Source organism: Dipteris shenzhenensis, chromosome 17 (assembly GCF_047967505.1).
Source record: "Dipteris shenzhenensis isolate YYH24624 ecotype China chromosome 17, Dip_SZ_1.0, whole genome shotgun sequence".
Taxonomy (NCBI): Eukaryota; Viridiplantae; Streptophyta; class Polypodiopsida; order Gleicheniales; family Dipteridaceae; genus Dipteris; species Dipteris shenzhenensis.
In genome coordinates this window covers 2,342,336-2,451,127 of record NC_141612.1, presented here as the reverse complement: position 1 = coordinate 2,451,127, position 108,792 = coordinate 2,342,336, and the positions used below count along the sequence as shown (strand labels likewise).

Genomic DNA, 108,792 nt, shown 5'->3' with positions numbered 1-108,792 from the left:
TTGCGGCAATCTCTTTCATAGTGTCCAAACTTATGATAGTAGTTGCACTGGATGTTTGACACGTTGGTGGATGCATTCCCTCGTCCTTGGAATCTTCCTCGATTGGAATGATTTTCTCTTTGTTGATTCTGATGTTGCTGAGGATGATGCTGATGCTGATTCTGACTTTGATGCTGATTTTATTGCTGATGATGACCACTTCACTAGAATGATCTACCTCTGCCCCTACCTCTACCTCTGCTTCTATCTGAAGCTGTGAATACTTGATCATTGGAATGACCTTTGCATGCGTGAATGGCCTGAGTCCTGAGTTCTTCACCAAGTAAGACTGACTAGAGTTCTTACAGTGTCAATATTTGTCGTTGGATGGCAATACTCTGGACTAGATTTTGGTATCCCTCTCCTAGTCCATTTAGGATGACTTGAACCATTTCTATGAGATTCATGATCTCTCCTGCTGCTGCTGCGAGTTGATTATTGTAATCTTGGATCCTGAGTATATAAGCATGACCGGTTTCAATGTTGTTGCAGAAACTCTAGTTGATCCAGTTTCTCAGTGTGAGAATCCTGGAAGTGTTCTTGAACTTGTAGAGAGATGTAAACATATCCTATGCTTCTTTGGATGTCTTGACTGTGTTGAGTTGTCCTAGCATGACATCTTGCACATTCTACTCGATTAGATGATATGCATACTTGTCTTTCTTGTCCCATTCTTCCTGTGCTCGGGCAATGGCAGGATCTGCTACAGGTGTGAAAACTCTTAATGTAGCTGGAGATCCTACTGTAGATCCCATTGCTACTGGTGCTGTGACAACAGGTGGAGTAGAGCTACTGCTAGCTAGATCGTCCAATGGTCTAGGTGTAGAACCATCAACATACTCCCATTTGTCCTCAAGTACAAGAATGGTCTCCATTCAGTATTTCCATGTGCAATAATTGGAGCTGTCTAGCTTAGCAGATGCCTCCAGATTGAGGTTGCTAGTCGTAGACATGGTGCAAGAAATGTACTCAAAGTGTCTGTGAAATCAGTGTCTGAATCAACTTCAAAACATTGACTATGGCAAGTGAAATCTAAACTCTCAGTGAAGGTAGAACTGCAATATATAATCCAATTTGTTACAAGGCTTGTGGCAAATGATGTTGGGAATAGTCAAGAGGCTTTACAAGGCTTGAAATGATGTGCACAACGCCAAAAAATAGCTGAATAGGCTTTACAATGATGGCATGTGTGTGTGAAATCAAATCATGTGCTATCTGCCCCCACTGAACAATCGGTCTATGTCTCTGAACACTTTGAAGTCTGCTAACTGAGAAACGTCAGGTTTTAGGTAATGTGATGATGTGAAACCGCATGTGAGCGAATGGAACTGACCCTGAGTAGGAACTATTTAGGAATTTTTCGGCATGGCTTTGATTGGCTACTTTGGAGTTCTCTCCGCTATGGATGATCTAATCTACTCTGAACTAGAACTAGAACTAGACCAACCGTTGAGCGATGAAAAAGCAGCAGCAAATAATTCCTTTTCTTTGTTTGTTTTTTAGGCGCTGGTTCAGATAAATGGATGTATAGGCTGATGTGCGTGAAGGAAGTGGATTTGTTGGCGAGGCTCAAAAGTGAGTGATACTTGTGCCAAAATGTGCTCATGATGTGACGAACATGTAGAGCACAAAAAATTGAGCGATTTTCCTTTTTGGAGGACCCTCAAATTCTTCCTCAATCAAGAGATATGACTTGATCTAGGTGGAGAGGCAAAAAGGGTGAAAATGTGCTCAGTGATGATGTGGCACTCAGGGGGTCACATGCAAGGGTGTGCTTGCCAAGAGGTGTGTCTGTTAAGTAGTGTGATGATGTGTCACCTGTGTGCACATGAATTGTGCACAGTTTGCTTGCAGAGGTTAGTGTGCCTTGCAGGGGACAATGCCACGTCATTGCTGAGGTGGCAGTGATGATGTGGTAGTCTAGTCAGCTGCTAACCTGGCTTGTTGATGTGTCATGGATGATGTGGCACTGATGAGCTATATGATGACATGGTAGTTGGACTGTTAGGCTGACATGGCACTACGGGCCAATGGTGACATGGTAGTTGGCCACCTTGATGACGTGGTAGTTGAGAGTGACATGGCTTGGGGCTCGAGGTGCTGACATAGTAGGATATGGTGCCATGTGGCAATATCTTGATCAATGTAGATGAGGGACATGTGGCATCCTTGAGGCCAACCCTGCGTTACCTGAATCTTTTGAGATTCCACAAAATCTTAAAAAGATGCTGTTAGGGTGTGGAATTCCATCGAGGTAGAGGCTCCGTCTTGCATCGGGCTTGGCCGTTTTGCTATGGCGCCTTGGAGTCCCGTGAGCATTGGAGTCACGGGTGGCAGAGAGCTTGGCTGGATCGCTGGAGCTTGTGCGTTGGAGAATGGCTTAGGAGATGCGGCTGCGCTGTGGTAGAGAGCCTTGGAGCTCCGCTTGCATGTCTGGGAGGTCGATAGCAAGGCCGTGGAGCTGAGTAGCATCCAGATCTTTGGCTGCGTTGAGCGTGTCACTACTGCATACAAGTCGTGGAAGTTGAAGCCGCTTTAGGAGGCTATTGCAGCGTTGGGACGATGGTTGCCCGTGAGAGTAGTTCGTTTGTAGGAGATCGTGGGCGACTGAGACGAGGGGCTCATTGGTGGCGACTATAATGCATGCGGGCTGCCTTTGTGTTTGTCAGAGGTACATAGTCGGCTAGCTCTAAGGAAGAAGCCACCGTTTACTGTAAAGTTTACCTTAGGAGTAGAGTCGTTGATGAATTTGCAGTGGCGCTGTGTGGCTGTATGTTGTGGGCGTCTGCCTTTGGAGGTGTTGCGAGCCGAGGTGCTGGTTGTTGATGAAGGCGGCAGTTGTTTGCAGATGATAGGATCGTTGAAGGAGGTGCAGCAGAAGGCTCGCTGTTATGGAGCAGTAGAGGCACACGTTGAAGGAGCTTCAAGCCCAGTTGGCTGCTGGTGTAGTCAGTGCTATGGAGAGGTCGCAGTACTTTTGGATAGCCAGACCTTAGTGTTGCATGCGTTGTGTTGAGGTCGATTTTCTGCTCTTTGCCCCTCTTTTTAGCGCAATAGAGCTTAGACTTGGCTCCTTGAGCAATCTTGCAGCAGCTTTTAGTTGTCTCCTAGGTCCATTTTGCATCGAAAACTCTCCGGCTTGAGTTCAGGTTGCTGCTCGTTGCTCATGGGATGAATATTTGAGAGCTGCTCTCTCTTTTCACTCAAACTCTCTCGAGAAAGAAAACTTTCACGAACTCAGAAACTCTCGGAGATCTATTAAAGCATCTCTCTAAAAAATGAACGGAAATGGACAGAAATTTTCTATCAATAGAATGGAATTCTTTCTCGGAAGAGAACACTCGATCTCTCAATCTCTCAATCACGCTCTCACAATCTCACAAAGATGGTGCCTTAACGGAAAGCAGAACCATGCTCTGATACCATGACAAAATATGAAGAGGGGTGAGGAGAAGAGTGGAGATGAGGAGAGAGGGAACATCTAGAGAGCATACCACAAATGATTAACTGTACACTAGAACTAGTTGAAAATGTAGAATATATACAAACCCATTTAGGGTTAGGGTATCTAACCCTTTCCTTTTTAGCACTCTATATGTGTTAGTGCTATGCACATGTAATCACATGATGTTGAGCTGATCTCTCAACATTTATTTGATTCCAAAAGGGGGAGATAGGTCAAACATCTGGCAGTGGAGACTGATCACCCTGCTTGACACCACATACAAAAGGTCTTGAGCAGGGTTGCGACCTCATTGCACTGATATCATCCATGATACACAGATTGGCTTTGTACAGAAGCGCCACATCCTCGACAACTTTTCCACTATTGGGAGGCAGTGGATTGGGCTAGGGAGGAATCACAGCCTTTGGCCATCCTTCTCTTGGATTTTGAGAAGGCTTGTGAAAGGGTGGAGTGGTCTTTCTTGGAGGGCACTGTGCAGAGGTTGGGTTTCTCATACAGATGGATTAGAGGAGACTCATAGAAGGTTCCTTTCTTTGCAAAAAATAGGCAAGGCACCCCAAGCACCCATAAGTTTGATTTTATTTATCAAATCATAGGGTCTAGGTGAAACTAGAAGGTCCAGAATTAGGTGAAAATAGAAAGTCGCCACAATAGAGTCCTGGCTCTTAGGTGAAAATAGCACCCCTCGGCTGGTCATAGATCAACTCAAGCACTACAAGCATATAATAAGTGGGTCAACACCTCATAAGTCAAATTAGCTGACTAGGCTTTAGGATTATGCACCAGTTCAAGTTCTAGGGTCCCTAAGTCATCCCAATCACACTCAATGTCATGTAGGATGTTCTAGCCATGAAAGTTCATTGCAGTGTCAACAAGCCTTCCCCATGCACTCACAAGTTTATAAGTGAAGTCTAGGAAGGTCAACATGCCAGTCAAAACCCTAAATAGGCCAAAAATATCAACTCAATGTTTTAAGGCTAATGCAGTGACATCTAAGTCATTGCATTATGGGCAATGTAGCGACTTCATACTGGCTACTATGATATAACAATGTAGTGACTTCGTACCCGCTACTATGATATAATAATGACTTGCTATGATAAGTCTAACACACTGATTCCTAACACCAGTATTGGATAACACAGCAATACTACAATGCAAAGCCAAAGCTATAGGTCAATGCAAAGACAAAGCTATATGGTCAACACAACGACAATTAACCTGCTGCAATGTAATGCTGAACTGCTATGATATAACACAAACCTACTACCTTAAGGGTGACAACGACCTGCTGCATTAGTGGATTTTCTATAAAAGGAGCCATTCCACTCTGTAGTTGTTGCTCTAGCAGTTGCACAAAAAATTTACCAAAAGTTTTGCAAATTTTCCACTGCATCCACCTACTTTCTAAAATACCTTCCTACTTCCCCGATCTATGCTAGATGACTCCACATGCTCCGAGGGGCCGACAACCTTTTCTCTACCAACAAACTAGTTTTTGGCTTTGAAAAGGAAATTCTAAGTCACAAAGCCTCCTCCTTCTTTTCGCCCTCCACTACTCCCTCTAGCTCCCACACCATCTTTGTTTCCCTCCCCTCTTAGATGGAGCCATCAGATTTGCCACCCAATCTTGAGCCTGAGCAGTCTGCTCAACAATCAACCTCCCACCCCCAAAAGAAGTGTCCACCTCATAGATGCATATACTATTGCGAATTGCACGGAGCATGTGGTGTGAATCACCTATTTCTTGCCCCTTGGCACAAATTGACTACAGAGTCTTCAAGGAGTGGCGGTGCACTCAGAACACCACTGTGGCACCAAAGACTTTAAGCTTTATTATCATAATGCTAGTAGCTACCAAGCCCTCCATGATCTAGAGATGGCACCATTAATCCATGCCATGGCATCTAGTTAGTTTGTTAATCGCCGCCCATGTTACCTCAGCCAAAAAAAAGTCATTGTATTTGTGGACAAGTTCAACGACGCCACTAAAACGATAGGCTGGGAACATGCAGATGGCACTCTCAAGCAATACCACTTCATAACCAACATGGTAAGTGTGGCATTTGACCTCCTAATCATCTCCAAGCCATAGAAATACTACTTAAAATGGATAAGCATCTCCTAGGGTTGGTCGAGTACAACACCAAGATCCATAGGGGAAGGGTGCCTATCGAATTGATACACTGAGGATTGCCAAAGCCTCTAGGGCAATCAACCTTCTCACCCAGGTTGCATATATAGAGCATCACAATGTGATCCAACCAAACCTGCTGGCATGCTTGAACATGCCTGAGGTGACCAACTACATAGAATACTTCTATGTGGAGCTATTGAACATGTATGGGCATTTGTAATACAAGATCAACAAACCTATGCTATTCATGCCAATCATGATTTGTCCATGGAACCAGTGCCCAACAATGATTATGGGATGCCTCTAAGGATTGTTCCCTACTACTATTACCTTTGGCACCCACATAGTCGACTCCTACAAAGCCTGCACCATCCTCGAAGAAGAAGGTAGAAGGACAAACAAGCCATCAACTCCAAGAGTCATAGGCAGAGGCAGAAGCCAAGTTGAAAACCAACCAAGATGCCCTATGGGGACAAGAGGTAGAAGCCCAACTAAAGCAACAAGAAGAGGCCCACTAGGAAAAAGTAGAGGAAGATTAACAGCTAAGAGTAAAAGAGCACACACTCAAGAAATTGGCAGCTAAGGAGACCCCCTTGGTAGACCTCTCCCACGATCATGGGCCTAGCTTGGCCTCCCTGTCCAATTGAGGTCCATGCAATTAATCTCACAAGTGAGTAACTCTATGCTACTGTAAACAAGATTCGGTCACAAAAAGAATGATAGACACCTCAGTAGTAGAACAACAATGGCCATCTCAAGGGGACCGATGGAAAATACCAATGGAGACCCTAGCTCAGTGTACCTCCATCGACTACTCTTCCATAGAAAACTATGCACAGCTAATGAAGACCAATTGAGAGGATCCCAAAAAGGAACAAAGTTTCATCGAAGCACTGGCAGCAACAATGACTCAAACAACCCAGAAAAAAGTAGAGGAAGATTAACAGATAAGAGTAAAAGAGCACACACTCAAGAAATTGGTAGATGAGGAGACCCCCTTGGTAGACCTCACGATCATGGGCCTAGCTTGCCTCCCCATCCAATTGAGGGCCATGCAATTAATCTCACAAGTGAGTAGCTCCATGCTACTGTAAACAAGATCCGGTCATAAAAAGAACGATAGACACCTCAGTAGTAGAACAACAATGGCCATCTCAAGGGGACTGGTGGAAAATATCAATGGAGACCCTAGCTCAGTGTACCTCCATCGACTACTCTTCCACAGAAAACTATGCACAGCTAATGAAGACTAATCGAGAGGATCCCAAAAAGGAACAAAGTTTCATGGAAGCATTGGCAGCAACAATGACTCAAACAACCCAGATCATCCTAGCTTGAAAGCAAAAGTATGCCGACCAGCAATCATTCTGGGCACATACAGTGTGCATGCAGAGGGAAAATAGGCAAAGAGAGCTCAAAAAGGCCCAAGCAATGCTAGAGAAGGAAAAGGTAGAAAGAGTCGATAAAAATGGCCAAAGAGCTTCAGGAAACGTTGCAAGAGACAAAGTTGGCCCAAGATCATGGGTGGAATCCTTGGCCATAGATTATGGGGCACTCCAACACCAGGCCACCATTGATCGACAATAGCATGACATCATCCAAGCCAAAATCTAGAGATAGAGGCTTAGATGGCACAAAAGGATCAAGCAGCTCCATGCCCTCTTGCACCAAAAGCACAACCAGACCATTCAGCTAACAATAGCATCTATAGGCCCAAAACCTACCTCAAGTGACTTTCACAAATGAAACCAATATTGAGATTCAATAACCTTCCCTCCATAACTAAATCTTAAAAGAAACATCATTCAAGAGCTAATATTCAATTCCACTTTTGCTACATCAACAAAAACATAATTGATGTCACAATTCTTCCATGGAAATTTTGACCTCTCTGCACTATCTTCTTCAAATGATTTCTTAGGCAGGCTATCACCCTCATGAGTTGTGTAACCCATAGATAAAACTAACATATACCGTATCTCTTCACATTCTCAACCCTCCTCTCAGTGACCGACCTTGCCCATCATTTGCTTTCTCCCCTCCCACTGACATTCTCTTAACTTTGATTATTATTGGCATTCCACATCTAAATATCCCATTAAAACTAATGCAAAGTCCAATAAACTGTAATGACATGTGAATGTGAATTGAGCAACTCAACCCTCTATTGAAATAGATAAGTACTACTTTCCCTTTGTTACTCCTACCTACAACATATTAACTAGTATGAATGCTCAAGTAAAGAAAGCAATGCTCAAACAAAACATAAGAAATTAAAAAACCTCTATGCCTATATTAGCCCTAGCATCCACAGTGTCTATTGGTGCTATGGGTTAGGAGTGCATTGGTGGATGTTTGTGAGTCTCATTTGAGGTGTATATATGTGTGTTTTGGATTTGGTGTATACATGGTGTCAATTTATGTGTGTAGTTTGCATATTGTGCGATGGATGGTCTTTAGATTTCTACTTTGAGGATGTGGTGTGTGTTACCTTTACTTTTCTATTGTGTGCATCAGTCATATTGTGTGTGAGTGTGGCAATTGCTTGTGTTGTTGAGGAACAATCTTAACATCATGTTACATATTGTGCATAAGCACTAATCTATGATAAAGAACAAAAAGGTTTGGAAACCCTAATCCTAAAGGGTTTGAATGTATTTATTTTTATAGCTTATCTAGTGTATAGCTAGTCATTTGTAAATTAGTTTTCTTTATTTTCCCTTCTTTCTTCTCTAGAAAACTCTAGATTTGGAGCTATGGAGTTGTATTTATGCCTTTTTGAACATTGATCTATTTTGTGTGTGCGAGTGTGAGTGCAAGTGCCAGAGTGAGTCTAAGTGCTTTGGTGAGAGACAGAGTGTGCCTACTTCTAAGGATTTGTGGAGTGTTTTTTGTTATATTTGAGGGTTGAGGATTTTTTGGAGTAGATTTTTAGCTACTCACATGACATAAGTCCCTCTACATTGATTGCTACAATGTCATTTTTGAAGGATGTCAACTCACATGCCCTCAAGACCTCATGACTTTGTAAACTAATCTTGCTCAACATTTGAAATATTCCTTTATCAATTTCAAGCTATCTGTTTACAAGCTCCTGTGTAAACTACTAGCATTTGAAGCATTTATTTATGGATTTCAAGCTATTTAATTTACAAACTCATTACAGCTTGATGGTACAAAGTTTTCTTAGGCTTCCATGACTATGCACATGAGCAATATGAAGCAGGGGTTTTTTATTAGACATGGACTCCTACTGGGAGATACTTAATTTGCTAGAGAGTTGTGGCAATATTTCTTGTAGTTGGTGGTAGTTGGTTGCTTGACTTGGAAGCCCAAAGTAGTATAGGGTGTAAAGGCATTCAATCTTGGGGTAAATGTCTTTCTATTTGTTGACACAGATCAGACTACTTACATTACTTTATTACTACAATCAAACATTAGTATAATATACCACACACCATCTTGAAGAATCTTTGTGAACATTATCTCCATGAGAATTGGCCTCAAGAGAGACCTTGTGCTTCTTTTAATATACTGCTTCATAATCATGATTCTCAAGCTGTCATCACCATTTTTTTTGTATGAGTATTGTTACCTAGAAAAGAAATCAGGACAAGAGGCTAGACACTAAGCATGGTGACGCTTAAGGGCCATAGAGGAAAGGAGAACGTGAGGGCAAAACGTTATCATGGGAGGGGAAAAGGGATTAGAAGGGGAGGGAATGAAGAGGGGGACTATGGCACAAGGGAAAAGGGAGAGGGGGAAGAGAAGCATGTACATGATGGGAGGAGGAATGTAAAGATGGAGACATCAAGGGAAGAGGGCCATGCTTTATTTGAAAGGAAGGGAAGGGGGAAATCAAAGTACTAGTTAGGTGGCTTTACAAGAATGAGCATGTCCCATCAAGGAATAGCCCCCTCCTTTTATAGCCAAGAGAGAGGGTCTCTCCCAACAAATGCATCCTCCCACATGCATGGTGTGTGTGGAAGAGTCTCCCATGTGGGCTAGGCAGAGTCTCCCATGTGGGCTAGGTAGTTACGCACTCTCAATTGTGTGCGATAATGCTTGGCCACATTTTTCCACATATATCAACTCCCATATCCCAAGTCTATGATACTCCCTTGGTCTCTTCCCAATTTTATAATACGTTTAAACATCTAGGAGGACAAGTGGAGGGTTGGCACAAGAAATCTTACCACCTCATCCTACTTTCCCCATTATTTAACTTGCTCTCTTGGACCTTCTATACCTCCCCCACATGGGCCTATCCTACATGGAGGGAATAACCCAATATAATATCCATCTCCACCTATTTTATATTACTTCTCCCATGGACTTTGGGCCATATGTCACTAAATGCAGGCATGGGACCGCCTAGGTGGAGGGGTGGCACATGGAGGAACCATGCCACCTTACATTTTATAATATTACTACCATGGATTATGTACAACACACCTTATGGGTCCTCTTATGTAGAAGGGTGGATGGTCATGCCGTGCCACCTCAACCCTGGGCCCTATGCACACCATATTGTATTATACTATGAACACACACACATATTAATGCCTTTTTCCTTAGACAAATTTATCCATAACAGTTCCCCCCCCAGGCAGGGAATGCATAGCATTTCCATGCCTGGGTCCATCATGCACAAAGAAGGGCTTGAGGTAATGCTTGTTGATCACCTTCTTGCCATATGGCTCATGCAGCTCTCGAACTTGTACAAACCCATTGCTACGTTCCTTGATGACTTTGTATGGACCGGTCCACAATGGAAGGAACTTCTTATCCATTTGGTGGTCTAATCTGTTATCAAAGCATAGCACAACATCCCCCTTAGCAAAGTGTCTTTCCCATCCCTTGTGAATCTTAGCATCCAAGTGGGCCTTTTGTCGATTCTTTTGAATCTTTGTTTGATGTTGGGCAAGACGTCAAGTTTCATCTAGCTTCTCAAGTTGCACCAATCGGGCCTCTACATGTTCATCTTCTATCATCCTCTGTTCTTATGCCAATCTCAAAGCCAGAATCTCTATCTCCAGTGGTAAAACGGCCTCTGTACCGTACACCAACTCAAAAGGAGTGTGACCTATAGACATTTTATGAGTGATGTTGTAAGCCCATATGGCTTCTGTGACCTTCTGATCCCACTGGCTCCTGTTCCCTATAGCCATTTTTCCCATGGTTTTACAAAGGAGGCCGTTGGTCTTCTCTGTTTGTCCCATGGACGCTGGATGATAGATGCTAGAAGTGCAGTGATCAATACCCATGCGATCCATGAGCAATTCCACTGCTTCATTTAAGAATGGACTCCCATGGTCAGATACTATTTGCATGGGTGTCCCAAACCTTGTGCAAATATGTTCAAATATGAAATTTCAAACTGCCTTACCATTTGCAGTGGGGATGGCGATAGCTTCAGCCCACTTAGTGACATACTGAGTGGCTACCAAAAGATACTTCTTTTTACGGGCAGTCATGGGCAAGGGCCCGACAAAATCTATTCCCTACTTCTGAAACGGATGGATGGACATCACTGGGTGATGTTGCCCAGGACGCAAATCCTTCCTACCAAAGAATTGGCATGGTTCACAAGTTTTGCAATGCATAGTGACATCCTTGAACAAGGTCGGCCAATAGTACCCAGCATGTAAAATCTTCTTAGCTGTATAGTCACTGGCATAGTGGCCTCCACAAAATCCATCATGATAATGCTTCAATACCTTAGGTACTTCATCTGCATCAATGGCCTGTCTTAATACCCCATCCATGCCTTGACGGTACAACACCCCATCAAAGAGGGTGTAGCACCTACTATCTCTGCGGATCTTCTTTCTCTCATAGCTAGTACTTTCTAGAGGAAAGGAGAAAGCAGTCAGAAACCTGTAGATTCCACCATACCATGGATCCCCAACTTCTATGGCCGCTACAAGGGTTACATCGAGGCACTCCTCTAAATGAATCAAAGCATTCTTCAAGTTGGAACAACCCCCTTTTACAATTTTGAAAGAAAAATCATATTCTTGTAAAACTGCCAACCATTTGGCCAACCGGCCCATGGGATTTGGTGATTGAAGAACCTGCTTTGCAAGACTATTGCTACAGATTATAATGGACTTTCCAGCAACATAATGCTTAAATTTCTCAATGCAGAACACCAAAGACAGCATGCTTGTCAGCCTCAGAGTAGCGTCATTTAGTTTCGAGCAATTGTTGAGAAGCAAATCGAACGGGATACATGAACCGATCCTCCCCTTGCTGGAGAAGAATACCCGCCAGAGTGTGCTCACCAAACCCAGGATTGATATAGAAAGTCTTTGACCAATCTGGATTGCACAAAATGGGTTCTGAAGCCAGAGCATTCTTGATTTGTGCAAACCCATGATCACAATCCTCATTCCAAGAGAAATCAACCCCATCTTTCAATAGCATAGTCATGGGTCGTGTCAAAGCAGCATATTGATCAATGAAACGGCGATAGTATCCTACTAGATTGACAAATGAGCATACCTGACGTGTGGTTGTTGGTGGGGAGAGCTTGAGGATAGCTTCTACCTTCTCAGGGTCAAGCTTAACGCCCTCAGATGAGACAATATGTCCCAGTAACCTCCCTTGAGTGGCTCCAATGGTGCATTTCTCAGGGTTGAGATTGCCATTCGCATCATTGACCCTTTGGAAGGCCAACCTAACCTTCATGACGTGCTCCTTACGTGTCGAGAATATATAGAAATCATCTAAAAACACCTCCAAGAAAACCCCCAAATAAGGAGCAAACACCATCTGCATAAATCTTTGAAAAGTAGCAGGAGCATTGGTGAGGCCAAATGGCATTACTTTGAATGCAAATGTCCCCCAAGGTGTGGCAAATGTGATTTTAAGCACATCCTCCTCAGCAATCCTGATTTGATAAAACCCAAAGTAACCATCATAGAAAGTATACATCTCATGACCACTTACCTTCTCAAGAATGAGGTCTTGAAAGGGAAGAGGATGATGGTCCCTCTTGGTGGCTGCATTGAGTTTCTTATAGTCGATGCAGACCTGCCACTTGTTTTTTTCTTTGGGGTGACTACCACTGGTGAAACCCATTCAGTATTGTGAACCGAAACAATAAACCCAGCTTCTATAAGCTTCTGCAACTCTGAGCACAAAGCATTGGTCTGTAGGGGCCCTAATCTCCGATACTTTTGAGCCACAGGCTTCGCATTAGGCTTCAACTCTATCTTGTGCTCTATGGTAGTCACATGGCGAAGGTGGCCGTAGCTAGTTGCGAAGAGGTCAAGGAAATCTTTGAATATTTCTAGGAACTCGTCTTTCTCACTTGGAGTGAGGTTTGGGGAAAGCATAGATTCAAGCTGTTGAGGACTAGCTGCTACCTTTTCTGCAGGTGGTGGGGTCGAAGACACCCCCATCATGTAAACTTCCTCCTCTGAGAGCTCCTCCCCCTCGTCTGATTCTTCCATTGATTCAGACACCGAGGATGACAGAGTATCACTGTCTTGCTCCTCTTCTTCTTCTGGTTCTGTGGTCCCTGGTTGCACTGGGATCTTCTCCATGATATTACATGCGGCTCCCCCATCAACACACACACTTTTGACATGACAATTATCTATGATGACATCTACTGTATGTGGGTGCCGATCAATTTCTTCAGAGATAGAAGAGACCTCTCGTACCTTTCCCTTTTTCTTGCTCCTCCTTGTTGAGAGCCCTTGCTGTAGCTCACATCTCACCTTAGGGCTTAATGCTATTAGTTGAGGCAGTGTGATACTCAAAGACCGATGAGCAAGGTCCTGAACAACCAAATAGTCCTCTTGCCCCGAGTCGATGGGAAAATCCGAGGGTGACCACTTACTCCTGCGGGATCTTTTAGTCTTCTCTATTGGTGGGTCTGCCATCTCAGCATCTAAGGGCTCTTAGAAGGACACCTTCTTCTTGGGGCGGCCCTGTCCACGGTTTGGAGAGGGGTCCGAGGTGGTACGACTTCTTTTCCTGAGGTCAAGGATCTCTACGTCAGAATCCTCAATGCTTGATTCACTTAGAAGATTCACCCTTGGAATATTGGGACATTCCGTGCGATAATGACCCTTTGGGTGGCACTCATAGCACACAACTTTGGCCCGTTCTCTTGGAGGGCGATTGGATTGATTTCTGATGCCCACCATCTCAAGCCGAAGATCATTCAGGGCCTTGGCTAGGTCATTGACTCCGGGTTCTTTAGCAGGAGGGGCCTCTTTATCTAGAGGGGCCGAGGGAGTAGAAAGGAGGGGGGCTCATGGGCGGCTAGGGAAATCTTCTAGGCGGAGGGTGAGGATATACACCTTGTTGAGGGTAAGCATCTAAGGGAGGACCATACATTTGAGGTGGAGGCGGTGGATACATCCCTGATGGGGGGTGGGAGTATGCCCCTAGGTTGGACCCCCCAGGTTGTTGCCAGAGCGGAGGGGGTTGCGGAGGGACAATCATCTTCTTTGAACTGGGGTCAGAGTGAACTTTATCAAACTTTTAAGCAATCTCATGTGCTGGCACCATAGTTTCTGGATTCTCTCATTTAAGCTTGAGGCGGCATTCATCACTTGCTCCTACTACAAGGTAGCCCAACACATGCTAAGTCATTCCAGTTCGAAATCCAGCATTGTCCTCCTGCATGGCAATTAAATGGTCCAGGAGCACGGCTGCTCGATCCACATATTGACGCACCGTCTCACCTTCTGACTGCTTCAAGCTTGCCACCTATAGGTACACATTCTTCGGCTCCTCTTCTTTGCCGAAATACTCAATCATCACTGTTGTCAACCTTGGCCAGCTTTGGCGAACATCTTCGGCCTGCTTCTCATACCACACTTGAGCCAAACCCTCTAGAAATGTGGGAAGAACCAACAGCCATCTATCTTCAATAAGAAAGTTGAGAGAAACACGATGGTGCTTGAAGGCCACAAGATACTCATTTGGATTTTCTTCAACCCATCCATAGAACACGGGAATGTTAGCCATGCTTGAAAAATGGAAAAGAGAGAGTCGAAATGAGGCTTATCTATTGGCAAACAATGGAAAGAGGTAGCTTGAACTGAAAATCAGGTGAAGATACATCCACAAAGCACACATAGGGAGGGTAGGTTGTGACTGGTGTGTTGTGAAATACTACACGGGAAGAATCTTCAGCATAGAATAGCTCATAGACAATCTTAAAAGGACCAACCCTCATGATATTGCATCCATATTTACAAGCGAGGGTTAGAGATGCGGCATTGCATGAGGTTGTTCATCAAGGCAAACAAGAATTCCATGACAAATGTCAATAGTTGGAGAGCTTGCACATCACCTTCAACTTCTTCCAGTTCTTGTAATCGCCATGCTATTTCTTCAAGGGGTGTGCAGTCTGGCATCCTTCTTTTGAGCAATGTCCTTGAGGACCTTTCTGATGATCTTCTAAAGTCAGTAAACTCGTATCAAATATGCCCAACACTTAGTTTCATGATGACCACAACCTTTTGCATTTCTTACAAATGATCACCCTCCTTCGTGGCTTGTGGCTTTGTTGGGGTGGTGCTTCCACTCGCGTCATGCGTGATTGAAGTACAAGCTTCACATGCCAAGAAATCAGCAACTATATTTTGAGCTCGAGGGATATGCTGAATTTTTACCTCTTCAAATTGTTGGCACAGTTCCAATGCTTGTTGATGTTGTGGAACCAAGCCTTCGCTCCGCACCTTCCACCTTCCACTAACTTGTTCACACACGAGTTAAGAATCTCCTTACACCTCAAGTTGCTTGATGCGATGTTCTTGCACCTTTTGTAGCCCAAAAATGAGTGCTGAGTACTCAGCTTGGTTACAAGTACGCTGGTGCAGACTTGCTATAACAATACACCTCACCCCCCGGTGATGTGAGCTTCACACCCACAACAGTAGCCTTGGTTGAAGGTTTGTATGCACCGTCAAATTGGAGGAGCCAAGATGTCATCACACCAAGACTAAAATCTAGACATCCCAAGTTTCTCGGTAGTCCAAGATAGGTAGAAGGAGAGGGTGGGGAGAATTCAATACTTGAGCCAAACGTTCAGCACCAAATAAACTTGCAATCCTTTGTTGATAGTTTATCTTTAGACAAAAAAGAATTACAACTTGAAGCTCAAAATGAGGCACAAAGGGTTGATTAGGTACAAAGGGATTCCTTGGTCGAAACATTACCAACCATAGCCAAGCCCTAGAAACCTTTGTAGTGAGATTGAGAATAAACCATTTAAGACGAGCTTATCTAAGAAGGACACCCTTTTGATTACCTCTGAAGTAGTAAGTAGCTCGATCACTGCACAATGAGTAGAATTGAAATCAAAGTCCTCCCAGCGTATCACTAGTTCTTCACCTTGAATCATCCACGGTGTATCATCCCACCCGTCATCTCCTTGAGCAATGCACTGTACAATCAGTTGTTGAAGATCAACATGAAGATCAAGGAAGAGATCTTGCCCATTGGTAGTCCTAAGGCGTGGACGACTAGGCACCAAATCCTTAAACTCATCGAGAAGTGACATAAATATCCACCCTCCTCATGTGGCGTGCATCCGTGAAGTGAATTTGAAAAAGTTAGAAATCTGCGATCTAGTAGGAGATATGAGTAGAGCACATGAAGTGAAGTACTTTTGCTTTTTACAGCATGTGAAAACTCCCCACGGTTAGAGAGTTACAGTTCCTGAGATTTCAATATATAAGCAAAAAACATTACATTTTCATCACTTCTTATCTGCTGGCCCAATAATAAGTCTCCCTTTTCTGAAGGGGGGAAGTCGTGGGTTTAAATCCCACTCTTTAATAAAAAGAGAGGAGAGGAGAAGAGAAAGAGAAAGAGAAGGAGAAGAAGAGAAGAGAAGAGAGAGGGGGCACAGGATCTGTTACAATTTTGCAATAAAAATTATCCATGACCAGAAGACACAGGAGCCCAGAACAGCATCGCGATCTGTCCGCGATGCGCGTGGGTGTACACGGTAGATGTGCGAATGCACGCGCAGAAACTCAGAGGGAGCACAGATGTTACAGTTTTGTAGATGTGACTGATACGAGCAGAAGATTCGCCAACCAGAATACACGTAGGAACCGCGAGCAAAAAGCACGCAGACTGGAAGCGCAGAAGCAGGGAGGTTTTGCAACCATAGAGATAGGGAAGGCACATAGTTTGGAGGTATAAAAGTAGAGAACTATGCACGGAAGAGGCCGCAGAGCCGCACCCAGTCGTAGGAGTAACATGTTTTACACCACTAGCTGTGGAGATTTCGATCCCAGCACCCACACCATTTCTATTACCTAGAAAAGAAATCAGGACAAGAGGCTAGACACTAAGCATGGCGACGCTCAAGGGCCATAGAGGAAAGGAGAATGTGAGAGTGAAATGTTATCATGGGAGGGGAAAAGGGATTAGAAGGGGAGGGAATGAAGAGGGAGACTATGGCACAAGGGAAAAGGGAGAGGGGGAAGAGAAGCATGTACATGATGGGAGGAGGAATGTAAAGATGGAGACATCAAGGGAAGAGGGCCATGCTTTATTTGAAAGGAAGGGAAGGGGGAAATCAAAGTACTAGCTAGGTGGCTTTACAAAGAATGAGCATGTCCCATCAAGGAATAGCCCCCTCCTTTTATAGCCAAGAGAGAGGGTCTCTCCCAATAAATGCATCCTCCCACATGCATGGTGTGTGTGGAAGAGTCTCCCATGTGGGCTAGGCGGTTACACACTCTCAATTGTGTGCGATAAAGCTTGGCCACATTTTTCCACATATATCAACTCCCATATCCCAAGTCTATGATACTCCCTTGGTCTCTTCCCAATTTTATAATACATTCAAACATCTAGGAGGACAAGTGGAGGGTTGGCACAAGGAATCTTGCTACCTCATCCTACTTTCCCCATTATTTAACTTGCTCTCTTGGACCTTCTATACCTCCCCCACATGGGCCTATCCTACATGGAGGGAATAACCCAATATAATATCCATCTCCACCTATTTTATATTACTTCTCCCATGGACTTTGGGCCATATGTCACTAAATGCAGGCATGGGACCGCCTAGGTGGAGGGGTGGCACATGGAGGAACCATGCCACCTTACATTTTATAATATTACTACCATGGATTATGTACAACACACCTTATGGGTCCTCTTACGTGGAAGGGTGGGACATGGTCATGCCCTGCCACCTCAACCCTGGGCCCTATGCACACCATATTGTATTATACTATTGCCACACATATAAACACACACACATATTAATGCCTTTTTCCTTAGACAAATTTATCCATAACAGTATCTACAATTAAAGTATGCCTCTAGGATTTCAAAGCATCTTTTCTCCCTGGTACTATTAGGCATGTCCTTTGACAAGATTTCCATTGAAGGTTACTAAGGTAGCACTAGACTTTCCTCATCAACCATTTTCTATTTTGTATCTAGTAAAGTGTCTAGAAGATTGCTCAAGGGTATTTATGATTCAATTCTTGATAAACAATCATCTTCATGAGGCTTATGGATCTTGAAGGTAAATTCTTGTAAAAGAAGGATTCATCTCATAGCTCTTCCTTGCAAAAAATTTGTTTTGTTAGATATAAGAGACATTAATTATCTACATAGAATACAAAAAGGATTTTAAGCAAGCAATATCTCAAATTTTGGACACTATACACCATGCCCAAGTCCTCCATTTCTATGGTTATCTAATTCCTTTTCAACTAAGTGAACATCCTAATCATATAAAATATAGGAAGCCAAGGTTTCTATCTACTCAGCCAAAGATTGGAATCAATGGCTCTTCCAAGAGCATCTACATGCAAATCAAAAGCCACATCCAACTTTACTGATCTCAAATATAGATCCTTTATGGTCGATCCTTTAGGAGTCATAAAGTTTCTTTGCCTTTCTTTCCTCCACACATATATTTCTATCTTACGAGATGAGCTAGTGCAAGGGTTTTGCCAATTATGCAACATTCTTTACAATATTCCAAAGAATATACAAAAGACACATCTAAAAAGGTTCAATGAAATGTATACCACCCTACATGTTTAAAGCACCATTCTTACATGCATCACGTGCTAGTCTTTTGCTCCAGACCAAGAAATCATCATATAACACCATTGAAAAGTATGAAGCTACTTCTAGAATGTCTCAGTCCTTAACCTTTGGAAAGTAGGAGGGGATCATTCAAGCCAAATTCATTCTCACAAGCTCCACACTCTATGACGGAGGTTGCCTTTCCCTTCTTAAGCCATTCATATTTGGTTATAGCCATTATAATATCCATCCATGAGAGATTACATTTTGGGAACTACAACCTTATTGAATATATAGTTGGTAATGGTATGGGAAAAGGGTTGGTAGTGATATTATTAGCTAAATCCACCTATGCAATATATAGTTAGTAAATGGTAGGGGAAAAGGCTCATTTGTGATCTTATAAACTAAATCCACCTAGATCCTTAGCTTTCCATTCTTCTTGGGCATTATGCGAATAGGGAACAGTAAACCAATTGGGCCTATAGGGTAAATGAAACCTCCCTTGATAGTTGGTCTATTCTTTCTTAAATAACTTGTGTAGTTTGGTTCATCCTATTATTTGTTGCCATAAATTTTTTGGTATGTACTATCAAGACAATCCTATTGCCAGCATGTAGTAAATATATAGATATTTTTGCAAGACTATATCATCCCCTTTTCAACCTCTAATTCCTTGCATATTACTCTTTTAAGTAGGGAGATGGCAAATCCCATCCACCTCCAAGTGGATCCCCATAACCCTAACAATCACATGCTCCCCAAATCTCAAACTCTAGGGGTGGATGCCATAAATATGGTTTGGACTATAGTGGATGGGAAGAGAAAGGGGAAGTACACAACTAAGATTGCCAAGAAGATGCCCAACTGAGGTAGTAGGCATAAGAATGGCTTGCATTAGAGTGGGACCCCTAGAGATACCAACCCCTCTACACAAGGAGAAGTTTTTTTATTTTCTTGCAAATGTTTCATCTCAAGATCCTCCACTCCCAAAGGAGTCTATAGGACTATATTAGGTGGTAGTGGCACTTCCCTCTCACTTCACAAAAGAGAATGTAGTTTTTGTAGAGGAAGTGATTTCCCAAAAAAATTATGTGCTCTACCTCTCTAATCTCCTCTCCTTTCTCTTTTCATGAACTCTAATCTAACCACTCCTCTCCTCTTCTCTAATGATGCAAGAGTGAGGGAAAAAGATTGAAAAAGAGAGATAGAAGGGAGAAAGATATGGATGGAGAAAGAGGGATCTTACTTACATGCAATTTCCTTGTCTGTTGTCCTTTGGAGCTCCTCTCCTCTTCTATTGTCATGGAAAAAAAAATAAAGGGATTTAATAATTAGGAAAAGCAAGGAAAAATGGAGAAAGAGAAGATTGCTTAAATTTTTCATTTCAACCTGTGGCCTTCTTAGTCCTCCTTTCTTCTAGAGAGGCCTGCAAGTTTTGAGATTTGGCAATAACCAACAAAACCAACATCCCACCACAACTGCCTCCATAGGCCAATGTAATGATTATACAAAAGTTAGCAGGCCCAATGCAATGAAGGTTACCGTATCCCATAAGAAATCAGCACCATGACCCATGAACTTTGTGACTATTCCAAATGCATGCTCGGCGAAGATGTACCAGAGTGTTTAGAAAAACTGGACATTTTGGCAGTGACTCACTATAAGGGCCTAGTGAGAGAAATTTTTCAAAAAGGAGGAAAAAGGATAGCTCTAAAGGAAGGAAATATAGCAATGAAGGAAATATAGAAGATTCAGGCTATAGAAATGACCAACCAGCGAACTCCGTTTGATGAAAAGTCTACAGTGTTTTATCGACAATGGGTAGTCCAATCCATGCCTTTGTCCATTTGTTCCCATACAGTAACCACAATCCTTACTATTTGGGCCCCATCCACTCCTATTCTGGTTCCAAATTCTTTGCTGGTTCCAGTTTCTTGGTTGACCCAATTTCTTTGTTGTTGTTGTTGTTGTTGTTGTTGTTTTGGCTATTCTTGTTGTATAGCCTCCTCTACGTTCATGCCAATGGTGAACATACTTGCTCTCGTTGTGAGAGTTTGTGGTAGTGCTTGGCCCTGATTTTGGCCCTGATTTGTGCGCACATTTAGCTTGTACCAACATACCTTAGTTGGATGATTCTTTGTGCAAATGCTACCCTAAAATTGTGGATGATTCTTTATCATTCCCAAACTCTGTAGGTTCTACTCGATGAGCTTCTCGACCTCCACTGATGTAGTAGCCTTCTTGGTTTAGATTTGGAGGTCGACGAGTCGAAGCTAGGGATTATTAACACTTATGCCACTATAAAGGTGCGTGATAGGGCCATATTCTAGAAGAGGTAGCAATGCCTTGCCAAATATGGACTCTTGGACTCTAGGTGCATCCTTCTTGGCTTTCTTCACCATCTTCTTCTTCTTTCATTTCTTTTTCTTGTCTTCATTATCCAAATCATTATCGAACTCTTCTTCGTTGGAGTCAAACTTGGCATTGGGTTCACTTTCTGTGTTGTCTGAACTAGTGACAAAATCATCTTCAGACCATCTTTACCTTTTTCTTCTTTGTTTTTTTGGAGCTAATGTATCTTTCTACTTGCTTGACTAATTCTATCAAAAGAATTAAATTGATTTGCTCCTATGGGAAGGTCTATACCTCCCACTGCACTCAACCCTTTACAAAAAAAATCTACCAACATTTTGGTGGTCAGTCTTTTCACTAATCCTACATTGAAATTCAAAAAAGTGTTGAGTATAAAAGGATAGCTTTTTTTGCTTTAATGCCCTTAACTTCTTCCAAACTTTGTTGGGAGTTTTCTCCTTTTAAAACCTCTCCAAAAATGCCACCTTTAGCTCATCATTCGTATGAAAACGACCCACTCCATATAGAGTGAACCGACGCATTGCTTTTACCGCAAGTGTTCCTTGTTGTAGTTTCTTTGGATCTCCAAACAGGGTATTAAAGTTGCTTTCTTGCCATCTTGTTTCCAATTGAGCAACATGGCTATCTAGGTCTTCTTTATCTTTGTTGCGGAATTCTGTGGGCTTGCATTTCAAACTTGCCACCTACGGATGTGCCATTGGAGATACCAGTGGCGACAACAATGGTGGTGTAGATGGTCACAATGGTGATTCTAGATCTACAGTTCCGTACCTCGGATTGTTTTGCAAGGTATGAAAACCTATGTCATCTTCCTCTTGCTCAAACTCTCTCTCCAAATTTTCTTTGTCATTCTTCATTCGAATTTTCTACTCGTTCTTTAGATATTATTCTTTTGATCCTTGTTCTTGGATTCTTCACCTAGGTATTCTTCTTTTTCTTTGACCTTTGCAGCTGGATTCTTTGCTTACTCTTTGAAATCCTCCATGACTGCATTTTTTGGATCTTCAAGAATAGGCAGATCTGTTGGTATATCCTCATATTCCTCCTCGATCCTTTGAGAAAGGTTAAATGGTAATTGGAAATTGATTCTTCTTGAATCCAATTCGGCCATTCTAATTAAAGTAGCAATCTTCAAGTTTCTCTTAATTGGTCTTTTGGACCTTCTGCCTTTTATTCTTCTTGGGATGCCATTTGGACCTGCCTTCCACCCTTGGTTCACTCCTGATGCTTATCATTCCTTCTTCATTATTTTTTTGCTATAGGCCCTCTCTACGAAGTCAAACTTTCATGCATGTCCTTTGAGATATGGAGACTTCTCCATCATGATTCTCAAACATTCATCCTCCTACATTTGCATTTCCATACCCACCTTCCTTTTGAAGTATTATGTTTTAGACCAAAACTTTGAAACCATACCTATTTCACAAATGTCAGAATTCGCCGTCTCCTTCCAAATTTATGAATTGGGGAGATTTAAACCTCCGAACCAGAATCGAGACCACTTTCTCTTTATTACAATGACCTCACGACTGTCATCCTCCTCGCGAGACATTCTTCATTCTGCAATACCTCTAGAGTTACAGGATTTAGGACTCCATGGTGTGAGATTGGTTGAGTGGGTTGCATGGCAAGGTTCATTGATTCGTAGTGCTTGCTCGTTCCAATCAAAAGGTACATTAACATGATCAAACTCTCTCTCTCTCTCTCTCTCTCTCTCTCTCTCACCTTTGATTTCAAAATAATAGCCAGACATACAGAATGATAATAGAAGAGAGTATAAAGATCGAAAATCTACATGCTTTCACATTCTGAAAAAATAGATACTGATCACACACTTCCACCCGCACCATGCCCGGATCTCTCTTGAGAAAGTCGTTTTGGGCAATTACAATGCTTCACTTACATCCTTTTGGTCTCAAAACCTACCTTATGCTATGTATCCTAAATGCTAATCCATGGCAATAGTATAGCTTGTTAACAAGTTTGTAAAACATAACTCTAATTCAAACACTTATTGAATGTCTAGCCCTCGCCACAGGGCACTTGAGGCATCACTAGACTTATACTTGACGATGTCCCTACCCCAATCCTTATACTATCATCTTGTTTCCTCAAGCACCTCACCTGCTCTCTAACAAGTTCGATTCTATGTCTCTTTTTAAAAACTCCTTGCTCATACAATCTCCCAAAATTTAGAAATGAAGTAATCGACATATTCTGACTTCTTACAAAGAACCTTGTCCAAAGTTCAAGCACTAATCTCCTATACCCAAAGTTCCTCCAACTCTTGTGGAATGCTTGGTACAACCACTATATAGAGGCCAAGTCCAATTGTAAGCCTCTTTCTTTCTCCCACATCTCCTACTCTGATGGCTACGTCTTGGCATATTTGTCTCAATTTTGAAATCAGCAAGGCCACTTACTTAGCTAAATCCTTCCCTTTGGCCCACCACTCACACATCCATAGCTCTAAATCCTTCCCTTTGGCCCACTCACACATCCATAGCTCTAGAATCTCCACTCTCTAATATATCAAGTTGGAGATTTTAGCATGCTCTCAAGTTAAGGACCAAGCTTGAGTGTCCATGGTGAAAAAGTCAATGTGGGGTTAGTCTAGAGAGTCATCTTGGCAAAAATGCTTGTTTAGCCCCCCATGTGCCAACCAATCTCACTGATATAGAATCTATCGAGTCTCTCCAAAAGCCACCCTCCCTCCCCTTTGACACCCCATGAGAAGTAAAGGCTACTAGCCAACAACTAAAATGAGTTCTCATGCTAGCTATCCTTACCTCTCGTAATAAATAGGAAGGTCTCCCAAGAAACATGCTCTAGTTGAGCAACACCCTCAACTTCAGGCATCTCCCTAATTAATCAACCAAGTCTCCAGGCTGTCGAAGTTGTCACCTAGAATCCAAGAGTCCATATTCGGCAAGGCACTGCTACCTCTTCTAGAATATAGTCTAGAGAGTCATCTTGACAAGAATGCTTGTTTAGCCCCCCATGTGCCAACCGCGATCTCACTGATATAGAATCTATCAAGTCTCTCATGCCAGCTATCCTTGCCTCTCGTAGTGAATAGGAAGGTCTCCCAAGAAACATGCTCTAGTTGACCAACGCCCTCAACTTCATGCATCTCCCTTGTTAATCAACCAAGCCTCCAGGCTGTCGAAGTTGCACCACAAGGTTTGCCTTGGAATGATGCTGCCATGTGCCACCACTAGAGATAGACGGAATGCTCCTATAGTATTTTTACTCCACTATAGCCATGCTCCTCAATTGAGGGCTCCTAGTAAGTGAGAGACCTCACAAGTAAGATCTTCTTGCATCTAGCCATCTACTAAGAAGATAGATTGAGTTCTTGTAGAATAAGAACACCAATGTGATGAGAAAACTTCCCTAGCATAGAGGCCCCTCTTTGATGGAGCCCATTCATGTTCCAAGACACTGGTGTAAAATTAGGCTAGATTTACTTGAAGTGTTACGGGTGCATTTTTCAACGAAAAATTCATCACATTACTTGTGAACACTCCCCACTCCGTTACAAAGGACGTTTTACCATTGCCTCCTCCACCATTTGGATTTGATTATATCCGTTGATTCCATCCAAAAAACTAGATACTTCATTTTCAGTAACTGCTTCCAACATGGTGTCACAAAATGGAAGGGGAAATGGGTTGTTGACTGTGGCTGCATTCAACTTTCTGTAATTCACCTACACTCTCAATTTACCATTCTTCTTCGGAAGTAACTATTGGAGAAAGCCATATGACCTTGTCCTACATGAAACCCATATATTTTCATTCTCAGAAGAGAGTTTACTCGAAACTTTCCTTGACCATGCTCAATCTACATGACCAAGAAATGCTAAGAGGAAAAAGACATACACGTCGTGCCCTTTTTATCCCTCTTTGGAATTGATAAGCAAGTTTAAATTTTGAATCACATTGGATTGGGCATCATGGAGGAGTCAATTGTGCTTCATAAAATGTTTGGATTTCATTTAGTATCTAATGCTCATGATCCAAAAGAGATGCATGCAAAAGACATCTTCATTGTGTCTAAAATTCTATAATACTAATCATTTGACAAGACATAAAAATTTGGCATGATGTTTTTTATGTCCTAAGACCACTTATGTTAATCAAAGGAGATAATGCACTAGTATAATGACAATCAAGAAAAAGGTAAGAGCTTTTCGTAATAATGTACTATATGATGAATGAAAACTCATTCTATTTTTGTAATCTAAAACAAATATTTCATTAGAAACATCCCATGTAAGGCTACAATGATGATTTTTTTTTGGCTTAAGATATTACCAAAATGCCTTATCCAATTATATTAATTTCCTTTCCATACATTGTGAAGAATTACATTTATTTATTTTAACTAAAAAGTGGCCTTGACATCTTGAGAATCTCTCATGGCTAGATCTGGACTAGAAAGCCCATCCTCTTTTTTTCCTGTATTAATGTTTAGCTGAAGTTTTTGCTGCTAAGCAAAGCAATATCTAAATTTATCAAGCTGAGAGCTCTTGAACCTATAATATGGTTGACATTCCCTTCAAATTTCTATCCTCATAATTGGGAATTGCATTAGGACATTGATGTGTACAAGAATATTGTCTACAATCTTGATTTTTAATATACTTGAAAAGGAAGCCTAGACTCTAGTTGGAGCAAACGTGCAAAAGAATCACCAACACCAAAAGATAACAATGTGCTTAAAATAACACCATGAAGTGGATGTTACTATAAAGCTCTACAAACTCAAGCCATTCCCATTTATAGTCAAAATTGTAGATCAAAGGTTGGTATTATTAAAAACTTATATTTAGACTTGTATTGCATAAAGCTAAGTGGTAGTCTTATTATCAATAAATGAAACAAAAAACCCCATATCCTGTGGCATTAAAGAGGCCTTGATTCAACATATCCAAAATGATACATGACTGTGAAAAAAAGCCACACCCATAGAAAGCAACAAGTAAAGACGGTTTTCACACGATGCAAAATGAAGATCTATCCCCAATCAAGCCGAGCGAGGTCAAAGATGCAACATTGATGGACTTAGACACTAATAGGGTCCCATTTAAGAACGTTTTAAGAGAAGGGCACGCATTTTAAAGAGCTATAGCATAGCTTCATAGAAGTTGGGTATGCTTGAAGGAGTCACACAACAAGGGAAGGGCCGAGGAGAAAATAAGTTTCCCTATCTTCATATTTTAAACCTCCAAAATCTATCGACTTAAAAGTCTCAATTATTGTATGAGGGATCTTGACTACATCAAAAATTTAAAAGAGGACCCAAGTGGGATATTCCTACCACCTTGACCTCACAAAGGTGTTTTCAAAAGCCATAAAGGTTTTGTTAATGTTGCCTTAACATAAGATAAAGCCACACATGGCATTTAATTAAGCGACTCGAAGATCCCAAGACCTATTTCCTTCATAACAAATAGTTACCTTTGAGAGACTCGTGGCATTGAATCTTGCCATTTCCTTGTAAAAGCCTCCACGCATCACTATTCGACTCAAAGAAAGGCTCAATTGAAAGGTCCCCTTTATCATAATTCATAAAAGTGGATAAGAAAAAGGACAAAGTGCCAAAGTGATTGGCTTTACACCATTACTACTTCTATCTAAAAGGAATATTTACAAAAAAGTAATGGCCACAATTGATGAACACACATCAAAGCATGGGCAACACGAGGGTGGAATATAATTTCTTTTCGAGTAGAACCATATCATAGTCAACATAAAGGTTTATTATTTACATTGTAATTATAACCATATGAAGTTGAGGCATCAAGACATTCTAAGAGAATCTAATGTCTAGTCTTCATGGAGCCATTGTTGATATCTCTAAATGATTTAGGTTGTTTACTATCAAGACACTATGCACTTCTTGAACAAGGGTGTAAAGGGGATTTTGTTTACTGTTCATTGAATTGTTTTATAATGTCAATTCGAAATATTTGTGTGTTTTATTCTCTAGTGCTTGCATTGTCTTGAGTTTTAACATTGATGAACAGCAGTCATGAAGGATGCATATTCCTTATGCATTAGCAATATTGTTTTGCTATTGTATAATGCAAACCTTTGCCATTAAAATTATACCATGGACAATCAAAGGTTGATGATACTAAATGGGATGGCCGTGCATAAAGATAAATGTACTTCATAGCTGCTTTTATTGTCATAAAGATGGAACAAGAAAATCCAAAAACCTGTGCTATTGGAAATAGCTAGGTTCAAAATGGCCAGAGTAGTGCAGGATTGAGGAAGACAAGAAATGACATGACAAAGAAGCCACATATTTTTGTGGCCAACCATTGGACTTTTAAAAACAGAAGATTAGGCCATGCAATTGAGAGGTAAGGGAAGGGGGAACTACAGCAGAAGCAACAGTGCATATGAGCAAAGGAACAAGCACATGTTAGCAATCTTATTAGTACCATCTTGTTCATACTGTTAGCCTGCCCTTGCAAATAAACCATCCTTGCAAAGTGGAGAAAAAGTTGGATCACGCCTGCAAGCAATCCTGACTGCATGAATCCCCACTTGAGGATCTCCAATGTAGTATAGGAACAAAGAGAGCATGTACAAGTTGTACTGAAATTTCACATGCATCAAAACCTAACACCATGTATCCATGTGAAGTTTTCAAGTCCTTGAGCAAGGAATGTGTTCCAACCACAAGACATTTCTTTTCATGTGTTAGAACCACCCCCTATTCCCTAAGCAATTTATCTATTACAAATACAAGGTTGGGATCGGCAGGGAAGTTTCGTAGAAGCCTATAAATGCACAAGCATCAATTTTCAAATCATACATATCAGACTATTTTGAACAAGTAAAACCCCTGCTTGCCTTCGTACATGCAATGTCATGTAACAAGCAATTTCATCTGGACAGCCCATGATCAAATGGCAGTTTTCACAGGTTCAGATGAAAACAGCATCACCTCTTCTATTTTCCTAACCACTGTGCCCATTGTTGCATCTTTTTCTAACAATGTCACAATTGCTTCCAAAACTGTCTTATGCTCTTTCAGTATCTTGAACGACTGTAGCACTGCCCACCGTGCTTGGTTGGAAATCTGGAATATACCGCAAACCAAACTATAAGCAACCTAATCAATAAGCTAAACAATCAAAGTGTGATATTCCTGAAAAACTTAGACCTGTGAAGCGGGCCAGGGAGGCCTGAGAAAGGACACAATGGATTTGAATAAATTCTCATCATTTTCACCACCTTCAGCCTCACCAAAAACTAGCGCTTCTGCAGCAATCCCAGCAAAAAGAACCATACTATACCTGAAGGCCAAACATGAAATTTTAATGCACTGGAGAGTAAACCCGACTGCCTCGAACATCCACATTTAACTATATATTACGATGGTGAAGTAATTACCGGTCAATGGATGCATTTGTCAAAAGACCCTGTCTTAGCTCCTCCTCTAGCGTCTCATCCCAAAATTGTGTGCCAGCCTGTATAGAGAAAAGTGGGTCAAATAGCAAACAAAAATAAAATTAAAAAAAGCCATTTTTTTCATTAGTTCTTTTTCACATTCTTTTTTATTAGTTTATCACTTCTAACAGTGAAGAGCAAATGAATGTCTGCTATGTTTCTTATTAGTTCTTTTTGTCGGGAGGTCACCTCCCCATCTGTAAGCCCCCAAATGAGGGGAGCATGGGGAGGGAGACCTAGGGCTAGATATGCCCAGAGAAGAAAGAGAGATGGGCTGCCAAATGGGCAGCACCTCACAGCCACTGTATGGGTCTGTGGAGCAGCATGTTCGGAGACATGCAAGGGGCAGCATGAGCTGGGTTGGCCACTGGATCGGGCTGGTAGGCTGGTTGGAGCCAGCCAACCAGGCCAGCGAGAGTGCAGACAAAGGGGCTGGGTCCCTGCATGGAATGCAGTGCCAGAGGCCTGGTTTAATAGAGCCCCACAGGTCGGTGGGGAGGCAAAGAACAGGTCGGCCAGTGGACCCTCATTGGATAGGGATGTGGGCCTCGCACAAGCCCTAGAAAAGGGTGTGGTGAAGGGGATCAGCCAGATCACTGGGGCGCACACAATAAGGGGGCTGGGCCCCCAGTTATATGTAAGCTCAAGTCAGATAACTTGTAGATCAAGATTTAGTATAGGTGATCTACAGGTTATGGAGCCTAGGGTTGTGGAGAGGTGGTGGGAGAGAGAGTGAGAGATCGACCACGCGGATGGAGAAGTGGAGCTGTGTGCTATAGCAGCACAGATCTCGATTTCAGAAGCAAAAGCTTCTTCAGCAACTGCTCTTCCTTTCTCCTCCAGTCGAGTTCCTTCTTTCACCATCCCTAACTTTGGAGAGTTCGGGAAACTGGATGGGACCAACTATCCTATCTGGAAGATGAAAATCCGAAGTCATTTAGTGGCTCGAAAACTGTGGAAGCTGACAACGGGAGAGGCGAAGCCGGAGGATATGCTGGACAAAAAGGGAGGATACTTGTACCAGTAGATGGAGATGGACTTGGAAGTATAGGAGGATAGAGATGCCCAAGCCTTGGCCTTGATCATAGGGAGTACGGCAGACTCGGTAATTCCTCATTTCCAGATGACCAACGCGTCAATAGAGGCGTGGGCCATTCTGAAGGACCTATATGAGACACATAATACAGATCTTGACTCTTCAGCATCAACTCTACAATATGGATATGGATGAGGGAGATTCGGTTCATGACCACTTGCGAAGGTCAAGGTGGTAAGGGATCAACTAGCATCGATTGGTCAGAAGGTAAACTCAAGCCAGTTGGCCTTGATGGTACTTGGGATGCTGCCACAGAGTTTCAAGAGCTTCGTTACAACTGTGACAGCAGGACAGAGGAACCTCTGATTTTTGAGGAGTTGGGTCGGTTACTTCTAAGGAGGAGGCTCGAGAGAAGCTCTAAAACAAAGACAACGACAAGGCGTTGCTGGCAAAGGACAAAGCCGGCAAAGGACAGGGCAAGCCTCGCGGTGGCAAAGGACACAGCCGGCAAGGACAAGGCAAGCCTAGCGGTAGCAAGCCCAAGAAGGATTATTCTAGAGATTACGAGGACACTTCCAGTAAGTAGAGAAAGCAGAAGAAGTGCTTCTCTTGTGACAAGCTAGGCCATTTTGTGAAGGAGTCGTCCACTCAGATTCAGATGGTGACACCAAAGCTAAAGCTAATCAGAGAACTATTCTTGGTGACGTCTCCACGTGTTACTGAGGTCAGATATGCAGACCTGGAAGTCACAGTGAAGACGTTTGAATTGAGATGTGGGCGGATGAGGAATCGACGACCTTTGTGAAGGTGAAGGACAACAAGGAGTGCTTGGACTCTTCCAGGTGCGTCGCTGTTGATTCTAACATGAGGTGTATTCCATGGAGAGCCCTAGGGTTTCAAGTTCATATGGATGCTGTAATTCAGAAGGGAGCATTATAGGATTACACAATGTCAGTAATTTGAGCCTTTATAGCATGCTGTGGAGAGAATATGCTCTTCATGTGTCTTTGGAAATGCGAGATTGGAAGGAATGGTCCTTCGAAGGCAAAATCTGAAGTGTGGGGGCTTCTTCAAATCTCGGAAGCAGATTGCTAGAAGGTGATTATGGACAAGGTCAACTGAAGCCATAAGAGTACTTGCTTGAGAACTCAGTGAGAGTTCATGGTCCAAGTTATCTGGAGATAGTCTTGGGACTTCATTTCTCGAGATAATTCTTTTGTTGCGGACCTTGCCAGAGGAAGGACGCATTCAAACAGACCTTAAGAGCATGTGTGTCTAGAAGACTCCAAGTTATTCACTCATTATGAGGGGGACAGCTGGAAGATGGTGGCATGTGGATTGCTGCAGTTCAAAGGCGGAAACGTGACTGAAGGTGGTGGTACCATCTGGTGCTACCTTGGACGGACCTGTGTAGCAGGATGGTTTGCTTGTACAGGACCGGACCTGGAGGGACAGGAGCCGCTGGTTGAAAAGCTAGGAGCCGGAATTGGCACCGGATTGTTCAAGAGGGTTTAATCATGGGAGATACTGATGCAACTTCATCGACGAGTTGCCATTAGCCCAAAATGTGTCGGTGAGAGGGGATGTCCCCAAATGAGGAGAGCATGGGGGAGGGAGACCTAGGGCTAGATATACCCAGAGAAGAGAGAGAGAGAGGGGGGGGGCCTGCCACAGGAGTAGCACCTCACAGCCACTGTACAGGTCTGTGGAGCAGCATGTACGGAGCTATTGGAGCTGGAACAATGGCGCAGACATGGCAGGGGCAGCATGAGCTGGATCGGCCACTGGAGGGCTGGTTGGATCCAGCCAACCAGGCCAGCAAGAGTGCAGACAAAGGGGCTGGGCCCCTGCATGGAATGAAACGCCAGAGGCCTGGTTTTATTGAGCCCCACAGGTCGGTGGAGAGGCACAGAACAGGGCGGCCAGCAGACCCTCATTGGGTCGGGATTTGGGCCTGGCACAAGCCCTAGAAAAGGGTGTGGTGAAGGGGGCCAGCCAGGTCACCTGGCACACACAACAAGAGGGCTGGGCCGCCAGTTATATGCAAGCTCAAGTCAGCAAACAGGGGGTCAGTTCATCCCGCTGCTGGGTCGGTTGGTTTGAGGGCAGACTTGCCTTATAAAAGGAGGGGCCATATGCCCCATTTCTGCATCCAGCAGATCAGCAAGCAGAGGAGCAGAAGCAGCAGCAGTAACCTCATCCTTAGCTCTACATCCAGGAGGAAAAAGGAGGCCCAGAGGTGCTGCAGATTGAGCTCACTTAGGGCTGAACCCTAAGGCTGTCTACGAGGGCAGCAAGGTGTTGAGATCTTTGGACAGAGTGTACGTACGCTCGAGGTGGAGCACGCAGGCTCAGGGATCTAGAGGTATCCGACAGATCGTCAGCAGAACCTTTTGGTAAGATCAGAAGACTACATCCTGGTGGGACTTTGGATCTATCTCTTGTATTGAGTCCATAGCTTTGACCAGAAATATATTCTTTTGGTGGATTCTGTATCTGGCATGGTTCACTGTCTATTTGCTAGTCTGCATAACACATCTATGTGAAGCACATTAAGTAAAGGAGTTTGCGATTCCACCCACACCACACACTGTGTGGCTCATGGGCTATTCTATTAGTCTTCCGCTGTGCATACCTTTGTTGGTCGATTTCTAACACTTTTTGAAAAGGAACTAATGAAAAACAGTGCAGACACCTTCATTGTATGTGCACATGCAGGACTACAGAACATATAGAAAGTGTTTGGAGTATAGATTGTCACCTCCCCATCTATGGCCCCGAAATGAGGAGTGCAAGGGGGAGGTGGACCAGGCTATGTTAGATGCCATGTGGGCAGAGTTTCAGCCTGCCACATGGGCTGGTCTAACAGGGATTGCAAGGCTGCAACATGGACAGCACATGGGCTGCCATGTGGGCAGCAAGCTCACACAGAAAACAAAGCATAGAGGTATCTGGCTGCTTGGAGAGATCTGCAACAGACTTGGAGAAGCAGCAGTGCTTGGAACCCTGCTAGAAGCAGCCACGATTCCATGTGGCATAGTCTGGAGGTTATTCAGTAACAGTACGGACAGGCTCATGGCCTGGAACAGACCCGGAAGCATGGAACAGACTGTGTGGACATTATTCAGCAGATGGAGCATGATCTGGAAGCACAGGGTGATCAGATAGATGCCAGCACACGTGGTACCTGTCTATAGGTTGCTGCAGGTAGCTGTATGGAACCTGTAGGGGCTGGATATGATGCAGGAAACCAGGAACAGGTCCAGCACATAGGCAAAGGCTCGGGCAGATCTGCGTGGAGAAGGAGCAGAAGTACAAGAATATGGTGGCTGAGTCCATGGGTGTTGCTTCAGAGGTCCCTAAGAAGCTGATGAGCCAGTCCATGATTGCTTATAATCCAGCCCTCAGTAGCTACAGCAATTGATGAGCACTCCGTTGGTGGAAGTCCAAAAGGATGCTCAGGCTCAGATCTGGGGAGTCAAGGATCAATTGGTGGCCCTGCAACTGGAAAATCAGGAGCTCACAGGAAGAAAATTAGGCAATTGCGTGCAAGTATTAAGTCTGGTCCCAGGTAGCCCAAGCCCAGTTCTATATTTGACCATAAAGACAGTTGACATAGCTCTGGATATTTGACGGTATCTTCAGAATAATACCTTCTGGATTTATTCGGCCACTATTCCTCATTTCTATGAAATTGGAAGGCGTGTCTCCCATTATCTATAAGTCTTGTTCGGTGGCCATAGTAATTGTTCTCTCCACCTAGAGTTAGACGCCACCTCAACTGCTCACCCGAGGCAGCATCTTGAAATATCACTAATGTGGAAGACAATCTTGAATAAGGGTTGATTACCACGATATCACAACTCGTGGCAACTTATGAAAGTTTCAGCCCAGACAAGCTACCTATTTCTGTGACCCTCCCACCTATAGGTGGAGTTATATTACCTTATTCATGTTAGAACTTTAGTGTTGTAGAGATTAGTAATCAAAGACTAGAACTTCAGCAACCCTCAGCGATTAAAAACAATCATATGCCACAAACTCATAGTCTCAATGACAGGTAGATAAACTGGAAAACAAACTATAAAGATACCTCAGAGCGCTTATTCTTGTTAGCTGGTTTGAGCAGTTTGACCAAGGTTGACTTGGGTCCTTAACAATGTTAGCTACTTTACAAACCAGAGAAAGGTTTCTCCAAGTGCACAAGTTTTGCATTAATGTGAAAGCCGCAAGAATTTCAAATATATTGTTTCCAAGAAACAGTACCTTCCATTTTATGCTCTGGAACCGATACAAAAAGCACTACTTCTGTGAGGCGCTGATAAAAGGAAAAGCTGCAGCCTGCTTTGCTGGGTCCCGGCTCACTACCTATGGTAACCCAAGAGCAAGTGCCAACAACCAGTGCGGTAGTAGCAAACGGTTTCAGGCCAAGCGTTGCAGAAGCACTGACGCAGCTCAATGGTCCTCCTAGAACCTCTATACATTGCTGCAGAAGGCATATGTGATGTCATATGTTGACGAGTGTGACAACAAGTCGGATCTGCTGCCCCTACATCACAAGCTACATTATGCTACCCAAATGTTACAGGCTGTTATATTGTTATTTTGGCAACAGTCTGCCATACACTATCAAGCCCCACTTAGTTCGAATTAGAGCAACTCATCATACAATAGGTTGGCCTTAGTGGTGTGCTGAGCACTTCCAACATAAGCCGACCAACCCTCCATGAGCATCTCTAGACCCACATTTCCTTTCGATTACATATCAATATCATCATAATCATCATCATCATAATCATCAGGACATCAGGGTGGATGATGCAATGGAGGCATGAAATCAGCGATAGAGTGTTGCCGGCTGCTCACGGGTGTGGCCCTGTGACGTCTCCTAGTCATAGCTCTGCGCCTAACAAGGGCTACAGTAACCCCTGTCCCGACTCTGAATAGAGAGGGGATAGCCCCAAGTGTAATATGTGCATCAACCCTCTGTCTGAGCTGTCGAGTCATTGGCTCTCGGTCACGATCATGTCGAGGCCTCATATCATGGGGGTCCGTGTGATCTAGCTGGAAGAACTCCTTGATGGAGCTCTGAGAGGGATCTGCCAAGAAAGAAGTTTGCTCCAATCTCCGTGATCGAAGTAGCCTCTCACGGTGCCTGACTGCCTAATGAATGAAAGCCGTCAAGCATCTCTGGTCTGGATAGGAGAGGAGTCAGGACAAAACCCCAGAGCTATCTCTGAAGAGGCAATAGAAACGCCCTCGGATCTCATAGTAAACAAGACACCTGAAGATGAATGTATGTCACATGATGTGCATATGCGCCTCTTCTTGGGTAGGCGTTCTGCTTTGCCGCTCCGGATACGAAGTCTATGTGAAGAGACCCGAACTTGCCCAATAGAGATCCTTAGTGAGTGTGGTAAGTGGATCTGTGTGTATCCTGGTGGGTCAATGAAACCCTATCACGGGGACGTGGTGGTGATGGTGAAGTGTCTAAACCAACTGTCACTGAATTTACCCTACGGTACCAAGCTAGGGGCCTTAGTTAATGCCCAAAAGGTGCTTATGATTTCATGTGCAATAAGTGAACCTCCTAGTTCTATTAGAGTGGTTTCAAGTTCTAAGGTCATTGGTTTGGTTCAGTGGGGTCATTCTTTAAAAATTGACCCCCTAGAGATCCTACAAACTAGGGTCATTGGTTCCCAAGCATTAGGATCATGGTGTGCCATCTGACTCCTCCCCTAGGGGCATTAAAATCCCACGCCTCATTTTGTACATGTGTCTGTGTGTGGCCTCTTTGCTTGCCTTGTGGCACGTAGGTGTCACCCCTGGAAGCCCCTAGAGCCCTTCCTTTCCCTTCCTTGCTGTTTTGAATCTTCTCCCCTACCAGAGCAGCCTCATTTTGAAGATGGTGGATTTTCGCAGCCTCCCTCTTGCTGGCTGAAGTCAATTTTCAAGCTTTCTTCGCGACAGTTCTCCTCCCCTTGGTGCTCTCTGCTACTGGCATGCTTCTTGGACCTGGACGCCTCCATTCTGGGCCACTTTTGGAGCTTTTCTCGACTTTCTTCACGACAAAAGTCTTTCTTTCTTGATTCTGAAGCCATATTCTTGGGCATCTCTCTTCCTGCTCCTGCCTGGTGCAAGGCGCACTGAAAACGGAGTTGTTGGTGGGCTGGAAGCACCATTCTGGTGGTCGTAATCATGGTGGATCTGTTTCAGCTTGCTGAACACTCTCTTTCTTGATATTTTCTTGTGCTGGAAGTCACTCATAGGCAGCTCCCGCCTACCAGAGTTTGTTGTCTGCTATTCAACCTACTTCTGGCGCTGTTCCGGACTGAAACAAGCTCTTTCTGTTGGCTGGATTCTCATTTTCTCTTTCTGCTCTATGCTGCCATTCTTGCTGAGTTTCTTCAAGGTTGGATACCCTGCCGTTGGCCCGGGAGAGGATTGGGGCACTGGTTGTGATACTCTCTTCCTGAAGGTGCAGTGGCTAGCCTTGGGCTCAGTAATGGCTTGGATATATGTGAATGCATTGCTTGGCATGCTGTCAGGTTGTTCTACTTGTGTTATGCATGACTACTGAAAGGAACCAAGAGAATAGCACTAGGAGCTAGGTCACTAGCATAGCCACGGGTTGGCATTGTACTGGGTTGCATCTACGGGTGAGCTCTTAAAGGGAGTCCCTTTGTATTTGAGCTAACCAGTTATTAAATAAATAACGCAAGGTGTGCCAAGTGTTGGGGCCAACAGGTGTCACTGTTCATGCTTTTGAGTAGGGGCATTCTAGCCTCCCTTGTCTTAAATGGTTCAATGATGCTATTCAGTGTAGTCATATGCTCTGAGTTTTGTTTGTGGACAATGGCAATGTTTCAAGTTGGCTGTATTTCAGATTTGTGAGATAGTAGAGTCAGATACACTACCCTTTGTCAATCAAAGGCCGTTTACAGTGGTTCCGTTGCCGGGACCCTCATCAAATCATCCAAAGGAGTCCCTGGGCAGCTTGGGTAGAGAAAGCATTTGCTGATTTTGGTACAGCCATCCATTGTTTTTGGATATGGAGCATATAAGGCTTGATTATGATGCAGACTCAGAGTCTGAGCCAGAGCCACAGATAAGGGGAGCACACCCCGGAATAAGAGTGCAAGATGCAGCCCATGAAGGGCAGAATGTTCAGGTTGATGCATTGGGGCAGCCAGCTCCACAAGTGCAAAATCATGTGGGTACACTTGCATTGGGTGTTGACCCAAGTGTACAGCCAAATGCTATGGCAGTAATGCAAACACAGATGGCTTTTGTGTTGCAAGTTTTGAGTCAGCTCACTCAAAGTTTTGCTGAGATTGTGCATAATCCAGCTTTGATGCCGAGGGCAGACAGGCACAACCCATTCAGGGTCCACAGATGCATGTGGGACAGCCACTACCAGAGCCACCAACACCAGTGGTACAGCCACTTGCAGTGCCACAGAGGCAGGGACCAAATGGGAATGAGCATGGTAGCAATGCTCAGAATGTGCAGCAAGGGCAGCAAGCCCAACCACAGTATGTGGTTCAGTCTACACACTTTGGAGGAGGATGCATATTTCAGGCCATGACCTCACAGCCAGCCCCAAATTCTTTGTATGATAATGTGGGGATACAGCTTGGACTGCAGGGAGGCAGTCCCATGGTGTCATACACTCAGCCAGTACCACCTGTGCCTCCAAACCCAGCTGAGGGGGGTGTTCTTCAAGCTCCAGAAGGACCCCAAGGACAGCAGCCTCTTTATTTGCAGCCCCCTAGCTATGATCAGTTGAAGCCCAAGCTCAAGATGAAGGATTACAAGGAAGGGGGGGCAGCAGTGAAGTTTGAGACCTTCAATGGTCATGCAGATAGGATGAAGGCTCTTACTTTCTTGCAGCAATTTGACTTGGCTTTCTCTAGAGGATACTTCAGAGAGTCCTCGAAAATCAAGAAGGCAGCCACATTCCTTAAGGGTAATGCCATGCAGTGGTGGTCTAACCTTCTCCTTCATGCCAAACACCTGCTACATGGGTTGAATTTAAGAAGGCATTCTCAGCCGCATGGCTCACCACTACTTTTGAAGTGGATGTCATGACTCAGTGGCATAACTTGAATGCTCGGGAATGCAAGAATCTAGAAGATTACAGCAAGAAGTTTTGGGATGCGCTTCTACCTGTGAGCTCTTACAGAACAGTCCCCATTTCAAAGCAAGCTGAAAAGTATTGTTGTGGTCTTTCCAAAGAGTTGAGGGACTATTGCACCAAGACACACATTTCCAGCATGTCACAGTTGATAGAGAATGCCAACACAGCTTACTCACTCATGCAGGGCAGAGTCTCAGGTTTCAAAAGCAACTTCAAGGAGGAGCCAAAGAAACCACAGCAAGATGGAAAAGTCCCTCTTAAATCAAAGTTTGTGGCAGGACAAAGGAGAAAACAACAGCCCTCTTCTCTCACTCTTGAAGAGAGGAATAAGTTGTTTGCTGAAGCGCCCAAATGATCCCCTAGTCATAATCCAAATCCTATAGGTGCCAAAGGAGGCAAGCTCTCAAAACCGTATCAAATGCTTTACGGAAATCCACAAAGCAACAGTGAACCCTCTGCTTCAGTGCCCTCGCCTCCTCAATGATACACCTGAGCGTGAGAATGTTCTCTCAGCTTCTTGCGTAGGCATTCAATTTCAGTGTCTTGTATCTTGCATATTTCCTTGAGTGTTGATATGCAAGCCTTGACACTCGGGTCTTCTATCTTCTCCGCCTTTGTCCAAATGAGGCTATACTTCCGGTCCTTCTCACCTCTTGTTTTCTGATCTGGTGAGCTCTCTTTTGTCCCCATATTGGCAGCCTTTCTTGATCCTATAATCTTCTTGGAGTGTTTTTTTTTTGCAAGTACAGATTCGGTGCAGACTGCAAAAGTTGAGGAGGGAGGCCTTGAGGTCTTGAGGGGCTGGCCACCAAGGTCAGCCTCGATGACTAGCAACCTGAGGCTGCCTCACAAGCAGCACACAGCTACTAGGGGCCACGGGGCCCCCTATGGCGCTGGTGGCACAAGTAGCAGTCCGTGGGGCTGCTTGGGGGCCTCGTGGCTCACACAGGTGCCCCCGGTACAACAGCGACAGGCATCACACAAAGAAGGGGGGCTGAGAAGCCCCTGCAATGGCTGGAGGGCTCCCGCAACGCCCGCGACAGCTTGGAGGGGCAGACGGAGCCCCTGCGACAGCGAGCAGGGTGGAGGCACGCAGCAAGGGTGGCGAGGGGGTGAGCAGGGAGCAGCGAGCAAGGCGGGTGGAGGCGGAGAGCAAGGGTGGCAGGGGGTGAGCAGCTAGCGTGGAGGGGAGCATGGCGGGGAGCAGCAGAGGCAGCAGCAGCAGCATGGCAGGGAGCAGCATAGGGAGCAAGGCGGGGAGAGCGCAGGAAGCATGGCGGGGAGCAAGGAGCAGAGAGAGAGAGAGAGAGAGAGAGAGAACCTCACACGTGACACATCACAATGAGAGGGAGAGAAAGAAACAAGAGAACTGCACGTGATCTCTAGCATGCCCTCTACACCTAAGGGAAAACCTCTGCACAACAGGCTGCTCAAGAGCTCCACAAGACTGCTCAACAGCCACCAAACTAAGATGGAAAACAAGGGCCAAGGAGGGGCCTATAAACAGTCCCCCAGCCCCTCCCTACTCGGATGCCGCATGCTGGCCGACCAGCCTGCACAATGGCCAACCCACCCTCCAGCCTATGGGGCTGGCACACAGCCCTATATGAAGGCACCCCTCTCTTCCTAGGGGGCCGACCGGGCTGCCTCAATGAGGCCAGCCACACCCTATATAAGGGGCCCACCCCCCCCTATGTGAGGGCTGACTCCACAAGCCTCTGATAGAGCCGACTGACCTGTTCTCCTCCACACCCTAAAAGGGCTGCACACACAGCCATAGAGGCTGACCTCCTGCCCCGCCCAAGCCAACAACTGCACCTAGGTGGCCGACCAACAGGTCGGCCCACCTCTACTTACACATAGGCTCCCGGGGGTGCTGGACTGCTGCATATGTGCTGCCCTACAGCTGGCCACACAAGCACACCACATAGGCGCCTCCATGAGAGCTCAGAGGAACCTCTCTACCCTACTCTACCCTCCCCGGGGACGGGCACACCCACAACACAGGCCCTCACTCTTCCTAACCTAGCTTCACACTGGGCGGGCACACCTACAAGCAAGGCCCTCTCTATCTAAGGTGACATCAAGAGATGTTGACCTCCAACAGTAAAATGAAATAGAGAGGTCTCATGAGGTCCGCAACACATTGGAAGTCCGTGGGCCGGACGCGATCAAGAACAAAGTAATTACAGCTGCTCTATGTCAAGCTTCTTGCTATCTTCCGATCCTCCATTCATTGGAGGAAAAAGTCTACATGATGTGCTGCCACACAATTAGTGGCCACTATTGTCAAAACCACTATAGCAATGCATGCAAGGAAAGGCTTAGCAGCATTACCCTCGATCCATCCAACAAATAGCAAATGGCTCCTACACAGGATCAGAAAAGGTGGGATTCACGTGATGCACTAGCACTTTCAACTATCTCTCTTTCTGTCAAAAGATTTATCATTCCGCACATTTGGTCATGCAAGACCTCGAAGGCAGCTTGGGATATTTTGGAGGGTATGTTTACAGCCCGCAATGATGCTAGGGTCTCAGTTGACTCATACTCATATGGATGAGGGTGACTCTACGTCTGAGCACCTTACTAAACTCCAAGATTTGAGAGAGCAATTTTTGAATATTGATGAGATCATTCCAGATTCAGAGATGGTCACTACCACTCTGAATTCTCTTCTTGAGTCTTATCTTGGCTTTCACACCTCATTGAATTTGTCGTTGAGGGGGGGTGGCAACCCTCTCACTTTTCATGAGTTGATAGGACTTTTGTTGCAGAAAGAACAAACCAGAAAGAACATGGCTTCACGAGCTGGTGAACATGTGATGCTTTCGAAATTCAAGCCCAAAGGGAAGGGACAGCATAAGCAGCATGCAAATCAGCCTTCACATCAGCATGAAGCTGATTCTGGACAGTCTTCTCACAAGGCTAAGAATGATGCAGAGAAGCCCAAGAGAAAGGGTGTTTGTCATTATTGCAAGAAGCCGGGTCACTACATCGGGGAATGCAAGAAAATAATTGCCAAGGAAAAGAAAAAGGATTCTGGTATTGCTGCCACAGATTCAGCTCCTCATGCACATGATGGTGGTGATGCTTCAGCCAACTTAGTGGAAGAAGAGTATGAAGCTGATTCTGGACAGCCTTCTCACAAGGCTAAGAATGATGCGGAGAAGCCCAAGAGAAAGGGTGTTTGTCATTATTGCAAGAAGCCGGGTCACTACATCGGGGAATGCAAGAAAAGAATTGCCAAGGAAAAGAAAAAGGATTCTGGTATGGCTGTCACAGATTCAGCTCCTCATGCACATGATGGTGGTGATGCTTCAACCAACTTAGTGGAAGAAGAGTATGCCTTTCTGTCTTGCAATCTTGATTTTCAGGTGGTTGCTCCAGATATTACAGCCACCTCTGAGGATGACTCTTATGCTTTTCTGACTTGCAGTTATGATCCTTCTAAGGATTCGTGTGCTTTCAATGTCAATGAGACATTGAATAATTGGTACTTTGATAGTGGTGCCACCAAACATATCACTTTCAAGAAGTGTTTGTTTGATTCTCTGCGTCCATCACCCGCTGGAAAAAGGGTGTCTTGTGCCAATGATTCTTCTTATTCCGTTCGTGGCATTGGTGAGATTGTACTTACAGCCACAGATGGCACAAATTTCAGAATTCATGATGTGCTTTATGTACCTGAAATCAAGAAGAATTTGCTTTCAGTTTCCTCTCTAAATAAAAGAGGATTTCAGGTTGTCTTTGAAGATGACAAGTGTGTAGTCCGAGATAGGGAAGATGACTATGCCTTGAGACTATCCGGAAAGCTGTTTCGTGGTCTTTTTCAGCTTGATGTTTTTGAAGAAAGACCAGATGATGCACTTGCAGACTGCAGTTTGTGTTAAGCATTTTCGATACTTTGTTGCCAAGGTTGAGAATGAAACGGGCCTCATGGTTCAGATTCTACGCACAGATAGAGGGGGGGAGTATATGTCTCATGAATTTGAGGCTTATTTGAAAGAGGGCATCACACATCAGCTTACAGTGAGGCTTACCCCTCAGCAAAATGGCAAAAAGCTGAGCAAAAAAATCGAACTCTAGTGGAGATGGATAGATGCATGCTTACAAGCAAAAAGTTGCCTCACCGGTTTTGGCTTGAAGGTCTCATGTGTGCCAACTATGTTTTGAATCGGGCTCCCACTAAGGCTTTGAGAACAAAAACTCCTTATGAAGTTTGGCATGGCAGAAAGCCTTCGGTGGATCATTTTTGTGTCTTTGCATGTGTTGCCTATGCCCATGTGCATGTTGAGTTCCGACATAAGCTGTCCAACAAGGCAATTAAGTGCATATTTGTTGGGTATAGTGCAGAGAGCAAAGGTTACGTCCCCACAATCTTGCTTCACGCAAGGTTTTTGTTAGCAGAGATGTCATCTTTTCAGAAAATTCAGCACATACACAAGCTGAATTTAATGTGTCCGCTTCTTCTACATCAGATGATGTTTTTGAAGGTATATTACCTCTTGCTTTGGGATCTCCAGCTGATATGCCTTTTGAAATTCAGGATATACAGCCAGCCCCTCCTGTTCCACATGCCCCGATTCAGCCCCAGGCTGATCCCGTTCCTCCACAGGCAGTGGACAATGCGGTTAGACAGGAAAGGACAGAAATTCAGGCTGCCAAATCAGTTCCTCATTGGCTGCTCCAAACTCTGAAGGAGAGTAAGCTTGATGCTCCTTTGCCTGGTAAAACTCGAAGTGCATCCAAACATGAAGAAGGGTCACATTTAGTGGATTCAGTTTTTATTGGTGCACACTAGGATGAAGAAGAACCTGACTCTTTTGAGGAGGCTCAGGATAATGTGCATTGGATGAATGCCATGAAGGATGAGTTGCAGTCCATTGATAAGAATCAAACTTGGAATATTGTGGATTTGCCACCAGGAATTAATGCCGTAGGTACCAAATGGGTTTTCAAGGTCAAACGAAAGCCACGTGGGTCTATTGATAGGTACAAGGCAAGGCTGGTTACCAAAGGTTATGCTCAGAAAAAGGGCATTGATTATGAGGAGACTTTTGCTCCTACTTCCAGGATGACTACTATCAGGTCAGTGATTGCAATGGCTGCACATTTTGATTGGCATGTACATCAGTTGAATATAAAAACAGCTTTCCTTAATGGAGACTTGTTGAAAGAGGTTTATGTGAAGCAACCTTCCGGTTTTGAGGTGTCAAGTGCAGCCCAGAAAATATGCAAGCTGAATAAGGCTTTGTATGGGCTGAAACAAGCTCCACGAGCTTGGTATTCTAAGATTGATGTCTTTCTGATGACCAGTAAGGGTTCCGTGTAACTATGCGGGAACCAGCTAACTCTACTTGTAAGCCCCCCATACGAGGAGAAGGCATTTTCAATGAATGAAATGAGGGGAGAATGAATGAAGAAGGAAGACTACATGCTGCTCACAGGTTCTAATGAATGAATAATTACGGATTTCAAGGCTGAGTTGAGAGCCACATTTGATATGTCAGAGTTGGGCATGCTTCATTTCTATTTGGGGATCCAGTTCATATGTGGCATCATTGTGTCTCAATCCAAGTATGTGCAAAAGCTTTTGGCAAGCTATAAAACGCATTTTCCATTACTTGCAAGGCACTAAGTCTTATGGCTTGATGTTTCCCAGGGGGGGTGACTTGCAGATGCGTGCTTACGGTGACTCCAATTGGACTCGAGATTATGACACAAGGCAGTCCACTAGTGTAATTGTTTCTTTTTGGGTGATGCTTGCATTTCTTGGTTGAGCAAGAAACAGTCTACAAGGCTACCTCCTCATGTGAAGCTGAGTACAGGGCAGCTTTCACAGCAGCAGTTGAGTGTGTTTGGCTGCGTCATTTAGTGGCTGATCTTCATCTAGAATTGGAGGGTCCTTCTCCTATTCTCACTGATAGTCAGAGTGCTATTGCAGTTGCCAAGAATCATGTGTTTCATGCTAGCACGAAGCACATTGAGGTTCACTATCATTATGTCAGAGAGAAGTTGCATGCAGGGGAGATCAGTATGATATATGTCTCCACACATGACAATGTTGCAAACATCTTCACCAAAGCACTTCCACGTGAGAAGTTTGAGGCATTCCGCAATGCTCTCAACTTATATCCTTTTGGTGATTGATCTTTTCCTTATACATCATCACATTGGCACTGCAGGGGGTGTTGGAATTATTGCCATAATTCATGGCAGTGACCAATGTATGACTACTAAATGGGTTAGGGGCACTTTTCCCTCATTAGAGGTTTTTCCCCCTAACCGCAATTAGGATACCCAACTAAAGTTAGTAGTTAGTGGTTGGGTTAGTTAGGGTTTTGTCACTTTAACAAAACCCCTAGTTTTGTATGTTGTTTACTATCTCTTACAATACAACTTACGTTGCTCTCCTTCCGGTTCATGCTCTTGCTCACCCTGCTCACATCCTTTGCTCATAGGAACTCCATGCAAGTGCAAAGCAGGCGCTCCAACTGCCCACATGTTGACATGTAGATGCCGACATCGAATAGAGTCTAGTACCCATCATCATTGTATGCATGATGAGTAATCTTTATGGATCGCCACCATGGCAGCTGCTAGTAGTTTGTGATGCATATGTGATGCAATGTGTAAGTGCTCACTTGCTGTGAGTTGTGACCATTCCCCCTTTCTCTATTATGCATCTTCCATCTACATAGGTAGAATATTCATATTCTAAGGCACATTATGAGAGAAACATTTATCATTTTTTACCAAAAAGATTCTCCTACTATCTACCGGGTACCTCTAGATCTCTAAGCCCCTCTGCTCCACCTCGAGTGTATGTAGACTCGCTGTCCAAAGATCTCAGCACCTTTTTGCACTGGTACAAAGTAAGCTAAGTCTGCAACACCTCTTGCCCTCCTTTGCCTCCTAGATGAAGGCCCAAAGATGAGGCACTTGCTGCTCCTTCTACTCCTCTGCTTGCTGTGATGCATAACTAAGGCACATTTATAGGGCCCAACGTCCCCTTCAAACGGATCAACCAGCCCGCTTGCTGGCCAACTTTATTGCCCTCCAACCAACCCATCGACCCCCTTTTTATGGGACCTCAGTAACACACGGAGATGTCACCAAGAACAATTCTTCGACTACCACATTAGTCATAGCTTTTGTTTCACTATCCGAATCTGAGTCGAACTACTCCTTGTTCTTTTGACCCGCCTTTTCTTTCTGCAATCCTTTGCAAAATGGCATGGCTCATTGCAATAGAAGCACTACTTCTTCTGCTTCCTCTTCTTACTGGAAGTGTCCGCTTCATCTCCATAATCATCCTTCTTGGGCTAGCCACTACTAGGTGCTTAGAAACACGGTGAAGGGAGAGAGAGAGAGAGAGAGAGAGAGAGAGTTAGGGTGTGAGGAACTAATGCTCAAATGAAGACATGAAGAAAGGCTTTCATTCATTCATCAAGTATATCAAGACAAGTGAAGTACAAGCCTTATATAGGCTACTCGAGTCCCATGATGACACGTGGCACTCACACATAGACTAGTACTAGATCACCTAGTAATACACACCAACACACTCTTCGACTATGATATCTCCAACACCCCCCTTTAGAGCAAAGAGTGTGAGACCCAACACACAAAGAGTAGACCGATCCCCCCTCCACCGCAATACTGCAAAGAGCAAGTCCAACTATCCAACACCTCCCGTGTGATAGTGACTTCTCAGTCAGCTTGCGACCGGCAAGGACAAACCATCACTCGTCACCCCCCCTTACTCTGAACTGGGTGGTCAATACCATCAACCAAAGTAAAACACAATACAATCATTTTTGGGGAACAACCCAGGGTAGAGTACCTCTTATTGACTCCAAATACATTCAATTTAGAGAGACAACTCAAGGTTGAGAACCTTTCTGTGACTCAACACAAACACACATAGCATAGGGCCTAGAAAGCCCAACCCTGGTCAAATGGATCCTCGTCATCAAGAGAGAGGCCATGAACCTCTGCTGTAGCTGCATGTATCTCCTCCAAGGCCTCTTCAGGTTCAGCTTCGTCTTCAGTCAAAAGATTGGCATGATGCTTCTCTTGTTCCAGTGCTTTCTTCTTGAAGAAATGGGCTTCAATGTGTCCTTTCCTCTTGCAAAACCTGCAAATAATGTTCTTGTTGGTCTTCCATTTGCTTGTGGAAGCAAATGCATGATCAATAGGAGAGGCAAGAGCGGCTTCCTTATTTTGACGATCCTTCTCAATGAGGAGGGCCACCATATGATCAAACGTGGTAGTGGCAAGACGAAGGATCAAAAGAGTGTGCTCAAAGCGAGAAATGCCATGCATACTCTTCATAAGGACGGCCATCTTATCTTCATCATCAGGGACACTCTTCAAACTTTAGAGTTGTTGAACAAGAGATTGAAACCAGGCTAGATGATCACTCAACTCATCACTCTCTTCCATCTTCAGATCATAAAATTTGGGCTTCAAAAAGACTTTAGAGTTGGTGATTTTATTACCAAAGAAGGCCTCGAGGCGACTCCAAATCTGCTTAGTTGTTGACTTGAAATCCACATGATGAATGAGAGAGTCAGGTAAGCAAAGACCAATGAGGGCAATAGCCTTAGCATTATGCTGCTTCCAAATCTTTTCATGTTGTTGATCAAGTAACTCAACCTGGTCATCCCCTCAACAGCATCCCAAACTCCTTCACGCATAAGCAGCAATTGCATCTTGGTTTGCCAGGTGGGAAAGCCTTCCCCCTTGAACTTCTCAACGAGAAGGGAACTTGAAGACAAGGAAGTCATGATTGAAGAGGACTTTCTAAAGGCGGGCAGCAGCCTCGAAATGAAGTAGGACAGCTCCAAAAATACTTCGAAGTGCAACAGCAGCCTTCAAATAACCAAGTCGGCTGGAATATGGTCCAAACAGCAGCAAAGAAACTCCGAAATAGTGAGGCAGCTGCAGCAAATGCTCCAGAATGCAATGAAACTCCCACGTGTGAAAGCGGCTACAACAAATGGATGATAACAGCTCCGAACCAGCTTGTAAAGGTTATATGAAGCCAAAAAAACCAGCAGCAGATGGTCTCTAAGGAGTCGCCAATGCAAAAGGAGCCCAAGAGAAAGGATTTCCGGCGAGAACATGACTTAAAAATGCCTTGGGTACCTGCAACTAGGGCTGGAGCCTTGGGAAGTGAGCCGACCAGCAAGCAATAAGGCTGCCAAGAGCCTAGTTACAGCTCCAAGAGAGCTTAGATGAAGGCGGCTATGAAGACAGCAAGGAATGAAGAGGCGCAATGAGCTAGCTAGAAGCGGAAATGAACAAGGGTCGAGATGAAGCAAGGCTGAGGCGGCTGCATGCTGCAGGAAGAAGAGCTGAAGCAGAATTAGGGTTAGGGCAAGAGTGACGAATTAGGGTTAGGGCAGCTATGGAAGGTGGTTCTAATACCATGTTAGAAACATGGTGAAGGGGGGGAGGGGGGGGGAGAGAGAGAGAGAGAGAGAGAGAGAGAGAGAGAGAGAGAGGGTGTGAGGAAGTAATGCTCAAATGAAGACATGAAGAAAGGCTTTCATTCATTCATCAAGTATATCAAGACAAGTTAAGTACAAGCATTATATAGGCTACTCACACAAACTAGCACCTAGTGCATATGGAATAAGTCCCATGATGACACTGTTAGAAAAGAGGAGGGAATGAATCACTCAATCCTCCACCCAAGATCTCTCCAACTCTTACACACTCAACTTAGATAGATGATCACAGATGCGACAAAAAACACACTCAGAAATAACAGCAAATGTAGATGGAGAGAGAGAGTATATTCATCCACCGGATGGTGGGCAGAAAATGGCACCAAGGTAGCAATACAAATCACAGCAGGGTGCTAGAGAAAACTGATGAACTCTCTCTCACAAAACTGTCCCAGATCTGAGTGCTGAACACAGCCTTGAAGAAGGGCTTTCTGTATTGCACCGGATGCTGGGCTGAATGCAGAAGTGGGCCTTTTATAGGCTCTGCCCAAGCCCCTTCAAATGACCGACCAGCAGGGTCGGTTACCCTGTCTGGTGGCCGACCATAGGGGCCCCATAAACCGACCAGGGTTGGCCCTGATTGGGCCGACTTGGCCAGCCACAGGCCCCTATATAAGGGTGCCCTAGGCGACCAGTTTGTGCTGCTGCGACCAGCCCGTGTGTTGGTCGCCTATTTTTACCATGCGATTCTCCCTCCGATGCCGACCTGGGTCTCTCCCCAGCCCTCCTACCTCTCACTGCCCCTTGTGAGGGGGAAGAGAGAGCACTCAGGAAGGGATAAGGAGACACCAAAAAGTGGTGGAGCAAAAGCTACTCCAGCTTATTCCTCTATCATATATATATGAGTATACATGGGCACTGTACAAGTGGGTGGGCACACTGCCCTTTACCCCAACAACCTCCCACTTAAAGGCAGTGTGCCTTTAAGGGAGTATAGTACACATATAATACAATCAGCCATAGGCTGAAAAACAAGATGACCACACCGTCATCCTATGCCCATCGGCACTTTACAATGTGCAAAGTGCATAGAGGATAAGCTGCTAGCAGACATTAGATTTGCAGGATAGAAAATGACAAGCTATAGATGCCTGTCAACCAAGATCTCATGCCAGATCTCACTGGGAGAGTGAACTCTCACCACCACGTGCTCCTGTGCTAAGTCCATAGCACCTGAACTGTCACTGTGTAAAGAAAATGTCTCTGTACCACCTGTGACCATAAGCACATGTCTTACAATAGACCTCTACTGGTCTACCCAACCTACATCACCTGCATGCTGCTCCTGGAAGCATAAGGACCTGATGTCCACAACCGCTTCCCTACTGCCAAAATCTGCCATAATCATGCTACCAACTCCCACTGCAACGCATCCCTGTCCATAAGGAACCATATCGCAAGTAATCTCAGAAGGATAGCAACCTCCTGAATACTGAGATCATAACCTGTCTCATTGCGCATCACATCCTGAGCTCTCATAACGGTATCAAACCTATGAAGCCAAGCTCGAGGGGATTGCTTCTGGCCATGAAGGCACTTACGAAGCAAACATATCAATGATTCCTGCCCATGCGCAATATGACCCGAGTCAATAACTACAGAAACCACATCTGTCCTGGCATAACCAGCCAATGGATCATACCGGGCATCATTAGCCAAGGTATCCTCCTCACCATGCATAGCCTCATCCTCATCTGCAAGAGGCACTCCGCATCCTGGGAGTAAACTGTAACTGTCCATAGAAGATGCATCAACAATCTCCATAGGAGTATAAACCTGTGGAATACTCGAGACATCTGATCGTCTCTGACCAAAATCAGGAAGTAATCGTGGCTGTCCCAACTTTATAACTTGCTCACCGTGGGAAAAACCTCCCACTCCAAGGGATATGGGCTGCCCCTACAAAGAATTCGGAGGTATCAGTGCACTTACACCCTCTTGGAATACCACTCTCCTGCTATCCATAGTCCTGGGCTGTCTAAACATAGCATCCTCTCTGAAATAGACATTATGGCTGCGTATCAACTCTCTAGTTGAAGAATCCCATAACCTGTAGTCCCTACTAGACTCACTGTATCCAAGGAAGATACACCTCCTCGACCGGGAACCATGAGCATAAGCCTCGCAGCCAAACACACGTAAATGCTCATAACATGGTCCCTTGCCTGTCAAGAAGTCAAATGGCACTCTACCATTCAGAGATCTCCTGAGTGACCTGTTAAGCAAGTATGCAGCTGTCTTACATGCCTCAACCCAATAGCATTCGGTAAGACCTGCATACCGTAGCATGCTACCCATCCTGTCCAATAGAATCCGATTTATGCCTTCTGCTAAGGCATCGTGAGCAGAAAGATGAGGAGTGGTCAACACCCTCCTGATACCAAGTGTATCACATAGATGCTGAAATCTAGAAGAGGTAAACTCTGCATCACCATCAGTCATCAAGCTCAATAGCTTCTTTCTTGACTGATTTTCAGCATTACCCAAGAAGCGCTGAAATGTATCATATACATCATGCTTCTGCCGAATCGGATAGAACCATATGTACTTTGTAGCAACATCAATAAATGTCACAAAGTAAGAGCCACCACCCAGTGAAACGGTAGGCATAGGCCCACAAACTGCACTATGAACCAACTGCAATGGCTCTAACATACCTCTCACTGACTGTCTTCCTCACAAAAGAGGATCCTAACTGCTGACCATCATCACAATCATGACATAAAATTTGAGAGACATCCATAACAGGAATGTATCTCAATGTTGTAAGGGCTTCCATACCTGCAGTAGACATATGTCCAAGTCTGGCATACCATAAACTAGCTGATGGCTGCTTACTAATCATAAGCATCTTATCCTGGACACCTGATACATGCAATGCATAAGAAAATCCAACCCGTGATCCCCTAGCCATAACCAGATTGCCTCTAGCAATCTTCCATGCATGATCACCCAAAGAGACATGATAACCTACCTCAACCAACTGTCCAGTACTGATCTTGCTCGTAGCAAGTCCTGGTATATGTCTAACCCTCTGTAGAACAAGAATAGAGCCACTAGGCATAACAAGGTGGATATCCCCATAACCATAGACATCCATAGAATGATCAATGCCCATCAAACCACTCTCCACAATGCATTCCTGATATGCACTGAACCATGACCTATGAGGGGTCATATGACATGAAGCACATGGATCTAACATCCAATCACCAAGAATGGGTACATCAGTGGCCAAGAAGGAGGTGTCAGACATAGACAAAAGAATGCCTTCATCACTGCTACTGTCAGTGGAAACCGTCAGTGGAAACCCTGGCATCCATGCCTTGAAGCTCAACATGCTTCTTCTCCTTCTTCTTGTCATTCTTAACCTTGCTCTTCTTCTTGTATTTTCTCAGCCATTTCCAGCAATACTTTTTCATGTGGCCATACTTTCCACAATAGAAACATCTAACACAAGTCCGAGAGCTAGACTTGCTCCTGGAATTCCCCCTTGAACATGACCTGTTTCTACCAATTGATCGACCTTTGGAGTGCATATCAAGGCTGTATTTCAGCCCATCAGGACATTTCAGCCCATCATGCTGTAACATAATACTATCATGGTCATACATCCGGCATATACGAGTATAAAACTCATATGCATGGTAGTCTACACCCTGTACACCATCCTGTACCTGCAAGTAGACTGACTTCGAGAGTGATGCTTGAATGATAGAGCATGCTTGCTCATCCATGTCATCCCAATCACTCTGTTTAATGCTATTAGGCTTGACACCTTTGCATTGAATGGGCTTATGCTGCCTCTTTTGCACTAACACATCATAAATCTGCTCTTTCCAATACTGAAAGTTTGATCCATCCAACCTCTCAATATCAAAGAGGGCACTACCAGCTGTAGATGCCATATCTGTGGCACAATAGGTCACAACCAAAGAGTAGTATAGTGCAATAGGCAACCCAAATGACAAAAAATATAGTGTTGTCTAGACCAATCAGGTCTCCAAATAAATTGGCTGATCCAATGCTCAAAAGCACTCAGCCATAAAGAGGCATAAACAAGAATATATGCAGCTCAGTAACCTGCCAATGCTTGGCAATCCAAGTAAGAAATGCACTAAACCAAATGAGCAATGCCTGCTCAACCAATGGCAATAGGAGCCCAGCTCAACTATCCATAAACATCAGTGCGGCATCCACCAATGCAAATCCATAATGCATCGAAATGGCATTTACTGCATCACAAATGCATCACCTCAAGTGTGCAATCCTTTGGCAACAAAATCAAGCATTCACCACTTGCCAAATGTGCCAAAGTGACTTGCCAAAATGCCAATAATGCCCTTGGACTGAAGTGAGATCCCAATCACTTTCTGTAATTTACTGTGAGTTCCCAATTCACTGTTGTGCAAGAGAAATTCCTACAACAATACCTCACAGCCACTTTGGGCAAAATAACACGCTGTCCCTGTTTTTGAGCAGCGATATCTTTTCACTGAAAGACCGGATGCCAAAGCTGTAAACAGCAAAGTTGTAGCTGGTAGAAAGATCTACAACTTGTCAGTTGACCTCAAGAGCAAAATCCTTGTGGATTCTCAGATATTCTCACCTGAAAAACAGCTTCCTGCACATTGGTCACAGATAGACAGTAGACTGCAACTTTTTGTGGTTTTGCAGAGGCTGTAACTCTTGCAGCTTATACCGGACCTTCCAAAAGCAAAGTTGTAGTATGTTCTGTAAACTACAACTTTCCAGTTCGGCACAAAGTGCAATTCCGCACCAGGAAAGAGATATTCAGTCCTGAAAACGACTGTTTTGTCATAAAAACAGTAACAGCAGCTTCCTTGTATGTTTGCTGCCCTTTACAGCACTCATCTGCTCCAGCAAAAAACAGCCCCAAAAAATGGTCAAAATACATCCAGCAGATCACCCCGTATGTCAACTGCAACACCAGCAAAATGGCAAGTACAATGCCCAACCAAATTAGTGCAAAGTGACTATCAATGTCATTGAACTCAGCATCAAGACACCTCACAAATGTTACCAAGGCTGTATTTTCTGCTCAACCTTGAGACCTCTCACAGCATGTGAGGAATGATGCATCCAAAATGTGTCAATTGACAACCAAAATGGCATCCAAATGGCATGTACCACTATATCATTTGTGCATCCAAGTAAGCGACAATATCATGCATCCGTTGTACCCTTGTGACATCTGCAAAAAGAAAAATGGCATTGTACTTGTGCTGTCACTGTCTTTAAACAGCAATATCTTTTGATCCAAAAATTGGATCAACTTGCGTCCAACAGCAAAGTTGTAGTGTTTTGAAGGATCTACAACTCTCTAGTTGAACGCAGCGGCAGATTCTGCACAGGTGAAAAGATATACAGTCTGCAAAATGGCTGTCTGCACACTGATCACGAACTGTCCCTATTTTGGACAGTAAATAACTCTGTACTGTAAACTCGGATGACCGTGCTGTCAACAGAGAAAACGTAGCCCTTCCAAAGTTCTCCGACTCCTCTATTGGGCACCGAGCCTAAATCCTTATGGATTTGCAAATACTTGCTGTCGAAAATGGCATTCTGCTCACTTTTACTGTCTGAAATACTGTCAGATTTCTAGACTAAAAACAAAGAACTCACTCTTTTTCTCCAAAGTGGATGTTGTTGCTATCACTAGGCTGCTCTTCCTTTGCTCACGGGAAGGAGAAGGGTATGGAGAGAAAGAGACTCCTATCTACTCCATCTAAGAGCTCGCAGGGGCTCACGAGCCATCTGCAGCAGCTGCATCTACAAAGAGCTTCCCTACAGCCCTCTCCAAACAACGCTCTCCAATGAAGGCTCAGCCTCAAGAGTGCATCGCTCAAAGCTCCAGCCTTAGCAGCAGCAGCAAGCCTAAACGGTGCTTTTACGACCGAGCTCCAAGACACAAGCTGCCTCTAAGACTCATACGACAGCTTCCAACGATATCCACTCGTGAGTTGCGAAACACCAATGTCAACGATCTCCAGCAAGTATCTACGAAGCAATGCCTCCATCAACGAGGCAATGAAGCTCCCAAATGATGTCTTCTCCAACCACTTCTACTCACGGCTCTTCTCCTCGAGCTCCCGGAGCTCAGATCAGCAAATAAGCATAGCTATGGCTGCCCCGTCTTCTCCACGAGAGACATCGATCCAAAGCTCCTTCAATGCTCGATTCGCACACACCACAAGCCCTTGTGAAGATCCCCGCAGATCGAACACCACGACCTGCTCTGATACCAGTTGAGGGGGAAGAGAGAGCACTCAGGAAGGGATAAGGAGACACCAAAAAGTGGTGGAGCAAAAGCTACTCCAGCTTATTCCTCTATCATATATATATGAGTATACATGGGCACTGTACAAGTGGGTGGGCACACTGCCCTTTACCCCAACACCTTGTCCCCTCAAATCGGGGGCTCACAAGTGGGCACAGTGAGATTCTAACACCCCCCCTCAATGTCACAACTGTGGGCCAATCCCCATACGTCTGATGAGGTGCTCCATCTGTTCTCGAGGAAGTGCCTTCGTGAAGAGGTCGGGCAAGTTGTCGGCGGTCGGGCAGTACATGAGCTCGATCACGTCGTCAACGATGAGCTCTCGAACAAAGTGGTAATGAACTTCGATGTGCTTGGTCCGCGCATGGAACACTGGATTCTTGGCAATGGCTATGCAACTCTGATTGTCGCACATCAGCACTCTTACGTCCTCCTGACTCACGTCCATGTCCTCCAGAATCCACCTCAACCACAGTGTCTCACAAGCTGCTATACATGCGGCTCTGTACTCTGCCTCGGTAGATGAAAGGGCCACTGTGGGTTGCTTCTTACTCAGCCAAGAGATGGCACCAGATGCAAGTAAGAAGCAATACCTTGTTGTTGATCTTCTCGTGTCAGCATCACCCGCCCAATCACTGTCACAGAACCCGCCTAGTTCGATGCCTTTAGTGTAGGTGATCCCATAGGTGCAAGTACCCTTTAGATACCTCAGCACCCGTAAACCTGCATCCCAATGACTCTTCCTGGGAGAAGCAGAGAACTGGCATAGTAGCCCAACTGCATAACAAATATCAGGTCGAGTATTGGTAAGGTAAAGCAAGCTTCCTACCAATTGTCGGTACAAAGGAGTATCGACCGGCTGAGATGTGTCGTGAACACTTAGCTTGAGTCCGACCTTCATGGGAGTTATTGCTGTCCTGCAATCCTCCATCTGGAATCCCTTCAGAAGTTCTCTGCAGTATTTCTCCTGTGAAATGAAGATCCTGTCTTTGGCCTGCTTCACTTCTATCCCAAGGAAGTAGTGTAATAACCCAAGGTCAGTCATCTCAAACTCAATCATGAGTAGCTCCTTGACCTGGGAAATCTTCTTGACATGGTCACCTGTCAAGATAAGATCATCAACATAGAGGATGAGTACCAATCGCAACCCCTTCTCAATGAACAAGTAGAGGTTTGCCTCAAAAGGGCCCGACTCTTCTGAAAGAATGATTCTATCCTTTGGTACCAAGCTCTGGGGGCCTGTTTCAGCCCGTATAACGCCTTCCTCAACCTACAGACTTTTAATGGGGACCCTGGATCTTGAAAGCCCTGTGGCTGCTCTACGTACACCTCCTCCTCCAGGGTTCCATTAAGGAATGCGGACTTCACGTCCATTTAAAAAATAGGCCAATGGAATTGGGCAGCAACAGCAATCATTGTCCGGATAGTAACCACGTGAGCTGTGGGAGCAAAAGTTTCATCAAAATCCATGCCTTCAGTCTGAGCAAAACCTTTGACCACTAATCTTGTTTTGTACTTATCCAAGCTGCCGTCGGATTTGAATTTAAGTTTGTATACCCACTTAGTGCCGATGACTTTCTATCGCGGGGGCCTGGCCACTAAGTCCCAGGTATTGTTCTTCAGGATAGCATCCATCTCTGCCTGCATGGCCCTTCGCCTCCTCAAAGGACCTTGGCTCTTCAAGCTGAGCCACCAACGCAAAGTTCACAAATGGGGTCTGCTTAAGACGTTGGGACCGACACAATCCGGAACTGCTACTCTCACGTATATCGGTGCCCCGAGAGTCTTCCAATGTTCTTAGGTACCATTGGGGCAACATCTTCTCCTTCTCAGTGGGAGGAGGAACTGGAAATGCTTCTGGAACATCCTGCTCTTCCTCAGTACCTTGTGGAACATCAGCTTCCGATTTCTCCACCTCTTGGATGGTCAACCTGGGGCGGGGTGGGTTTGCGGATTGAACAATCTCCTCCTCCTCAATCTGAGGCTCCTCTTGGGGTTCAGGTTCCTTTTCCTCGAAGATGACATCCTGTGACTTTTTAGCCAAGCAATACACCCAGGTCATTCTACTGAAATCATCCACAAAAAGAAGTGAGTACCTGGATCCTGCCCACGATGCTGTAGACATTGGGCCACAAATGTCGGCATGAACCAACTCAAGGGTTTGCTAGTCCGAATCGAGGCCTCTTGTGGGAACTTGTCCTTGTGCTGCTTGCCTTCTAGACAAGCCCTACAGACACCATCATTGCCTATAATGGGTGGAAGTCCATCCACCATCTTCGACTTTGACATTTCAGCCAAGGTTCCATAGCTGACGTGACCGAAGCGCTCATGCCAAAGTTTGGACTTTACGTTGTCTCCATGAACCAACATTGCACTGAGGCGGTACAATCCGTTTTCTTCGACTCCTTGGGCCACCATCTGTCCATTTGCTTTGGATGTCACGGTGACCTTGCCGTCCTCAAAGAGAACTGACATGTTCTTCTTGTCCATCTGACTCACAGACAGTAAGTTCTTGCAAAGGTTGGGTACATAAAGTACTCCAAAGATATCCTTCTCCTCCCCCGGTCGTAATGAAAGGAATGCCACCAATGCCCTTCACAAGACATGTCCGGCTATCCCCGACAGAAACTTTAGAATCCGAGTGTGTTCTTTCCATGGTTTTGAACCAAGTCTTTCTGTTAGACATGTGCTTTGAAGCTCCGCTGTCAACATACCAACCCTCTTTTCCTTCACTGACTACATACGCTGAACAATGTTCACTGATTAAAAACAACTGTCCTCTCGTCACATTGGCAGAATCATTCTTAGGCTCTTCTTTGATCCTGACTTCTTTCTTCCACTTTTGATCCGCCTTCTTCTTTCGGCATTCTTTGGCGGAGTGGCCAAGCTTTTCACAGTAAAAGCACTTCATTTTCTTCTTTCGGTCTGCGTCCTCTGACTTCTTGAATTCATTTGACTTGCCTTTTCCAGGCTTGTCTTTGGCCACTAATGCCAATTCGTCGGTTTGCATAAAGAGTTTCTCTCGAGCCTCCTCCTGAAGCAGTAGTGAGCCAAGCTCCTCAAAGGTGAGTGGCTTAGTCCGTTGACCCGTAGTGACCGTAGTCACAAAACTTTTGAAACTCCGTGGCAACTTGTGGAGTGTGATCAACGTCAATTGCCTCGAGCCCACCTTCTGACCAACCGCTGCGGGCTGGTCCCGCATGACTTTCACCTTTGTCAGATGGTCATGCACAGTATCACCCTCGTTCATATCAAGATTATAAAGTTGATGCTGAAGAGTAATTTCTTTCATCTTTAGAATTCTATGAACTCTCCCAGGCCTATACCATGGCAACCATTGCCACAGTCAATATATAACCCTATGGTAAAGATGCAAAACGCCAATTGGTGGGTGTTATACAAAGCTCCCAATGAGTTTCAAGCTCCCAACAAGTTGGCGGATGTTATACAGAACTCCAAACGAGTTTCAAGCTTGTTGGTAACTCCATCAAGCTTGTACTTACTACCAAGTGTCCTCAACCACGAACACTGTAGAAAGTTCCTATAGGCCACGCACTTGAGTCTAAATCCACTCCTCATGGAAATATCACTCAAAGCTACTTTTCATGGAGATCTACATGCAGCCTCATGGGCAAAGTCAATAATTTCTCCACTTGAGAACATAGTCAATAGATCTAAGAAGTCTTTGATGTACTCTTTTGTATACCGGTCACGATAAAAGCAAAGCCAACAAAATCCTGGTGCTTTTGATCATAAGACTATGTTTTTCCACACACGTAAAAACCAGAACGAAAACGATAATGCACTCTACATCAATTAAGCTTCATAAATTGTAGCTTGCAAGAAAGCCAAAATCAAATCTGCAACCATAAAAGGGGCCTTGCACTTTTTTCTATTCTGGATAGAGGCAAAGGGCCAATTTAGTTTTTAGAGAAAAGGGAGGGTGAGGAGAGGGTTCAAAGTAGGTTGTTTCATCCACCCATTAACGCAACCAAGAGCAATGGCTTCAAATAACTAGCCTCATCAACAACGATTTATAGGAACCCAGGGTCTAAATTGCATGCTGTACCCTATGGAAAGACATCGATTGTTCCAACTCACTCCATGGAAAGACAATCGAAATTTAATTATGGCAATTCAAATAAGTAAGGGAACAGGGATTGTTCCATCCACACACTCAAGCAATAAAGAATATAGTCTCCAAAAGTAATATCTTCACCAACAGCGACAAAATATTGAATTGCATGATTTATCCATGGGAAGATACTAGCTGTTCTAAATTCAACCCTTATCACTTCAACAACTTACTTGTCCTTGAATCCCGAGCTTCATAGCTTGTAGTGCATCCAAAATCACACCACGCACTGGACAACCTAGTAGGTACGCTGCAACATGTGGAGATAACCAATATTAAATTAAGTTCCCTGAAGCTCTTCGACACATTGTACAGACATTGAACAAACATAGAGAAAGAGGAAACACCATTGCCTTCTTTACACTTTAAAAAAATAGAAGAGTCTCTCTCTTTATTACCAGCCCTATTCCCACCCCCCTCGCCTTCCTTCTCAGCTCCTTGCCTCCCTTCCCAGCTCTCCTGTCTCTTTTCCCTCTAGTCCCCAACCCCCCACCTCCCTTCCTAGCTCCCCCGCCTCTATTCCCAGCCCGCTCTCATGCTCCCACCCCCCCTTCCCAACTCCCCACCTCCCTTCCCAGCTCCCCCATCTCCCTTTCCTCTACTCCCCACCCCTACCTCCCTTCCCAGATCCCCCCCCTCTTCCTAGCCCCCTCGGCTCTGTCCCCAATCCCTTGCCTCTCTGCCCTAGCCTTTACTCCTAGCCACACGCCTCTCTCCCAAGCCCCTCGCCACTGCTCACCAATCCCTCGCCTCTCTCCCAGACCCTGCTTTTGTCCACAGGCCCCCCACCTCTACTCATCCATCTCTACTATGGATCTAGGCCATGCCTCCCATCTAAACCTGCCTACTCCATCACAACCTCCTCATTGTTGCTGATGCAGCCTCTACCACTGGCCCCCCACATTTTCTCGATGGTGAGTTGAGAGCCTAGCAGTACGGATAAATGGACTCCCCCCCCCCCCAACCCCCTTTATCCTTCGATTAGGGGTCTAGAACTGTCTCTCATGGCTAGGGATGCAAAGAAGGACAAGGGGAGGGTGGAGAAGCCCAAAGAAAGAAAGAAAGTTTATTAAAGTCTTCGGAAGACCGATGGGTCTATGAGACTGTGAAAAACCTGATACAATGAGCTGTGGTAGTGGAGCTACTAAATGAGCATCCACACCAATGTAGAATGCAAAAAAATGCAAAATAGCAGTACTAAGTCCTAAGTACAACATAGTCATGTCGATAGTCAACTATATGTATCAATCTCAGCATCAACATCGACATCATACATAATCATCATCATCATCATCATCAACAACAGCAGCACATCAGGATGGATGAGGCAGTGGAGGTATGAGGCCAGCAATAGAGCATTGTCGGCCCCTCAAGGGTGCAGTCCTGGTACGTCTCCTGGTCGTAGCTCTGCGTCTAACCAGGGCCACTGTGACCCCCGTCGGTCGGGCACATACCCTAAACAAGGGGGGGATGTCCCCAAGTATGATATGTGTATCAACCTCTGTCTGAGCTGTCAGGTCACAAGCTCCAGGTCACGGTCATGCCAAGGTCTCGTCTCGTGGGGGTCTATGTGATCTGGCTGAAAGAACTCTGTGATAGAGCTCTGAGAGGTATCAATCGAGGAAGAAGTCTGCTCCTGTCTTCGTGCTTAGAGTATCCTCTCACGGTGTCTAAGCATCTCATGAATGAAACCAACTAAACACCACTGGTCTGGGTAGGAGAGGAAACAAGCCAAAACCCCATAACTATCTCTGGAGAGGCAGTAGAAACGCCCTTAGATCTCATCGTAAACGGGACACCTGAAGATGAAATGCTCCTCTGTCTCAACCTCTTGCATGTCACACAGTGTGCATATGCACCTCTCCCTAGGTAACCGCTCTGCTCTGCCACTCTCGATACAAAGTCTGTGTGAAGAGACCCGAAACTACCCAAGAGAGATCCTCAATGAGTGGGGTAGGTGAATCTGCGTGTATCTTGGTGGATCAATGAAACCCTCCGCTGTGATATGTAAAAACTGATCTCTGTAGAAGCCCAGCTTCACTATAAGATCACTCGGGCCCAACCAGGTTCGGAATGTGTATAGCTATAGTAGATCCTCACAGATAACCTACTTGACCTCGTGTGATAGGAGGGGAGAGAACGGAGCATCCATGTTGTACTGGAATGGAGATAATCTGTCCATGTGGAGCCCGACTCCCGCAAACCATCTCTCTGTGCGTGCATACCAGCACCTCTGGTCTCCCCCTGTTGCAAGTGCCATAGAAGAGGACAGTGCTAGCCATGGTATCCTGCTACGCCTGGAGGTGTAATCCCCATACTCCCTGACTCGGTATAGATATGTAATGACCTGAAATGCAGCATCTAGCTATAATGGGGGTGACCTAAACTCCGCCCGAATCATCTGGTGAGGAACGGATGGCTTACCACGAATCATCCGTGATAACATGAGAGCCTGTAGCCACTCCACCCTGGCCTACTCTATATCCGACAAGTCTGGCCCCCAACATGGACTGCCATACATCCCTGCTGGGTGGACCAAGGAGTCAAAAAGCAACCCTTTGGTCCGTGGATCCTGAAAGTGAGAACGGAAGCACTGCCTCTCTAGTCTAGCCAGTGAAGATGGGTCCAGAAAAAACGACCCCAAGATAAGTGTATGATGAAACTATCTCAACAGGGGATCCATCAAATGCGAACTACTCCTCGCGCATGACAGCTCGAGATGGATTGAAGATCATAACCTTGGTTTTACCCAAGTTGACCTTCAAATCATGAGACTCACAGAAGGACTGTAGTGCGTCAAGGTGTCTCTGGAGCCCCTCTATTGAGAAAGACAAGAGAGCCACGTCATCTGTGTAAAGCAATATCCGGATCAGCGTGCCCGCGAGAGAGCAACCTACCCCTCCCTGTGTCTGCATCACTGTCTCAAGCTCGTCAATGTAGAGGCCAAACAAGGTAGGTGATAATGGACACCCTTGTTTGACCCCGATAGTGCTCATGATCTCGTCTGTCCATCCAGACCCTGTCCGAACTCTGCCTGAAACTCGCTCATAAAGTGCCATCACAGCCCAGATGATCTCCTGGTCGTAACCCAAATCCTGTAGGTGTCGTATGAGGCGGGCTCTCAGAACGGTGTCAAATGCCTTACGGAAATCCACAAAGTAACAGTAAACCCTCTGCTTCTGTGCCCTCGCCTCCTCGATGATACATCTAAGCGCGAGAATGTGGTCCATGGTCCCATGATCTCGCCTGAAATCGGCCTGTCCCGCTGCTCTGAGTCCTCGACACTCCGCAAATCTGCTGACCTCAAAATCAAGTACTGATGCATAGATCTTGGACATGACATGTCGAATCATAATGGTCATGTAGTTCTCCGGGCTCATGGGATCTCCTGCCTTGTGAATGGGTAAGATAGTGTTAATGATCTAGGTGCGTGGGAACCCCAAGCAAATCACTTCATTTACAGCATCCTTTACCCCCCCCAGTGAAGAGGGTGCAGGATGTGGGACGTGGCATATGTGATAGTTTAAGGACTGGCTGATTTGGGATATCATAGAGTGTGCGTGCATAATCAGACCACACCTGAGTGTCAGTGAGTGGTGAGGGAGACCGTCTCTCTAGAAATCTGCGCCAAAAGTCCTTAGAGTTGTTACTGAACAGAATGTTTAGTAGCTCCTCCTCGTTCCGACGCACAAAGTCAAGTTTCTTCCTGCGTACCAGTCGGCGGTACTTGCGTAGCGTCTTTGGTATGCTCGGAAGACTGTTTTTAGTTTTGAATCTGAGCTGACGGCGTAAAGCCTTACACTCATCGTCGTACCAACTATTACAAGGTACGGTCCCTGGTGGTAGTGGGCAGGTGGAGCAGGTGGTGTGAGGGAAGGCGTGAAGAGCAGCCTCGTGTAGTGAGCGGGTGACTAGGGCAGCACGATCCTCTAATAAGGGTATAAAGTCAATGTATGCGAGAAGTATGTACAGACGGCCAGAGTAAGTGGGTGAGTGATCGCGATCAAAGTGTATATCATGGTGGGTGCAGTGAGAACTCAACGGGGTAGAAGGTGCTGTGCAGCGAGGGGTAGAAATGCTAAAGAAGAGATAGGTATGATCAGCCCCTGGAGGGAGAGGTGCTTCGGTAAAGTCCGTGATGCGAGATGTGAAGGCAGGGGATCCCATGATGTAGTCCACAACACTGAAGCCTCCCCCATGTGGAAAGCACGTGAAGCCACCTGATGCGAGCCATCTGTCAAGACCATTATAAATAATGAGATCATGCATCCTACCGAGGTCTAAAAGGACCTGCCCATAGGATGTGAACGGTCCTCGTCTGTCAGCCGAAACTCGTAGCATACCTGCCTCCTCCAGGTCAATGTCTAGCAATAGAGTGGAATCATCCCTGAAGTCAAGGAGTGGTCCCTGGACCCTGACGAGCGCCTGTCCTCGCGTTAAAGTCCCCAACTAGAAGGACTTCTCCGCAGCTAGAGAAGTCAACAATAGACTGATAAAGAGCAGCAAATGGGGATGCCTTATCCTCCCCTCGAATATCTCTGGCAAAGCGGGAGGTCTCGGGGGGGAAGTAGCAAACTGCAATAAACAAATCCCGGCTATCCATGTAGAATGTGGATCTCTCTGCTCCAGCATCTAGTTGTAATGGGGGTGACCCAAACTCAGCCTGAATGATTGTGAAAATCCACACTTTTCGAGAATGCAAATGTGTGCAATGCATGCAGAATTTGAATGCCGATTGGCTCTCCAATGGGGAAGAGCGCCCTCGTGAGAGTACTTGTTTCTATTTCGACCTACATGCAAGGTGGGAGAGAGATGACGGATGAATGCAATGTGGTAGAGAGAATGCTACGTGAGATTCCCAATGAAAGGGTGATACCCTTTCATTAATGTCCCTTGAGATCACTCAAGTTCCATCTTCCCATTTACACCTACCCTTATCCTATGACCCATGCATCTACCATTCAATGCACCTTAATGCACCCTTCCCTTCCTATTGCCCCTAGGACCTAGACACGTGTGTGCACATTTTTATTAATAGAATAAGTATCACATGTCCAAATTCGATGCCGTCTGAAGCAGTGGCTCCAGCTCGGCTAGTCCTATCTACTCAGATGATCCACCGCCATAACAAATCAGTCGGTGTCCATCATAAATACAAATACATGTTACACCATTGGCGTATAACATAATAATAATGTTTTAATGTCTACTAATCACAGATTAGTGATTTCTCGTCATGACGGAGGACACCCCGTTCACCGTTCAAGACCAGAAATTTTCAGAAAAATCCCTTGTCTCAGAACCTCGGAGATCGGTCGTTCATGAAACTTCTCTTGCGACTTCCGTCATCCGCAGCTGTCGCCCTCTTCTCGTCCCGCTCGTGGATCGTCACCGCTCTGATACCAAATGTGAAAATCCACACTTTTCGAGAATGCAAATGTGTGCAATGCATGCAGAATTTTGAGATTCCCAATGAAAGGGTGATACCCTTTCATTAATGTCCCTTGAGATCACTCAAGTTCCATCTTCCCATTTACACCTACCCTTATCCTATGACCCATGCATCTACCATTCAATGCACCTTAATGCACCCTTCCCTTCCTATTGCTCCTAGGACCTAGACACCTGTGTGTACATTTTTATTAATAGAATAAGTATCACATGTCCAAATTCGATGCCGTCTGAAGCAGTGGCTCCAGCTCGGCTAGTCCTATCTATTCAGATGATCCACCGCCATAACAAATTGGTCGGTGTCCATCATAAATACAAATACATGTTACACCATTGGCGTATAACATAATAATAATGTTTTAATGTCTACTAATCACAGATTAGTGATTTCTCTTGTAATCACAGATTAGTGATTTCTCTTGTCATGACAATGATCTGGTGAGTAACGGATGGCTTACCATGAATCATCCGTGATAACATGAGAACCTATAGCCGCTTCACATGGGCCCGGCTGCCATACATCCCCACTGGACGAACCAAGGAGTCAAAAAGCAACCCCTTGGTCCGTGGATCCTAAAAGTGCGAGCGGAAGCACTACCTCTCTAGTCTAGCTAATGAAGCATATCCTCTGCTCAAGTGTGCTTGCATCAGTGTGCTTGCATCGCGGGTCTCATAGTAAAGATGGGTCCGAAAAAGACAACCCCAAGATAAGTGTATGATGAAACCATCTCAACAGGTGACCCATCAAATGTGAACTGCTCCTGGCGCATGACGGCGGCTCGAGATGTATTGAAGATCATAACCTTGGTTTTACCCAGGTTGACCTTCAGATCATGAGACACACAAAAGGACTGTAGTGCGTCAAGGTGTCTCTGGAGCCCCTCTGCTAAGGAAGACAAGAGAGCCACGTCATCTACGTAAAGTATTTGCATACAAAAATCACGTCCCCGTGACAAGGGGTTTATATGAATTCAAGGTGATACCATTTGGGTTGACTAGTGCACCAGCCACCTTCCAGGCACTCATGAACAAAATATTGCAGCCAGTTCTCTTCCGATGCGTGCTGGTTTTCTTTGACGACATCCTCATTTACTGCAAGAGCAAACATGAATACATTGGAAATGTCAAAGAAGTCTGGGAAATTTTGAGGTTGCGTCAGCTTTATGCAAAAGCCTGCAAATGTATTTTCATGGCAGAAGAGGTTGAATATTTGGGGCACATTGTGAGTAGAGATGGTATTCGGGTGGATCTTGCAAAGGTGAAATGCATGAAGGAATGGCAGCAGCCACAAAATCCCACGCAGCTGAGATGTTTTTGGGTCTTGCCTCGTTCTACAGGAGATATATTCTCCTCTTACTAACCTTTTGAAGAAGGATGCCTTTCTGTGGTCTAAAGAAGCACAACTCAGTTTTCAAGACCTGAAATTTGCCTTGACTCATGCACCTGTGTTGGTATGCCCTCACTTCTCACAGCCATTTATTGTGGAGGCAATTTCTAGTGGCAAAGGCTTGGGGGTTGTTTTTCGACAAGAGCATGGTGTCATAGCTTATGAAAGCAGAGAATTTGAGGCCAAAAGCTCAACTACCATGTTTATGATCAGGAAATGGCATCCTACATGCTTTCAAAAAGTGGCATCACTACTTGTACGGGAGCAAAATCAACTAAAAGAATGCCGCCCTTAAACTATGCCTGGCAGAGTTTAAAGGCCACCAAGGGCACGACATGGAGGAATCCAAGAAGACGGAAGGGATATTTATCTTGCTTATAGACTTGTGAAGATACAAGAAGAGATAGAGAACAGTTTCAGATATGAGAGAGAATAAGCAGATGTACAGCCAAGTGATCCATTTTCTTCCTCGATGACACCAGCCCTCACCAGATCCAAAGCTCTCGGATGGATAGCTGACCGATTGGTAGATGACCAGGGACTTCCCCTCATTGTCCCTTACTTAGGTTTTCTCTCTCTCACAGCAACAGCGCAATGTATTTATTTTTCTCATCACAAACATCAATATTGGGAATCTGCCTGTTTAGTAGCCCCACCTTTTGCTTTCACTATATCTGGTTTTTCTTCCCCAAAATTGGGCTGCATTTTGAGATAGAAGAGTCAATTTCCCTCCATCTGAAAATCTCATCCCTGCTCACAATTAGCTTTGCTCACTACACCTAATGTAGATGGCTTTGTTTGCCTAGCTGTCCACTCTCTCTCTCAGCTATTTTGGAGCATGAGCATAACAGATACATGTTAGAAATCAACCAACAGGGGGTACGCACAACGGAAGACTGATAGAATAGCCCAGGAGCTCACACACTGTGCGTGGGGAGTGGAATCACAAACTTCTTTACTTCATGTGCATCACATAGATGTGCAGACTTATCAATAGACAATAATCCAGCCAGATATAGAAACCACCAAAATAATATATTTTCGTCCAAAGCTATGGACACAATACAAAAGAGATAGATCCAAAGTCCCACCAGAGTGTGGTCCTTTGATCTTACCACAAGGTACTCCTACTATCTGCCGGATATCTCTAGACTTGAGCCCGCGTGCTCCACCTCAAGCTTCTGTAGACTTTCCGTCCAAATCACAACACCTTGCTGCCCTGAGAGACAGCCAAGGTTCAGCCCTTGAAAGCTCAGTCTGCAGCACACCTTCTACTCTCCTTCACCTCCAAGATGAGGCCCAAGGAAGTGTCTTCTGGCTCCTATCTGCTGAATTGTTGGATGATGAATGAGGGCTGGAGGCCCTCCTTTTATAGTCCCCAAGGGCTGCTGGCTAGAACCGACCAGACTGGTCTGTAAAAACCGCCTAGGTTGGCTGGGTCCAACCAGCCCTATAAAAGGGCTTTTGCCCGGCCCTTTTTGGGCTGTTGCTTCTGCCATTGTAGGAGCCTCTTGCAGGCCTTTTTGCCAGCCCTCTGCCCCTGCCTTTTGCAGCCCTCTGCAGGCTCTCTCTGGCTCGCCATGCAGTGTCATATCCAGGGCCTGCTGCAGGTCGCTTTCCTGCCCACGAACCCCTCCACTTGGTGTTAGAAAAGACCCAACAGAGGGTACACGCAGCGGAAATAATGCCCAGGAGCTCACACAGTGTGCAGTGTGGGTGTGGAATCACAAACTTCTTTACTTATGTGCATTCAATAGGTGTGCAGACTCATCAATAGACAATGAACCAAACTAGATAGAGAAACCACCATATAATATATTTCCGTCCACAACTATGGACACAATACAAGAGAGACAGATCCAGAGTCCCACCAATGGTGTGGTCCTCTGATCTTACCACAAAGTCCTTCTCCTATCTGCTGGCTATCTCTAGACTAGAGTCCGCGTGCTCCACCTCGAGCGTGAGTAGACTTTCCGTCTAGAATGATCTTCTCCACCTTGCTGTCTGGAAACCAGTCTAGGTGGGCAGCTTCCTGTTAGCTAAGTCTGCAGCACAAGGTACTTCTTTCTCCTCCTGACTGTAGGCCCAAAGATAGCCCTGCTGCTGCTCCTTCTGCTGGTGGAATTGCTGCTCCAGATGATGATGAAATGAGGCCTGAATGGCCTCCTTATATAGGCCCCAAGGGGGGGCTGATAAAAACCGACCAGCCTGTTACAGACTGGCCGACCAGTCTGTGGCTGGTCCAGCCCTATAAGGCACACAAGCCAGGGTTTTCTGGCCCAAACTTCCAGGGACTTTGGCCCTCCTTTCAAGGCAAATATGCAGCCTATAAAAGGCCTGTCACCTGCCCACTGATAGTCACATTCCTTGCTGCAGATCTGGGCCTGCACTCCCTGCCATGTCTGTGCCTCTGCCAGGCCCTCTTCCCAGCCACGTGTACTGCGCCATACGGGTTCCTTGTGCTGGCTACTGCTTCGCCTTTTGCTACTGCAGATCCATCCTAGCTCCAGGTACCCACCATCTCTATGATTCTTGCCCACATGGCATCCAATCAGATGCCCATGTGACAGACACTCAAACCCTAGGTTCACCCCCCCCATGCTCTCCTCATATGGGGGCTTACAGATGGGGAGGTGACCTTTCCAACACCCCCTCTCACCGACACATCCCAGCCCAATGCCAACACGTCGATGAAGATGCTCCAGTAACTCCCTGGTCGTAGTCCTCTGGAACCTTTTGGTGTCGAAATCTTTTCCTGGCTTTTCATCCAGTGGCTCCTGCTCTACCTGGTCCGGTTCTGCTTCCGCACACCATCCTGGTACACAGGTCCATCTCTGGTAGCACCTCCTGGTACCACCTCCTTCAGTCACATTCCCGCCTCTGAACTCGAGCAATCCAACCGTCACGATCTTCCAGTCGTCCCCCTCATAATGAGTGAACAACCTGGAGTCTTCCAGGCACCAGCTCTGAGGGTCTGTTTCAACCCGTCCTTCCTTTGGCAAGGTCTGTAACCAATGAATATTTCCAGATAACCTGGACCATGAACTCTCGCCGAGTTCTCAAGCAGGTACTCTTCTCGCTTCAGTACTCTTTGTCCACCACCTTCTAGCAATCTGCGTCCGAGATTTAAAGAAGCACCAATACTTCCCCTTCTACCTTCAAAGAAGGCCAATTCCTTCCAATCTCTTATCACCTGAGACAAATGAAGAGCAGAAACTCCCCACAGCATGCTATAAAGGCTCAAATGCAGAATATCAAATACATACCAGACTGTTGTACTACCTGAATGTTCGCTCTGAAAGCAAACCCTGTATCTCAATGAGGCACCCGCCAAGATCCTGTGTAATCCTGTACTGTCCCCTTCTGAAGTCCAGCATCCATCTGACCATGAGACTCCAGGGCTTTCCATGGAATCCACCCTCGTGTCAGTGTCAACAGCTACACACTTGGAAGGTACCAAGCGCTCCATACTATCCTTCACCTTCACAAAGGCATCTGACTCCTCGTCGACCCACATCTCTATGTCAGACATCCTTACTGTGATTTCGGGATCAACATACCTGACCTCGGTAACACTCGGTGATGTCACCAGGAACAATTCTTCGATTACCACATTAGCTTTGGCCTTTCCCTCTGAATCTGGGTCAGACTCCTGTTTGTTTTTCAGATCCGCCTTTTTCTTTCTGCAGTCCTTTGCAAAATGTCCAGGCGTATCACAATAGAAACACTTCTTCTTGTGCTTCCTCTTCGAAGTCCCCTCGTCATCAGAGTCATCTTTATTGGACTTGCCACTCTTAGGCTTGCCCTTTCCCTTACCTGCGGAATCCTTCACCAGCATCGCCTTGTCATCTTTTTCCTCGTTGTAGAGCTTCTCCCGAGCTTCCTCCTGTAGCAGTAATGGACACAACTCCTCAAATGTCAGAGGTTTGGTCCTCTGTCCTGCTGTCACAGCTGTAACAAAGCTCTTGAAACTCCGAGGCAATCTCCTCAGTACCATCAAGGCTAGATGGCATGAGTCCGTCTTCTGACCAATTGCTGCCAGCTGATCCCGCACCACCTTGACCTTCGTCAAATGACTATGTACCGTATCGCCTTCTTCCATATCAAGATTGTAGAGTTGATGCTGAAGAAGCATGATCCGGGAGGTATTATCTGTCTCGTACAGATCCTTCAGGGTGGCCCACGCCTCTACTGACGTCTCGGCCAGCTGGATATGCGGAAGAACAGAGTCCGCCGTAGTCCCTATGATTATTGCCAGGGCATGGGCATCTCTAACTTCCCAAGCTTCAAGCTCCTCTCTGTCTACTGCCATGAGTACCTTCCCTTTACTGTCCACCATGTCTTCCGGCTTCGACTCCTCTCCCGTGGTCAGCTTCCACAACTTCCGAGCCACTAAATGACTCCGGATCTTCACTTTCCAGATCGGGTAATTAGTCCCATCCAAGTTCCCAGACTGTCCAAAGTTAGGGATAGTGAAAGAGAGAAAACTGGAGGAGGAGGAAGGGATAGCAGGGGCTGAAGAGGCTGTCGACATCTCTGCTGTATATACCACTCAGCAAATTCAACTCAATTTCAGTAAACCAGAACTCTGAACGCACCTGACTGAACCTGAGTCACCCTCCTTCTCGCAAGGGCACAATCCTCCAGTCGTGGAAGTCGATTCCCTAGAGCTTCTGAATCAGGGTCGTCCTTCAGCAAGGTCCCTGCCTTCAAGCTCCCACACCTGTGAGCCTCCTACTTGGGCTCTGATACCATGTTAGAAAAGACCCAACAGAGGGTACACGCAGCGGAAATAATGCCCAGGAGCTCACACAGTGTGCAGTGTGGGTGTGGAATCACAAACTTCTTTACTTATGTGCATTCAATAGGTGTGCAGACTCATCAATAGACAATGAACCAAACTAGATAGAGAAACCACCATATAATATATTTCCGTCCACAACTATGGACACAATACAAGAGAGACAGATCCAGAGTCCCACCAATTGTGTGGTCCTCTGATCTTACCACAAAGTCCTCCTCCTATCTGCTGGCTATCTCTAGACTAGAGTCCGCGTGCTCCACCTCGAGCATGAGTAGACTTTCCGTCTAGAATGATCTTCTCCACCTTGCTGTCTGGAAACCAGTCTAGGTGGGCAGCTTCCTGTTAGCTAAGTCTGCAGCACAAGGTACTTCTTTCTCCTCTTGACTGTAGGCCCAAAGATAGCCCTGCTCCTGCTCCTTCTGCTGGTGGAATTGCTGCTCCAGATGCTGATGAAATGAGGCCTAAATGGCCTCCTTATATAGGCCCCAAGGGGGGGCTGATAAAAACCGACCAGCCTGTTACAGACTGGCCGACCAGTCTGTGGCTGGTCCAGCCCTATAAGGCACACAAGCCAGGGTTTTCTGGCCCAAACTTCCAGGGCCTTTGGTCCTCCTTTCAAGGCAAATATGCAGCCTATAAAAGGCCTGTCACCTGCCCACTGATAGTCACATTCCTTGCTGCAGATCTGGGCCTGCACTCCCTGCCATGTCTGTGCCTCTGCCAGGCCCTCTTCCCAGCCACGTGTACTGCGCCATACGGGTTCCTTGTGCTGGCTACTGCTTCGCCTTTTGCTACTGCAGATCCATCCTAGCTCCAGGTACCCACCATCTCTATGATTCTTGCCCACATGGCATCCAATCAGATGCCCATGTGACAGACACTCAAACCCTAGGTTCACCCCCCCCATGCTCTCCTCATATGGGGGCTTACAGATGGGGAGGTGACCTTTCCAACACTTGCCACACAGGCGCCTATCTCCTGGGAATACCCTGCCATCTGGTGCTGCTCCAAATATGCATCTGCCATGCCTGATCCAAGCTGAGCAGCCATAGCCGACTTTCCGTCCAGGAGCTTCATTTGTTGCAGCCCTCCCATGGCTCCTCCAGGTACCTCTCTTTTCTTCTTTCTTTGATTCCTGTCCACATGGCAGACATTACCCTACCCATGTGTCGGTCTCTCAAGACCCAGGTTCACCCCCCCCATGCTCTCCTCATATGGGGGCTTACAGATGAGGAGGTGACCTTTCCAACAATAACAAACAAAGACTATCACATGCATTACACTTGGCCTCTTCTTTGTCAAGCTTATTGGAGTCATGTTTTTCATTGTTTAGTGGGACACCGGTTCAGGCATAAGCAGTTTGTAAATACTGCTTCTGCCCAAAATATATTTGGCATTCCCATGTCTTCGAGCATAGGCCTGGCTGCCTCAAAAAGGTGCATGCTATTGCTCCAGAGCCAATGACCGTCACAACAGCTCAGACAAAGGGTTGACGCGCAGATTACACTTGGAGACATCCCCTCTGTTCAGAGTTGGAACCCGACCGACAGTTTACTGTGGCCCTTGTTAGATGCAGAGTTATGACTAGGAGATGTCACAGAGCCGCACCCGTGGGCAGCTGACAGCAGTCTATCGCCAATTTCATGCCTCCATTGCCTCATCCACCCTGATGTCCTAATGGCGATGATGATGATGATGATGATGATGGTGTTGATTTGTAGTCAACCACTGGCATGACTATGTTGTACTTAGTACTAGCATTTTGCATTTTTGCATTCTGCATTCTACATTGGTGTGGATGCTCGTTTAGTAGCTCCACCCCCACAGCTTGTTTGTACCAGGTTTCTTACAATCTCATGGACCCATCGGTCTTCCGAAGACTTTCATAAACTTTCTTTCTTTCTGCCACTTACATTCTGCTGAGGAGTGTCTCGGTTGCTGCGAATCATTATTTCTGTCATTCCCTGTCACTCCTTGAAATTCTGAACTTTCTGTCGTATTCTTTTTCTACAAGAACTTTCAATTCAAAAAACTGAGAGAAGATCTCTGATTTGTTGTTCAAGAAATACACCCGCAATTGAAAATTCTGTGATAATTGTTAGTGCGAAAAAAAGTGAGATTTAAGATTTTCCCATTTTTCCTAAAACGGTCTTCAAAGAACTCTTTGAGTTAATTGCTCTAAATCAAAAAAGGTTTGATATATAGATTTAGAAGCATCAGTGCACATAATAATTATAAAAGATTGATTCAAATCAATGAAGAAATTTGGTAAATCCAAGCATATATCTTACAACAACGGGACATTTGTCAACTCCACGATGCTTTATAAATATCATTCTCAAACTTTAACGCAATATCAGACATTACAGTATTCATAATGGCGTTCCAATCAAATCCACGAACAAAATCCAAAGTCTGCACTTGGTTATAATCAAGGAGCACTGAAATAGTAGTGAGCTTACCTATAAGGACATGTCCGGCCTCATGAACTAGCACACGTTTTCTATAAGGAGTCCAGAAACTGAGCACTTGTGCAAGACCGGTGCCTCCTAAGTATACCGAGTCTCCCACCGCCAGGACCAATACTGAAACCATTAGTGGCCTGACATTAATGCCATTGTCCACCAAGAACGAGAAGAACACTATAGCACCCAACAAGGCAGCAACAGAACTCCCAGACAATCCCCACTTCTTTGGGCACAACTTGGATACTGCATTGCACAAATCGAAAAGTTGTATGAATCGACTCAAGCTACAATGGAAACAAGCGCACTAGTTTTAAAAACTTAGAGCTACCTTCCAATCCAACCGACTCCGATAATACTGATGGTGTTACGTCCCTCGGACCATCAGAAGCTGCAACACAAGTGCATAAAAGTTTCGATTCATCTTTTTGTCGCCTTCATCCGTAGAAGAGAGGATGAAAATGTGACTCGGATGAACTGAGTATGTGCCACTAAAATTTAAAATTAAACTCACTAACGCTCTTAAATCTGCCAAAGTTCGGGATTAAACCCCTCTGTTGCAGCATACTGTACGTCCTGCCCACCAGCTTCAAATCCGTAGCGTTCAAACATGCATCGAGAACCTTTCGCGGATCCTGCCGGGGGAAAAGCTCTTCATAGTTGCTCCGGAAAGGAACCGATGCCAACTGTCCTAAGCCTTCATCTTCTTTCTTCTCTAAGAAAGACAAACTGGAAGGTGCGTTTGTATCCACGGCTTCAATTGACTCGAGAATCTGCAAAGCCTTTCCAAGATCTTTGCTTTCAACGGCTTCATCATATTGCTGCCAAATTCTCTGGCCTAAGGATTCTTTGATGGCGAAAACTGGGCATAAAGGAAGTGATCTGTCTGATCGATATCGCGCCTGTCGAGCTGAAATTTTCCTTGCATTGCTGAAGAAAAATTCAGTTGAAAAGCTTCGACCCAGAAGGTGAATTTTGTCGCTGGAGGTTGGGAAGATGTCGGGAAGAAGCACAGGTTTGCAAGCTACCATAGCTGAAGAACCACCCAAGCAACCATACATTGCGTAGAAATTTGAGATCGCCCACAATAAATATATCGATCATCTTGCATTTCCAAATAACGCTTTGAAAAGTTCACTCATTTTCACTTCACATCTACTCACTGCCTGTTCTATAAGTGGGAGCCATAAGGGATCTCAAGACGGTTTACATAGGGTAAAGGGGCCATGCTTCTATCTTTTCCATAGTGTCCTATGGTTTTTTGGCCTACCACGTTTCGAGTGGTAGCCTTATTGACAGCTGGGATGCTTGGAGAAGCGAAAGTCTTTTTTACTTCTGGCCGATTGTTTCTCCCCCTTTCTCTCCTTCTCTCTTCTTCTTCTTCTTCTTCTTCTCTCTCTCAGCTTCCAGGGCAGGCCTTTTGAATGTATTCAACTTGCTTGAACTTTTTCAAAATGTAAGAGCATCACACCAATGGAGATAGAGAAAGGATATACCAAAACTTGGCCTGCCCAAGCCTCGATATTTTGGCTTTTGGCCGAGCTGCATATGCACCCACATAGCCTTGCGGTAACTTTCTTTAGTATGTGATGCTGATGCCTTTGGCAAGGGGTCTTCCTTATCCACGCAGCGGGATTCACACAATTGACTACAACTCGACATCTGGCATGAAGTGAGATCCCCGTAATCAAGCATGTGGCACCTTGTGCCTAAAGCTAAGACAATGCTATGCAAACCATCATCTTGTATGCATGTCCACTATGGGGTAAGAACTTTTCAATAATGTTTGAAATAGTACAAAAGTGATTTCAATTATTCGAGTTTGGAGTCAAAACACAAACCTAAGACAAGTCTACTACTACTAGAGGCTAAATCTCTTCTTCAAATTCTCATATATGTATGAAGGGTGCTGCACCAGGCTACCATTTTTAGTAGTTGAGGGAACCAAGGAAAGGGGATGGTATGTAGAAGTTCTTAAGTGAGCTTGTAAATGGATGATTGAAGAAAGGGAAGTCACTCAACTATCCCATTGGAGGGCCTAGTACATCAATTAGTTGTTGAGACTTTGTGTTCACAAGTGGAGGAAAAATGACATTCTAGAAAAGGGAGATCAGCCAAATACATTTTAATGAGAAACAAGAGTACCTAAAAGCACAGTGATAGCTCAGTTATGACTCCATTCTCACCACCTCTAGATTGAAGTGGGTCATTGGAGTGAGGGATGAGAGTTATGCCAAATGTGCAGGCTAAATGAGGTGGGAGATAAGGAACATGCCCTGCTCAAATGCATCACATTCCAAAAAGTCTGAAGGCACATAGGATTATTTTGACTTGAGCCTACTTGAATCACTTCAACTCCCAATAGAAAGGTTGGGTGACTACTTATTGGAGCTCCATGGCTCCCAAAACGGCATGGTGTGACACCATAAAGTACGAGACACTTCATCAATCAATCAAATAGCGAGTACCTCATTGGTGTTCAGTCAAGTGGGAAATGATTATCCAACCCCAACATATTCAAAACTTGCATTACTTCTCTCTAATATGAAGAGTTTCAAAGAGAGGGAGAAAGAGAGAGAGAGAGAGAGAGAGAGAGAGAGAGAGAGAGAGAGAGAGAGCGATAGAGATGATATGATATGATTCTATTAAAGTCCTCTAGTGGCCCTTCAAGATCTATGGGACTGGTAAACCACTGTCAATGTGATAATGGTTCGTTACATTCAAAATTTAAAAGAACTTTATATATGATTGCTTGTTATGCTATGTTGTAAGCTTGTTATGCTATGTTGCAAGCTTGTTATGCTATGCTGTAAGCATATATTTAGCTAATTGTTGCACTATGTTGAGCACTTTGTTGGGGTGGCATAGGATTTCCTTTATGTAGATGTTTAGCTACTAGGCTAGCATCCCCAATACAATTTTCAGGCTGGTGGCATGGCTATTCAAATTTTCGTTGATGTGTAGACAAACTCGGCAAGGAAGGAGCGTCTATTCCTCATTTCGATCTCCCTTATGGGATAGGTTTTATAGAGTCTTTTATTTCAGGGGGTTCTAGGCTTGTCCACCTACCCTTCTCCATCTCTAGTTCATGAGAGTTGGTCCTTGCTATACATATTAAATGCCATCTGAACCATGGTACGTCCTCCTTGAGATATCCGTACATTTTGTACCTGTCCATATGGTCCATTTTTTGTTTGTAGGAGTCCATTCTTGGCCTCGAGTCCTACCAGATTTTTACAACATTTTTTGCATGATCACATTCATTATTTCTTCTCCATCTTCTAGGATATTAGTAGGAGCCCACTATTCCCCTTCTCTATGCCACCTTGTGTTTCTTGTGGCCTTCACCGCCTTGCATGGGATCTTTCTTGCATCCATCTTCTCGACCATGTTGTAGGTGATGTAGGATAGGGTATGGAGTTTGGCCTATAGCCTCAGTCTCATCATCATGAGATCATCATCATCATGATGCCAAGAACACCACAGGCTTGATGTAACTTGTAAGAATAAAAACATTATTAAAATGAATTGTTGGAGATTTGTTATGCAAAAACAATGCTTTCAATCAATGGTAGAGGTACACGTGTTACATTGTAGCTGCTGAAGGAGTTATTTTCTTGTCTCTAAGGTCTAAATAGTGGATGTGTTCGTAGCATTTGTATGACGATTCAAGATGTGGCACACCTTTCTGACTTTTACTAGAAAAGGCTACACATTTACCAAAATCCTCCATAGCACGTGCAATGATCGTGTAATGTCCGTGAGAGGTCGAATATAACCTATGCGATCACAATAACATTAAAGACATCCACATCATGTAACTTGAGAGTGAATTCATACTAATTGTCGATGTTATTGTGTCTCGTATTCGGAAGTTACAATGGGAAAATTGAAGCCCATAGTGTAAGCATTGGCATATACATGGCATATGAGTGGCAATTAATCCCACACTCTATTAGGGTAGTTCAATTAATCAAGCTTAGGGTCAAAACACAAAACCTAAGACAAGTCCACTACCACTAGAGGCTATCAAATGCTTGATATATCTACAAAGGGTGCATGCACAAGGCTACCATTTTAAATACTCAAGGGAACCAAGGAAAGGGGATGGTATGTACAAGTTCTTAATTGATCTTGTAAAATGGATGATTGAAGAAAGATAAGTCATCTTAACTACACCATTGGAGGGCCTAATACATCAATGAAATGGTTGATACTTTGTGGCGAAGGGTAGAAGGAAAAATGATATTCCACAAAAGGGGGACCGAATACGCTTTAGGAGGAACAAGAGTACCTAAAAGCAGGCTAAAAGTACACTTCTCAAGCCGAAGGAGACATCTAATAGCTCGGCTATGATTCGGTTCTCGCCACCTCTAGATTGAAGTGGGTCATTGGGGTGAGGGACGAGAACTAAGCCAAACGCGCAGGCTAAATGAGGTGGACAATAAGGAATGTGCCCTGCTTGGATGCATCACATTCCAACAAGTCTGAAAAGCACATGGGATTGTAGACTTGAGCCTACCTGAATCACTTCAATTCCCAACAAAAAGGTTGGGTGACTACTTATTGAACCTCCATGACTCCGAAAAATGGCATGGTGTAATACCATAGACAGAATGGCAGCATATAGGCAATGCCAATGTAGAAACAAAAGTATTAGTATTCATTTAAATGCTTCATATCATATATAAGGGCCTTATTGGTGTGAGTGCCTAAATAAGGTGTGAGACACTTCATCAATCAATCAAATAGCATGTACCTAATTGGTGTCCACTCAAGTGGGAAATGATTATCAAGCCCCAACAAATTCAAAACTTCCTCTTGGGTTTTGCATTGCTTCTCTAATATGAAGAGTTTAAGAGAGAGTTTGAGAGAGAGAGAGAGAGAGAGAGAGAGAGAGAGAGAGAGAGTGGGAGGGAGGGAGAGTGGGAGGGAGGGATGGATGGAGAGAGAGAGAGAGAGAGAGAGAGAGAGAGAGAGAGAGAGGGGGGGGGGAGGGAGGGAGAGAGAGAGAGAGAGGGGGGGGGGGGAGGGAGGGAGGGATGGAGAGAGAGAGAGAGAGAGAGAGAGCAGATGATATGATATGATTGAATTAAAGTCCTCTAGAGGCCCTTCAGGATCTACAAGACTGGTCACTCCTATCAAAAGACAATGGTTCATTACATTCAAAATCTGAAAAAACTTTATATATTGCCTATTGTGCTATGTTGTAAGCTTGTTATGCTATGCTGCAAGCATATATTTAGCTAATTGTTGCACTATGTTGAGGACTTTGTTGCGGTGCCCTAGGATTTCCTTTATGTAGATGTCTAGCTACTAGGCAAGCATCCCCAAGAGGTTTTTCAAGCTGGTGGCATGGCTATTCAAATTTCCCCTAATGTGTGGATACAAGGGAGGAGCATATTTTCCTCATTTCAATCTCCGTTATGGGATTGATTTTATAGACTCTTTTATTTTGGGGGGCTATAGGTCTTGTCCACCTACCCTTCTCCATGTCTTGTTCATGAGAGCTAGTCCTTACTTTACATATTAAATGCCATTTGAACCATGGTATGTCCTCCTTGAGATATTCCCACATTTTGTATGTGTTCATATGGTTAATTTTTTGTTTATAGGAGTCCATTCTCGGCCTTGAGTCTTGCCATATTTTTATAACATTTTTTCCATGACCAAATTCATTATTTCTTCTCCATCCTCTAGTATATCGGTAGTCACTATTCCCCTTCTCTGTTCCACCTTGTGGTCCTTGCTGTCTTCACCACCTTGCATGGGATCTTTCTTGCATCCATCTTTCTAACCATGTTGTAGGCCATGTAGGATAGGGTATGTAGGTTGGGCTATAGCCTCCATGTCATCATCATCATCAATAGTGGATGTGTTCATAGCATTTGTATGACCATCCAAGATGTGGCACACCTTGTTTCATTTTTACTAGAAAAGGCTCCACATACACCAAAGTCCCCCACAGCACATGCAATAACTGTGTAACATCCATGAGAGGTTGAATATAACCTATGAGATTATAATAACATAAAGAATCCAAACTTAAGAGTGAATTCATACTAATTTTGGTGTCAATGTTTCTAGTATTTTGAAGTTACAATGGGAAAATTGAAGCCCCACAAGGTAAGCATTGGAATACATGAATCTCCTCAACCTCTACTTGTGAGCTGCACCAGCGCCCCCCCAGCCCGCCGCCTGCATGCTCGCACTCCTACTAGCTACTTGTCTTGCCTACTCGAAGGCTGTACGTAAGGTCTCCAAGAGGGGGTACCCCCCCTTCGTGTTTTTCATCGCCACATCCCACTGTACAGGCTATGGCCATGTACGGTTGCTCTTCTCTACTCTTTGTTGCTAGCATCAGGGTTGCTACAATTTGTGGGCCTCATCTACCCCATGGCCATTGTGCACAACAAGTGCAAGACCCCTGACCTTCAATTCCACGTGGAGCTGCTCTCGAGCAAAAAGGCGACCCTCAGCCCCCATTGTGGGTCAATCAGTTTTCTCCTTTAGCACAAGTTGACTCTAGCTTGCATCTTCAGTGATGATTAAAGTAGACTCCAAGCATCTCGTGTTTTAGGGGATGGCATTATGTGGCTAGCCTTCAAGCCTTTCTTTCGAAAATCTGGCCAGTCCCCTCAAGAAGATGAAGAGATGAAGATAATCTCGAGTTCGTGGAGCGCTTCAAAGTCTTTGGTTGCTCACTCTTTCTCTTGGCAGCTTCACTTTGTGCTTTCCATTATCCTCTCCAAGATTGAGAGCTTGCTAGTGGAAGAACTGCGAGGTTGTTTTCCTACATGGTTGGGACGAGTTTCTTGGTAGTCTTTCCTCTCATGGGTGCCTTCTTTTTCCTTCTTCTTCTTCTCCTTCTAGTTTCCCACCTTTTGCGAGAGGTGCAGTTAATTGCTCTTTGCTGCTGAGTGGCGACCTTAGGTCTGGCCAGAGGGGCTCTATGGTAGCACCCTTGATTCACCCAACTGTCAAGTTATTCTTTCACATCGAATAAGCATTAGGTACAACATGTAGTGAACCTCTTAATATAGGACAAGTTAGTCATAGGCAAGATAGATGGCCTCACTCCCTCGAGGAGACTGATTAGAGACTTGATCCAAGCCAGCTTGGCACTCATCCTCTAGCTTGGCTCCTCGGATACTACTTTGGCTCTTGTGGAGAGAAGCCTTATTCTCATGGGCCCTCATTTGGTGTTTCTTATCCCTTGGTATCATGGATTCATGGTGGACATGGAGTTGACTCACCATGTTCCTCGCTTTCCAGTGACTCCACTTCTCGAGGCTTCCGAGGGAATATAGGTCCATCCTTTCTTCCATTGGGTGAGCTTTCCTCAGTAGTTAGTAGGAACGGAGGGGTGTGCATTTTGGTATCCCAGGTGACGGCCCCAGAGGTATTTGCACAAGGCAAGCTCAATCCAGGTCATGCAATGTGGATGGGCCTTCAGGAAGGAGAGGCTTGGATTGGTATCTTGAATATGTACATACCTGCTTGTAGACAACACCTCCTGACTTTCTGGCGGTGGCTCACAGATTGCCTCACAGAGGTGGACTCATGGATTATTGGAGGAGACTTCAACAACCTAGAGTTCATGGAGGATAAGCACGGAGGAGCCTCGTTCAAAGAGATACCAGCTGGGGATAGAGTACCTAGAGGCAATTCATTTTTGCGATCAATGGCTTTTGAGCAGCTTATAACCCTCCTTTGGCCAAAGGCAACATGATGGGTTGTTGGAGTGCCTGAATGGATTCTCTATTGATGATTAGGCTCTACTCCGTGGCAAGTCTACCGGCATCTTAGCAGGTACTACTATGTCAGACCACTCTCTAGTGTTCTTCACTTGGAGCAGCCCCGTCATGGACTCCCCCAAAAGGGATCCATATACCAAACAATCTCTTACAGGAGGTGGACGTCCAATACTTTATAGCAGAGCTCTGGAGATAGCTTGAGGACATACCCAACAAGGGGTGGGCAGCATGGGTGGCTAATAGAATTAAGCAGAGCAGTGAGGAGCTCCAAAGCCATGCTCTTAGATAAAGAGAGCTGGAGAGAGCTCTTTGCCACCGAGACCTAGCATCTATCGAGAGACTCAAAGAGCAGGATCTGGGGTCTTAGTGTGGTTGAGGGACTCTCTAGACTCTGTGCACGTTTGGAGCTCCTCATAGCAGAGTTTTCATAGTACCACTCTTCCTAAGGGCAGATGGGTCTAGCAAGGTGACAGGATGACCAGGTAGTTTTTCTAGACCACAGGACCACGGTCTACAGGTATCCAACTATAGTGACTCAGAGTCAGAGGCATATGCACACAAATCCTTAGGAGATCCTTGAGATGACTATGGCCTTCTACCACCAGCTCTTTTAGGTGGAGGAGGCTTTGCCCACCATAGCTAGAGAGATGGTTTGGGAAAAGGTTATTGTTGTTGTTTTGTAATGTCTTAGCAGACATCTGGAGGCGCCCTTCACTAATGAGGAGTTGAGGGAGGCCCTATAGGATCTTCCAATCTAGAAGTGCCCAAGAGAGGACGTCCTGACTCCAAACTTTTTTTAATGCTTCTTGGAGTATATCCCCACCTCACTCAGGTTAGCCTACCAGGGGATCTTCCACTCTGGTGGATCCCTTCCACATTCCTTGAGCAAAGCTTGGATCAGCAGCCTGATTCTGAAGGGGGGAGATAGATCAAATATTTGAGAGAAAGTCAAAACATCGAGCAAGCCCAAAGTTCGACCGAAGGTTCCTAGAAACTATGCCATTGTCTATTTTTTAAGACCATTTGAAGGCTTTCACAATTCCAAGTTCTTTGACACTTGCCAATACACATTGCAAGCATTATAGTATAATGAGATATGAAATCATAGAAAGGTGAACCTATATAGCTACACAATGAAAGAAATGTGATTGCAAATGAACTTCCATTCAAGTAAATACAATGGAAATGTGATTGCAAGGACATTTATTTGTATATCCTTGTCTCTCAAAATATGTTGTGATCATGCTTACATTATAAGTTTACCCATTTTTGATGTACATGTATTAAAGTGGTAATTGCTCTCTAAAATTAAAATTAGTGTCTAACATAGTAGTGGGAGCATTACATACTTCTATTGCATCGCCCTCAAGTTACACAACATGGTTACATTTCCTAGTTGCTCCACTTACAATCCCAGATGAAAAGGGAGATCATTAAAACAAATAAGTTCGACTCAATATAAGAAGAGAAGTACTACTCCATTTCAAAATTACATGCATCAATGTCTTGGAAAGATACAAACATCCATGGTCCCCCTCAAACAATATCTTTGCACTCATCGTCCACAAAATCACTAGGAAGGCGTAAGTGCAAGCTTTTCCTTCTCCACTCATCATATCGCCTGTCTTTCAACATCGCACTAGCTAGTCCTTTAGCGTATGAAGGCAAAACGCTACAATCAACAAAATTCAAACATCAATAAGTTCAAATTCCAAAGTGAAACACACAATGACAAATAAAAGATTTCCATTGAGGTAACCATATTTCTTATTTTGTAAGATAGAAAGAAAACAAAAGATGGCGAAAAAAGTGCTATCCACATGAAATCAAATATGAACAAAGTATATCTGCTGTCAATGTGGGTAATACAACGAAGTCAAAGTGAAGTCTTTCACTAGTCATCAAATGGATTGGAAGTGGGATTCACAGACTAATCATCATCCTTCTCATCCTTGCGAGGCCGCTTGCCAAAGGATGCCTGCACTAATGGTGGCAACACATGTGTGTCTACTACAATTGCACCCATATCAAAAGAGTAACAAGAGCAACCACTAGGCATGACCTCATGAGTGGGGCTGTGCCACATCCCATCTCAAGGAGCATGCCTCTAGGCATGCGTAACAAACTCAAAATCATAGAAATGAATCGAGAGTAGTGTTCCAAAGCACCCCTAGCACCCTGCAGTGCTGCATTGGAAGAAGAGTGGTCCGACGAGCTAATGAGTCCACACATCATCACTCACTCGTACCCAATGCACATCAAATCTGGATTGACTCTTTCACATGCTTCTGTGAAAGCACATATTCCAGGAACGCAATAGAGTACTGATGCCCAAGTCCTCTCCCGTAGGGAAGTCCACAGAAACAAAGTCTGCAGCCCATTTAACAACTCTTCCCTTTTTCTTATACTCTTGTTCAGGGTCACATGCTAGAAAAAGCAAGTCATGTATCTTAGCATACATGTCATTCTTTTTCCCGCGTGTAAAGTTTTGACCCATTACAATGTAATCTCCTATGGAACATGCATACATGGTCGACCCTCCTAGACCCAAGGAATGGTTTGACAAGGGAGACGAGCAAAAGGCAAAGGGTGTAACAATCTTTACCATTTTCTTATCTGTATAAAAATAAAATAAAACTCTAAAGAGTATCAAAAAGCATCCATTTGAAATTCGTAGAAGCACGTCCATATCAATTGACCAAAAGCATGAAGTTTTTACTAGAGCTGAGGCAAGTCTGATAGGGGGTGGGAAGGGGGGGAGGCTAAAGAAGCTACTACAGAGGCGGAGGGAGGGGGGCAAGTGGTGAGGATGACCATAGTAGGAGGGGCAAGGGGGGGAGCTCTAGAGGAGGGGGAGGGCATGGAGGGGGAGAGGGGTCTGGGGGGGAGGGGGCGGGGAGGAATAGGGGCAATCACAGGCTCACCTTGCTAATCGGGTGCACCGAGGCTCTAGATCCCCTCCTCCTTGGGCTACCCTCCGTAGCTTCTGCCATAGCAACGTTAGAAGCTCGTGAGGCTCACTACTACTGGCACAAGGGTGACTATGATCACCGAACCTCCACTAAGGGAGGGTTACTTGGTTGAGCAGTGGACCCTGCCGCCATCGTTGAGGGGGAGGGGTACCCAACCAAGGGCTCCTGCAACTACTCCTCCGTGGGGTAACCTCTCAAACTACTCTCTCTCTCTCCCCCTACATCTAGCCCATTGTTTGTAGTGCTTGAGAGCTAATTTGCTTTGTTTCTTTTTCTTTTTGCCCACCTGGGTCCACTCTCCCTCTAAAGGTGTCACCCATGGGGTTTGAGACTCGTGTTGCTCTTGTTTGAGGGGGTGTTGGGTCTTGGCCTGCTGATTCTGCCTGTCCTCTGCAAGGGTGGACAGGGAGGAGCCTGTCCTTGACCATGAGGGCAATTTTGCGCTAGATGTTCCATCTACCTCCAATGAAGACATTGGCCTAGCAAACCAGAGATCTGCACTCTCTGTCAAAGTGTCCCCCCTTGAGGGTTTCAAGGAGGATCAACTCTAGGCTCTCAACCACCAATTTGATCCTAGGGACCCTGTTGTCTGCTACCACTGATGTTGTCGAATCTCGTAGGAACTCCAGCACCATGTCAAATGCTCTACTAATTGAGGGGAGGATGGCTCTATATTCCTTTGGGAGCCTCGAGAAGTGGAGCAGCACCGATGATCAGGGACATGGTGTGTCGTGTCCATGTCATCCTCCATAATAAAGCCATGGTCCCAAGGGAAAAGGTACACTAGATGCGGGCCAAGGAGGATGGGGCTCTGCTCCACAAGTGTCAAGGTAGTGGCAGGAGAGCTCAACACGATGAGGAAGACGCCTCTTTCGTGGATGGTGAGCTCCTGGATGTGGTCTCCTAGTGCCAAGCTCGCCTAAATCCACTCTCTCACCTATCTCCTTGTGGGAGTGAGGCCCACAACTGCCTTGTCTTGAAGTGACTAGACTGCATGTTGCACCTGTTGCTTGTCGACTGGAGAAAGGATAACCTTAATGGTTGTGGGATTCAAGGGTGCTACCATAGAGCCCATCTGGCTAGACCAAGGGTCACCACCATGATTTTCTTTTTTCGAACAAGAAAAAAAACTCCCGATGTGAAGAAGGGGAAAAGAAAAGAAGAGCCACCTAGAAGGTGGGCAAGGAAGATGCCTCACCCCCAAGAAAGGCTAGGAGAGCCCTTGAAGAAACACCTCAAAGAAGCCCCTGCAAACCAAAACCCAAACACACTGAAGGCTCGAGGGTTGGAGGAGACGAGAAAGGGCTTGAAGGGCTGCCTTTGAAAAGGAGGCGGGAGGGAGAGAAGGAGGGATCGAGGGAGAGGAAGGCGGGGAAAGAGCCGGAGAAGGGGAGGCGAGATGGAGGCAAGAAGGAAGCGAGGGAGGAGGCAGAGGGAGAGGCAGAGAAGGATATGGAGAGAGGGGGTAGAGACAGGGAAAGAGGCGGAGGAGGAACTAGAGGGGAAGGAGGTAGAAGGGGAGTCAGGGATGAAGGCAAAGAGAGGGCAGGATTGAGGCAGAGGGGGAGTTGGGGAATGAGGCAAAGGGGGAGGTGGAGGCGGGGAAGGAGGATGAGGTGGAGGCAAGGAATGAGACAGAGGTGGAGGCCGGATGGAGCCGAAGGTGGAGGCGAGGATGGAAGCAGAGGTGGAGGTGGGAGGGAGGCGGAGGTGAAGGCATAATGGAGGTGGGATAGAGGCAGGGGAGGAGGCGGGGATGGAGGCAGGAAGGTGACTTTTCTACAAGAGAAAGCCACCGATGCACCAAAGACAATGCAACTTGAGAAAATTCTCAGGGAGGGTGTAGAAGCCAAGGTAGAGGAGGTAGAAGCAAGTGTGGGGTTAAAGGTCACTGTGCCTTAACCCCAGTTATGTACAATACTCAAACACATATATAAATGAATGAAAAAGAAGATTAGGGTGGTGGTTCTGCACCCACCAAAACTTGTGTGGCTCTCTGTCTCTCTCTCTCTCGCTCTCTCTCCTTCTTCCATTCTTGCTTCCGTTGAGAGCACTCTCAACTGGTATCAGAGCCCGGGTGATCTAGCTGAGCGTGCGTGAATGCTTGGAAGCTCAACAGCTCTGTGGGAGGAAGGAGAAGCTCTGTGGGAAGCTTTGTGGGTGACTTTACTTGCATTCGAGTGTGCAGAGACGTTGGAGGAACATTTGGAAAAGTCACTTTGGCTTTACGAAGTGGTTTTGAGAGCCTGTTAAGAGCTTTCAAAGAAAAAGTCGTTTTTTGAGCTTTTCCCTGTTCCGTTCGAGGACAGAGACTCCATATTGACTTGTAGAGGCAACTATTGCTTGCTTTTGGTGTCCACATTACTTCAGGAGCTTGGAAACACCTTCATTCTTGAATCTGGGATCATTTTAGTGGATTTCTGACTCACTGTGTCAATTCCTGCGTTTTTGCTCGGGTGTTGGAACTCAAGTTTGGAGCAACTATTTGCAGATCTGTCAGTTCCGGTGGACTGAGGAGGTCCTAAAACTTCTATGTTGCTCATCATTCGCACTCTGGTGGAGTTTACAGATAGCTCTGTTTCCAAAAACTTTTTTCAGTCCGTGTGTTGGACCCAGTGATTGAGACCACGGTTTCCAAAACCGTCTGTCCCATTGTGTTCCGGACGCCCAAAAACCCCTACCTATCAGTTCTTGCGTGATTTGGTGGAGGATTTTCAGAGTTATAAATCTCTGTGTATTCGATTTCGTCTCTCTGTTATGCATTTTTCATACTAAGGTTTTGAAACCTTAGATTTATGCTACATGGCAGTGGATAAGTGTTGACTCCCATTTCTCACTCATCGGTTGGGATTTCGGAGTTCTGGCAGAAGAGAGATATTTGCAGATTTTCTTGCTGAGTCCGATTATGCAATGGCGCCCATGTTTTGAAGCATCTCAAGTTCTATTTTCAGTAGCGCTCATTACCGTGGGACTATGATTTCTTGAGCATACCTTATGCAAATCACTCTGGTTGCAGTTTGAGCAGTGTGCGCTCATTCGTGGTATGCATTGGGTTGCAGTGGATGATTTATAGGCCATTTGGATGCATTGCGGTCCTTGTTGGATGCGCTGATAGGCCCAAATTGCCTTGTGGGATGCTATTTTTTATGGACGCTTTGCACATGGATGCTATTTTATGCTGAGGGACAGCTTTGAAATATTGCAGGTGATGCACTGATAGTGCTATGCTCTCTTGGATGAGACATTATTGATGTATATGCCAGTGGACAGTGTTTATGCTTGAGTCATTTGGCACTTATTGGCATTTTCTTTTGGGCCAGATTTGCTCATATGGATGCATAGTATATGCACATGAGTCAGATGCATCTTTTGATGCTTTGAGCTTTGAGTTTTGGTGATATTTCACTCTATTGTGGCATACACATTTGGGTGCACCTAGTATTTGGTGTGATTCTCTCTTGCAGGCACTAGCATTTGGGATTTTGTTTCATTTGCATCATGGCATCCTCTTCCACGTCTGAAAAGGAGTTTTTCAGCATTAAAAAGTTTGATGGGACAAACTTTTCTTTGTGGAAAGAACAAATAAGGGATGTGCTTATTCAAAAGAAGCAGATTAAACCCTTGGCAGGGATTGAAGCTAAGCCTGCAAATATGTCTGAGGATGATTGGAATGAGTTGGATGCATTAGCAAAGTCTACTATTAGACTTCATCTTGCAGAGTCAGTTTATTTCACAGTAGTAAATGAGCAGACTACGGAAGATTTGTGGAAGAAACTGTGTGCCACTTATGAAAAGGAAACTGCCTCTAATAAAGTTTACCTCATGAAGAGGTTGTTTGAGCTGCAGATGAAGGAAGGGGTCTCCATTGCTTCTCATTTGAATGAATTTAATATTATTTTCAGCCAGCTTCAGGCTCAGAAAATGAATTTTGATGCGGAGACTAAGGCAATATTTCTCTTATGTTCATTGCCATCCTCATGGGATACCTTCCGTACAGCTGTCAGTAACTCTGCACCTGGTGGAGTACTGAAATTTGATGATGTTGTGGGTAGCTTGTTGGCCGAGGAGATTAGACGGAAGTCTATGGATGGCAACAAGCAGGATGCAGCCTTAAATGTGCAAAGGGGCAGATCACAGTTCAGGGGGAAGTCCCAAGAAAGAGGGAAGTCTCGTAGCAAATCCAAGGCACGGAACATTGAGTGTTACCATTGTGGCAAGAAGGGCCATATGAAAAAGGATTGCTACAAGCTGAAAAGAGAGCAAAGGGATAAGAAAAAGAATGCAAATTGGGGTGCAAATCAAAAGGAAGAGAGTCCAAGGGAGGACAAAGGAAAAGTGAAGATCGAGGAGATCAATGCAGTCACACATGATAGTGACAATGATGTTCTCTTCATGTCTACTTTATTTACAGAGTTGCTTACCACTTCAGATGATGCATATTCCCAGGATTGGATTTTGGATTCTGGTGCTTCATTCCATGTTACTCCCCATAGGGAATGGTTCTCCACTTATGACAGTGGAAAGACAGGTTGTGTGCATCTTGGAAATGACTATGCATGTGACATAGTGGGAGCAGGTGACATAAAGTTTTCTTTTGCAAATGGGTCTGCATTTATTTTGAAACATGTGAGACATGTGCCTAAGTTGACCAAGAGTCTTATTTCAGTGGGTCAGCTAGATGATGCTGGTTTTCACACCACTTTTGGCTTTCAAAGTTGGAAAATTCAAAAGGGCTCTATGCTTTTTGCCAGGGGTGCCAAGTGTGGGACTTTGTATCCCTTACATGTATCAGGGGTATTTGATCATGTTGTTGCAATAACCGAGCAGCCAAGCACTTCTTTGTGGCATTGCAGGTTGGGGCACATGAGCCAGAATGGAATGAAACTCTTATGCCGTTTGGGTTATGTACCGCATTTGAGTTTCTCTGATTTTGAATTTTGTGAGCATTGTCTCTATGGAAAGCAGACTAAATCAGCCCATAAAAGAAGGGGAAAGAAAGAGTTTGAAATGCTTGATTTGGTGCATTCAGACGTATGTGGTCCCATGCCTACACGGTCATTAGGCGGGGCTGAATACTATGTGACATTCATTGATGATGCAACTAGGAAAGTGTGGGCTTATGCTATAGCTCGGAAGAGTGATGTGTTCCAGGTATTTCAGAAATGGCTGGCCTTGGTTGAGAATCAGTCAGGTAGAACGCTTAAATGCCTACGGACTGACAATGGTGGAGAGTATCTCTCTCATGACTTTCAGCATTTCTGTGATACTCGTGGGATTAAGAGGGAGCTTACATCCCCTCGTACTCCAGAGCAAAATCCAGTTGCAGAAAAGATGAACCGTACCATTCAAGAAAGGTTGCAATGCATGCTTTCCAATGCAAGTCTTTCTGGTGGTTTTTGGGCTGAGGCAATGAAGACTGCAGTGCATGTGATCAATAGATCACCTAGTAAGAGTTTGGATGGTGGTATTCCTGAAGAGGCATGGAGTGGCAAGAAGCCCTCTTACTCTCATTTGCGTATATTTGGGTGTGAGGCATATGCACATGTGCCAAAAGAGCTTCGAAAGAAGCTAGATCCTAAGTCTAGGAAATGCATCTTTCTAGGTTATGGTGAAAGTGGAGAGATGGGCTATCGTCTCTGGGATCCAGAAGCAAAGAAGATCATACGCAGCCATGATGTGGTCTTCAATGAGAAGAAGATGCATAAGGCACCCATGAGGGATGTGGAAATGAGGAGAATCACTTTCCAGGATGTGAATCCACCTGCATATGTTGATAGACAGCAAGCTGTCCATGCACCGAATGTGCAAGAAATGGTACAACCAAGTACTCCCACAGGTATACAATCAAGGGTAGATGATGGATCATCTATTGGTGGAAATGATGAGCCAAATGTGGCTGATATGCAGGTGGGACAGCAAGCTGAAATGCCATTGAGAAGATCATCTAGAGTGTCTAGACCGCTTGATAGGTTTGTTCCAGGGGTAGACTATGTGATGCTTACTGATTGCGGGGAGCCTTCTTGCTACAGAGAGGCTATGATGCGTGAGGATCAACGCAAGTGGGAGTATGCTATGCAATCAGAGATGAGTTCACTTATGAAGAATAAGACTTGGGACTTGGTTTCTTTGCCACATGGAAAGAAAGCATTGCCATGTAAATGGGTCTACAAAATGAAGGTCACAGGTGATGATGTGCCTAGGTACAAGGCCCGTTTGTTTGCTAAAGGGTTCAAGCAAGAGAAGGGTGTGGACTTTGATGAGATATTCTCTCCAGTTGTGAAGATTACCACACTTAGATGCATGCTTGGACTAGTGGCAGCAGAGGATATGGAGCTTATGCAGATGGATGTCAAGACAGCTTTCTTACATGGGGATTTGCATGAGGAAATTTACATGGTGCAGCCAGAAGGCTTTGAAGAAAAGGGCAAAGAGCATTTAGTTTGCAAGCTGAAGAAGAGTCTCTATGGTCTTAAGCAAGCACCTAGAGAATGGTATCAGAAGTTTGATGCTTTCATTCGGTCCCAGGGTTTTAGAAGGAGTGAAATTGATCACTGCCTCTACACTAAAAGGGCTAAGGATAGTAGCCTGATAATCCTGGCACTATATGTGGATGATATGCTATTGGCTAGCAAGAATACTTATGAGCTAGATGCATTAAAGGCCAAGTTGCATGAGGCCTTTGATATGAAGGATTTGGGATTTGCAGGTCATATTCTTGGTATGCGCATCATGCGTGATCGGAGTAGGAAACTCCTTTGGCTTTCACAAAAAGAGTATGTTACAAAAGTATTACAGCGTTTCAATATGGAGGGGGGGAAGGCAGTGAGTACTCCATTGCCTCCATATGTGAAACTGAGTCATACAGATAGTCCCAAATCAGATGAGGAGAGGGCCATGATGGCCAAGGTTCCTTATGCATCAGCAGTTGGGAGTCTTATGTATGCTATGATAGCTACTAGACCAGACATTGCATTTGCAGTGGGAGTTGTTAGCCGGTATATGGCTAATCCAGGAAAGAGGCATTGGGAGGCAGTTAAGTGCATCATGAGGTACATGAAGGGTACCAAGGAGATGTGCATTTGCTTTGGTAAAGGAGACATGCGTGTACTTGGGTACACAGATTCAGACTATGCAGGGCATGTGGATAGTAGGAGATCCACTTCTGGTTATGTGTTCACCTTTGCAGGTGGTGCAGTGTCGTGGATGTCTCGCGCACAGAAGTGCATTGCTTTGTCTACCACAGAGGCTGAGTATGTTGCAGCCACAGAGGGTTGCAAGGAGGCTATATGGCTTGATCGGCTAGTGGGAGATTTGGGGTTCATACAGGTGTACCGACATTGCATAGTGATTCCATGAGTGCTATTCAGCTAGCACGGAATCCGGTCTTTCATGCAAAGACCAAACACATTGAGGTCAGGTACCATTTCATCAGGGAGGTACTTGAGGACAAGCGCATAGAGCTTGTCAAGGTTCATACAGATGATAACCCTGCAGATATGCTGACGAAGAGTCTACCTAGTCAGCGGTTTGAGTATTGTCGTGTATTGATGGGCATTGGATAGTATGCTCACTAGTTGTTCTCCCTTAAAGGCACATTGTCCTTTAAGTGGGAGGTTGTGGGGTTAAAGGTCACTGTGCCTTAACCCCAGTTATGTACAATACTCAAACACATATATAAATGAATGAAAAAGAAGATTAGGGTGGTTCTGCACCCACCAAAACTTGTGTGGCTCTCTGTCTCTCTCTCCTTCTTCCATTCTTGCTTCCGTTGAGAGCACTCTCAGCAAGGGCCTTGCAGGCAAGAGCAAGCTAAGGCCACTGCAAAAATGGTCAACATGGAAAGGCATAGAAGAGAAGAAGAAGAGAAGTGCATCAAGGAGCTCCAAGATAGGCTTGAAGAAGTTAGAAGTGATGGAGACATCTCCAACAAGGAGTGATGCAAAAGGAGCTTGAAGATCAGAGAGGTGAAAAGGAGATGGTGGGGAGGGTGGACAATGGGAGCAACCAGGGAGCAGCCTTCTAGCCCTTATTGAAATTCACATGGCATTAGCAACCCTTGGATCAATTTGATTTTGTGCAACCTCTGCGTGGATTGCTGTCTCTAAAGTAGGAGCAGTGGTAGGTTCTTATGGCACTACTCCTCGTTTAGGAGCACGTTCTTATGGTGCTATCAGGCTTGATGTTAATGTAGAAGCAAAAGTGGGGGCTAAACTCAAGGGTTTGCCCTTGGGAACCCATTGCGGCTCACCAATTTCTTTGGCTTATGACTTGCCTCTTGATGTCACAGGTTCTTTATATTTGCCCCCTTTATAGGAGCAGTTCCTTATGGGACTGCTACAGTCATCGACGATGTTCTCTCTTCTAATATAAGGATTCATGGGTATAAAGGGGTCTCTTGTGACCTTGCTAGAGTGGTCCGTTTCTTTGATGGGTGAGCAATAGGTTCTTGTGGGAGTGCCTCCATTTGAAAGGTAGGTTCTTGTGGGTCTATTGCTGCTGTGCTCCTTGATGCCCTGTGCCTTTGGGGGGGTTGATGGAGGGTGGAGTAGCTATGTGGCATGTCTTGGGTGACTTCTTTTCTGCCTAGGCTTTGTTGCACATCTTCTTCTTTGGGGTTTCCTTTATATAGTAGCGTGAACCAGATCTAGCATGGGATTTAAGGGCAGAGGCAAATCCATAGATTGAATCTCTCTCCTAGATTTCAAATAGCATTGTCCTAGAGAGTACCCTTGGGAAGACAACGGTGTCCTTCCTCTTGTCAATTGTGCTAGTAACTCAAAGAAGTAGGGGCTTGGACCATCAAGGTTGTGGTGGGTATAGGGGCTAGTGGCATTCTTGTCTTTCTATGGTAACGTCCTTGAAGGATGGGAGCACTGTTGTGGTATAGGCTTTCCCATTTGGAGTAATGGCTGTGGCAGGGGGGGATGATGAAGCTTGAACGTTGTTACATGTGTTTCTTATTTTCTTGCAAACCCAGGTGGATGTTGTGTGCGTACGTCCTTTCCTGATCGCCACTGTGTAGTCAAATTCTAGGAGAATGAGGATCTAGCAGGTGATACGACCGAGCATGCATGGTTTGTTGACTAAGTAAAGGAGAGCCTGGTGATCTACGAGAAATACAAACTTGTTCGCTAACAAGTAATGCCTAAACTTTTAAATTGCATATACCATGGTCAGTCCTTCACAGTTGGTGTGGTATAGTTCATTTCGGCATCATTCAGTTGGGGGCTAGAAAGTATATTGGATAATCCAAGTTAAACTCACCTGGCGAGGCCAGTATGGACCCTATCGTAGATTTTGAGGCATCAATGTGAACAAGTCCCAAGTGGGTGCTTGCAAAATAGGGGCAAATTCCAAGACCAACTTAAGGGTCTCATAGGATAATTGACACTCTTCTATCCAATGGAATATAATCAACAATTTGTATAGGGAAGGGCAATCTCAGCATAATTGTAAATAAATCAGTAGCTTTCATGTTGGGGAGATCTTTGCCTTTATGACTCCTGAATAGAGTGGGGTCATAGATGTACGACCATCGCATTTTAGCATGGTCGTTCATTTGCATCAATCAATCTGACAATTGATGGCCCAACGCCATGTCCTACCAAGTATTACTTGCTTATCCATCACACTTGTGGGCATAGAATTGGCTTGCCACACTATGGTTATTCATTGAGATTCATAATTCCACATATCCCAATCATTGATGTGCATTGACCATTTACAACTGGAATAGTTACAGGAGTGGGCTCAGGCAATCAAGGCCTTTTCTTGCCTAATTGTAAGGTCATCAACTATATAGACTAGTTTAGGGTCTTCATCATTTGAAGCAAGGTCTACCTCCTTAACCTTAGTCGGACCATCATAACCTTACTGGTTCCCCTCCTTGGTAATTCTCTTGGCTTGCTCAAGAAGTATCTTGTGGTCTTGGATCATATAGGATTTAAAGTTCTTGGGGACCTGGTCAAACTCTTCTTCTTTGTTGTCCTCTAAGCCTTTTGGTTCGGATTGATTCTCCTTAGGAGGATTTTCTTATTTTTGGCCCTTAGGTCGTTATCCTCATGTGGGGGCTTAGCTTCTGAGGGGGCCCTTGCCTTTGGTGGAGGGGCTTCCTCTTCTTTTAGTGACCCTAATGGAGACTTTATCATGTCCAACCGAGCTCCCCACTTAGAGGAGAATATGTGGTGTGTCGTGATGACACTGACGTACCTCAAACAATGGAGGTTGGTCTTGACCTTCCTTATCCCCTTTCCTTCTTTAGGTTCCCTTAAGATATCAATCATATTCAGTGGGACTATAGCCCTTGGCACCTTAGAGTCATATGCTGCCATTTGTGTTCCAATCTTCTCGATCAAGTCTATGGTTACAAGGACGTGCATCCAATTATCGAAGAACTTGGGTTCTAGCAATGGAGCATAGCAGTGTTTGTCCTAGTCCTCTCTTGCATTATTCTCGTTGTAGGCTTGGAATACATTTATGGAGGTAGTCCGCAGACTCAGCTTTATGAATAGGTTATTGGTTAATGGGGTGAGCCTTCTAGGTCTAAAGGTCGACCCTCATGATTTGCTTATCTTTGTGCAAGTATATTCGATTAGTGGACTAATCATGGACAAGTCCTGCCATGCACATAAAGTTCCTTCCTAGGATAATGTCAATGATCTGGTTGGTGATGGAAATCCATAACAACAAACCATACATGGTAGGTGAGCCTAAGGGTCTTGATCTTAATGTCCCTCAATACTCCCATGGGTTGGGTTGTCGCTCCATCAACCAGCTTGACTACCAGATTGGTACTCTCCATCTTGGCCATCCCCACTTGGCCTAGCACTGGTTGGTGACTATGCTCACCCTTTCACCTCCATCCCAGAGTGCCACGGCACCCTTTTTCTAATAGGTGGTGGGGAGTACAACATTGGTGTTATCACTTTCAAAGTACTGGCTCTCAGCTTTTTGACTGGATATCTTCAAAAGATTTGCCTCTTCTACGGGGGCTTCAATGGGTTTCCCTCTTAGCAGGGTTGCAATAGGCATTTTTGCCCCTATAGAAAGGAATGTGGCTAGGCTAGCCACATCTTGAGGTTGGGTAATTGGCTCTTAGCCTATTGATTGTGGCTCTTCAAAACCATAAGACATATGGTCCTCTTTTAGAGCCTAGTGCCATGTAAGGTCCTCTTCAAAAGTTGTGCCTTAAGAGAGAACGTCCCACTAAAGAGCTGCATGAGCCTTCCTCATCCACCTTTTCCAATATTAGAGAGGCTTTAAGGGATCTATTAAGGGTTTGTAGTTCAGATGGATCATGTATGTGCCCTTGCTGGTCTTTGTGGGGGTTAAAGGCCACTGTACCTTAACCTCAGTTATGTACAATACTCAAACACATATATATATGGATGAAATAGAAGATTAGGGTGTTCTGCACCCACCAAAAACTTGTGTCTCTCAATCTCCCTCTCTCCCTCTCAGCTTCAATTGTGTCCTCACAACTGGGATCAGAGCTTGGCAGTAGAGCTTGGCGGTAGCGTGAGCAGCTCGGTGCAGCCTCTAGCCCGGAGAGAGAGTCGTGCATCCCAAAGATCCTTGTTCAGTAGGAGGAGCTACAGATTTTGGAGCTGCTATAGTAGTTGGAGAGAAAGGGGCGAAATCCTCTTTGGCATTTGTTTTGCTGGGTTGCAAAGTTGAAGGCGCATGATATAAGTAAATCTTCTCAGATATGTAGTAGCGCAAATATCCTGAGTTAGAGACAGAATTTCGATTGAAGTTTTCAAGGAAGTTGTAGGTCAGATTAAGAGCTACATTTTCACTTTTAACATCTCCGTCATCTGAGTTTTCCGTGAAAAGTTATAGCTCTTGCAAAAAGTGATGAAATTCATTTCCTGCGAGGATTTCATGTGTTGGATCTCCATATCCAAGACACCATTTGCAGTTCTGACACTTCCAATTGATCTAGAGTGGTCCAAAACTTCTACTTGAGAAGCTACTTCCGGTTCCATGAACTTTTGAAGCTGTGGTGAATCTCTATCTACTCCAACGTCTTCATTTTGCCATTTCCTGTGTGAGTGGGATCTCAACATTCGGGCCTCCATTTGCAAAGTTGTCTGTCCCATTGGATCCGGGACTGCCTAAAACATATGTCTACAAAGCTACTTGCCATTCCGTGAAGAATCGAGGGAGTTGTGATTCTTTGTATTTTTTCATCGTCTCTTTGAAGGAAATTTCTCAAAGTTTCCAAGACCTTCTCATTGATAGCCATGTGGCATTTTGGCTAAGGTTAAGTTTCCTAAGGTTCATTTTTGCAAGTAAATGCAAGGGTTGACAAGCTCTTACTCCATCCGTAGATGAGATGTTGGAGTTGTGCAGAAGAGAGATATTTGCAGATTGTCTTGCTGAGTTCGATTATGCAGTGACACCCATGTTTTGAGACATCCCAGGTTCTACTTTCACTAGCGGTCATTGCCGTAAGGCCATGATTTCTTGGATATACCTTATGCAGATCACTTTGGTTGCAGTCTGAGCCATGTGCGCTCATTTATGGTTTGCATTGGGTTGTAGTGGATGCTTTATAGGCCATTTGGATGCATTGCGATCCTTGTTGGATGCGCTGATAGGCCCAGATTGCCTTGTGGGATGCTTTATTGATGGACGTTTAGCACATAGATGCTATTTTATGCTGAGGGACATCTTTGACATATTGCAATGGATGCACAGGTTGTGCTATGATCTTTTGGATGAGACATTATTGATGCTTATGCCCATGGACAATGCTTATGCTTGAGGCATCTAGCTCTTATTGGCATTATATTTGCCATTGTTTTGTCATTGTGGGTTGACATTTTCTTTTAGGCTAGATTTGCTCATATGGATGCATAGTATATGCACATGACTCAGATGCATTTTAATGCTTTGAGCCTTGAGTTTTGGTGACACTATCCTTAATTAAAGCTGACATATTGGGTGCACCTGGTATTTGGTGTGATTTCTCTTTTACAGGCACTAGCATTTAAGATTTTGTTTCATTTGCATCATGGCATTCTCTTCCATGTTTGAAAAGGTGTTTTTCAGCATTAAAAAGTTTGATGGGACAAACTTTTCTTTGTGGAAAGAATAGATAAGGGATGTGCTTATTCAAAAGAAGCAGATTGAACCCTTGGCAGGGATTCTGCAGATATGTCTGAGGATGATTGGAATGAGTTGGATGCATTAGCAAAGTCTACTATTAGAATTCATCTTGTAGAGTCAGTTTATTTCACAGTAGTAAATGAGCAGACTACGGAAGATTTGTGGAAGAAATTGTGTGCCACTTATGAGAAGGAAACTGCCTCTAATAAAGTTTACCTCATGAAGAGGTTGTTTGAGCTGCAGATGAAGGAAGGGGTCTCCATTGCTTCTCACTTGAATGAATTCAATATTATTTTCAGCCAACTTCAGGCTCAAAAGATGAATTTTGATGTGGAGACTAAGGCAATATTTCTCTTATGTTCATTGCCATCCTCATGGGATACCTTCCATACAGCTGTCAGTAACTCTACACCTGGTGGAGTACTGAAGTTTGATGATGTTGTGGGTAGCTTGTTGGCTGAGGAGATTAGAAGGAAGTCTATGGATGGCAACAAGTAGAATGCAGCCTTAAATGTGCAAAGGTACAGATCACAATTCAAGGCGAAGTCCCAAGAAAGAGGGAAGTCTTGTAGAAATCCAGGGCATGGAACATTGAGTGTTACCACTGTGGCAAGAAGCGCCATATGAAAAAGGATTGCTACAAGCTGAAAAGGGAGCAAAAGGATAAGAAAAAGAATGCAAATTGGGGTGCAAATAAGAAGGAAGAGAGTCCAAGGGAGGACAAAGGAAAAATGAAGATCGAGGAGATTAATGCAGTCACTGATGATAGTGATAATGACATTCTCTTCATGTCTAGTCTACTTGCAGACTTGCTCACCACTTCAGATGATGCATATTTTCAAGATTGGATTTTGGATTCTAGTGCTTTATTCCATGTTACTCCCCATAGGGAATGGTTCTCCACTTATGACAATGCAAAGACAGGTTGTGTGCATCTTGGAAACAACTATGCATGTGACATAGTGGGAGCAAGTGACATAAAGTTTTCTTTTGCAAATGGGTCTGCATTTGTTTTGAAAAATGTGAGACATGTGCCTAAGTTGACTAAGAGTCTTATTTCAGCGGGTCAGCTAGATGATGCTGGTTTTCACACCACTTTTGGCTTTCACAGTTGGAAATTTCAAAAGAGCTCTATGGTTTTGGCTAGGGGTGCCAACTGTGGGACTTTGCATCCCTTACATGTATCAGGGGTGTTTGATCATGTTGTTGCAATAACCGAGCAGCCAAGTACTTTGTGGCATTGCAGGTTGGGGCACATGAGCCAGAATGGAATGAAACTCTTATGCCGTTTGGGTTATGTACCGCATTTGAGTTTTTTTGATTTTGAATTTTGTGAGCACTGTCTCTATGGGAAGCAGACTAAATCAGCCCATAAAGAAGGGGAAAGAAAGAGCTTGAAAGGCTTGATTTGGTGCATTCAGATGTATGTGGTCCCATGCCTACACGGTCATTAGGCGGGGTTGAATACTATGTGACATTCATTGATGATGCAACTAGGAAAGTGTGGGCTTATGCTATAGCTTAGAAGAGTGATGTGTTCCAGGTATTTCAAAAATGGTTGGCTTTGGCTGAAAATCAGTTACGTAGAATGCTTAAATGCTTGCGAACTGATAATGTTGGAGAGTATATCTCTCATGACTTTTAGCATTTCTGTGATACACGTGGGATTAAGAGGGAGCTCACATCCCCTCGTACTCCAAGATGAGAACCGCACCATTCAGGAAAGGTTGCAATGTATGCTTTCCAATGTAAGTCTTTCTGGTGGTTTTTGGGCTGAGGCAATGAAGACTGTAGTGCATGTGATCAATAGATCACCTAGCAGGAGTTTGGATGGTGGTATTCCTAAAGAGGCATGGAGTGGCAAGAAGCCCTCTTACTCTCATTTGCATATATTTGGGTGTGAGGCATATGCACATGTGCCAAAAGAGCTTCGGAAGAAGCCAGATCCTAAGTCTAGGAAATGCATTATGGTGAAAGTGGAGAGATGGGCTATCGTCTCTGGAATCCAGAAGCAAAGAAAATCATACGAAGCCATGATGTGGTCTTCAATGAGAAGAAGATGCATAAGACACCCATCAGGGATGTGGAAATGAGGAGAATCACTTTCCAGGATGTGAATCCACCTGCATATGTTGATAGATAGCAAGTTGTCCATGCACCGAATGTGCAGGAAATGGTGCCACCAGATACTCCCATAGGTACACAATCAAGGGCAGATGATGGATCATCTATTAGTGACAATGATGATGGATCATCTATTAGTGACCAGATACTCCCAGATACTCCCATAGGTACACAATCAAGGGTAGATGATGGATCATCTATTAGTGACAATGATGAGCCAAATGTGGCTGATATGCACGTCGGACAGCAAGCTGAAATGTCCTTGAGAAGAACATCTAGAGTGTCTGGACCGCTTGAGAGATTTGTTCCAGGGGTAGACTATGTGATGCTTATTGATTGCGGGGAGCCTTCTTGCTACAAGGAGGCTATGATGCATGAGGATCATCACAAGTGGGAGTATGCTATGCAATCAGAGATGAGTTCACTCATAAAGAATAAGACTTGGGACTTCGTTTCTTTGCCACATGGAAAGAAAGCATTGCCATGTAAATGGGTCTACAAGATGGAGGTCACAGGTGATGATGTGCCTAAGTATAAGGCCCGTTTGGTTGCTAAAGGGTTCAAGCAAGAGAAGGGTGTGGACTTTGATGAGATATTCTCTCCGGTTGTGAAGATGACCACACTTAGATGTGTACTTGGACTTGTGGCAATAGAGGATATGGAGCTTATTTTACATGATACAACCAGAAGGCTTTGAAGAAAAGGGCAAAGAGCATTTGTTTTGCAAGCTAGAAAAGAGTCTCTATGACCTTAAGCAAGCGCCTAGAGAATGGTATCACAAGTTGATGCTTTCATTCGGTCCCAGGGTTTTAGAAGAAGTGAGATTGATCACTACCTCTACACGAAAAGGGCTCAGGATAATAGCCTAATACTTTTGGTACTTTATGTGGATGATATGTTATTGGCTAGTAAGAACACTTATGAGCTTGATGCATTGAAGGCCAAGTTGCATGAGGCCTTTGATATGAAAGATTTGGGACCTACAAGTCATATTTTTGGTATGCGCATCACGCGTGACCGGAGTAGGAAACTCCTTTGGCTTTCATAGAAGGAGTATGTTACAAAAGTGTTGCAGCATTTCAATATGGAGGGGGGGAAGGTAGTAAGTACTCCATTGCCTCCATATGTGAAACTGAGTCAAGCAGATAGTCCCAAATTAGATGAGGAGAGGGCCATGATGGCCAAGGTTCTGTATGCATCAACGGTTGGGAGTCTTATGTATGCTATGATAGCTACTAGACCAGACATTGCATTTGCAGTGGGAGTTAATAGCCGGTATATGGCTAATCCAAGAAAGAGGCATTGGGAGGCAGTTAATTGCATCATGAGGTACATGAAGGGTACCAAGGAGGTGTGTATCTGCTTTGGTAGAGGAGAGATGTGTGTAGTTGGGTACACAGATTCCGACTATGCACGGCATGTGGATAGCAAGATATCCACTTCTGGTTATGTGTTCACCTTTACAGGTGGTACAGTGTCATGGATGTCTCGTGCATAGAAATGCATTGCTTTGTCTTCCACAGAGGCTGAGTATGTTGCAGCCACAGAGGGTTGCAAGGAGGCTATATGGCTTGATTGGCTAGTGAGAGATTTGGGGATTCATACAGGTGTACCGACATTGCATAGTCATTCCATGAGTGCTATTCAGCTAGCATGGAATCCGGTCTTTCATGCAAAGACCAAACACATTGAGGTCAGGTACCATTTTATCAGGGAGGTACTTGAGGACAAGCGCATAGAGCTTGTCAAGGTTCATACAGATGATAACCCTGCAGATATGCTGACAAAGAGTCTACCTAGTCAGCGGTTTGAGTATTGTCGTGTATTGATGGGCATTGGATAGTATGCTCATTGGTTGTTCTCCCTTAAAGGCACATTGGCCTTTAAGTGGGAGGTTATGGGAGTTAAAGGTCATTGTACCTTAACCTCGGTTATGTACAATACTCAAACACATATATATATATGGATGAAATAGAAGATTAGGGTGTTCTGCACCACCAAAAACTTGTGTCTCTCAAGCTCCCTCTCTCCCTCTTAGCTTCTGTTGTGTCCTCACAGTCTTGAGCCACTGCTCAAACCGCTCTTGATAGACCCTTACTAGCTGTGCCTCAACGAGGTGTTGCTTTTCGATAGCAGGGTCGGGGTATTCACCTTGACCCTTAGGGGTTGGGTCCTGCTTGTGAGTTGGCACTTTATTGCCTCTTCCTATTTTAGCAGCACTCGTGGGGTTTGTATCCCTAGGTTGCAGGCTGTATCCATTTTATCCCTCTTGGCCTGCACAAAATTCCTTGCTTATAGCGCTCTATCTTGGGCGCTAGTAATAACATTTAAGGACACCTAAGAAACTTGGCCTCTCTTGATACTCAGGAATTAGGATCTGTGGTTGTTCTAGGGTTCCTTTATGCATGGAACAATCCTTGCAAAGATGGTCCACGCCGTAGCCAGAACACAAGGAAGCATTGGTATTAGTGGTGGTTGTTGTGGGTAGGGGTCACAGTCATCCTAGTAATTACAATCCCTTAGGAAGTAAGGTGCTTAGCATTTAAAGCAAGCCATTGGTGGCTTGGATGTCATCATCATATAGGGACACTAGGTGTGGTCCTTAATAATGTATAGCTAGTCTACGCGTCAATATTTTCATATACCGGGCTTTTTAAGTGGCGGGAGTCTTTGTTACACCGGGATGTAGTGTTCATCCTACATGATGTAATGGATTACATAGCTGGACTGATATGGGGGATTCGTGTATGGTGAGCAATCACTCATAGAAGGGACGTGGTTTGGTTCCTCCCACTCACTAGATGGCTCCTCAATGATCACATGGCTCATAGGGTAATCCAAGGTGGAGAGGGTTGAGGGCCTAAGACGAGTGGAGGCAATGGGAGGTTTTGAGCCCTATACTACCCTTAGTTGGCACTTGGATGGTTGCCCGTGCAGATATCATACCACACATTATCACGTCTAGGAAATAGATGAGGATTGCTTGGGCCTTCCCTCATCAATCCTCCCTTAAATTGTTGGCCCAATCAATTCAAAAGGTCACTGGCCATCTCATCTATATTTACGCCCTTGATGAGTGGAGTTTCCTCCTTGGCTTCTCCCGCACTCACAGTTTAACTAGTGTGGGACACATCAGATGAAGCCACCTAGCTAAGTGCTCTTACAGCCACCGCTGGAGTGGGCACAAGCAGACTTTGGCATGAAAGATTCAGCCACATCGGATTTGCAATGCTGAAGGAGATGCAGAAGCAAGGTATGGTTGCTCACTTACCTGTAGTCACAGAAATCAAAGAACCGTGTGAAGCTTGCATGATGGGCAAGCAACACAGAAAGGCATTCCCACAAGAAAGCAAGAATAGAGCAAACGCTCCTCTAGAGTTGGTGCATGTTGACTTGTGCGATAAGATGCCTACACAGGCCTTGGGGGGATCTTCCTATTTTTTATTGATTGTCGACGACTATAGTAGGAAGATGTGGGTGTACTTTCTTCGCGAAAAGGCTCAAGCTTTTGGTAAATTTAAAGAATGGCTACAACTTGTTGAAAATGAAACAGGGAGAAAAGTGAAGAAAATCAGATCGGATGGTGGTGGTGAGTTTGTTTCTATAGAGTTTGGAGATTTTTGCAAGAGCAAAGGGATCAAGCGACAAACGACGACACCACATATGCCTCAGCAAAATTCGGTTATTGAACGCCGAATGCGAACCACGATGGAGATGGGGAGGTGTATGTTGAAAGGTGCTAGACTGCCAAACCACTTTTGGGCTGAGGCTGTCAATACTGCAGTTTACATCCTTAATCACAGCTATACAAAGGCACTCAAAGGTAAAACACCACATGAGGCTTACAGCGGTAAGAAGCCATTTGTCTCCCACTTCAGAACGTTTGGGTGTGAATGCTATGCACATGCACCAGATAAAGAGAGAAACAAGCTACAACCAAAAAGCACCAAATGTATCTTCTTAGGCTATTGTGATGAGAAGAAAGCTTGTAAGTTGTATGACAAAGAGGCAAAGAAGATCATAGCGAGCCACGATATGGTGTTCAGGGAGCAGCCACATGCACTGGAGGTAGAGAAGAGCTCTTCCACTTTATCATCAAGCGAAGAGGTAATTCACTATGGACCTGTCCCAAGAGCTATAAAGGAGGAGGAAATATCAGATGATGAATGTATAAGTCACCAAACTGTTGTTACACCACCAAAAAAGCCATTGCCGCAATGGGTAAGGCAGCTCTACGACCATGATAACCAAATGCCTATGTCTGTTGAGCAGCATGCAGATGGACCAAGGCGGCGGTCTCAGAGAATCGAGGAGAAAAGGAGGGCTTCTGATCACATAGTCAATATGGCCTTGATGGTTGAGATTATTGCAGAAGTAAAGGAGCCTGCAAGTTTGGAGGAAGCACTTGCAGACCAAGATTAGAAAAATGCTATGCAAGTAGAATATGACAGCATCATGAAGAATGAAACTTGGGAGCTGGTAGATCGACCACCTAACAAAAAGGTTACTGGCACCAAGTGGGTTTGGAAGGTAAAGTACAAGGCTGATGGGACTTTGGAAAAGTACAAAGCTAGATTGGTTGCACAAGGATTTTCGCACGTTGAAGGGTTTGATTTTCAGGAATCTTTTGCTCCGACTGCCAAAATGAACACTATTTGCATAGTACTATCGGTGGCTGCTCATAAAAAGTGGCTAGTTTATCAAATGGATGTTAAATCAGCATTCTTGAATGGTGACCTCAAGGAGGAGGTGTACGTGGCTCCGCCACCTGGGTTTGAGGCTCCCCATTCTGAGAACAAGGTATGCAAGCTGAAGAAGGCTCTGTACGGGCTAAAACAGGCCCCGAGAGCATGGTACCAACGGATAGACAAATTATTTCATAAATTAAACTTCAAAAGATGTGCCTCAGATGCTAACTTGTATGTGTACAGGAAAGGTGAAAAAACTGCTATTATTGTTCTATATGTGGATGATCTCCTTATTACAGGTGACTATGAAGACATGATCCAACAGACTACAAAGGCATTGAGCATGGAGTTTGAGATGACAGTGATGCACTACTGTTTGGGGATTAAAGTCTCGCAAGAGCTAGGCAAGATCTTCATCTCTCAGCAAAAATATGCAAGGGAGATCTTGAAGGCATTTGGTATGTCCGAGTGCAAGGAGATAGCTACACCTATGGAGGTAAATGTGAGGTTGTCTATGGAGGATGCCTCACCGCCAGCAAACATCAGGAGGTACAGGAAGTTGGTCGGTAGTCTCATCTATCTATGCAACACCAGACCGGACATCAGTTTTGCTGTTGGCGTTTTGAGCAGGTTCTCCAATAAGCCCCGGGAGAATCATTGGAATGCAAGGATGCGGGTGCTCAAGTATGTGAAGGGCACTCTTGATTATGGCATCACCTATGGTACGGGCACTTCCTTGGCTGGTCATTGTGACTCAGATTGAAATGGAGATGTTGATTCCAGGAAATCAGTTTCTGGATATTGTTTCTCTTTAGGTTCAGGTATCTTCTCTTGGATCAGTAAGAAACAACCAACAGTGGCATTGTCTTCTACCGATGCTGAGTACAAGAGTACAAGGCAGCATGTTTTGCTGCATGTGAAGCAGTGTGGCTGAGGAGGATCTTATGGCACATGGGAGTGCAAGAGGATGAGGCAACTGTGCTGAGGTGCGACAATCAAAGTTGCATGGCCATTGCTAAAAATCCAGTGTTTCATGTGCGCACAAAACATATAGAGATTCAGTATCACTATGTGCGTGATTTGATTGAGGACGAGATAGTGGAATTGGTCTACTATCCAACATAGCAAAATGGAGCAGATATCTTCACCAAGGCACTCGGGAAGGATTAGCTTTAGGGTCATCTTCAGAGACTCGGCATTGGGCCGAGAAGGTAGTTCTGGACATTGAGGAGGGGTGTTAGATATACTCAATGCCCCACCCTCCTGGTAACCACCAATGGTCCAAGGTGCTCAAGTTGTAAGGCCCCCATATGAGGAGAAGCCATATGTGAGCCCGGGACACTGGATGGATCCTGACTTGCATGTCAGATGAGGTCTATCAATGAGACTGTTGATGGTAGAAAGGTGATTGTGTGGGAGCCCCTTATTCTTGTTGGGGCTTGGGGGCCAGTTGGCCCCCAGCTGGGGGGTCCCAGGGGGGCCAGCGGCCCCCTTGGTGGGGGTTCGGGGGCAGCGGGAGCCCTCAAGGCGACGGTATAGGAAATGTTCCCTGAATATTCCATGGATGACTAGTCGGTTCCACCGACTAGGTTGACTGGTCGACTCCATCGACTAGGTCAACTGGTCGACTCCACCGACTACGTTGATCCGACTACCACCCGCATAGCTATAAAGAGGCGACCTCCCAAGTCCATTGTATCAGATCAGATCAGATCTTCTAGCTAGCAGCTCTTCACCTAGTATCTATCTAGATCGCCATCTAAGCTCCATTATGGGAGCGCACGGGTGGATGGAGCCATCATCTGTACTACATCAGTATTGAAGGAAAAGTTTGTTCCTCTCCAGTTTGCTGAGTACTCTCTATTCTTTGTTCAGTTTCTGTTCCGCTGCGCCGTGTAATTTAACACCGTCCGCATGTGTCAAGTGACTCCCGCATTGTTGCAATGTGATTCCATGAGGGGGAAGGGGAGATGGAAGAAGAGAAGGGAAGGGGGAAGAGAAGAGGGGAATGAAGGGGGATGGAAGAGGCAAACACAAAGCCACTACAAAGGAAACAAGAGAACACTCAAAACACTCTTGGAGAGAAAGAGAGCTTGCATTCTAGACTTGTGCATACAACAATGAAGACTAAAGTCAAACATTTTGCTATTTATACATGCCACCTTTTGAAGGGAGGGCCAAATCTATTAGCTCCTACCACTCCCTCTCTCTCATTTTTACAAGACTCTTGGACCCATACGGCTCCAAGGCAGATTTCTTATTGCCTTTCTCTCATTCTCTCTTGATTCTCCGCACTATCTTACAGCATATCCAAACGCTTAGCATAGACTATTAACCATGGCGGTTAACATATGTGGAGTGCCAACTATAGAAATTAAAAAGACAATAAAGGGCACTCTAAGATTAAGCATGAGTGTAGTCTAAAAATACGTGTACAAGAAGTTGAGTTTCATAGAATTTTAAAAGTGAGATCCCTAATCACCAAAATCAATATCTAGGAATTGACATACTTTGGGTTTATTTTGATAACATGCTAAGTTTTAATGAATGGGGTTAAGCAAAATTCAATAGAGCCCATTCATTAAAACTTAGCATGTTATCAAAATAATCCCAAAATATATTAATCAACCTTATCCCAAATAAGCTATGGCTTTCAACATAGTTAGGGTATGTCCCAACATGGGCTATCAACGTCCTACCTTTAAATAAATTCCTTCAATTGTTTCATAGGAAAGGAAAATAACTCGGGTCAGGATGCCCCATGTGTAGCTTGCATAACAATTTATGGTACTTCCAATGTTCAAAAAGCCATTGTACTAGGAAGTAGCCCATAAAAATAAGCCAAATATGTTAATTGATTAAATTAAAAAACCCTAGCAAATCAAATTAAAAAACTCTAGTAAATAAAATTAAAAGCTCTAGTAAAAAGTAGTTAGAGAAAGGGCCTATTTTCAAATTAAAGGGCAACAATATGGCAAGAGGTGAGGAAGGCCTATCTTGCAAATGAAAGAGCAATAGGTGAGGCAGTGTGGCAAGTATCCACCAACTTCCCTTGCCACAAAAGACTTTCCAACCAAAATAAGAAATAGTATCCAATGGTAGATAAACATCATTAAAATTTCAAAGGTAGGTCCACTCACCTATATAGCAATCCAAGTCCAGTAGGCAATCTACAAATCCTAAACTCACTGCATTTGGACAAATATACCCATATAAAATGGTCGCAAAGGCATGGATAGAGCATACCATGTCCCTGTGAATCATAGTTGTCATCTTTCAAAACCAAACAAGGTCAAATAACACCCAAGAAGTATCACATTTGTCCATTCCTAACCCAAAATCTAGCTCTATGATTAATTTCTCATTTGCCCATAAAGTGGTGTGCCACCTTTGCATGTAGCAATGCATATCACCTTGCATGTAACAACACATGATCTCCCATAGTAAACTTTTAGTAGACAAAGAGGCCCTTATTGGCCTTTTATCTTTATTTGAGGTTGTTTAATGAAATGTCTTAGTGTCTTCCCAGAGTGCTTTCTCAACTTCTTGCTTGTTCTCATGGTCAACGGCTTGTCATAGGAGGAGGTATGCCTCTAGTTGGTTACGATGTCCTAATAGTTGAGGGGAACAATTGTAGATGTGGGAATTGGTTGTAGTCATCAATAGTGAAAGGAGGTCAAATTTCCATTAGTAAAAAATTAATAATAGCAAGTTGGGGGAGAATATTTATGTTCTATCATTTGTGAACATGGTTACTTCACTGAATGCATCAAGATATAATGTAGCAACTTTAAAGCATATTTTGTGGGCTTTTTCACCCTCTATTGGATATATAGATTGATAAAACACAATATGCATTTGAGGAATCAATTGTATGTTGCCATAGTGAAAGTAGATGAGTGATAAATATTGGTAAGTTTGGTAAGGTTCTACTAGTTAATAGCAAGTAGAAGGAATGCACCATCTCTCTAATAGTTATTAACTCATTTTTTGTATGATAGTTTTGCAAGTGTATATGTGTACTTCTAATTCTTATTTTGGAATTTGCATACTATTATGACTATTAACACGTGATTGTCATAGTGAGAGGAGATCTCTGTGATGGTTCATGCCAATTCGATTAGGTTCACTTTATCAAAACAAAATAGTAGGAAGAGAAGGAATGTAGCAACAAGTAGAAGGGACGTACCATCTTTCTAATGGTTATCATATCAATTTACACATCACATGCCATTAAGACTTCAAAAAAGAAACATTTCATATCCCAAATTGTGCAACAAATCTTCATAGATATGTTGGGTGTAAGAGTCACATATTAATATTTGGTACTAAAAGGGGTCATGTAAGAATACTTGTGATGAATGGATTGATTAGAGTGTATGAAGTAATGATGATATGTGTGTGTGTGTGTGTGTGTGTGTGTGAGAGAGAGAGAGAGAGAGAGAGAGAGAGAGAGAGTAATTAACATAAGTGGGGGAGGAGGGATACAACATGTGGAACGATATATCGTAATTCCACATTGACAAAATATCAACCAGAATAACAATACTAATCACACTTTTAAAAGAATAATTCCATTGGCATTGTAGTTGGAAAAGCCTTATTGTAATCGCTCATCATTTTCCATGGCAATGAAGGACTTCTTTACCTCTCCTAGATTCGCTTTCTAGACCTTTTAGAAGGTTGACTACTTCACCATCTTGAGTGGGTTTGGGTTTAAAAATCTAATCTAGGAGTTTAAGGTTGGAAAGAGTAGTTGAAGGATTCAAAGTGTAGAAGATGGTTATGGGTCTAAATCAAAGGCAGAGAGAATTAGAGATAATGGATAGAAGCAATTTTGGGTTGAGAAATGCTATGGTGAAGTGATAGAGGAGTAAGAGAGAGGGAAAGAGAAGCTACAAGACTTTCCATAATCTCTTTACTCCCATTAGTTGAGAAGGAACCCATATGATAAGAATACCATTTCAATGCAATCAAGGGGAGACATTAGTTTCTTTATTCTATTGGATGATGATGTAAGTTTCAAATAAGCTTTGGGTACATTGCTTGAATTCACCCTTCAAGTTGAGTTCCCTTCTTCATGACCGATTTGTTATTTAAATGAGAAAATAGCATAAAAGGGTCAAATGGAAAGGGACTTGCTGACTTCTCAATGGCAACAATTCAACAAAAATGGGCAGTATTGGATTTTTATATGATTCCATGTACTAATGTCAATATGCATGGAATTTCAATCCCAAGATTACTTATATTGAAAAGCTAATATGAGCTCTCTTTTAACATATTTAATTTCATTTAAAAGGTCATCTTCGTATGGAAGTAGGATGGAAGTATAAAATTTACGCTACCATATTTTCAAATTGGAATTCTTTCGAGGTCTAACAGAAGGCATGTGTTACAAATGATATACTTAAATTCTTATATATAATAATTGATATTTTAATTGGTCCTAAAAATATTTCCGCTTTCAATGCATCAAAGTGCATCAAAAGCTTAAGGAAACGCACTCGAAGCTTTTTTTTAACCTCCATACGCCATCTAGCTTATTAAGGTTTCCTCAAAGTTGGGGAAACCATATGTAGGTGTGGGAATCAATTGTAGATGTGATGGTGAACGAGGGTATGGATGATTTGGTTGTATATGCTTTCTTTGGGAAAGAAGATGTTGCTTATATATGTTGAGAAAGACCAAGGCAACTTTTACTGGTAGTAATTCAAATTGTCAATCTTTAATAGAGTGCCCACATTGAACGTATCAAAGTATGATGCAACAACCTTGAGGCATATTATGTGTGCTTTCCCCTCCATTGTTTGGTCATATAAGTTGATAACATGCCCCATGGATTTGAGGAATCAATTGCAGATTGTTGTAATGAAAACACACGAGTGATGGTTGTTGGTATGAGTTTGGTAAGATTCCACTTTCAAAACAAAGTAGTAGCAATTGGAAATGGAAGGAATGCACCATCTTTGTAGTGGCTATTGGATCATTTTCTTGTTTCTAGTGGTTATCAGATGATTTTTCACATCAAATGTCCTTGATGCAAAAAGATGATATCCTAACAACAAGCAAGTTTGGGAGGTAAGAGGAGAGGGCGAGAGAAGTAGGTTGGCACTGTAAAATCCAGGTAAAATGTTGGATGGGTGAGAAGCAGGTGATACTGGGATTTTCCAGGTAAAATGTTGGATTTGGGTTTAGAGCACATTGCAAAAGGCATGTTATTTTAAGGAGCTTTGATTTTCATCCATTTTGGGTTGTGTTTAGAGCAAATTGCAAAAGGCATGCTATTTTAAGGAGCTTTAATTTTCATCCATTCCCATGGGTAGAAGAAGGACCTCAGATAACATTGGAGTTTTGGGATAATGTTAAGCAT

The 108,792-nt window shown here is 44.6% G+C and overlaps 1 protein-coding gene across 1 annotated transcript; it reads right to left on the bottom strand.

Annotated features, from left to right (window-relative positions):
• Positions 1–27,486: 27,486 nt before the first annotated feature.
• Positions 27,487–72,956, bottom strand: LOC147891518 (ATP-dependent zinc metalloprotease). The gene is made up of 7 exons (XM_087388334.1): positions 72,280–72,956; positions 72,097–72,156; positions 71,763–72,011; positions 57,832–57,908; positions 28,469–28,545; positions 28,239–28,371; positions 27,487–28,154 (listed from the first exon to the last, which is right to left on the bottom strand). The coding sequence occupies exons 1-7, from the start codon at positions 72,824–72,826 to the stop codon at positions 27,978–27,980; spliced, it is 1,320 nt and encodes a 439-aa protein (XP_087244460.1). The 5' UTR covers positions 72,827–72,956; the 3' UTR covers positions 27,487–27,977.
• Between the last annotated feature and the right edge of the window lie 35,836 nt (positions 72,957–108,792).

Excerpts from the sequence above, each read along its gene's own strand:
- LOC147891518 (XM_087388334.1), bottom strand. The coding sequence starts at position 72,826 with ATGTATGGTTGCTTGGGTGGTTCTTCAGCTATGGTAGCTTGCAAACCT. Across the intron at positions 72,012-72,096 it reads GGAGTCGGTTGGATTGGAAG|TATCCAAGTTGTGCCCAAAG; the intron begins GTAGCTCTAAGT and ends TGTGCAATGCAG. Across the intron at positions 28,155-28,238 it reads CTCCCTGGCCCGCTTCACAG|ATTTCCAACCAAGCACGGTG; the intron begins GTCTAAGTTTTT and ends GGTATATTCCAG.